Below are 135,256 nucleotides of genomic sequence, written 5' to 3'. Positions count from 1 at the left end.
TATCAGTCTCATATTTAGGATCTGATCTGCTTTCCTGGAAACTGTGCTGTTAGAAAAATGCAGAGAAAATGCATAAAGAATGCAGACTGGCGAGAACTACTATGCGGGTGCCTAGGGCTGTCACCTTAGCTCGGTATTTCTTTGTACTGTCAGTTTCAAAAATACCTGCCTCGAAACCCAGACATTACCCACCCTGATGTGCCAAATCTGTACCACACCCCCAACACAGTGTCATTGCCCCTTCACTTCACCCAAAACAATTTGTATTACATTGCAAACTAAAAATGAATGCGGCTAAAAATGTCATATTTTCTATAGTGAACTTATTGCACGAGGCTAAAGTTTGAGCTTGTCAATAGCAGCAATGATCCAGGACTTCAAACTTGTCACAGGGGGTCACCATCTTGGAAAGTGTCTGTGACACTCACATGCTCAGTGGGCTCTGATTGGCTGTTGAGAAGCTAAGCTTAGGGCTCGTCACTAATTATCCAGCAGAAAATGAGCTTCCCTGGCTGTAATATAAGCTGATGCTACAGGTTTGCTGATTATTCAATTCTGATGCTAATTGCACTGGTTTCTGTGCTGCCATGTAGTAATTATGTGTATTAATTACTAATCAGCCTTATATTGTGACATTTCTATTCTATGTGTACTGTATATTGTGAGTGGGTCCCTAAGCTCAGTAAGTGACAGCAGCACAGAGCATGTGCAGTGAATCAGCAGAAAAGAAGATTGGGAGCTACTGGGGCATCTTTGGAGACACAGATCTTTACTGCTAATGGGCTGTGGTTGCCTTGGGCTGGTACAGAAGCACAAAACATCATGTACAACATTTCTAACTACTTCATTAGTTAGGCTTTAGTTTTTATTTAAGGTTTTTTTGCCAACTAGTCACAATGGAGCACCTGGTTTAGCACAGACTTCCTGTTCTCTCCAACTGATACAGAACATATTAAAATTGTAAGGTGGATTTGTGGGAGAAATACTGCTGGCAAAACTGCAAATTTCTCTGCAAATCTGTACCAGCTAAAAAAAAATATCATCCCTAGTCAATGCTTTGCTCTTGTGATGTCATCACTCCATCTCCTCTTACGGCAGCTCCCCTTTTAGAAAGCAGAAAGGGTGCCAACCCTATGGGTCCCTGTAATGAAGCCAGAATTCTTGGAAGAAATGCTGCATTGTGAATAAAGCAACATTTAACAGTATATATATGTTAAAATAGAGTATTTTACACTTTAAACTTGTGTTTGGCCCCTACTGTATAGTCTTTAAGGATAATGGAGTCAGGTATGCATTGGGCATTTTGCTGCTTGAGGCAGGAGACCATATGGTGCCTGTGCCACTCTCCTTTGCATCAGGCCAGGATAATGTTTTAATGTAATGATTAAAAAAGTTACAAGTAAAGTAGTTTGCTGTCCCTTGTAAATTGCATCTCATCTAATAAATCTCACCCTTTCTCAAGGCAAAAGTACCCTGGGAAGTTTATGATCATCTGATGTTGCAGCATTTTCTCTATGAATACGGATGTGAAATAATTAAATACACTATTGTAAGAGGCTTATAATTAGGGATGCGGCCGAATCCATGAATCCTTGGTGAAATATTCGGCCCAATACCGAACTGAATCCAAATTTGCATATGCAAATTAGGGGCAGGAAAGGACAAAGTGCAAAAATTCTTCTTTTGTGACGAAAAGTCATGTGATTTCCCTACCCACCCCTAATTTACAGTGGTGTGAAAAACTATTTGCCCCCTTCCTGATTTCTTATTCTTTTGCATGTTTGTCACACAAAATGTTTCTGATCATCAAACACATTTAACTATTAGTCAAAGATAACACAAGTAAACACAAAATGCAGTTTTTAAATGAGGGTTTTTATTATTTAGGGAGAAAAGAAATCCAAACCTGTGTGAAAAAGTAATTGCCCCCTGAACCTAATAACTGGTTGGGCCACCCTTAGCAGCAATAACTGCAATCAAGCGTTTGCGATAACTTGCAACGAGTCTTTTACAGTGCTCTGGAGGAATTTGGCCCACTCATCTTTGCAGAATTGTTGTAATTCAGCTTTATTTGAGGGTTTTCTAGCATGAACCGCCTTTTTAAGGTCATGCCACAACATCTCAATAGGATTCAGGTCAGGACTTTGACTAGGCCACTCCAAAGTCTTCATTTTGTTTTTCTTCAGCCATTCAGAGGTGGATTTGCTGGTGTGTTTTGGGTCATTGTCCTGCTGCAGCACCCAAGATCGCTTCAGCTTGAGTTGACGAACAGATGGCCGGGCATTCTCCTTCAGGATTTTTTGGTAGACAGTAGAATTCATGGTTCCATCTATCACAGCAAGTCTTCCAGGTCCTGAAGCAGCAAAACAACCCCAGACCATCACACTACCACCACCATATTTTACTGTTGGTATGATGTTCTTTTTCTGAAATGCTGTGTTACTTTTACGCCAGATGTAACGGGACGCGCACCTTCCAAAAAGTTCAACTTTTGTCTCGTCGGTCCACAAGGTATTTTCCCAAAAGTCTTGGCAATCATTGAGATGTTTTTAGCAAAATTGAGACGAGCCTTAATGTTCTTTTTGCTTAAAAGTGGTTTGCGGCTTGGAAATCTGCCATGCAGTCCGTTTTTGCCCAGTCTCTTTCTTATGGTGGAGTCGTGAACACTGACCTTAATTGAGGCAAGTGAGGCCTGCAGTTCTTTAGATGTTGTCCTGGGGTCTTTTGTGGCCTCTCGGATGAGTTGTCTCTGCGCTCTAGGGGTAATTTTGGTCGGCCGGCCACTCCTGGGAAGGTTCACCACTGTTCCATGTTTTTGCCATTTGTGGATAATGGCTCTCACTGTGGTTCGCTGGAGTCCCAAAGCTTTAGAAATGGCTTTATAACCTTTGAAATTGAACTCGATGTGCGATAGACCACAGTTAAGTTATTTTTTAACAAGGGGGGCAATCACTTTTTCACACAGGCCCATGTAGATTTGGAGTTTTTTTTCTCCCTTAATAATGTAAACCTTCATTTAAAAACTGCATTTTGTGTTCAATTATGTTATCTTTGACTAATAGTTAATGGTTTTTGATGAGCAGAAACATTTAAGTGTGACAAACATGCAAAAGAATAAGAAATCAGGAAGGGGGCAAATAGTTTTTCACACCACTGTACATATGCAAATTAGGATTCGGATTTGGTTCTGCCAGGCACAAGGATTCGGCCGAATCTGAATCCTGCTGAAAATGATGGATCACTAAAATCCAGGCAAACATATGACTGGCCAGCTTGTTCCACTTTGCACCAAGCCCTGCACCCATATCATCTTTTATATAACACTGTGTAAACTGCCATCTGTTATTAAGTGCCATTTTACCACACCAGCAGCTCTGCGTGTCACTTGATGTGGCTGAACAAGGTTTTCAGTAGATACCAGATTCTATGTACACAGGGATCAGACTCTCAGGAATTCAGTAACAGGAGACAGAGACTGAGTAAGAATGAAAGTGAAAGATACATCTGATAATTCCATTGTGGCAAACTTCACTGTGTTGGCTTTATGGTTTGATGTTTTGCAAAAAAAGTTCAGATAAACACAGCACTGGACTGGGGGACCCAGGTCCCATTGGAGCTGCTGTTGATTTAGTTTATTTGAGATAGAAAAAACCTTTAAAATGACACATATTTTCAAAAAGCTTGAATGTTTATTTATTAAAAAATCCAAATATAAAAAGTATAAATGAATAAAAACTTTGATTGAATACAAATACCTCAGAATACTATTTTTTGTAAGAATGTGATTTCAAGTGAAAAAAATCCAGAACACCTCAAAGTAAATGAATATTTTACAAATAATTAAGGACACCTCCCACTGACTTTTATATGAGATGTTGAACTTTTCTGTTAGAACTTTGCTTGGTTTTTACACTTGATAAAAAACCAAAACATCGTGGATTTAAAGTAATTATCTAAATACACAATTTTAACTGCTTAAAAGTTTGATTTGAGGAAACAAAAAAACAAAATAACAAAATAACAAATGTTATAAATATACATCTAAAATCTGGTTTTGTAGTGAAATTCAGGATTACTGGCCAAGGGGTAATGTTGTCCATATTATGATATTATCCAATAGTATTAGGATGTAAACTGGCTGGGATGAAAGTAAATATATATATATATATATCTAGATATATCTGCAAATGTGCCGCCCCCAGTGGTGTTTGTTCCCTATTTAAAAGTTCTGCTTTGTTTTTAACCAGAATAGTTTAAGATGAAAAACAGTTTAATTCTAAAGTTGCAGTGCAGTCTGTAATACTGCGGAGGGGGGGCATATATCGATGGAGTTTCACAACTGAAATGACATGTTCTGCCCTTAACTGCTTCCAATTGGCCTTTATTTAGTAAAAAAAAGTACAAAGCAAGGTTTCATTGTTACATAGTTGATAAGAGTTGAAAAAAAGCCCATCAAGTTCAACATGTCAACATGTCAAGATGTGACAGCACTTACAATGTGGGGGTTGGGACATAGGGGGAAGCTATAATGCAGGCAGGCAGGAATAGTCCTATTCGTGGTACACAAGCAGAAGAAGTCGGTATCCAGGCAAGAGATCGGTGCAGGCAGGAGTCAAGTCAAAAGGTCAAAGAGCCAGGAGTCAGACAATAATTATGGAGCATCACTATGTAGCACACTGATGTCACTGTATAGCAGCGGCTATTGGCACCACCATCTTTTGCTGACTGACAATACTCCTCCAAATGAAAACCCAGCACATATACACACACCCCTCCATATACTCACATAAACTTTATATGCCCATATCTATACTAACTATAGATTTAAGTATCACAACAGCCTTAGATATTCTGCTTGCCAAGAAATCATTCAAGTCCTGGTCAGGGAGGGGGTTATATCACTCCAACATGCAGTGCAGCAGTGAAGAGTGATTGATGATTATCAGAGCACAAGTCATGTGACTGGGGGCACCTGGGAAACTGACAATATATCTAGCCCCATGTCCGATTTCAAAATTAAATTAAAAAAAATCAATATGCTCTTTTGATAAATGGATTTCAAGGATAAGTAAACCTTTAAAATAAGTGAATGTAAAATTGATGAGGGGACTATTCTAAGCACTTTTGCTATGTACATTCATTATTTATTTTTCTTTAATTCCAAGTTATTAAGGGATACATGTACTGTTAATATGAATGAATTTTGTTACAACAGTGCCACCTGCTGGTCATTTTCCCACCAGTCTGACCAGCAAGTAGTCAAGGAAGTTGTCAGGAGAAAGAAAGAGGCTGCTCTGATGTTCTTCTGCTTAGGAATAAAATTAGAAACCTTTCTCACATCTTTCCTAAGCAGAAGAACATCAGCCTCTTTCTTTCTCCTGACAACTTCCTTGACTACTTGCTGGTCAGACTGGTGGGAAACTGACCAGCAGGTGGCGCTGTTGGAACAAAATTCATTGATATTAACAGTACATGTATCCCTTAATATCTTGGAATTAAAGAAAAATATATAATGAATGTACATTGCAAAAGTGCTTAGAATAGCCCCCTTATCAATTTTACATTCACTTATTTTAAAGCTTTACTTATCCTTTCAGTGCAGAAGTCTGCTGGAGCAGCACTATTAACTGATGCATTTTGAGAAAAACACGTTTTCTCCTGACAATATCCCTTTAAAGATGTAACATCACCTACCCCTGCTTCCAATGTTATTCAATTAGTAGAGTGGAAGTCCACATGTCAGGACACTTCTTACTGAATAACATTGGAAGCAGTGCCAGTTGGGAAGAGGCAATTTGACTGCTTCTGTTTTCCACTGGTCAGAAATGGCCAAACCACTGGGTGTACCATTAACCTAAAATCAACTTCAATATAAATTTCAAAATTTAAAGGAATAGTTATTGTATTTAATGTTTTGCCCACAAGGACAATAATATGTCCTAAAATACCTTTCAACTGATGCAAAACAGGCCTTTTGTTTAGTAAAAGGAAATTAAATTATTCCTATGAGAACAGAGAAAGTAAGTATAACAATTATTCAAAATGCCTTCATATGTCAGGCAGGAGAAACTACAATCTTAACTCAATTTGGATTTGGTCAAGGTCGGCTAAACCTAACATTTAAACAGAATTAAGATTTGGCAAAATCCTCACTGATGGTGCCAGCTGGAAAGCATTTCCCAGTGTACTGAAGGGGACACAAGCTTATAGAAAGTCCAGGCTTCAGAGAAAGTGGAACCTCCAGTTGGAAAAGGGGACACACTAACCATATTAAATCATTGTACAGGTATGAGATTCATTATCCAAAATCCCATTCTCCAACAAGCTCTGAATTATGGAAAAGTTGTCTCCCATAGACTCCATTTTGTCTAAATTATCAGAATTATTTTAAAAAATGTCTCTGAAATAATAAACAGTAGCTTGTACTTGATCCAAAATAAGATATACATTATTAAATTGGAAGTCAATTGGGTTTTAGAAGCAGTAGAGGGGGTGGGGAGGTTTCAAACCTCAACCAGTGCTCGGTTCTTCAAGATTCTCTCTGATACTAAAGCTCACAAGAGCCCATGGATTTGTGGTTTTTAGGCCTATATAGCTCTTTTCAAGTCTAGGATTTAGATTAATAATCGAGACCACAGTCCTGGGTACTCTGCCTTCTTTGTATTTGTGGTGTCCTAGGGATAGAAAAAAACTAGGTAGTAGATTTAGGACAACTCCATCTCCTCTTCTTTTCCATTTCTGACTTAATTCCTGAACCTGAGCATTGTGTGTTTTTTAATATTTATTCTATTTATTGCGGCCTCTATTTAATTAATTACCTTAACTATAATTTATTGCAAAGCACTATCAAGCACTTTCAATTTATGAATTATTGTTATGTCCGGATGAATTTATGTTGATTGCCAGTCTTCATTAGTCGTTTAAGCACTTAGGCACTTTTTTGTAACTCAAAGTGACTGGAGGGGGTTATTATTAACTTTTAGACCGATACACCTTGTTGCAAAATGATATAAATTAGTGTGAAATAGAATTGATTGTAGCTAAGGTCATATCAGTACAATTTTTTGCAGAATCTAATGATGTAACATATAAAATACAATATTTTTATTAATGTTAACTAATACACATTATGTAATTTATAAAGGTTCACCCCTTTATTCCAGACATGTACAACATCCTTTTGGGTGGACGAATAAATGCAAAACATTTTATTTTTGGAGATTACAGATGCTTTAATATAATTTCACTTTCCCATTGAAATTGACATGGCAATAGGCCAATCGCCGCTTCACTTCCCACCCCTGCTATGTCATGACCCCACCTCCCCTACATCACAGCCCCGCCTCCCCATCTGGAGTTAGTCTGGAGGAAAGGTGGCAACCCTAGAACCAGCAGAGGAAAACAACCGTACCAAGACCAAGACAATTTTTATTTTTGGACTAAATTCATGTGATGTTAAGGGTTCGACAAGGCACTTGGATTCAGCTGAATCCAAATCTTGCTGAAAAAAGATTCAGCTAAATCCAGTGAACGAATGTGGAATTTGGTGTATTTTTATAAAGAAATATACTGACTATAACAGATTACTTTATGTCAAAAGTGAACAGCTGTGAATTATAGGAGGTATATAAAAATATTTTATTAAGGCTTTTTGTTAGAGCTAAAACCAGGGTTAGACTGGGCCAGCGGGGCATGGGGAAAAAACTCGGTGGTCCCCCTGGCTCTTGTGGGCCCCGCTGGGCCCAGGTCCGCACCCACATGTTGCTAAGAATTCCAAAACCCCCTTTATCGGAGGTCACAGAAGAAAACTGTACTTGCGCAGGCTCACAAATACGGCTCCGCGTGCATGTGTAACGAAGCACCATACGCCAGCACTGCAGGCCCTCCAGTCTGACACTGGCTAAAACTCATCCAGATATGAAGTATAATATGAAGAGTCCAATGCACTGTAACACCAAGGAGTGTAGTCCTCTTCTGCAGTAAATATGCACTAATTTCCTTCCTTTCCAGCACTACAGTAGTCCTGTGTCTCCGCTACAGGGGAAGAGCAGGTACACTAGAAAATGACATACCTCCAACCAGGGTCAGGACAGGCTGGTCTGTAATACCATCCCTGGGAACTCTTCTGATCCACAGTCACACACAGAGGAAAGATTGCAAGGTTTATTTGTAGAACACTGTAACTTTACATAACATGCAAACATATAGATCTCTTACAATTTCTCATAGGCGGGTGCTGATTGTAGTCACAGAAATGATCAGCTACTGCTTCCAACAAATAATCATCCAGTGAATGACAACTCACAACTTTCAGTTTTAGCATTCACAACACCCCAAAGGTAGCATTGCCTGCCTTTGGTGCACAATCCCCACTGAATGTGAATCTCACAGTGGCCCCACTCCAAAAATCTCTCTTCCCTGAACCTGACAGCTGTCCCTAACCTGGCGGCCTTGTCATTGCAGGGTATTTATCCTCCTGGTCTCCGTGGGAGCCTCTGGCTGCTCTACTAACTACCCTGATCTTATCTTTCACTCCTAGAGTGACTACAACAAAACTGCCCTTTCACTTACTGTACTTCACCTGTACTGGAACCTAACTCCCTAGTTACAAAATTCGGGGGGTTGTGGAAGCACTCTAAAGGCTAAGTTAAAGTATATTTAAGTATAATGGCAGTGCTACTTACAATGCACTTCCCTGGTCCCCTGTCTTCATAAGTAATTAAGTATCAATGCAAGTGCATATGTTTACAAAACAGGGTTTTGTAGCTACAAAGTTATGATCATAAAGTTGAGAAGCCACCATACAACATCAAGGTAAACCCCATATGGAGGTCCCTACCTTGTTTACCTCAGGTCATAGTATAAAAAGACTTACTTCTCTGCATAATAGCATTACTTGTAATCAGTGTATGTTGAACATTGGTTTCAGTTTGAATGCTAAATCCTCCCCCGCCAGTAAGTGGATTTTAAGAGAGAGATTGCCCAAACCAACATCCATATTTAAAAGCATAGGACCACCATTAGTTGGTAGGTAGTAGGGGAAGTATGGGGTGCTATTAAAAAAACACATGAAGCTCAGCCACAGCTTCCAGCTACAACACACAAAATTCGGGGGGTTGTGGAAGCACTCTAAAGGCTAAGTTAAAGTATATTTAAGTATAATGGAAGTGCTACTTACAATGCACTTCCCTGGTCCCCTGTCTTCATAAATATGACCAGAGGTAAACAAGTTCGGGACCTCCATATGGGGTTTACCTTGACGTGGTATCGGCTTCTCAACTTTATGATCATAACTTTGTAACTAACAACCCCTGTTTTGAAAACAGATGCACTTGCATTGATACTTAATTAATTATGAAGACAGGGGACCAGGGAAGTGCATTGTAAGCAGCACTGCCATTATAGTTAAATATACTTTAACTTAGCCTTTAGAGTGCTTCCACAACCCCCCAAATTTCTAACTCCTTTCTAGGCCCTATGGAGCACCACAGCACTTTCTCCATCAAGTGTGCTGATCAAAAGAGGCTGAGCACATGGGTCCTTCTCTTTTTATTAAATAGAATAGTGACATCTACTGACCAGTCACATAACTGCCAGCAGAATACTTTCACACAGGATAAGGAAACAACTTTCCTTCTATAACTGAGGTTCCAATCTTGCTGACTAAGTTATGCCAAGGGGACCAAAAGACCTTAAGGTTGACAAAATCTTCAACCTCCTACCAGAATTCCTAACTTTGACATTTTAATTTTAAATTGCTTGAATTTGGAAATTGCACCTCCCATATAGCTGAATTTCAAAAATCTTATAAAAAAAATCATAAATATGCCTTTAGGTCACCAAATTCATTCTATTTTGCTTTGTTTATTCAGCTATCCCTCTCTGTTTTGTTTTGTCCCTATTTTCTGATGGTGTTATCTTTGTGTTGATACATGTCGTTATGATTTCAAGACTATATTTCTTTTTATTAGTTTTTTGTTTATTTACAATTCTGTCAACAGACTACTTGGGCTCTTCGTGCTTTGCCACGTAATGCTTCTGCAAGTTAAAGAGGTGGCATGTGTGACAGGTAGAGGGCCATTTTTAAATGCTGCTGTTTCTGGTGACTGTGTAATTAGAATAATTACTTCTCCACTTATTCATCAAAGAATCTGGGATATCTGATAATCAATTACATGCATTAAGGGGTGTTCTAAATGGGAACCCTGAATACAAAAACTCTAATGTGGCACTGAAATGCTGCTCAGCAAGTGCCAGAAGGAACCATTATTTTCCCATTATCAGACAATACGACAGCACAATGAATGTTGATGGTAAACATGACACATTTAGCTTATCTTACCTGGGTACTTTCAGTACTCCCATTCATATTGTTCCTGTTATACAATTTGGTCTATGGAGTCCCTAAACAGACTAGAGGACAATATCCAGCCCATGGACCTCCAGTTACACAGTTATGTAGGAAAAATAAGGTGGTGAAGTGGGAGGAACCATGGAGAAGCAACAAGGCCATGGGCCCCCAATTACACAGTTATGTTGAAAAAATAATCTGGTGAGGAGGGAGGAACCATGGAGAAGCAGCAGGCCAATGGGCCCCTAATTACACATGTAGGAAAAATAGGCTGGTGAAGAAGGAGGAATCGTGGAGAAGCAGCAAGCACATAGCTCCCCAGTTATGTAGGAAAAATAAGCTGGTAAACAGGGAGGAACCATGGAGAAGCAGCAGGCCAGTGGGCCCGTAGGAAAAATAGGCTGGTGAGGATAGAAGAACCACGGAGAAGCAGCAGACCCATGGACAGTTATGAAAAAAAAATTATCTGGTGAACAGGAATGGACAATGCAGGAGCAGTAGGATAAATCTGTTTGTGTTGTCAGAATTGTCTTAGAACCAGAGAATCAAGAGAAGAAATTAAATCTTTATGTACAAATTAAAAGCAATACAGAATACAATGAATGTACAAGGGATTTGTAATTTATACTGCCCATTTTTGTGGCTTCTGTAAAATAAAAGACTACATTTGCTAGAATTGCCATTCCAGAAGCACTTACTCACTTGCCCAAGAAAAACCAGGAAAAAGACCCCACACCCATTTGTTTTTAAGAGCAAGTTGGCTAGATGTGAAAAGGCCAACCTGAAGTTCTTGGCTTTGCCAAAAGACCATTAATTGTTCGTTTTATTTCTACACAATCCTTTTTAGTCAACTGAAACCTTTTCCGAACCTGTTTTCGGATAGCAACCCGCAAGTTTTTTGGAATGGCATTTTTCCCTCTATATCCATCAAAGTTAGTATTTTGGGTCCATGTTTTGTATGTCTCAAATTGTACAAAGTGCTGAAATAAAAGCTTGGCATAGACATGTGGTTTGCCATTGTGGTGTTCCTCCATAATTTGAAGATCAAGTTTCTTCAGAGCCTGAAGTTTAATGTCCGGTAGTGTCCTCCCTCTTGGAGCAGTATGGTTGACATCAGGTTGGTTGGTACGTTCTGTTAAAGCTCCAGTATTGTTGTCTTGCCTGACAGGTACAGATCTGCTTGGTGAAGGGGAAGTTATGGCAACGTTTGTTGGTGCAGGTGCAAATGTGAGGCAGTTCTGAGACAATTCAGTGTTTGCTTGTTGCAGAGTTTTATGTTTTGCAGAAACCAGTGACTGTGAGGTGGGCTCTGCTGGATTGTCTAACATTTCCTCTGTTGATCCGTTGGAACAAACTGTTGAAGGTTTTGTTTCTTGAAAGTGATGTATTGCTGTGCCTTCTTTCAGGTTAATATAAACTGTGGAAATTTGAGGATGAGAGGTGCCCTCTACTGGATTCTCCAGATTGCTACCACAACTGCTTATTTTTATTTGTGTCACTGTTTCCTCATATAAAGGATTCTCATTACAGAGCAAAGACTCAAAGCTTATATTTTTGGGGGTTTTTTTCTTAGGAAAATGTCCACTTTCTTTATCTTGTCTTTCACTCTTGTGGCGTTTGTGGCTCTGAGTTATAGTTACTAAATGAGAATATTCTGAAAAAAAGAAAGGATACACATTTAACTAATTTGAAGGCAAAAAATAAGCAAAACTTCTAAAAAACATAAAATTAAATGTTGAGAATCTATAGAAAAGTGTAGACTTAGTACTACATATTGCATCCAAGAAAGTATACACTTATAATGTAAATTCTAAAGATAGTCGAAGGGGTTATGTGACCATATAAAGGCACAAGGCTGCAGGCTGAGCTATACAGGGAACTCTGAGTATCACTCATGTATTATAAGGGATAATGTACCCCCTACTGTAAATGATAAGGATATTAGAAGTCACTGAGGGGTTGTTCTGTGACCATATAAAGACACAAGGCTGCAGGCTGAGTTATACAGGGAACTCTGAGTATCACTCATGTATTGTAAGGGATAATGTACCCCCTACTGTAAATGATAAGGATATTAGAAATCACTGAGGGGTTGTTCTGTGACCATATAAAGACACAAGGCTGCAGGCTGAGTTATACAGGGAACTCTGAGTATCACTCATGTATTATAAGGGATAATGTACCCCCTACTGTAAATGATAAGGATATTAGAAGTCACTGAGGGGTTGTTCTGTGACCATATAAAGGCACAAGGCTGCAGGCTGAGTTATACAGGGAACTCTGAGTATCACTCATGTATTATAAGGGATAATGTACCCCCTACTGTAAATGATAAGGATATTAGAAGTCACTGAGGGGTTGTTCTGTGACCATATAAAGGCACAAGGCTGCAGGCTGAGTTATACAGGGAACTCTGAGTATCACTCATGTATTATAAGGGATAATGTACCCCCTACAATTTCTGTATAATGTACATTTTCTCTCTCTCTCTCTCTCTCTCTCTCTCTCTCTCTCTCTCTCTCTCTCTCTCTCTCTCTCACTTTCGCTGTCTCTCACCCAAGATCTACATAATTCTACACATATTACTTCTCATAGTCTCCCCAACTCACTTGTATTCCCTTGTTTTCCAGGAGTTTTCTCACTCTTTTTCAAAACTTTAACTGCAAACACATAGAACACAAGTAACTAAATAGAAATTCATCACACACCATGGAGCAGATTTATTAAAAAACAAGCTAGTGTTGTTTCATCAGTTTTTAAAAAACATGGTAAAAAAATTCAGACATGAAAAATATGCATGAATATTTTTGGAAAATTTTAATATTTGAGATTAATTTGAAAAAAAAAAAGCTGTAAAAAGTTGCCAAAATAAGCTTGGCAAAAGCTGCCAATGTTTTATTGAAATATATTTTTTTAATTTTTTCATTTACTGGGGGGGAATAAAAAGTAGAAAAACAAAAGCTACATAGCATGGAATATTTTTCAGCCTCATTGCAAAGCGATAAAAAATGTGATTATCAACAGTGTGCAAGAAAAAAATCTAATTTGAGAATATTCTGCCCATTTAGTATTTCCTGCTTCTTAAACATATAAGTTTTTTCTGTTGGCCAAGAGTATTAGGGACCTTGAATACCGTCTCTAAATGTGAAATGTATGCCAAATGGAATTATTTGGAAATTTCACACCCATAAATTGTTTTTTTAATATGTACAGGACAATATTAATAAGCTTTTGTCCCCATTTTGCTTTTTCTTAAGCAGTAGTGGAGTAGTCATCCTCCCCTATAGAACAGCACTGGAAATATGGAATGGATTAAAATGTAACTGAATACGGGATTTTTGGCTGGAAGTTAATTCAAACTCCATAAAACCTAGTTAAGCAATTGAGCAACTAAGAAAAAAGAGAGTAACAAGTCTCAGATTATGGTGATGAGTTGTAAACATGAACCCTCTCTTTTTTAGATTAAATTAAAAAAAATTTGAACACTATTTAATCAAGAGACTATGTACTAGATAAGATCATTTAAAAAGATGTCAATGAACTTAATAAACTAATGAAAGAATTCATTAATTAAATGTGTATTATTTAAATTGTATTTTTCCTTTTTATATTTTTTATTCAGCCTTTTAATTTTTTTATAGTAACTTGGTAAAAACGACTTTTTAAAAACATTAAAATAGTTTTTATTTTCTTTATTCTGTCTTATATTAAAGTTAACTAGTATCAGAAAAATTCATCATTCAGAAAGCCAATTACACAAATACCTTTTTTTATGACGTCCTATTTAAGCAAACAATTATACATTTTAGTCGGAATTCCTTTTCTCTGTTAATTAATCTGTATCTTGTATTTGATAGTAAGTTAAGGAATTTAGCACAAACCCATGACGGAAAAACAATACAGATTTTTTAATGATTTTTTAGTAAACTTAAGGAATGGAGCTTCAAATTATGTTACAACTCTAATTTAATAATTTTATTTACAGTTTTTTTATGTGTAGCAAAATAATGTAATTGCTTAATCTCAAAGTCATTATTTATTTGACACTTAATTATTAGTATCAACATAAGCACCTTATCTTAAGGCAATTTCTATTTGTATTTACTCTATAAAAGAACAAATATAACAATTTTAATTAGTAAACTAAATCTTGAAATAATTATCTTATATTTACATATACCTAAGAAAAGTTGCAATTAACTTTGATGTATTTTTCTTTTTATATAAATGAAATATATACCATTAAAAAGTGATTCAGGACTACATCATATTATAGGTATGAGACTAGAATGCTTGGGACCTGGGGTTTTCTGGATAATGGATATTTTCATAATTTGGATCTTCATACCTTAAGTCTACTAGAAATTCATGTAAACATGAAATAAACCCAATAGGCTGGTTTTGCTTCCAATAAGGATTAATTATATCTTAGTTGGGATCAAGTACAAGCGACTGTTTCATTATTACACATAAAAATTAATTTGCACTATTTGATTATAAGGAAGTCCATTGGAGATGGCTTTTCCGTAATTCGGGTTTCCAGATAACGGATCCCATACCTGTACTTCATATTGCAAACAAAATAAAAAAGGTCTTAATGAGATTTGTTGTACAGTGCTTTGCCCTCAAGAAGCGCTTTACAAATAAAAATATACATACATACATAAAAAAAGGAATTGAGCTATAAATTTGGCTGTGAATCTTGAACTAAATCACACAATTTAAAGCACTGTATACTGAAAAAAACTGTCAGCTAAGCCCCTCAGTATTTGAATTGTGTTAAATAAATGAAGCATAAAAATTAATATTAATTAAATATTAAATAATATAATAAATACAACCACAAAGAAATCACAGTAAAGGAAATTTCTTTGACTATGCTTTGTTTCCTTTTTTTATAAAATGTTACAACAATGATCTATTGATACCACAAGTCAAATCCTACTTGGGTTTCTGATCTGAAGTATTGGTAGAGGAATCCTGCATGTGAAAGTGAATTACTGGACAAAGATGAGGCACAAACCTGGATCTGTAGACTCCCAGTCAGTAGCAGGATTTTCATCTTGAACTGTAAGCGATAACAGATTAAGTTATTATAAAGAACTACTGTACATAGGAGATAGTGGGTGAACAAAATTTCAGCTGATATAAATAGAAAATATGCCCAGTTATAACTAGTGTGTCTATTTATTTATTTTCTCATGGTTATAGGGCACAAAGTGAAACTTTAATACAAGGGTTCTAGACCAAAAGGTCTGAGCCTATACACAAATTATTATGTAGTTAAGGTCTGGTCACCATGATTACTGTTAATGCAATACAAACTTACATTAATATATATATTCAATTTACAGACAATCATAATTAAAGAAAGATGAGGAATTCTAAGCTATATTTTCTGTTATGAACCTAAATCCTATACGTATTCAGGGTTCCCATTTAGAATGTATTAGAAAACCCTGCTATCTTAAACCAGTGCCCTTAAGTTACAAAGTTATCATGGGAAATGGAATCTCACTTATGAGGCTTTATTAGGCACTTGCCACATACAATACATATGTTTTGCAAAAATATTATTGGGTGCATTTCCCTTTTAAATATATTTGTCATGTACACACCTGTACTTGAATTGTGCAAACTTGGGCTTGTCTGTGTCATCATGTCTTCTTTATAAGTCAAATTCTCAACTAATAAGACACAAAAGAGGCATTTTAATTGGTAAATCCTCACGGTATGATAGGTAGATATATTATTAGCCCCCATTATGCAGGATGGAGGGACTGAGGCCTGACTCTAAAACCTGCCTCTTCTGTCCAAAGATATAAATACGTGTCAAGGATAGGTACGGGCGCTGAGAAGAGAAAGAAGGAAAGGTGAGTCCTTCAGGTAGGAGCTATACTGTGCAGGCAGCACAGGATGAAAAGGGTGTGAAATAGGACAAAGTACTATGAAACTGAGCAGGACTGGAGTGGGATGGTGTGGGCAAAGCTGCAGAATCGGGAACTGATCAGGAAAGGTGAAGAACAGGACGGAGCAGGTGTAGAGAGCAGGACAGGATTGGATTGACTAGGACAGGACAGAGCAGGCATAGAGAGCAGGGCCTGAGAGCAGGAATGGAAGAAGACTGGAGAGCAGGAACGGAACAGGACTGGAGAGAAGGAACAGAACAGAACTAGAGAGGAGGATCAGAATAGGACGGGAGAGCAGGAATGGAACAGGACTGGAGAGAAGGAACAGAACAGAACTAGAGAGGAGGATCAGAATAGGACGGGAGAGCAGGACTGGAACAGGACTGGAGAGCAGGCACAGAACAGGACTTGAGAGCAGGAACAGAACAGAACTCGAGAGCAGGAATGGACTAAGATAAAAGCAAGGATAGGTAAGTGCAAGGTCAGGGAAAGCAAGAAGCCAGAGCAGGAAACACAACTAGGGGCAGTGCCACAATGCTCAGTAAGGCCAATGCTTAGGCACTGGTGGTAAGGAGGGCTGGCTTTATATAGAGCAGCATCAGCCCTGATCAATGGAGGACTGGCCTACTAGAAGTGGCTTATTTAAAGGTGCACTTTATGATAGGAAAGTCATTTTAGAGGTGTAACATGGGAGAAACATTATTATTGTTGAAGAGTGTTATCTTTACCTTCTATAAGGGCTTCTTCAAGTTCTTTACTCAGCTGCTTCTCATTGATATCTGCCAACAATTCTACAGCAAACTGTCCAGCCTTCTTAGTGGTGTTGTATCTAATGAACAAATCTGCCAGCTTATTTGCATCAGCATTCTCCAGTTCATTCCGTGGGATTCTATTACAGTCCTTAGGTGGCGGGTGATAGAAAAGTTTGTGTATTAAAGCACCAAAGCTCTTAGTGTTCAAGTTTTCAAAAGCATTCGCTAATGCTGAGCATATTTGTCCTTTGCTTTTATTTGCTCTTGTTATTGGGCTCATCTTTTAATTCCTTTAGATTCCTGTGTTTTAAATTCAAGAACAGGTTACAATAATATCTTATGAACATGAAACCAATAGCTTGTTACCAAAGTCCTGTACATTGGAAGAAACAAGCAGATATACCTACCGCCAAATAGGAGCTGCTGGTACTTTACTTGTCCCTACATTTCACTACATGGGATTGTTATATCGACTCAAAATGTGAACATTAGAAATACCTGAAAAGATAAAAAGCATAAGTAAATTATTATATTTTAATATACAGGTGCCTCAAATAACCTTCAAGGGGACAAAGTATTTAATACTGAAAGGATACAGTCTAGATAAAGTTTTTGACAAGTTGAAGCAGTAATTACAGATTATGTAACATAATAAAATTATGGACTATTTTTTGAATCAGCCTCCTGTCCCCCACCCTCCTTGTAACTCCTCAATGAGTTCAAACACTATTATATGTTGAAATATATTATATATTGAAATGGGAGGATCCGGTTTAACATTTTAACTTGATTCCCACAATTTGACATCACGCCTACAGACTTCAATTTAGCACATTTTTTTGTAAATTTTTGGAGAAGCAAAATGGGTCAGATTTGCACATCACTAATCCTAGAAACTCAACTTTAGGCGTTAGTTATATTAGGATAAAGACATAAAATGCATATTTGCTCTTCTAGAAATTTTTGGAAGCCCAACTTGAAGGTATTTTAGGGGGTTATTTATCAAAGTCTGAATTTATCTCAATATTTTCTGCTACAAACTCTGATCAAATCCAATCGGGTTTTTATGCTTATTTATTATTACATTTTCCCGAAAATTTGCTTTGTGGGAAAAAATCAGATTGTCACGATTTTTTTGGATTTTCTATCAGATTTTCAATATTTTTTCGGATTTTGCATGAAAACTCCGAAAACTTCAGGGTATTGCACGAAACCCAGTGCACATAAGAAACAATGGGACTTCTCCCATTGAATTATATGCAACCTCAACAGGTCTGAGATCTGACGATCTGACGATCTGTGATCTGATTATGACTTTTCCATCCTTGGGGTTTAATAAATTCCGAAAAATTTGTGATTTTTTCAAAAGTCAGATTTTATAAATAAATCAGGTTTATTATTTTTTTTTTTTTTAGTAAATAACCCCCTTAGCATCAGATTTGAGGGTGAACAGTTATTTTTGAACCCTATCCTCCTGGAACCACATATCTTGGTACCAAATTGAAAGCTATGGGTGTCCCAGATCAAATGTTAGACATCAAGATTGGGGGTCTTAAAACAACTGCTTTAGAATGCATGCTGCAGGTTTCTCAAGTGAGTGGTCCAGCTGCTGGATGGTCTTGGGAGCAACTATGGAAAAGCCCTGAGGAGAAAAATTGGAGACTTTTTAATGCAGATGAGGTTTTCATCAATATGACTTGCATTCAAAGAAGCCACGGGGGGGAGGGGGGGTTATTTCTAAATGTAGTTTCTCAGACACAACAAAATGTAATATTTTTTTTGTTTTTCTATCATTTATCACAGTAACAGGCACTAAACCTGATGAGAATGTTGGTTACAGTGGAAACATCTTGAAAGGACAACAAAAGGCAATGGAACTTTGTTTTATATGTGTGAAAGGACCTCTGAACATGTTTAATTTTGGTACATGTGGATATCTTGTTCAAGGAGAGCTCAAAGTACAGATCAAACTATGGCTAAAATATCAATCTAATAGTTGTTTGCAGATGAGAGAACAAATGGAATTTTATTATTATTTAAGGACATTTATACTGTGTTACTATGTTAAGTTAAGTTACATTAAAGCATATCTTTAATCATCAGCTCTCAAAAACAGATAATATAATAATAATGATGATGATGATAATAATAATAATAATAATAATAATAATAATAATATCATATCAAATCACATATAAAAAATAATAATAATACTAATATTCAGAGAAGCACAGAACCCCAACCCTTAAATACAAATGTCTTTAAAGCTCTGATCACTTCTACTTTTATTTATTTCACATACGATGCAACTGCTTTTATTTTTTGGATTATGCAAATTAGGTTATGTACTCAGTTTAGTATTCAGCAAAATTTTATGTGGAAAATTATGGATTCCATGCCTTCCCAAAATTAGTGGAAGTAAACCCAACCATAACACTGCTCCACAACTTACCCTAGTTTTCAATAGAAGTTGCTAAAAATCGTAATTATAGATGCAAGAAAATTCATACGGATTGTACGGATCACAAACTTCAAAAAAACTGACAAATGAGAATGCGGATTCCAGGCAACATGTCAGGCATCTTGTTGTTATCTTACATATAGATATAATTATGTCATTTTATTCTTCATTATATGACAGTGGAATCAGACATGGGGATAAAGGACAGCCTTGTTCAGTGCTGGGAAACTGGGCTTTAAGCCCCACAAAGAGATTGGTCCAACTTGCAGCCCCTCCAATCACAGCTGCACAGCACAGAGACACCTCACTTAAAAGACAACTCGAACATAAATTCTCTTTCTAGTCTGGTACCGTTCATTTAGATAATTTTGCAAAAAAGAAAAAAATCATACTGTATGTTTGTGGGCAATAATTCTTCTCATTACAGAAATGCAAATCATCCACATTCAGAAATCTCGGCTAATAAGCCTCTCCCATATAATTCTTTCTAACTCTGCTCCCCCTGAGGCTGCACCAGCTGCACACGTCCCTGTGAGAGATCAGAGAGAAGTTTAACCAAGTGAATAAACAAGAGAGAATTTACCTGCACATTCCTTTACATGGCACCTCTATGGGCAGCCTGTGTCTCCGTCCACCATTGCTTCTTCTTTCTTCCTTTGGCGCCTTTTTCTCTTCCCTCCCCCTCTCTCCCTCCTTTCCTCTTCACAACAAGAATGTCAGATCAATGGTCACTGGGAGGAGTCAGGAACTTCTCTGTCATCAGGAGATAGAAAGTGAAAGGAAAGTTACACAAGATCTATTTTGCGTGTGGACACCTTGAAATGTCCCCATGTAACAAACATTATAGCTTGTAGCTTATAGTGGAGTAACTAAACACCTAGGGGCCCCGGTGCAAAAATTGCCACAAGGGCCCCCACACCTGTGTTGTGGGTGGCTAACAACAATTACTGACCTAATGTCATAGGACTGACTTTAATAAGTTATTTTTAATTACTAAAACTGGTACACTTTTTTTATGGCAAAGTACAATACAATTAAATTACATTTTTTTTATAACTCTGTAATAGTTTTGTGAAAATAATCTAGTGCAGACCTCAGTGATAACAAATCATAGAAACATGTAAACATCTTTAGTGGTGGACCAGGTATTTCTTCTCAGTTACTTTTATGATAAAGTACAACAAAACATTTTTACAACTTGCCCAGTACTCACAATATGGGCCCCTGGCTCCTTCCCCCCACCAACTTCAGGGTCCACCTTCGGCCACCGACTGCAAACCCGGCTCCACCCTGCCCCGACCAGCTTATACTGGAGGAGGGGAGAAATCGTCAGGCAGGTCAGACAGATGGGAGTGGGTCTGGGCCGGTGGGGCACACGATGGCCGTTGTCACCAACCAGCAAGTATGCACAAAACGGGAGGTCATACCTCTCATCATTTCAGAACAAGAAAGAGGGACATAACCGGTTACCATATTAAGTTTACAAAATTTGGCTGGTTATGAAAGTTTAAACACACTCCCTTTCCCTCCATGTTTGCTGCTCAGCCCTACCCAGGTCCGGAACTAGGGGTAGGCAGAGTAGGCACGTGCCTAGGGCGCAAAGCTGGGGGGGCGCCAGGCACGTACCTGCTCTGTCGCCTACCCCATGTCCGGTCCCGTCTCTCCCAGACTGCGTAGTGTAACTTTAACGAAAATGCGCCTCTGTGCATGTGCGACCACCATTTCGCACATGCGCGAACACCATTCCGCGCATGCGCGCTGGAGCGTAATTTCGCGCATGCACAGTTTCGCGCACACTGAGCCCGCACCGTGCCCGCCAGGATGCCTAGGTTGCCTGGCCGGGTTGGCACGGCTCTGGCCCTACCTTCCCCTCAGTGCTTGTTGCTGTCAGCCCCCCTTCTGTGTCCCTGTTTGTTGCTGTCAGCCCTCCTTCTGTGTCCCTGTTTGTTGCTGTCAGCCCTCCTTCTGTGTCCCTGTTTGTTGCTGTCAGCACTCCTTCTGTGTCCCTGTTTGTTACTGTCAGCCCCCCTTTTGTGTCCATGTTAGTTGCTGTCAGCCCTCCTTCTGTGTCCCTGTTTGTTACTGTCAGCCCCCCTTTTGTGTCCATGTTAGTTGCTTAGCCCTACCTTAGTTGCTGCTCAATATCTCACCCTCCCTTTGTTCCATGTCCATGCTTTACTCCGCCCCCGCCTTCTCCTCTGATCTCAGGCAGCCCCACATTCCTTTCTCCTATGCGCTCTACCTGCCCATTCTCTGCCTGCCCGTTCTCTGCCTGCCTGCTCTCTATTCTCCTCTCTCAGCCAGCCCTTGCTGCTCAGAGGAGAAAGGGCCTGTTCCACGGAAGAGTGTGAGTGGGGCTGTCTGGAGCGGGTTCTGCAGCTCTCAGTGACCCGCGTCAGTAAAATAATATGGTCTCGCGAGACTTCGGACCGGACGTCACAACCCGGACGTCACTACCGTACGGTGGAAACGTCGGGCAGGTCGCGGGACATCTTTAGTCACTATCCGGGATGGCGGGACAGGCAGGCAAAATCGGGACTGTCCCGCATAGGGACAGTTGTGAGGTATGATGTTAGGTTACATGAGCCATTTACTGGACAGAGTTCTGTCCTTTGCATCCACACTTCTTCCTGTTACAGTTAGAGCTGCAGTATTTCTGGTCAGGTGATCTCTCCCTGTTACAGTTAGAGCTGCAGTATTTCTGGTCAGGTGATCTCTTCCTGTTACAGTTAGAGCTGTAGTATTTCTGGTCAGGTGATCTCTTCCTGTTACAGTTAGAGCTGCAGTATTTCTGGTCAGGTGATCTCTTCCTGTTACAGTTAGAGCTGTAGTATTTCTGGTCAGGTGATCTCTTCCTGTTACAGTTAGAGCTGCAGTATTTCTGGTCAGGTGATCTCTTCCTGTTACAGTTAGAGCTGTAGTATTTCTGGTCAGGTGATCTCTTCCTGTTACAGTTAGAGCTGCAGTATTTCTGGTCAGGTGATCTCTTCCTGTTACAGTTAGAGCTGTAGTATTTCTGGTCAGGTGATCTCTTCCTGTTACAGTTAGAGCTGCAGTATTTCTGGTCAGGTGATCTCTTCCTGTTACAGTTAGAGCTGTAGTATTTCTGGTCAGGTGATCTCTTCCTGTTACAGTTAGAGCTGCAGTATTTCTGGTCAAGTGATCTCTTCCTGTTATAGTTAGAGCTGTAGTATTTCTGGTCAGGTGATCTCTTCCTGTTACAGTTAGAGCTGCAGTATTTCTGGTCAGGTGATCTCTTCCTGTTACAGTTAGAGCTGTAGTATTTCTGGTCAGGTGATCTCTTCCTGTTACAGTTAGAGCTGCAGTATTTCTGGTCAGGTGATCTCTTCCTGTTACAGTTAGAGCTGTAGTATTTCTGGTCAGGTGATCTCTTCCTGTTACAGTTAGAGCTGCAGTATTTCTGGTCAGGTGATCTCTTCCTGTTACAGTTAGAGCTGTAGTATTTCTGGTCAGGTGATCTCTTCCTGTTACAGTTAGAGCTGCAGTATTTCTGGTCAGGTGATCTCTTCCTGTTACAGTTAGAGCTGCAGTATTTCTGGTCAGATGATCTCTTCCTGTTACAGTTAGAGCTGCAGTATTTCTGGTCAGGTGATCTCTTCCTGTTACAGTTAGAGCTGCAGTATTTCTGGTCAGGTGATCTCTTCCTGTTACAGTTAGAGCTGCATTATTTCTGAGGCAGCACACAGACCATCATGAAATAGTGGGCAATATTTACTTAAATATATATACCAGTTTGGCAAGATTATTTAATATGCCACTTAACTTGATTTAAACTACTTCCTTTAAGTAGGTGGGATATCTGTGTAACAATAGGAGCTTGAAAAAAGACCTTGCTGTCTGAATCATTGCAAAGTGTTTGGGTCAAAGCCCACATTTTAATAAAAGCCATTAAAAGAAGATTTTCGTTGCCAGTGCTGTCTGTTGGGAGTAGACAATAGGGAATTACACATTTACCATATAGTACTGTACATTGTATGTACTGGCCATGGCTAGCATTTCACAGGCTAGGCTGACAATACTGCAAAACTACCTGAAAAGAAAAAAAAGTAGATGTAAATTGTTATAGTATAATAATATAATTAGGGATGCACTAAATCCACTATTTTGGATTCGGCCATACCCCTGAATCCTTTTTGAAAGATTCAGCCAAATACCAATCCGAATACTAATTTGCATATGCAAATTAGAGGTGGGAAGAGAAAAACTTTTTTTACTTCCTTGTTTTGTGACAAAAATTCATGCAATTTCCCTCCCTGACCCTAATTTGCATATGTAAATTCGGATTCGGTTCGGCCAGGCAGAAGGATTCCAAATCCTGAATCCAGTGCATCCCTAAATATAATACACATGAGACTCAAATAACCTTTAAATTACATGTGTTTAATTGTGCTTAGAGATACCATCATGACAGATTGGCTATTTTTTCCAAACCTGGCACCCGACTGCTCCATAGATAGAGAGGAGGGAGAGCTCTGGTCCCATCATTTCATGTGGAAGGCAAGGGGCTGATAATAATGATGTTTGCATATTTTTCCGGATGGTATTTCTGGGGGAAACCATGCAAAAAAAGTTTGCTCATCCCTGGTGACCACCTGTGCACAACCTGTCTTTGCCTGTGGTGCACATGTGCTCACAATAAACGAGGACAACTTCTCGCCTGCATATTATATAGAGTGTGTGAGGCTCCTCTGATATTTCATTTTGCAAAGCGCTTATCTGCACATTCCTGCTTATGACACCAATATAGACAGCTTGTTTTCAATCTGGCATTGAAATGTATCCTCTGTCAGAAGCCACACATTTCTGACTTCCTACCATTGTTCTATTTGAACCAATCACAACAGCCATCAGCTCTGCTTCCCAGCAGTCTCTCACCTCTTGCACTGTGATATCACTCAAAGCAACTTCACAGGCTCTTAATGCAGTCACTTCTGGCAACCACCCCCTCATTGTTGCCTCAGTGATATAGTGTGTCCCATAGGTGGATATCTGCTGTTGATACTTTAGTTTGGTTTGATGTTGATAGTAGTTAAGGAGCTTGACACAAGCTTTCAAAAAATATGGACTTAGGTCCTTTTGTGTAGACATCTGAAAACTCAAATAGACAACAGAATTAGAACAGGTATCATTTTTTTTAGATGAAGTATTATAAAGGAATTGTTCTATATAAAAAAAACTAGGTAACTAGAAAGGTTGAGCAAAATAAAAATGTTTCTAATATACTGTAGTTAGTTAGTCAAAAATGTCATCAATAAAGGCTGGGATGTCCAACATAATAGTCAGAACCCAACTTCTTGCTATTCAGCTCTCTAACCTGTTACCAGTCAATAACCAATCAGTGACTTGAAAGGGAGTCATGTGGCACATAGCCATTTGCTTTTGAATCTGAACTTCATGAGGATCAAAAGCAACTGAATAGTTATGTTCCATGTGGCCCCCCATCAAGTCCCTGACTTACTAACAGAGAGATAAAAATCAGGAGCAAATCGAAAGGATTCAATTTAGACTGATCATTCACTGTGCTTCCGTCCAATGAAGACAATAACTTGTAGGAAAAGGGGTGATGAATTCAGTCGGACACAGTGGGTTGCTGCAAAAACTGTGTTCTTTATGTTAAAATAAAGAACACGGTTTTTGCAGCAACCCACTGCGTCCGACTGAATTCATCACCCCTTTTCCTATAAAAATCAGGAGGTTGGGTTCTGGCTGTTAACATCCGTTCATTCCATTTTTGGCATGTTTGGAAATCAGCTTATGGATTTTAGCAGGCTGATTTCAGCAGGTTAAACTCCACAAGCTGATTTTAGCCCCAAAACCGAGAGCTGAATCTTCTTCTGTGTTTGTGTCTTGAAGCCTTATGTTGGCTCCGGCACGAACACACTCAATACAAAGTTATGAGTTTCCTCACTGAGCGTGTTTGCGCTAGAGAGAACACAAGGCTTCCGGACGCTAAAACAGCAAGTAGTCAGGGGCTTTAATCGGCCTGCGGATTTCAGCTAGTTGACTTTGACCCCATCTGGCCCAAGCCAAACTCTGCATTTCTTTTAGTATAGTTAAACCAAACACACCATCCCCAGCTCTTTCATTCTATGGTTTTTATTTGTTCTTTCTTTTTTTACATTGTTTTTTACATTTTTGTTACATAACTTTATGCTTTGGAGGGCTGCACCATGCAGGTCATAATTATTTATGGCCAGTGACATTACTGTTCTATAATGGTAACAGTAGGGTCCTATGGTTTGGCAAGGGAGAATTGATTTGTGGGAACTGTAGTAACTCTGGAGCATGCTCTTAATTTACTGTTCAGTGGTGTGATGAGTATTAAAAGTTTATGCCACTAATCAATTAAAAGATAATAGTGTGACCCATCTTTGGTGGTTGTGGGCCCAGTTAGTGGGCCACATGATTAAAATAAATCTGGGGTTGTAGAAACAATGGCCATTTGGATGTTCTCTCTCTATTGCATTTGGGGTTGAGCAGGCAGGGCAGCCATCAGGGGGGGACAGGGGGGGGGAGAGTTGTAGGGGTCCCGAGGGTTGATTAGCCGGGCCCCCCTGCTTTCTGAGAGCTGCTGACTTTGGGAAGGCAGGGTGGGAGCACAAGGGGAGGTATCTTCTGTCCATTACTTCCCCTTATTGGTCACTGAGTTTAAGTCCCGGTTGAGCTGCTCAGGGATTGGATAGCTGAGGTTTGACCTTCTCCTCCAGCTCATCCAATCACCATGCAGTTTTATCAGGACTTGAAATTCTGTGACCAATAAGGGAAGAAAATGCTGTCACTGGAAGAAGATGCAGCCACCTGTGCTCCCCTCCCCCTTTCTGTAGTTGGCAGCTCACTGACAGCAGGTGGGCCACACTAATGAAGTAAGTGTAACATGGCAGGGCCCCCCTAAAGATAACTGTTTGTGGTCCTCTTGTGTGGTGGGGCCCTGGGCACCAAATTTTTTTTAAACTTCTGGGGGGTCTAAGCCCCCAGTATTTTTTAATGGGGGGCCCTGACCACAAATGTTTTTTTAATGGGGGGGCCCTGACCACAAGTGGTTTTTTAATGGGGGGGCCCTGACCACAAATGTTTTTTTTCAATGGGGGGTGCTGACCACCAATATTTTTTTATTAATAGGTGGGAACCATACCCACAAATTTTTTTTTTTAGTGTGTGGTGGGGGGTGCACCTGTGGGGTGGGGAGGGCGGACCTGTAGGTGGGGCTTATGGTGGGCGCAGCCCAGGGGGCCCAGGAAATTTTTTCGTATGGGGCCCTATGATTTCTGATGGCAGCCCTGTGAGCAGGGATCAGTTCCTTGGGGGTACAAATGAAATAGCACTAAGGGATGCAAGAGCATGCCCCATAGTGTTCACTTACAGAACACTTTTGGCCCAAGGGTTGTGGTTCTCTACACTGAGTGCCTGATCAATAATCTGGTACTCGGTGTAGAGAGCAGTGCCAATAGGCAAAGCTCAGTTGGTCTTTACTGCCTGTCGTAGGGCACATTGTAAGGACAGGACCCTGATGCAGGGTTTGTCTCTTGAAGCTCAATTTCATGCACATGTACATAAAGTGTAAGTATATCAAAGTGGGTTGTGGTTTGCCTATGTACCTCCCCCTGCCCTCCCCTTTTAGAACTAACACAGATATATGGGCCATGTAGCAGGACTCGTACTTCTGTACTTTACAGCAATTAAAAATAGTATGAGGATAAGCAACATATCTTGAAAAGTTGTGAGTGAAGTCACAGTTAACATTCTCCCTACAAGAGTGACCCCCAACTCACTTTAGGGAGATTCAGTTGGGTGAATAATTTGGCCACTAGAGATCACTGTTTCCCTTAGAGTTTTCAGCTGAAAGCATTGTAGGCTACTACTCTTATATTATCACAAATATACAAATATATTGGGCTCCCTCTGCTGACCAAGCAATGCTTGTACTGAACACTCACATAAAGGAAATAGAAACTTGGACGCTCAGTATATTTAAAAATGTTTTCTTCAACAAATTTGTAATTTTCTAAGTCCTTATCTAGGACACTATCTACCCAATAATAATCTGTGTCATTGCACTTGAGGTGGGGGCAGCTCTTTCATAAATACAGAAGAAATAATTCTTGTTGATTTTTCACTTTGGTTAATGTCCTTATAAGTGATACAGGATTAATTTAGTATAATCTCTTCTTCTGCCATCTTCCTTCTGGAGTCTCATTTGGGGTAATGTAAGAAAAGACGTTGCATCAAGCCAATCAACCAAAATCATTAATTAAATGTTTGCTCAGACAGATGACCAATGTAGGGATGTGTAAAATAGCCACCCCTAGTATTATTGTCAGGCAGTCCCTCAGTGTTATAGATGCCTAACTGGGTCCTAAAATACAGTTGGGAGGGGTACTTTTTGGTCTTCCTGCTCTAAGATATGCCCTTGTTGTTTCTCACAGGACCAGCAGATGGCACTGTGCTAGAGTATCAAAGGCTCTGAAGCCATGCTTTCAGTGTCCATCTTGTGCTGGCTCTAGCCTGAGCAGGAGGCAGAGCTCGAGTGGAACCTAGACAGGTCAGGTCTAGTCAGAATAGGCTACTCACCCTTATAGATCACTCTAGGAGTGATAGTCAGTCAGATTATTTAGCTGAGCAGCTTGAGGCTCCTACGAGGATTGTAGTGGGATTAAGATCCCAGGGTACTCATTGCCCAGAAGTAGGGACTAAGTGTACAGACCTAGGGTAGATAGATTCCCCTCAGGTTCCACTTAGGGAAAAGGCTGAAAGCTGGGTGTACCTCCTCAAAGCTGCATGTATTGTTCCTATCTCTGAGGAGAGTCATACTGACCAAAGGTGTTGTGAGTACTGTCTATGCACAATGTACTCTATGATCTATCAAATGTTCTGATTTATGTACACTCCACTGAGGATTGTATACTGTGCTCAATAAATCTGTTATTTGGTAAAGTTATAAGAACCACTGGCGCCCAATTCTTTGCACCCTTATTACTGTTACAGTTGCACTTCACCCTGCTTCCACATCGCTGTGAAGGCTCACTCCCTAAGGTTTTAAGTTCTCATCCGGAGCATATGTAATAGGAGTGAAGCTTATAGCTTATATACCTTATGGTAAACAGCAGGTGTTAATGATGCAGTCAGCTAGAAATGGTGCAACATGACATACTCTTCTTTGTCCAGTATTGGCAGTGATTGTCAACCAGTGACTTGGGAGCAACATGTTGCTCAACAACCCCTTGGACGTTGCATATATATATATATATATATATATATATATCAATTACCAATGGACCAGCACTCCCTTTTCTTAAAACATAATATTCTTTATTGTTGTCTTGGTATCAAACCGAAGTTTCGGTCCACCTTAGGACCTTGAAAAAGGTCCTAAGGTGGACGGAAACGTCGGTTTGATACCAAGACAACAATAAAGAATATTATGTTTTAAGAAAAGGGAGTGCTGGTCCATTGGTAATTGATACATACATAAAATCACCGTGCACCCCGCCATCAACAGCAGCCATGGAGTGCGGATACTCATTGGAGAAAGTATATATATATATATATATATATATATATATATATATATATATATATATATATATATATATATATATATATATATATATATATATATACATATATATATATGTATACTGTATATATATATATACGTATATATAAGCAAACTACTGGATAGGTGCACTCAGAAAACAATAGAAATGCCTAGGTGCTGGAACATATATTAAAATCTATAGAGCAAAGAAATCCGCACTCATAGGTCTTTTGTGAAGAAAAAAATGGGTTTATTCAACGTTTCAGGCCCTTCCTGATGACGGCTCGAGTCTAAGAGCCGAAACGTTGAATAAATCCATTTTTTCTTCCCAAAAGACCTATGAGTGGGTTTTATGTCTTATAGAGAAGGCTCTTACAAGTTACTGCCACTCATTAGTTACCCAACACATTAGGGTGGAACTGGACTGTTGTCTTGACTATGAAACTTGATTTTCTAGTTAACTTAAAGGGATACTGTCATAGGAAAAAATACATTTTTCAAAATGAATCAGTTAATAGTGCTGCTCCAGCAGAATTCTGCACTGGAATCCATTTCTCAAAAGAGCAAACAGATTTTTTTATATTCAATTTTGAAATCTGACATGGGGCTAGACATATTGTCAATTTCCCAGCTGCCCCAAGTCATGTGACTTGTGCTCTGATAAACTTCAATCACTCTTTACTGCTGTACTGCAAATTGGAGTGATATCACCCCCTCCCTTTCACCCCCCCAGCAGCCTAACAACAGAACAATGGGAAGGTAACCAGTTAACAGCTCCCTAACACAAGATAACAGCTGCCTGGTAGATCTAAGAACAACACTCAATAGTAAAAACCCATGTCCCACTGAGACACATTCAGTTACATTGAGAAGGAAAAACAGCAGCCTGCCAGAAAGCATTTCTCTCCTAAAGTGCAGGCACAAGTCACATGACTGGGGGCAGCTGGGAAATTGACGAAATGTCTAGCCCCATGTCAGATTTCAAAATTGCATATAAAAAAATCTGTTTGCTCTTTTGAGAAACGGATTTCCGTGCAGAATTCTGCTGGAGTAGCGCTATTAACTGATGTGTTTTGGAAAAAAACATGTTTTCTGATGACAGGCGGAGAAACCCTAAAAATGAATATGGCTAGAAATGCCATATTTTACATACTGTTCTTATTGGCTCAGTGTAAAAAATCAGCATCTTATAGTTGTAATGATCTCCAAAGCCTCCAAAGTTGCCACAGGAGGTTCCCATCTTGGATCTTGTTAGGATTCCGCACAGAAGTTAGAGCGCTCACCTGTTACTCCATAAACCTTTTCAGATGTCTGGTGCTAAACAGCATATAAGGCCCCCTGCTAAGGGCCAGCACAATTGTATGTATAAAGTGATTTTTATTGGCTCATTGCAGACTTCAAAACATGGCAACATTTCGGGCCACCCAGGGCCCTTTATCAAGCCCATCTTGGATCTTGTTAGGATTGTCATTGGCACTGCACATGCTCAGTGGGCTCTGAGCAGCTGTTGAGAAGCTAAGCTTAGGGGTCGTCATTAGTGATGGGTGAATCTGTCCCGTTTTGCTTCGCCACAAAAACTGGCGAAAAATTAGCAAAACGCCAATTTTGATGCCTGTGACAATTCAAAGTTGACACCGGTGCCCACTAAAGTCAATGGGTGATAATTTATCGTTGGCGGCATCAAAATTGGCGCCGGCGTCGGAACCGTCAAAATGTTTTCTATGCTAGCGAATTTTCACGCCAAATTCACAAATTTATTCGCCGGCGCCGAAACGGGCAAATTTGCGCCTGACGAATAAATTTGCCCATCACTAGTCGTCAAAAATTATCAATATAATATATGTATCAATGTTATATAAGCTGATGTTACAGGTTTGCTGATTATTAAATTCTGATGCTAATTGCACTGGTTTCTGTGCTGCCATGTAGTAATTATCTGTATTAATTACTAATCAGCCTCATATTGTGACATTTCTATTCTATGTGTACTGTATATTGTGAGTGGCTCCCTAAGCTCAGTAAGTGACAGCAGCACAGAGCATGTGCAGAGAATCTAGTCTAGATTTTGGGTGAAAAAACTCAACTGCTATAAAATTCATTAGAATGTAAGGCTTGCAATGAGGAATCCCTTCAATGGACATAATCCTTTAAACCAGATTTTTTATTTATTGTTTACTTTCTAATTTTCTACACAATGAAAAAAATATTCAATATATTCAATATAGCAATATTCATTCTGAGCCGCCAACTACAAGTTACAAAATGAAAGTAAAGTTGTTATTGATGAAAGTCCTTGGGCACTTTGGTACCTGTGTTTGGAATTCGGCACTAATTGCTGTATGATTGTATTTGTGACGTTTTAGAGCCCATAAATGTTTTATATCACAGACATAATATGTGTAAATAAATTGCAGTGGCACAAGAAAGGCTGTAATCTAAACAAACTGATATTATAGACAATTAAGGGGGGCTATGTTCGACAGCCTCCCTTGTTATTCAGTATTTCTTATGCAGCTGCCCTATAACACCTGAGGGCATATTTATCAAGGGTCGAATTTCGAATTGAAAATCTTTGAAATTAGAATTGAAAAAGACCAACCAAAATTAAGTCAAAGTTTTTTGTTTTGGTCAAATAGGTCCGTTTTCAATCGAATAGGTCCGAATAGGTGAATTTCAATCGTACAAATCGAAGTAATAGCGCATTCTATCGAATTAGATTTGTGTTTCCCCCCAAAAAATGTTGATTTTTCAAAGTCCACCAATTAACTCCAAAAAGGTTCTAGGAGGTCCCCCGTAGGCTAAAACAGCAATTTGGCAGGTTTTAGATGGCGAATGGTCGAGGTCGAATTTTTAAAAGGACATTACATGATAAATTTTGGTATTCGAATTTTCACTCAAAATTCTAATTTTTTTCATTCAAAAATTAATCTGTCCCCTATTGTGTTCATCTTTCCTTTTCATGCTGTTGAGATACAGAAAGAATGAGATAGGGTAGTGCTAGAACTTCTTGGTACATATGTATTTGGCAACTGAAAATCTAAAAATAATACTTAACTGAATACAGCCCTGTTTCAGCAATACACCATAGTATACAGTATTAATACCAATAAATCATAACGTAGGGGATTGGTAAATAAGTTCCCCTTTTATTTTATAGTCCCCTAAGTTTTGGTCACTAAAGGGTTTCTTAGTTTATAGAAGAGATGAACTCCTTTTCCTGGGTTAAATCATACCCTATAGAGTATATATTGGAGGCCATAATGGTTCACTGGCTTTTTGTCTGGAACTCCCTAATAAGGGGATGGGAGCCACAGTACAACCCCAGCCAAATGCAGGATCCAGCTAGTGGTAAGTTATCTTATCTCCTGGTATAGGTCCCTCTAGCAGTTGCAGATCAGGGCTGTTTAGCTGAGTAGTTGGGGCTCCACCAAGGAGAATTAGAATGACCCAGCTGCATTATTTCCCAGAACAAAGAATCAGTGTGTAGGATTAGGGGGCTAGTTAGTTCCACTTGAGCTCCACTGCCAACAAATATTAAAGGAACAGTAACACCAACAAATGAAAGTGTTTTAAAGTAATGAAAGTATCATGTAGTGTTGCCCTGCAATGGTAGAACTGATCTGTTTGCTTCAGAAACACTACTATAGTTCATATATACAAGCTGCTGTGTAGCCATGGGGGCAGCCATTCAAGCACAGGATACACAGTAGATAACAGATAAGTACTACTATATTTTATATAAACAAGCTGCTGTGTAGCCATGGGGGCAGCCATTCAAGCACAGGATACACAGTAGATAACAGATAAGTACTACTACAGTTTAAAGAAACAAGCTGCTGTGTAGCCATGGGGGCAGCCATTCAAGCACAGGATACACAGTAGATAGCAGATAAGTACTACTATAGTTTATATAAACAAGCTGCTGTGTAGCCATGGTGGCAGCTATTCAAGCACAGAATACACAGTGGATAACAGATAAGTACTACTATAGTTTATATAAACAAGTTGCTGTGTAGCCATGGGGGCAGCCATTCAAGCACAGGATACACAGTAGATAACAGATAAGTACTACTATAGTTTATATAAACAAGCTGCTGTGTAGCCATGGGGGCAGCCATTCAAGCACAGGATACACAGTGGATAACAGATAAGTACTACTATAGTTTATATAAACAAGCTGCTGTGTAGCCATGGGGGCAGCCATTCAAGCACAGGATACACAGTAGTAGTGATGGGCGAATTTATTCGACGGGCATGAATTCGCCGCCAGGGAATAAATTCGCAAAACACCTGCGAAAATTCATCCGAAAAAATTTGCCGCCGTCAAAAAGAATGTTCACCGGCGTCGAAAACAGGCGCCGCCGTCAAAAAATCGCAGTTTCGCAAATTTTTCGGCAAAACGAAACGGCGCAAATTCGCCCATCACTACTTAGTAGATAACAGATAAGTATTACTATAGTTTATATAAACAAGCTGCTGTGTAGCCATGGCGGAAATTGAAAAATTGCTGTATGGCACAGGTTAAATAGTGGATAACAGTTAACACCATTATGTTCTACAGAGCTTATCTGCTGTGTAACCTGAGCCTTTTCTCCTTTGAATGGCTGTCCCTTTGCTATATTTATATAAACAAAAGTAGTGTTTCTAAAGCAAACACAGCAGTTTTACCAGTGGAGGGCAACACTACATTATAGTTTTATTACTATTACTTTCATTTTTTGATGTTACTGTTCCTTTAACTGTTTGAATGACACCACCAAATGCCATAGTAAAACAGTGAACTGGCAGTAGGCAGTTTTAAGTCAATAAAAAACTTAATACAAAATAAACAATGTACTCCTGGTTCTTACCCAGGAACATGGTCATTAACTTATTTAGTTGTTATTCATTTTATGTTGTACATTTCTTTTAAACTACCAAGAGCTTGTTCCTTTGTTATTGTTAACCATTCTTCGGGGATTTCTGCTGGATTTGCTTGGTAGAGTTTTGCAAAGTCATAATTGAATTGCGCAAGGACGAACTTCCAATAAAGTGAAAATGTTATGCTTCTCTCTGGCAGTATGATCCACTGGGGATAGACAGTTCTATAATCTCTATATGGATGCCATTTTCCTTCTGTGTCTGGATTCCTGAATTTGCCATTAGATAGGATAGCAGTGGAACATATTGTCTTAGAAAGAGCATTATCTGAAAATGTGTATTCAGCTAAACCCTTGGGCCGGTGAGCAGATGCAAAGTGTTCTTGATGGGCATCTCCTCCAGCTTCACAAGGGACATTACAAAATGGGCACTTCTTCCCACATCCAATTACTTTCTTGAATAATTCAATATGAGGTTTTACCAAAAGTTGAGAAAGTAAAACTTCAATGCTTAGTGACTTCATTTCTAATCTGATTTGTTCTTGCATTTCGGCGAGAAGAACATCAATGTTGTGTGAAAACAGCCTGATATCAGCTGTGTTTTGAAAAATTATGACTTTCACGGCATTCTTTGAAATCACCAAGTGTTTGTTTAGAATTGTACGAAACATTTCGAAAAATTCTGTGATACTTTGACTCATTTGCACATTTTTGTCTCTGAGAGCTGACTGTATTTTATTAATGATGGATGAAAGAATTTTTTTAACCAACTGATCCAACCGCTTAGAATTTTTATATTTCTTTTCAATGTACTTCATGATCCACTTTTTCACATATGACTCGTAGTGGACTATATATTCTGAATATTGCTCAAATCTGTTTGTTTCAAGCAGTTCTTTCAGGAGACTGAAATGGAAATGATTCTGGCTGTTGAACCTGATGGTTAAAGAATTGTTCAGAATGTCATCCATTATTTCTTTACCGAGTTGATTGAAAATGTAGTTACAGATCGACGGCTTGAGGCATTGTTGACAGAAAGCTTGAGCTCTGACTTTAGATTCATCTTTCTGATGTAATTTATCCTTAAATATTGAGAAATATTGAGGCTTTAGCCTGTTCATGAGAAGTTTGGGGTCATTATTCATTCCAAAGTCATCATGCATCTTCTGAAACTGAGGGGCTGCTCTTCCTAAAATGTGTAACTTCAGATCAACCTCAAACAACACATTGGGGTAAAGCTTTCTTACTTCCTCATCGTTCAGTTTGTAATTAATCATGTTTAGCAGCTCCTGGCAGTATGTTTCATTGTAATCCTCTCCTGTGTTAATGATATCTGTCACGTAGCTTTGACAATTGTATTCTAATGACTTTGCAATATTACTTAGCTTCTTATAGCAGCCCTTGTTGATTTTTTCAATGACTCCTTTTGGCGAGTACCAAGGAATGGTAACATAGCTCTTATTCATCTCAAAAAGATTCTGTCCATAATCTTTTAGGGATTTTATACTCTGAAGTTTCTCCTGAACAGCGCCATCTTTGTTTTTCATTTCCTTTGTAAGTTGCTCTAAAATTTCGAAGTCAACTCTTTGTTTCTTTAAGCGACCCACCTGTAACTCTGACAAAATTTGATCCCACATGGACTCAAACTCTTTCTTTAATTCTGAGTCACTCAAGTCATGTAATTTTAAGTTTTGGCTTTTCATATGAAGGTTGACTTTCTCTTCAAGAAATTTCTGGCAACACTCCTGAATTTTTTGAACTTCCTGCTTCCCACTATGAATTCGAACAGCTTCCCAACACTTGTTGGATATAATAATTTCCAGGTTCTTTCTGAGACATTTGACATAGCTCAAGAAGTCTGCTCTGTATCTTTCTGCAAGGTACATTCTATTATTTCCTGTCTCTAAAAAATATTTCAACTGTTCTGTCATGTGGGCCTCTTGTCTGTCCAATAGCTTACTTGTTTCATTATTTAGAATTTCTGCCATGATGGATTCTAGTTTACTTTGTGGTTGGTTTTTTATCACATTTTCTTGTTCTGTTACCCATGAATAAACCCTTTTGCGGAAATTCCATTCTAATTCTGAATATTTCGTAGACAATTGCTCATAGGCTTCAGCAACTAGGATATTTCTGAAATTGAAAATTAATGTCTCATATTTCACAGCTTTCCACAAACTTTGTATCCATTCAATGAAAGAGTCAATATTCTGAGGAGGTGGGCACCCGCTTTCTTTCATTAATTCAATCAAGCTTTTTTTCAGCTTGAAAATATTTTCACTATACCCAGAGTTTATTGGGGCCATTGGCGGGACACCATGCCAAAGCCCGGGGATGTACCAGCTGTGCTTGTCAGGATGATAAGTAATAATATCAGTAAAATTCAAAGACAGATTTATTTTCTCCATTTTTGCTGCAATGCATGTCATGTCATTTAATTCATTTAAAAGTTTGTTCCTAGTTATTCTGTTATTCAGAAAAGCAGACACATCATTCACATTCTGATGCACAAGGAAGCAGTTGCGTTTCCTTCCAACTTCTTTCATTCTAAGAAATGCATGGACTACTATCTGCAAAATGTCTTTCATTTCTGTGATGTTTTCCATGGCCAGGTTAACTATGGTTATATCACTCAATCCAACTACTAGAGTTGCCAGCTCATTGTCATGTTCATAGCTGTCCTCTAAAGAAGCCATTTCGGGAGCCTTTAAACCTTCAGTGTCAATCACCAGAATAAACTCACAACCCAGTTTTTTTTGCAAGTTTTCTTTCACTTTTATCAAAGTAATGAAGGCTCCTCGTGTGCAACGTCCACTGGCCACAGGGAACTGCAAGCCAAACATGGTGTTCAGAAGAGTGGACTTGCCTGTGCTCTGCACTCCCAGCACTGTGATCACTCTCATTCTGCATCTTCCCTCTGTCTTTTTGTTTAGCTCTTTTAGAACATCTGTTATCCATTTTAGAGGGATGTTGGAGGCATCTCCATCTATCAGTTCTAATGGGAAGCCATCCAACAAGAGATCAGCTGCTACTCCTGGTAGTTTACTGAACTGCCTTTCATTTGATTTTATTTGGTTTCCATCAACCATGCAACATTCTGCTTCATAGTACTGGCCCAACTCACGGAGAAAGTGATCAACCCCTAAAGAGCTGTCAGACATTTTATAGTATAATTGATTCAATTCATCTGGATTTTTTGACAATTCATTGAACTTCTCGTTGTGTTCAGCCTGTAATACTGACAGACTATTTCTTGTTATTATCTCCAAGTAAAACTTCATCCATCTTATAAAATATTCCCTTTCCACTGTGTTCATTATCATTAAACAGTTCATATAGTTTCTTATGCTACGAGGTAGCTCACATTGGTATTGTGTCCTGTGTAGATCAAAACATTTTCTTAACAGTCCCCTTTTATAAGTATTAATGTTAGTGCTTCCTTGGTTCTTCATTCTACACAACTCTTTTTCTATTTTGGATAAATCTTTCCACAGATTTCCCTGGAGATACATTGCTTTTCCCTTAAATTCTGATACGTTTTTTATTTCACTTGTGATTGAAATGGCTTTTGTTTTGGCTTTCTGACAGTCCAGAGAATTCTCATCTACTTGGATGCCATGTTTAGAGACTGCAGTAGCCAAATCTTGAATGCTTACAGGAGTCTCATAAAATTTAACAAATATTTGCCGTATTTGCCTGACTAATTCTGTTACATTTCTAATACTGGTTTTCAAAAAGTGAACTTTAGGTTCCTCAGACATTTTCTTCACTATCTCTATTGTTTTCTTATTTGCCTGCTTGTCTTCACTGCTTATGTCAATAATAAAATAGTAATGTGTTTTGTCATCTTTACATGACAAAAGTGATTCATATTCCTTCTCAGATAGATTTTTTGTCAATATAAACACAGCTGATGAAACATTTGTTAAAAATGCAAATTGTCTCCAGTTATTCTTCAAGTCTCCTCGTAAATTGGTGACTGCCATATTCAATATATTCAATATAGCAATATTCATTCTGAGCCGCCAACTACAAGTTACAAAATGAAAGTAAAGTTGTTATTGATGAAAGTCCTTGGGCACTTTGGTACCTGTGTTTGGAATTCGGCACTAATTGCTGTATGATTGTATTTGTGACGTTTTAGAGCCCATAAATGTTTTATATCACAGACATAATATGTGTAAATAAATTGCAGTGGCACAAGAAAGGCTGTAATCTAAACAAACTGATATTATAGACAATTAAGGGGGGCTATGTTCGACAGCCTCCCTTGTTATTCAGTATTTCTTATGCAGCTGCCCTATAACACCTGAGGGCATATTTATCAAGGGTCGAATTTCGAATTGAAAATCTTTGAAATTAGAATTGAAAAAGACCAACCAAAATTAAGTCAAAGTTTTTTGTTTTGGTCAAATAGGTCCGTTTTCAATCGAATAGGTCCGAATAGGTGAATTTCAATCGTACAAATCGAAGTAATAGCGCATTCTATCGAATTAGATTTGTGTTTCCCCCCAAAAAATGTTGATTTTTCAAAGTCCACCAATTAACTCCAAAAAGGTTCTAGGAGGTCCCCCGTAGGCTAAAACAGCAATTTGGCAGGTTTTAGATGGCGAATGGTCGAGGTCGAATTTTTAAAAGGACATTACATGATAAATTTTGGTATTCGAATTTTCACTCAAAATTCTAATTTTTTTCATTCAAAAATTAATCTGTCCCCTATTGTGTTCATCTTTCCTTTTCATGCTGTTGAGATACAGAAAGAATGAGATAGGGTAGTGCTAGAACTTCTTGGTACATATGTATTTGGCAACTGAAAATCTAAAAATAATACTTAACTGAATACAGCCCTGTTTCAGCAATACACCATAGTATACAGTATTAATACCAATAAATCATAACGTAGGGGATTGGTAAATAAGTTCCCCTTTTATTTTATAGTCCCCTAAGTTTTGGTCACTAAAGGGTTTCTTAGTTTATAGAAGAGATGAACTCCTTTTCCTGGGTTAAATCATACCCTATAGAGTATATATTGGAGGCCATAATGGTTCACTGGCTTTTTGTCTGGAACTCCCTAATAAGGGGATGGGAGCCACAGTACAACCCCAGCCAAATGCAGGATCCAGCTAGTGGTAAGTTATCTTATCTCCTGGTATAGGTCCCTCTAGCAGTTGCAGATCAGGGCTGTTTAGCTGAGTAGTTGGGGCTCCACCAAGGAGAATTAGAATGACCCAGCTGCATTATTTCCCAGAACAAAGAATCAGTGTGTAGGATTAGGGGGCTAGTTAGTTCCACTTGAGCTCCACTGCCAACAAATATTAAAGGAACAGTAACACCAACAAATGAAAGTGTTTTAAAGTAATGAAAGTATCATGTAGTGTTGCCCTGCAATGGTAGAACTGATCTGTTTGCTTCAGAAACACTACTATAGTTCATATATACAAGCTGCTGTGTAGCCATGGGGGCAGCCATTCAAGCACAGGATACACAGTAGATAACAGATAAGTACTACTATATTTTATATAAACAAGCTGCTGTGTAGCCATGGGGGCAGCCATTCAAGCACAGGATACACAGTAGATAACAGATAAGTACTACTACAGTTTAAAGAAACAAGCTGCTGTGTAGCCATGGGGGCAGCCATTCAAGCACAGGATACACAGTAGATAGCAGATAAGTACTACTATAGTTTATATAAACAAGCTGCTGTGTAGCCATGGTGGCAGCTATTCAAGCACAGAATACACAGTGGATAACAGATAAGTACTACTATAGTTTATATAAACAAGTTGCTGTGTAGCCATGGGGGCAGCCATTCAAGCACAGGATACACAGTAGATAACAGATAAGTACTACTATAGTTTATATAAACAAGCTGCTGTGTAGCCATGGGGGCAGCCATTCAAGCACAGGATACACAGTGGATAACAGATAAGTACTACTATAGTTTATATAAACAAGCTGCTGTGTAGCCATGGGGGCAGCCATTCAAGCACAGGATACACAGTAGTAGTGATGGGCGAATTTATTCGACGGGCATGAATTCGCCGCCAGGGAATAAATTCGCAAAACACCTGCGAAAATTCATCCGAAAAAATTTGCCGCCGTCAAAAAGAATGTTCACCGGCGTCGAAAACAGGCGCCGCCGTCAAAAAATCGCAGTTTCGCAAATTTTTCGGCAAAACGAAACGGCGCAAATTCGCCCATCACTACTTAGTAGATAACAGATAAGTATTACTATAGTTTATATAAACAAGCTGCTGTGTAGCCATGGCGGAAATTGAAAAATTGCTGTATGGCACAGGTTAAATAGTGGATAACAGTTAACACCATTATGTTCTACAGAGCTTATCTGCTGTGTAACCTGAGCCTTTTCTCCTTTGAATGGCTGTCCCTTTGCTATATTTATATAAACAAAAGTAGTGTTTCTAAAGCAAACACAGCAGTTTTACCAGTGGAGGGCAACACTACATTATAGTTTTATTACTATTACTTTCATTTTTTGATGTTACTGTTCCTTTAACTGTTTGAATGACACCACCAAATGCCATAGTAAAACAGTGAACTGGCAGTAGGCAGTTTTAAGTCAATAAAAAACTTAATACAAAATAAACAATGTACTCCTGGTTCTTACCCAGGAACATGGTCATTAACTTATTTAGTTGTTATTCATTTTATGTTGTACATTTCTTTTAAACTACCAAGAGCTTGTTCCTTTGTTATTGTTAACCATTCTTCGGGGATTTCTGCTGGATTTGCTTGGTAGAGTTTTGCAAAGTCATAATTGAATTGCGCAAGGACGAACTTCCAATAAAGTGAAAATGTTATGCTTCTCTCTGGCAGTATGATCCACTGGGGATAGACAGTTCTATAATCTCTATATGGATGCCATTTTCCTTCTGTGTCTGGATTCCTGAATTTGCCATTAGATAGGATAGCAGTGGAACATATTGTCTTAGAAAGAGCATTATCTGAAAATGTGTATTCAGCTAAACCCTTGGGCCGGTGAGCAGATGCAAAGTGTTCTTGATGGGCATCTCCTCCAGCTTCACAAGGGACATTACAAAATGGGCACTTCTTCCCACATCCAATTACTTTCTTGAATAATTCAATATGAGGTTTTACCAAAAGTTGAGAAAGTAAAACTTCAATGCTTAGTGACTTCATTTCTAATCTGATTTGTTCTTGCATTTCGGCGAGAAGAACATCAATGTTGTGTGAAAACAGCCTGATATCAGCTGTGTTTTGAAAAATTATGACTTTCACGGCATTCTTTGAAATCACCAAGTGTTTGTTTAGAATTGTACGAAACATTTCGAAAAATTCTGTGATACTTTGACTCATTTGCACATTTTTGTCTCTGAGAGCTGACTGTATTTTATTAATGATGGATGAAAGAATTTTTTTAACCAACTGATCCAACCGCTTAGAATTTTTATATTTCTTTTCAATGTACTTCATGATCCACTTTTTCACATATGACTCGTAGTGGACTATATATTCTGAATATTGCTCAAATCTGTTTGTTTCAAGCAGTTCTTTCAGGAGACTGAAATGGAAATGATTCTGGCTGTTGAACCTGATGGTTAAAGAATTGTTCAGAATGTCATCCATTATTTCTTTACCGAGTTGATTGAAAATGTAGTTACAGATCGACGGCTTGAGGCATTGTTGACAGAAAGCTTGAGCTCTGACTTTAGATTCATCTTTCTGATGTAATTTATCCTTAAATATTGAGAAATATTGAGGCTTTAGCCTGTTCATGAGAAGTTTGGGGTCATTATTCATTCCAAAGTCATCATGCATCTTCTGAAACTGAGGGGCTGCTCTTCCTAAAATGTGTAACTTCAGATCAACCTCAAACAACACATTGGGGTAAAGCTTTCTTACTTCCTCATCGTTCAGTTTGTAATTAATCATGTTTAGCAGCTCCTGGCAGTATGTTTCATTGTAATCCTCTCCTGTGTTAATGATATCTGTCACGTAGCTTTGACAATTGTATTCTAATGACTTTGCAATATTACTTAGCTTCTTATAGCAGCCCTTGTTGATTTTTTCAATGACTCCTTTTGGCGAGTACCAAGGAATGGTAACATAGCTCTTATCCATCTCAAAAAGATTCTGTCCATAATCTTTTAGGGATTTTATACTCTGAAGTTTCTCCTGAACAGCGCCATCTTTGTTTTTCATTTCCTTTGTAAGTTGCTCTAAAATTTCGAAGTCAACTCTTTGTTTCTTTAAGCGACCCACCTGTAACTCTGACAAAATTTGATCCCACATGGACTCAAACTCTTTCTTTAATTCTGAGTCACTCAAGTCATGTAATTTTAAGTTTTGGCTTTTCATATGAAGGTTGACTTTCTCTTCAAGAAATTTCTGGCAACACTCCTGAATTTTTTGAACTTCCTGCTTCCCACTATGAATTCGAACAGCTTCCCAACACTTGTTGGATATAATAATTTCCAGGTTCTTTCTGAGACATTTGACATAGCTCAAGAAATCTGCTCTGTATCTTTCTGCAAGGTACATTCTATTATTTCCTGTCTCTAAAAAATATTTCAACTGTTCTGTCATGTGGGCCTCTTGTCTGTCCAATAGCTTACTTGTTTCATTATTTAGAATTTCTGCCATGATGGATTCTAGTTTACTTTGTGGTTGGTTTTTTATCACATTTTCTTGTTCTGTTACCCATGAATAAACCCTTTTGCGGAAATTCCATTCCAATTCTGAATATTTCGTAGACAATTGCTCATAGGCTTCAGCAACTAGGATATTTCTGAAATTGAAAATGAATGTCTCATATTTCACAGCTTTCCACAAACTTTGTATCCATTCAATGAAAGAGTCAATATTCTGAGGAGGTGGGCACCCGCTTTCTTTCATTAATTCAATCAAGCTTTTTTTCAGCTTGAAAATATTTTCACTATACCCAGAGTTTATTGGGGCCATTGGCGGGACACCATGCCAAAGCCCGGGGATGTACCAGCTGTGCTTGTCAGGATGATAAGTAATAATATCAGTAAAATTCAAAGACAGATTTATTTTCTCCATTTTTGCCGCAATGCATGTCATGTCATTTAATTCATTTAAAAGTTTGTTCCTAGTTATTCTGTTATTCAGAAAAGCAGAGACATCATTCACATTCTGATGCACAAGGAAGCAGTTGCGTTTCCTTCCAACTTCTTTCATTCTAAGAAATGCATGGACTACTATCTGCAAAATGTCTTTCATTTCTGTGATGTTTTCCATGGCCAGGTTTACTATGGTTATATCACTCAATCCAACTACTAGAGTTGCCAGCTCATTGTCATGTTCATAGCTGTCCTCTAAAGAAGCCATTTTGGGAGCCTTTAAACCTTCAGTGTCAATCACCAGAATAAACTCACAACCCAGCTCTTTTTGCAAGTTTTCTTTCACTTTTATCAAAGTAATGAAGGCTCCTCGTGTGCAACGTCCACTGGCCACAGGGAACTGCAGCCCAAACATGGTGTTTAGAAGAGTGGACTTGCCTGTGCTCTGCACTCCCAGCACTGTGATTACTCTCATTCTGCATCTTCCCTCTGTCTTTTTGTTTAGCTCTTTTAGAACATCTGTTATCCATTTTAGAGGGATGTTGGAGGCATCTCCATCTATCAGTTCTAATGGGAAGCCATCCAACAAGAGATCAGCTGCTACTCCTGGTAGTTTACTGAACTGCCTTTCATTTGATTTTATTTGGTTTCCATCAACCATGCAACATTCTACTTCATAGTACTGGCCCAACTCACGGAGAAAGTGATCAACCCCTAAAGAGCTGTCAGACATTTTATAGTATAATTGATTCAATTCATCTGGATTTTTTGACAATTCATTGAACTTCTCGTTGTGTTCAGCCTGTAATACTGACAGACTATTTCTTGTTATTATCTCCAAGTAAAACTTCAACCATCTTATAAAATATTCCCTTTCCACTGTGTTCATTATCATTAAACAGTTCATATAGTTTCTTATGCTACGAGGTAGCTCACATTGGTATTGTGTCCTGTGTAGATCAAAACATGTTCTTAACAGTCCCCTTTTATAAGTATTAATGTTAGTGCTTCCTTGGTTCTTCATTCTACACAACTCTTTTTCTATTTTGGATAAATCTTTCCACAGATTTCCCTGGAGATACATTGCTTTTCCCTTAAATTCTGATACGTTTTTTATTTCACTTGTGATTGAAATGGCTTTTGTTTTGGCTTTCTGACAGTCCAGAGAATTCTCATCTACTTGGATGCCATGTTTAGAGACTGCAGTAGCCAAATCTTGAATGCTTACAGGAGTCTCAAAAAATTTAACAAATATTTGCCGTATTTGCCTGACTAATTCTGTTACATTTCTAATACTGGTTTTCAAAAAGTGAACTTTAGGTTCCTCAGACATTTTCTTCACTATCTCTATTGTTTTCTTATTTGCCTGCTTGTCGTCACTGCTTATGTCAATAATAAAATAGTAATGTGTTTTGTCATCTTTGCATGACAAAAGTGATTTATATTCCTTCTCAGATAGATTTTTTGTCAATATAAACACAGCTGATGAAACATTTGTTATAAATGCAAATTGTCTCCAGTTATTCTTCAAGTCTCCTCGTAAATTGGTGACTGCCAAAGGTTCTTGGAATATTTCTGATTTATTCACACTTCCAGGAAAGAACCAAGAAATTTCCACTAATCCATCGGCAATTCTTTTTTCTACATTTCCACAGTCCATATCATGATTCACAAAAATGTCATAATAATTCTGAGATTGGCAAAGCAGTTGATTAAGGATTTTGGACTTGGATAAGTTGCACTCCCCCAGTCTGACAAAAGAAAATGTTGGCATACGTACATTCACTAAATTGTCTTCAATAAATCCTCTTACTTCAGCTAATGAGTGAGGTCTCCACCTCTTTACAATACCTCTCATTGCCCACAGCAAGAAGGTACATTCGGTGCCATCACCAGGTGGAAGAATCAAAGGGACAGCAAATTGGCACAAAGACATTTTAGATACGAGTTCCTGCCGTAAAAAGTTATCTGAACAATGAAAAACAGCGCAAAGAACATCAAGTGGATGGATGGGATTTTGCAAATTAAAATCCATGCCTTCAGATTTGTCAAATATTAGATCCCATTCATCTCCCTTTCCAGGTGATGGCTGGTTTATTGTTGTGTTTCTTGCTCCGCCATCAAGAGCCATGACTTTCTGCAAAAAATACTGAGGAATGTCTTCAAGGGTGTTAAGCTCAGCATTCTTTACAGATTCCAAGCCTATGCTTAGCACATCCTTAAGTGACAATTTGGACTTCCTACAATGCTGCAAGTTCAGTTCTGATAATACTTCTGCAAATGCTTTTTGTCTACCTGGTGATAAAAAAAAACCATATGGATAAAAATAAATATATTATACATTTTAGTACTCAATGACATAAAGTCAGAATCCATTTTCATTAGCATACATTTCGGGAAATGCTGATCTCCTCTTACACAATCAATGCCACTATACTTGCAGTAGAAGTGCCTCTCCTAGACAGTCTATTTGTCATTCTGTTAGTTGCCAGTCAGGTAGTTTAGCCGTATCATCATTTAAAATGTCTTATGTCCAGTGGGCCTTGGGGAATAATAGGGTAAACTATGTTGATGGTGACTAAAGAATAATCACTTACTTGGTTTTGTACTGGAAGACCTTTCCTCTTCATAATTGGATTGTTCCTGCACCAAAAATAATTAGTTCCATAAATTAGAATTGCTTTTTTATAGTAGTAACACATTACAAATCAATACAGAACTGTAGGATTTACTGTTAAATCGATGTATGTCTGTTTATTCCTTCACATTTTGTTTTTATGCTGTTGTTTATCATTCCCTGGTATAGGTCTGCAGTAAAAGCATGCTAAGCTTGAAAGGGGGTCAAGCCCATACAATTATTTCACAAATGAACATTTCAATTTACTTATCCAGAATTATCCATTTTTGATAAATCATCTTAACCAGCACCATAGACTTACAGGTGCATTATCTGTGTATAGATCCAGGTCACATTCATCAATATGTTTGTTCTGCTGATGTTCAGAAAAAGCATGAAGAGGCAGTCCCTCAGGATTCCTTAATTGGGAACCTAATTAGAAATGAAATTAGATCACTAAAATGTGTATATATATATATATATATATATATATATATATACACATACTACACAAGTTAACCCCAGCACTATATATACACTTTGAGAAAGGCCTTAGGATAGGCCAAAACGTCTGTAGCTCTGTAATAAAATATTTTTTATGTTTAAAAAGACCCGACAGAGCAGATCTCTTTGCATTGAGATATATATATAAGAAAGGCTTGAGTGCAAGCCGAAACGTTAGTTACTTATATTGAAATAAACACCATTTTTGATTTTGATAAGTCCTGTGAGTGCGAGCTTCTTCACTTCTCTCTCTCTCTCTCTCTATATATATATATATATATATATATTATTAATTTTATGACTTAATTTTAATTTTATATAATTAACACACAAAGGAATGAGAAATAATTGTATTTATAACATTATATAGAAACAATAATTAAGTTCATTTATATTCCTTACAACAGGTTGAGGTGCTACAGTACAAGATCAACACAACCAGAAAGACAAGGTCCCATAGGGTCATTTATCATACGTGGTTTACATTTATGTAGTATGGTGGCTTACCAATTTTATTATCATAACTTTGTAACTAAAAACCCCTGTTTTTGTAAATACATGCATTTGCATAGATATTGGATTACTTATGAGACAGGGGACCAGGGAATGTGCATTGATCAACCCCCCTTATTTTGTCTACTTTATCATCAAGTGCGAGGGGTATAGAATTATATCTAGATCCATGCACTTACCTGCTGCTGCTGGAGCAATGGCTTCTGCAGTCTGCAGCCCTGTACTTAGTATGTGCCATAGGCAACTAGTCACACCTTGCTTTGTGGTGGTTATGCCTGAATGATGGACAAGCTTGGCGTTGTCAAATGGATGTGCCCACATACCACCTCCAATCTACACCCATGAATAAATTTGTTGAGCTGTATTTATGGGAAATGCATTGGTCTTTATGATCCTGTGCTTTTTAAATGAGGCCCCATGGCCATAAAAGAAATACCAGACCAGTGGGACCCAAAGCACCCAATGGGGATGCTAATAAATGCAACATTTCATGATAAAGTGCATGTTTTACCTGTGTCTGCCTTTATCTGTTTAGCAAATTTCTATCAATAATTCTATTTATGTCTGTCATCTCTAATCATCTGGTGAAATTGATCTTTGCAACCTTTTAAAATATATTATATAAATATAATAATAGCCTATTGAATTACAAATACTCACTGCGAAAATGATCTAGGGCTTGCTTTTCCTCTCGTTCTTTTTCATTTACTGCCTTAAAAGGTCGCTGTCAATGAAATTACACTTTATATAAATTTGCTCATAAATATTAAAAAGCTTAGTTTTTAATATTCTGTACCCTTGTGAACACCCCATGCAGAACTACTGGCAAAACAGCATACAGCTTGAAGAAAAATATGGGCAATGTGTATACACCATCAATGTGATAAAAACAATACTCATGCCCCTTTCAAGTGTAGAAGCATAATTTCTGTATTTATTTTAGTGCTCTCTCTATGGGGCGCATTTGTGTTTTTATGACAAATTTCCCAAAAAAGACAATTCGCAGCCACGTCACCTATTTACTCATAGTTAGAGTAACACACACTTCGATAGAGGAAAAACCTCAGCACTATAGAACTTTCACCAGGCAAATCGAGCAGCTATTTCTGTTCTCCACAAAGGCCTTGCCTAAGGAACAACTATTTTTATATAGATGAATACTCTTGATATAAAGACAGGTCAAATAGAAATTTCCACTTTTCCATCTTACCTACATAGGCTTTAGGACTTGCCTCATGCCACTCCAGCTAAAAACGTATCTGGAGATCCTAGCTAAGGTCAACTTTAGTTGCAGCCCATTAGTGGTTAAACTAAGGAACCAAGAATTTAACCATAACACACAAAACTCAGTTTCCAAGCCAGAGACTGACTTTTAAAGCCCAAATACACCAGTGCACTAATATGAACAGCAGCCTTGAGGAGGTCTTACTTCCAGGATCCCTTAACAAAGGTCTTCCCAAACTGTGGGGTTTAGTCTTTGTTGGAGAAACCAAGTTAGGAGAAATGTGTGTAGAATGTCCTAAGAATCTTCTGGAAGCCCAGCTTGTCAGTTAGAGTGAGATTGGGGGTGAACAGAATTTCTCTACCCTAGGGGGCCGATTCATCAAGGGTCGAATATCGATGGTTAATTAACCCTCGATATTCGACTAGGAACTAAAATCCTTCGACTTCGAATATCGAAGTCGAAGGATTTAGCGCAAATGCTACGATCATTCCTTCGATCGAACGATTAAATCCTTCGAATCGAACGATTCGAAGGATTTAAATCCAACGATCGAAGGAATATCCTTCGATCAAAAAAACTTAGGCAAGCCTATGGGAACCTTCCCCATAGGCTAACATTGACTTCGGTAGCTTTTAGCTGCCGAAGTAGGGGGTCGAAGTTTTTTTTAAAGAGGCAGTACTTCGACTACCGAATGGTCGAATAGTCGAACGATTTTTAGTTCGAATCCTTCGTTTCGAAGTCGTAGTCGAAGGTCGAAGTAGCCCATTCGATGGTCGAAGTAGCCCAAAAAACACTTCGAAATTCGAAGTTTTTTTACTTCGAATCCTTCACTCGAGCTTGATGAATCGGCCCCTAGGTGTCTCTGGAATTATGACACAAACTGATGAAAACTAACATTAAAACGTGTGCATGATTTAAGGGAACACACCTTTTCTGTGCTTTTCATATTGCACTTGCATTCATACAGTAAATGAGCTCTGCTACCTCTACTGTGCACAATGCTTAAATCCTCCCCTGTGCATAGATCATATCATAGTTCCACAAACTTACTGATGGTGCAGTAGGACAAGTCTCACTCTTGACACAGGAGACCCGGCTTGGTAGTGCAGGCTTTGGAGGAAGATGCCTTTCATTCATTGTCTTGACTTTCTGATCAGATGGAAACTCTTGTGAAAGAGAAGATGTACATAATGAGAGAAGTGATGTCTGGTCAGAACTGAGCATTTCTTTCCTACAGTGCTGTCAGCTCAAAAACTGCAATGCGCAGATGAGATTTTGGGCACCAAGCTCCACCCAAGGAAAACTCCAAGTTCATCCATAGCATAAATTCTTATAGATCTGAGTTGAAACAGTGGCTGTCGTTTCTGATTCTAGTAGCGGGGAAGTATAAAGGACACCCAATTCCACCTACATTGTAACAGCTCTTACATCTCTGTGCTCCCATGTTTACCTCATATCATGGTTGTGCCTGGTATGTATATGTTTTATACTCATTGGTGCTTTATTTATTGTTTTCCTTCATGATCTGTTTTTTAATCAAAAATCTCACCAGTTTTTGGGTGGCAAGTTTTATTTTAACTTTACCAATCATGGGGAAAAACAAGAGGTTTACATTTTTAAAAAAGAATATCTAATTCACATATTGTTCAATTCAAAAATTATTAAAAAATACTCACTCTGGGAATTTTCTTGGACACCATTCCATTCAAGATCCTTAGCGATCTTTGTCTTTGAAGGCTGCTGTGTAGTAAATGAGAGTGCTTATTTATACTTACAGATATAACAATGCTGATTTTGAAAGACAAATCTATAGTTAAAAGTTGAAAGTTAAATATATCATGCCTTGTGCCTTGTGGGTGAGACCATTGTTCTGTAGCACAATATAACACATGGTGCATGGTCAATCTCAATAAAGAACTACTGGCAATAGTTCCAATGATGTTCAACACAAAGGTTATTCTACTGAAAGTTTTGGTTGGACCTCTTTATAAAGAATTCCTTTAAGTTATACCCCCTCAAATCTAACCTTTAGGCTGACCAACCCAACACCCTTGGCTAGAGGAAAAACCTCAGCACTTCAAATCATTTCACAAGGCAAATTGACCAGCTATTTCTGTTCTCCACCCAGGCCTTGGCTAAAGAACTACTTTCTTCGGAGTTTACAAGATGAATACTCTTCATATCAAGACAGGTCAAATAGAAATCTTCACTTTTCCATATTCCCTTCATAGGCTCTAAGCTTTAGAACTCACCACATGCCCCTCCAGCTAAAAACTTATCTGGAGATCCTAGCTAAGGTCAACTTTAGTTGCAGCCCACTAGTGGTTAAACTAAGGAACCAAGAATTTAACCATAACACACAAAACTCAGTTTCCAAGCCAGAGACTGACTTTTAAAGCCCAAATACACCAGTGCACTAGTATGAACACCAGCCTTGAGGAGGACTTATTTCCAGGATCCCTTAACACAGGGCTTCCCAAACAGTGGGGTTTAGTCTTTGTTGGAGAAGCCAAGTTAGGAGAAATTTGGGTAGAATGTCCTTAGAATTTCTTCGAAGCCCAGCTTGTGAGTTAGGGTGAGATTGGGGGTGAACAGCATTTCTCTGCCCTAGGTGTCTCTGGAATTATGACACAAACTGATGAAACTAACATTAAAACTTGTTCATGATTTAAGGGAACACACCTTTCTGTGCTTTTCATATTGCACTTGCATTCATAAATGAGCTCTGCTATCTCTACTGTGTACAATGCTTAAATCCCCCCCTGTGCATAGATCATATCATAGTTCCACAAACTTACTGATGGTGCAGGTGGACAAGTCTCACTCTTGACACTGGAGACCTGGCTTGGTAGTGCAGGCTTTGGAGGAAGATGCCTTTCATTCATTGTCTTGACTTTCTGATCAGATGGAAACTCTAGTGAAGATGTACATAATTAGTGATGTCTGGTCAGATGTCTGGTCAGAACTGAGCATTTCTTTCCTACAGGGCTATCAGCTTACAAACTGCAATGAGACTTTGGGCACCAAGGTCCACCCAAAAAAAAAACCAAGTTCACCCATATCATAACTTCTTATTTAACTGAGTTGAAATGGTGGCTGTCATTTCTGATTCTAGTAGTGGGGAAGTATAAAGGACACCCAATTCCACCTACATTGTTACAGCTCTTACATCTCTGTGCTCCCATGGTTACCTCATATCGAGGTTGTGCCTGGTATATATATGTTTTATACTCATTGGTGCTTTATTTATTGTTTTCCTTCATGATTTGTTTTTTAAACAAAAATCTCACCAGTTTTTAGGAGGCAAGTTTTATTTTAACTTTACCAATCATGGGGAAAAACGAGAGGTTTACATTTAAAAAAAAAATAAAATCTAATCCACATATTGTTCAACTCAAAAATTATTAAAAATACTTACTTTGAGAATTTTCTTGGGCACCATTCCATTCAAGATCCTTAGCCATCTTTGTCTTTGAAGGCTGCTGTGTAATACACAAGAGTGCTTATTTATACTTACAGATATAACAATGCTGATTTTGAAAGACAAAGCTATACAGCGTAGTTTAAAGTTGAAAGTAAAATATATCATGCCTTTTGGGTGGGGCCACTGTTCTGTAGTACCATATACAACATGGTGCATGGTCAATGAAGAACTACTGGTAATAGTTCCAATGATGTTCAACACAAAGGTAGAGACCACAATTGGAAGGACCATTGCCTGACCCATACCCACTGATCCCTAAACTAACCTGACCCGCACCCACCACACAACACATCCCCTTACCCAGAGCCTCTACCCCCACTTGGACCCTATAAGTAAAACTTACCTTCCAACCTTGAACCCTCAAAACCGGGAAGTGACATCACTCTAAAAAGATTGCCTTCGTGGGCGGAAGGGACCAATCCCGTACATTTGCCAGGTACTACCAAGAACCCGACCGCTTTTTTGAGTAATCCGCGGGTACACGACCCGGTGCAGGACTAGTATAATGTAGCTATTGATCAATATTATCAGGGCACACAATGTGTAGACTTACTGGTGATATAGATGAACTAGATTCACTCTTAACTGTAGTTGACTTTACTGCTATTGATGGCCGTGGAAGATGTGACCTTTGAATAACATTTCTGCTTTTCAGTTCCGACTGACGGTCTTAAAGGGGACAAAGGAAAATCATTAGAACATGTTTAAATCGTCAAGATAAAAGTCACGGAAATCTAGCTTGAGTTATAGTTCTCTGGGTATCAGTATCATATGTCAGTACATCATGTAAATGTAGATATTTAGATATAACGATGTAAAGAACTCACATCTGGGGATATCCAAAGGCTGTTGAGATATTTCCTCTGAATGAGATTGCTGCAAATAACAAGCATGAGCTCTTAGTTGCTTTGTATATTGTTAATATTATTTTATAGTCAAGTATTTGATTTATTGTAAGAATTTGTAAGGTATTGACATAAGTGGAATTTTACCTTCTCCTTGTAAGGGTCCAGAAACTCTCATGCAAATGCTCACCATGTGCAAGGGAGCGATAGGTGGGTGGGTGGTGGAGTTTGACCAAGTATAAATATACAAAGATTTTTTTTTTTATTAGGGCAGATAAGAGACCTTGCTACTTGAACCTTTAAAGGAGAACTAGCTCCCCCTACCAAAAGCCCCCTAAACTTTCTGGCATATTGCCCCCCCTCCACTATCTCACCTTGCGATGTGCATTAGTATAAAAAAAACTAAAAAATTCTGACCCGTAAATGCATTTAAGGGTCAGATTTTTTTAAAGGTTTTTTTTTGATTAATGCACATTGAGGGCAGTGGCGTAACTAGATATTACTGGGCCCCACAGCAAATTATTTTTCAGGCCCCCAAAATGTTTAGAGGTTGACTTGTTTCTCCAATATTTATTGAAATTGTATATGAATTAGGGCCTCATGGGGCCCCTATACCTCCTGGGCCCCCCTGCAGCCGCAGGGTCTGCTTCCTCTATAGTTACGCCCCTGATTGAGGGGAGGGAGAGGGGGGGCAATGCCAGGAAGTTAAGGGGGGCTTTTGGTAAGGGGGGGGTTAGTTCTCCTTTAGTTTAGTTCAATGGCTAAAGATCTAGTAACCCGTAGCAACCAATCAGCATGCAGCATATACTTGTCAGCTTTTTTTTTTAAAAAGAAACATCTGATTGGGTCCTATGGGTAACTAAGCCTGGGCAAGCTGCGACTATCCATTCTAAAGAAAAGGGAGTTACGTTATGGTGGCACAGTGTAATATTTACAGAATGGCTGAGGCAACAGAATAGCAATCTCATCCTCAACGGTCAGTATTCCAGCTCTTGTATCCCTTTTCTGTCTAATCAGAGGCTAATTCTTTTGTTTTCTCTTTTGTAATGAATTACTGGTCCATCTACCAGCTCTTGGGATGGCCAAGCTTTGATTGTTCCGCAATTGACTGTGCGATCTCGAGTTTTGTTAGTGTAGTTCTCCTCATTAACCCATCAACAAGAGCATAGGATATGGGCTGATGTGATTGGGTATATGAAAAACAACCAATAAAGGGTTTTATAAGCAAAACTACAGTAGGAACCCTCCAGACAAACAGAGAAACACCACAATTCCAATGGTTTTTTTCCAGTATTAAGCACAACTAAGAAGGAACAATCCCTAGTGCACTTTCTATTTCCCAAATTGAAAAACTCACCTTGATGTTCATGTTTTCTGGGCTGTTTAAATGGAGTGGAGACTGGGTTTCTTGGAATCTTCCATCTTTCTGTTTCTGGCTATTGCTTTCTGTGGTATCTGGTTTGATGCTCATGCTATTAATTCTTCTTATCATTCCCCTGACATAGTTACCTTTTGCTTCCTCTTCTCCATTACTACCTATTTTGAAACAGATTAAACAACAACATTTTTTATGAATGTTTTTATTAGAAAACTTAATAATGTTCCTCTGTCTCATATAAGATATGATGTTATGTTACAAATGTTCTGCCTACTAAGTACACATTTTAACTAGGGGAAATAATAAACTGGATATTTCTAACCATAGTTTAGTCACCATAAAGAATAAGAGGTGGAAGGCACTGACATACAAGTAGATTGTTCCTGCTTCAAAGACCCTCCAGCAAAGCCAGCAGCCCCCCTGCTACAGGAAACAGCAAGTGACCCGCACAAACTTTTGAATAAAAAGTATTAAAGGATAAGTAAAGCTTTAAAATAAGCAAATGTAAAATTGATACGGGGGCTATTCTAAGACATTTTGCAATGTACATTCATTATTTATTTATCTTGTATTTCAAGATATTATGGGATACATGTGCTGTTAATATGAATGAATTTTGTTACAACAGCGCCACCTGCTGGTCAGTTTCCCACCAGTCTGACCAGCAAGTAGTCAAGGAAGTTGTCAGGAGAAAGAAAGAGGCTGCTCTGATGTTCTTCTGCTTAGGTATAAAATGAGAAACCTCTCTGAAATCTTTCCTAAGCAGAAGAACATCAGAGCAGCCTCTTTCATTCTCCTGGCAACTTCCTTGACTATCCTTGATCTGGACAGTTTTATTTTCATGATAGTACCCCTTTAATAGTTGGAGGTTCACATATTGAACACTTTCTGCATTGCCATTGACCTCCTTTCTCTACCATGAGTCTAGATTTTAAGGCTGGAGCAGAGGAGCTCATCTTAGCATTATTCTGGTTGAAGACTGGGAAAAGTAGGCATGGCAGTTTGAAGAACTGTTGTTAAAGTACATTTTCCATCATACCTGGTCCTTAGTAAACCTGTTCTATCAGAGTATAGAAAAGCTTTAGAAAATACTCACTTTCAGAAGTTATGGGATTGTGTTGGTCTTCTGGAAAATGGTTTTGCTGGAAAATATTTGACAAGAATAATGATACAAGGGGAAAACAGTTTATTGAAAGATGTTTTTACATTCAATTTAATGAACTTGCCATCTACTATATTAATATATAAGTATGGGATCTGTTATCCAAAATACTCAGGACAGTTTTCCGGATAACGGATCTTTCTGTAATTTGGATATTCATACCTTAAGTCTACTAGAAAAATCATATAAACATTAAATAAACAAAAAAACTGTCTAGTTCTACCTTCAATATGCATTAATTGTATCTTAGTTTGGATCAAGATTAAGGTAGTGTTTTATTATTACAGAGAAAAAGGAAATCATTTTTAAAAATGTGGATTATTTGGAGAAAAAGGAGTCTATGGGAGCCATTCTGGATAACAGGATCCCATACCTGTACAGAACATTGTCAGCTGAGATGTCCAGATGAGAGAAAATACTGCGAGAGATTAAAGAGATTAAAGTACAGTTATGGGACCTGTTATCCAGAATGGCCGGGAACTGGGATTTTCTGGATAAGGGATCTTTCTGTAATTTGGATCTCCAAATCTTAAATCTATTAAAAATTCATTAATTAGGTCCGGTAGGATTGTTCTGACTACAGTAATGATTAATTATATCTTAGTTAGGGTGAAGTTCAAGATACTGTTTTGATATTATTGAGAAAATGTTTCCACATTTTTAATTATTTGTTTAAAATAAATTTGAAGCTTTCTGTATAATAGGTTTTCACATAATGAATCCCATACCTGTAGTAAATGAATGAGTATCAATCGTCAGCATTAAAATGAGAACTTACATTTGAAGGATTTCCAGCAATCCCTCTCTGCCTGGAATTCTGGGGCCTCAAAGACATTTCCCTTTTTCTTCATTTAATATTCCAAACCTGTAACATTGTATGAATACATGAAAAGGATAAAGCTGTTTTAGAGACCAGGGTAAGAGTTGAGTTAGTACATGGTTATTCTGGTCTACTTCCTACCCAAAAACTATACAAATCATAACTGACAAGGTTCACTTTTATATAGTTTTGGATAGGGTGAGCAGATCCAACAACTCTTTCTCATAAATCCACCCTTTATTTTTTTAATTTCACAGTAATATGACCAATGGAAGCATCTAGTGGCATTTTTTTTGGTGATAAGAAATGAGAATGTTTAGATACCTCTTTATGGAACAGCCACAATGTCATTGAACTCCTTTAATCAGGTTCTAATTCTAAAAGTCAGTCACCAGGACAAGTATGTGGTACTAATCACTAATGAGGGAGAATAAATTTGGCTGGCGCGAATTCGCGGCAAAATTCCACGTTATGTCGCTGCAAATAAATTCACAATAAATCTGAAAAAAATGTGGTCGCCCGTCGGAAAACTGTTGCACGTCAACATTATTCATATGCCCATTGACTCTAATGTTCGCATCAAAATTGACGTGGGCATTAGAATTGACACAGTTTCGCTCAAATTTCACGGGAAATTTGTGCATTTTTCAGAGAAATGGGACAAATTCGCCCATCACTGTTAATCACCTTTGATACATTTATATTGGGATACATTTCTTCTAGACTGGACTCTGGGGAATAGGAGGCTGTTTGGCAAAACACATCTTTGGTCTGGCCAGTCCTACACTCACTTTCATCCGATGAATTTCGTTAAAAAAATCGTTATTTCAGGAAATGCAACTTGCTTTTCAAGGTTAAAACTCTAAAATGCTTGCCCTTCCAACTTTCTCTCCCTTCAAAGCTACCATTTTGAATCCAGTATCTGCTCTGCCACAAACCACTAACAAGCCTACCCTGACAATTTTTTAACCACAGATTATTCTTTCTCAGCTACCTTTCTTTAGCTTTCAATTTACTTATTCCCTTAGTGTAGAGTTTAGTGCCTAGAAAGGCAGTGGATTGTTAGCACTGTTGCCTTGCTTGCAGCGTTGGGGTCCTAGATTTGATTCCAACCAAGGCACTCTTTATAAATAGTTTTGGAGGTTCTCCCTGTGTCTTTGTGAGTTTTCTCCCAGATTTAAAATCAACGAAGCATGTAAATTTACTCCTGATGGAATGTGATAAGGACCATAGATAGTTAGCTCCACTGAGGCAGTCTTGGTGTGTTTCTGTTTTTACGCTTTACATACTGTATGAGCTCAATTCTTTGTGTGATACATTTTTATAGTACCTTGCAGAACCTCTGACATTAGCCAGCACATTAGTTATGTCAACTAACCCTGTAACCTATAAAGTAATAAAACAGGGTAAAAATTTGTATACATAGTAAGATAAAGATGAGCTTGTCCAGGCCTGGATTTGTGGAGAGGCCACAAAGACCCGGGTCTAGGGTGCAAAATTTTAGGGGCGGCATGTTGCCCAGCCACATTGTAAGCTGCACTGGGGACGCACAGGTCCACAGTGGTCTGGCACATGCGTATGTGAGCTTGCGGGGGGGGGCATGAGCGTGAAGGCAGATGGGGTGGGCTATAGACTAAGTGGCCTCAGGGTGCTGCTGAGGGAAATCCGGCCCTGAGCTTGTCTACATATCAGATACTGTATACAGGGCAGAACCAAAAATAACTTCATTTTGTCTGAAGGTCTATTCCATTAGCCAAACATGTTAATTAGTATGATGATTTATATTCTATAAAATGTTGTTCATTTCTTGTTGCATTATAACACTGATATATAGTACCCAGTTGCATGCTACACAGTGCACTCACTACAGTACTTAGTATCACCATTATTTAAAAAAAGCTGGAGACACCCAAGTTACCATATTGCACTTATCTACTCAATCGTCCAATGGGCCAACCAGTTTGGATTCCTTGAAGGCACCTATTTATCTTAATTCCATCCCTACCACTGGCCCCATCCACTGTCTTCTCTTTATGGTAGTTGTTAGCTTGCTGAAACGATCATAATTGCCTTCATTTGTTTCTGTGACAACCATACAAGTATAAATGACAAGACATATAAAGGACAGGGAGCATTTTGGGCATTTTGTGATCTGATCATCAAGCTGAAAACTGCTCAGGCGACATCACACCTAGAACTGTCCCATGTGCCATTATCCAAAATAATAGAAACCTGCCATATAAAGAGAGAAAAGTGCAAACCACAGTACAATGACACGCAATTGTTAAATGTGTCACCACCAGGAAGTTAATCAGTGAAACAAAAATGAAAAAGAAAAATTCCCCCTTAAACTAAAAATACTGTTTACTTTGTACCATCTGTACACAAGAAACAGGAAAAACACGTTTAAACAAACCAAAAGGAAGGGTGAGCGAAGGAATGTAAAAACCTACAGTAGTTGTTCTAATGTTATGAATGCTAGAATTCTGTTTTTCTGCTCGAAATGCAATCATGAAACATCCTACTGAAATGAATGGGGATCATCTGTTGTCATGCGGTTATTAATACATTAATGGGAGGCGCTCTCAAGACCAGTAGAATCACACTGTGGTCACACCACCCCTTACTGGTCTTTTGCTGGTTTTTCCAATCAGTCTTATTTTCCAGTACAGAACTAATTCAATAGTTCAATAAAAAGTATTTCTCTTTAAGAGTTATAAAGTCAAACATATACATTTCCATAAGGGAAGCAGATATAATTCTAGCTGAAAACAATGTTTTTAAGTTATGTTGCAGAAGTCAGCTCTCCTCCAGTCTACATATTATTTTCCCTTTTATGATTCTCCTTCAAGGGTGTGTCAGCCAGAGAACATGAAAGGAATGGGTCCTCACTCGGGAGTGGAGCTGCCTACTGATACCATGTTCTATGCCGGGGGTCCTCAAACTTTTTTCACCCGTGAGCTGCTTTCAGATGTAAAAAGAGTTGAGGAGCAACACAAGCATGGAAAATGTTCCTGGGTGGCACAAAATAAGGGCTGTGATTGGCCATTCAGAAGCCTGTATGTGGACTGGCAGCCTACAGGAGACTCTGTTTGGCAGTACACCTGGCTCTATGAAACCAAAACTTGCCTCCAAGCCTGCAATTAAAAAATAAGCATCTTCTTTGGGAGCAACATCCAAAGGGTTGGTGATTAACATGTAGAGCTCGCAAGCCACTGGTTGGGGATTAACATTCCATGCACATGAAGTCAGAACAAATTGAACAGTGAGTAGCAAAGGATAGAGCTCTACAGGTATTGTATCCATTATCCTGAAATCTGGAAAGCTCCAAATTATGAGAAGGCCACCCCCCCAAAGATTTGAATTCAACAGCAAACCTGTACCTGTTACCTGTAGCGACTTCCAGAATGGGTTATACAGCGTTACAGTTGTACTGATACAAATCCCTCCCTGTATAGCATTAAAACACTATATTGGGCTAATGAAAGAAATAAAACATTATCATTAACCTACCTCTCATACAATCAGAATGTGTGGCAGCTCAGTCCGTAGTTACTTGTCGAGCTGCAGGTAAATCAGGAAATGGCAGATGCTAGCTGACAGTCACGCTACACACAAGAGCTGAAGAGCAGGAAATCAGATAAGCAAAAAATACTTGGACTTTCCACAAACTAACATTTACTGTTCTCCATGGTACAACAAACACCTAAAACATTTGTTTTTTTTGTTGCAATTTTTATATGTACAGGTATAGAACCTGTTAACCAGAATGCTTGGGACCTGGGGTTTTCCAGATAACAGATCTTTCCATAATTTGGATCTTCATACCTTAAGTCTACTAAAAAATCATGTATACATGGGAGGCCTTATTAATCAAAATGATTTAATTAAATTAAATTAATCCATGATTGGACCTAATTTAGTATTATAAAAGCTTGATTTAATCGGATTGGGGAAAAACCCGATAACATCGAGCGAAAAACTGAATCGGAGTTTTTTTATGAGTCACTCCATTTTTTCGGGCTTTTTCCTGAAACGCCAGAAGTTTAAAGATTATTTTTCCGACTATTTTTGGACTTTTAGAGCTAATTTCAGTGCAGACCACAGAAACTTTCAAATAGGATAGGGATCTCTCCCATTGACTTATATAAATGTATGGGATCAGTTATGCAGAATGCTTGGGACCTGGGGTTTTCTGGATAATGGATCTTTTTGTAATTTGGATCTTCATACCTAAAGTCTACTAGAAAATCATGTAAATATTAAATAAACCCAATAGGCTGGTTTTGCTTTAAATAAGGATAATTATATCTTAGCTGGGATCAAGTACAAGTTACTGTTTTATTATTACACAGAAAAAGGAAATCATTTTTAAAAATAGAGTCTATGGGTGACTGCCTTTCTGTAATTCTGAGCTTTTTAGATAAGGAGTTTCCAGATAACGGATCCCATACCTGTACTACCTTGGCATGTTTGAGATGCCAGATTTTCTGATTCTGCCTTTTTCCATCCTCGGGGTATAATAAATCCTAAAAAATTTTGGTTTTTTTCACTAAAAATTTGGATTTTATAGTAAAAAAAACCTTGATTTTTCAAGTTTTTGGCATTCAGACTTTAATAAATAACCCCTAAATAAACTTAACAGGTTAGTTTTGCTTCCAATAAGGATTAATTATATTTTAGTTGGCATCAAGTACAAGTTACTGTTTTATTATTACACAGAAAAAATCATTCGGTAATTCTGAACTTTTTGGATAACAGGTTTCCAGGTATAACAGGTCCCATACCTGTATTATATTCTTCAAGCCTTACTAATGCATAAAACTAAACCTGTTGTGCAATAGACTCTGACAGTATCACATATTTGATTAGTCAAGGAAAAGCAGTCCCCTGTTTACTATCCAGACTGCCAATAAGGCTGAAACTAATTATCAATGAATAACAGGGGAAGAAATTGAGATAGTGTTATGAATGTGTGAAGTCCACATGACACCATATAGAACAACGGATTGCATAAAAGTATAGTACAGGTATTGGACCTGTTATCCAGAAGGCTTGGGACCTGGGGCTTTCCAGATAACAGATCTTTCCATAATTTGGATCTTCATACTTAGGGGCAGATTTACATAGGGTTGAATATCGAGGGTTAATTAACCATCAATATTCGACTGCCAAATGTAAATCCTTCGACTTCGAATATCGAAGTCGAAGGATTTACCGCAAATAGTTCGATCGAACGAACAATCATTCGATCGTACGATTAAATCCTTCGAATTCTATTCGAAGGATTTTAATCCATTGATCGAACGATTTTTGTTCGACCTAAAAATTGCACCTCGGTAGGTTTTAGTAGGGGGTCAAAGTTTTTCTTAAAGAGACAGTACTTCGACTATTGAATGGTCGAATAGTCCAATGATTTTTAGTTTGAATCGTTCGATTCGAAGTCGTAGTCGAAGGTAGCCAATTTGATGGTCAAAGTAGCCAAAAAAACATTCGAAATTCGAAGTTTTTTTATGCTATTCCTTCATTCGAACTAAGTAAATGGGCCCCTTAAAGTCTACTAGAAAATCATGTCAACATTAAGAGGCAAATTCACCAAGGGTCGAATATCAAGGGTTAATTAACCCTCGATATTCGATTGGGAATTAAAATCCTTATTTTAGCGCAAAAACTGAACGAACGATTCAAAGGATTTTAATCCAACGATTGAAGGATTATCCTTCGACCAAAAAAATGTAGGAAAGCTTATGGGGACCTTCCCGATAGGCTAACATTGGGTTCGGTAGGTTTTAGATGGCGAACTAGGGGGTCGAAGTTTTTTCTTAAAGAGACAGTACTTTGACTATCAAATAGTCGAATAGTCTAACTATTTTTAGTTCGAATCCTTCGATTCGAAGTCGTAGTCGAAGTCGAAGGTCGAAGTAGCCCATTCGATGGTCGAAGTAGCCCAAAAAACACTTCGAAATTCGAAGTCTTTTTTACTTCGAATCCTTCACTCGAGCTTGGTGAATTGGCCCCATAATAAAGCCAATAAGCTGGTTTTGCATCCAATAAGGATTAGTCATGTATTTGTTTGGATCAAGTACAAGCTACTGTTTTATTATTATGGGGAAAAAGGAAATCATTTTTAAAAATTTGCATTCGTTGAATAAAATGGAGTCTATGGGAGATGTGCTTTCAGGTTTCCGAATAATGGATCCCATACCTGTCCAACCATATGAGTAATCCGTAGGATAAGCCTAAGCCTATGTATATCAGTAAAAAGCAACGCAAACATGTGGAGGCCTGTTTATCAACAGTCTCATTTTAGTGGTTTTAGAGGAATCCAAAACCACGACTGAACTCACTTTCTCTAAAACTACGAATGTTATGAAATGTATTAAATGATCCAAATTTAAAAAGCACAAATGAAAAATGAAATTAAAAATTCGAGTTAAGGACAGTTCCTAAACAGGTTGTTAAAAATGTTGCGAATTACAGAACAGCCATTATCCCATAGACTCCATTTTATCCAAATAATCCAAATTTTTAAAAATGAAATCCCTTTTCTGTGTAATAATAAAACAGTAGCTTGTACTTGATCCCAACTAAGATATAATTAATCCTTATTGGAAGTAAACCCAGCCTATTGGGTTTAATTAATGTTTACATGATTTTCTAGTAGACTTAAGGTATGAAGATCCAAATTACGGAAAGATATTTTATCCAGAAACCCCAGGTCCTAAGAATTCTGGATAATAGGTCCCATAACTGTATTTCCCTGTGACCATTTGTCCATGCGTTCCTGTTGATTTCCTGGATGAATGCCTGAATTATGAAAAATTGGAGCTAAAAGGGAAGATTCAGACATCAAGCCCATTTTGTTCTTTAGGTAGTCCCATGTATTCAATGCTTCAGTTAGTAGAGGGTAATCATTTGGTAGATTTTGACGATTTGGTGGCTGTAGCCATGGTAGATGTTTCAGGGGTTGTGAAACATGTGTTTGTTCTATGGTTATCCACAGGGCCAGGGGGGTACAGGGGGTATTACTGTACCGGGCCTAGGCCGAAAGGGGGGCTGTGCTGCATCTTTCAAAATAGTCTGGCCACCTTGACTGCCAAGCCACATCTGCCAATGTCCCGAACCGCCAAAGTCCCAAAGAGTCAAAGTCCCGAAGAGCCGCAAAAAGACCCAAAGTCACGAAAGGAGCCGAACTTGAAGTCCTGAAGCCACAAGTTCAGTTCTACTGAACACCAATGTGTGTATTTTATTTTATTAAACCCCTGGCCATTTTAATATTCTATAGGCCCCTGGCCACCAATGTGTTTTAAAATTATTCTCTGGGGCCCTAATGTTATTTTTTAACGTGTAAGGGCGGGACTGGCACCAATGTTTTTTTTAAAAAAAACTTTTATGGGGGACTCTGGCATCAACATTTTTTTTTACTTTTTGGGGGTCCTGACCACCAATGAATTTTATGTGGGCCCTGGTGCCAATATTTAAAAAAAAACTTTTATGGGGTACCTGGCGCCAATGTTTTTTTTAACTTATAGGGGGCCCTGGTCACCAATTATTTTTTTTTAACTTGTACGGGGCCCTGACCACCAATTTTTTATTTTAAAAAAATTTTTTTTATGGGAGGCCCTGGTGCCACAGTTTTTTTAACTTATAAGTGGAGATATAGTTTTTAACTTCTTCTGACCTGTTTTACTTAACCAAATATTCACAAAAATTGCCAAACACTTGGTCAATGGTTGTTTTTACAAATGACTTTTTTCAAATCATGCAACATTTTTTTCACTATACATTAGAGTCTATAGGCATTTCTTCATGGTGAATTGTGGCAAAGTATTTCCTTCATCCCTTATGTGCCAATAGTTTCATTGTATATGTGGACATTCTAATGGATGTAAGCCTCATGAGAACAAGGGAACACAAGTATTTGTTTCTAAATCCATACCAGCCGGTCACCAGAAAATGTACTGATTGTACAGTTGATTTCAATCATACCATTAATGGAGGTTCTCATCTTAAAGGGATATCATTAAGAGATCTACTAATGGTAGAATATTTGAGGGACCCTATTGAGACCCCAAAGAATTAGTTGAGAACTAATTAAACCAGATAAGGGGTCTTTCTTTAAATTCAATCTCCATACCTTAAGTTTACTAAAAAAATTATTTAAACATTAATAAACCCAATAGGATTGTTTTGTCTCCAATAAGGATGAATTATTTTAGAACTGAATACCCACATAGTGGTAAAGGTTTATGGTAAATTTTATGTAGATGAACAAAGATAGGTCATAGTTCTTGTTACTGGTAAATCAGAAAAACTACCTCTCAATGGTGGTTGCCTGGATGTTAGGGAAAGAAGCGGATTGGTCACTTTAAAAAACATGATACTGTATATTTGCATATATTGTTGTAACAACCTTACCTTGTGTTGTGGTGTATCAGTTTACCTACATTGTTTTTGCTAATGTGCAGAGCATTTTCACCAATGCGAAGTTCACTCATGATTCATTATTTATTATCTCATCATAATATTTAATTGCTTTTTATATGATCACTGGACTTTATTATGATTATCAAATGATACAGTTATGTTATCACAGATTATCATAAAAATGATGAACTTTTAATTTTTAATAGACTGCAAAGCTTTATTGTTATGAATTGAGGTGGAAGTACAGACATAGGGTTCATTTTCCAGAAATGCTTGTGACCTTGGGGCTTTCCAGATAACATTGGAATTTGGATCAAGGTAAACATAAGTCTGCATTGATGATTTTAGATAATCGATGAGCACCAGATGATTTTTTTGAGAGGATATACTTACTTATACGTATCATTGTTTTATATTCCTGTTATCCCTTATAATTTTTTTTTTTTAAAAAGTCTACAATTATACAGCACTATACAAAGAAACATAACATTTTTAGAACAAAGAAGTAATCATAAAGAGAATATATGTAAAATAAAAAGCTAACAGCTGCAATGAACTATATTACAGGTCAGTTAAATAATCGTTCTGTAAGTAGGTCATTGGTACAAATATGTTGCTAGACCTCTGGGTCATTGTCAGCACCCATCTAACAATCTTTATAGCTAATCCAAAATAAGTTGAGAATCTTATTCTTTAGCAAGTGAAGAATCTTTAGCCATGTTGTCTTTACTAGTGTCAAGAATTTTATTCCAAAAACTTTGTAAAACTTTGTAGTTGCAGAATATATGTAGCGTTGTTCCAGGAGATGTCCTACATCTCCAGCATAGCTCAAGCACTCCTAGGAAGATCTTGATGTGTTTCATTGCAGAGAAAATGTTGTAGTTGTCTCCTCTGGTGACTCTTTTCCTGTAAACTGTCCATTAAGATCAATTCCTCACTTCATGAAGTGAGGAAGATGTTGGAATAAATAGATTTGCTGAGGCAGTACTATTTTGTAAATAGAGAAAATTATTTTTTGGTGGGGCTTGGCAGAGACAGCATAATCCCACAAAAACCTTGGAGGTTGGTTTGACTTAATCTAAAAGTTTACAATTTGTTGATAATGCAAGCACATGTATGGTATCTGTTATCTGGAAACCCATTGTCCAGAAAGCTCTGAATTACTGGAAAGTCCTCCTCCTATAGACTCCATTCTATCCAAATTATTAAAAGTTTTAAAAATGAAAAACAAAACAAGTCTATTGGGTTTATTTAATGTTTAAATTATATTTTAGTATGCTTAAGGTATGAAGATCAAAATTATGGAAAGATCCATTATACAGAAAAACCCCAGGTCCCCGAGCATTCTCGTTAATAGGTTCCATGCCTGTTTGTAAACTGACTTTATAAACTGTAATCTCACTAGGATAGAAATGCACTGGGACAGAAATAGTATATTTGTAATACATTAATTTGTTCAGTATCCTTGTTGATTGTCTGAGGATCTGGATTATGAATAATTAGAGCAATAAGGGAAGATTTAGACACTAGCCCAGCTTTGTTCTTTTGGAATCCCATACATTCAATGTGTAATTTAGTAGAGGGTAATTATATGGTAAACTGTGATAATTCCATGGGGATAGCCATGGTAGAGCTTTTAAGGGTTTTGATACATGATAACATGTATGTGATTTATATGTGAACTCTACTAATGAGTTGATCATTTTCTAAACAAAAATTTGAGTTTCTATAAAGAAATTACATTAAGTTATGATACCCTAGTGGCTCCAACATGTCTGTGCATACCACCAAAAGAACTTGGCAGAGCAATCAGGGAGAAAATAATCCCATCATCCAGACTCCAATACACTTTCCCCTACCTACATGGCAACAATATGGATTTACTGGTAGGCTGGGTCAATAGGGGCATAAAAGAAGCCACCAGGATAAATTTGGTAGACAGTCTTCATAGAGAGAGGAAAGAATTTCCGCACATCAAATCTACAGATTCAGTTACTCTTCAGTTACCCATCATTTATTTCTGAATTTTCTATTTACTTGGGACTTTGCAGATGACGTATTATTACGTGTCTTCTATAGACACATTTGTTGTTTGTTGTTAGATTTCAAAAATGCAACCTGAATCTCTCTCCTGTATTCTGGCAAACCTCTGTTAGGTCATTTTCATGAGAATGTATACTTGTCTCTCATCTGTGTTCTAGCAAGGAGAAGGAGGAGCCCCACCCTTGTGATCTAACAGGAAGGAAGTGCTGCACAGGAAATGCTGGGAAAAAGAAGCAGCAGAGGGAAAGCAATGTTCTGCAAGGTTCCGTATTCTACTCTGTGAAATCAATAGGGAACCCCAGTGACAGAAAATGGCACTATATTTAGGGTGAAGAAGAAAAGGGGGTCCTTGTGAGGGCTCTGAACAGTGGTTCTGTGACATGTTACTGGGCCTACAGCAAATTGATTTTAGGGCCCCAACATATCCAAAGATTGTCCTGTTTTTTTGAAATTGCTCATTAATTAGGGCCTCATGGGGGCCCTATACATCCTGGGCCTCCCACAGCTGCAGGGTCTGCTTCCTCTATAGTTACACCCCTGGCTCTGAAGAGGAAAATGTGCTCTTCTCAAGGCACAGCAGAAAGCCAAAGGGAGTTTTTCTCAGGAATCTAAAGAAATGGTCCTCAGTAGCTCATAGATCACCATCTGCATTATTCTGGGACGTTGCTCCTGGTCAGCAGGCTGTATGTATCACAGTTGTTTACAAGTACAACCTGTCTTCCTTTTAAAAGTCAATCTTTCTTCTGTATTGTATGACTTCGGTTTAGGGAGGAGTATTACAGTCCAGTCTGACCTGACCCTGGGTGGAAGCATGTCAAATTATAGTGTACCTGCTGTCCCCTGTAGCGGAGACACAGGACTCCTGTAGCACCACAAGGAAGAAAATCTTTTTGAGACCCAGTTTGACTGACTAAACCCCCAAATCATGGTTTATAGGATTGCTATAATGTTATTCACCCTTACTAGGGTTATGGTTCTTTTAAGAAAACAGACAAATAATTAACACCAATACGTTTATATTAAAATGAATTTACTGAATGATAAATGAATGGATTGTTACAACTAAATGATTAAAGAAAAAATATTTACATTATTTACCATTACTGATTAATTCATAGTCACCAACAAACACAGTGAAAGAAAACATGGTGGTCAACTTCTCTCTCTTAATCAGGACCTCTGGATCATCTGTTGGCTCAGTCTTTCACCTTCACTCCAGTCTTTCCAGCTCCTGCTGTACTCACACGCAAAAGCCCTACTACTGTCCAGTGCTTTCTTTTATACAGGTTTTCGGTAACTGCCCCAAAACTCCAAATAATAGGTTAAAACTTGTTAGATGGGGGATGCTAAAAAAGACACCCACCTAGCCTTTTGTGTACATCTTGCTGAGAGGTTTTCAAGTAAAAAGTAATGAGGTTGTTGCTGTAGCACCCAAACTATTGAAATATCAGTTTTAGTAAGATTGATCCATTTATTTTTTGGTATGCTTGGCACAGAAATGTGATCTTCATATATTAAGGGGGGGGGCACATATTAGAATTTTTCCTGCTATGAAAGAAAGTTTCAAAGGCATAAATGTGAAGTTAGCAATACAATTCAATTCAATTTAATTAAATTTAAAAAATATTTAAATTTAAGTGCTTTATGTCTTTCATCGATATGTGAGATTGAATTTTTCCTGTATAGTCTTTTCATAGATGGTGGACTTTATTTTATGTTATACATGTTTTCTAAGCTGCTGAGAGCTTGTCTTTGAGTTATTTTCAGCCATTCCTGTGGGATTTCTGCTGGATTTGTTTGAAAAAGATTTGCAAAATCATAATTGAAACGTGCAAGCACAAATTTCCAATAAAGCGAAGATGTTGAGTTTATCTCTGGTTGTATGACCCACTGTGGATAGACAGATCGATAATCTCTATATGGATGCCATTTTCCTTCTGTGTCTGGATTTCTAAATGCGCCATTAGATATGATAGCAGTTGAACATGTTGTTGAACAAAGACCATTGTCATCTGAAAATCTGTATTCGGCTAAACCCTTGGGCCGATGAGCGGATGCAAAGTGTACCTGATGGTCATCTCCTTTGGCTTCACAAGGAACATTACAAAATGGGCACTTTTTCCCACATCCCAACACCTTTTTGAGCAACTCATCTTGAGGTTTTAGCAACAGACAGGCAAGTATAGATTCAATTCCTAAATGTTTCATTTCTGATCTGATTTTTTCTTGACATTTCCCGAGATAAAAGTCAATATCAGTTGAGATTTGGGGAATATTTGCTGTGTTTTGGAAAATTATTACTTTCATTGCATTGTCAGAAATCACCAAGTGTTTACATAACATTTTTCGAAATAGTTCAAAAAATTCTGAAACATTCTGACTCTTTTGGACATTTTTGTCAGTGAGAGCAGATTGGATTTTTTTAGTAACAGAAGAAATAATCTTTGTTATCAATACATCCAGGCCTGAAGTCTTTGTATATTTCATCACAATGTATTTTGAAATCCATCTTTTCACATAAATCTCATAGTTTGTGATGTATTCTGCATAATTTTCAAATTTGTTAATTTCAAGCAGTTCTTTCAGAATCTTAAAGTACAAATTGTTCCGACTGTTGAATTTGACGTACAAGGAATCTTTCAGAATGTCATCAATTATTTCTTTGCCAAGATTCTTGTAAATGTGGTCAGTAATTGCAGGTGTCAAACACTGATCACAGAAATCTTTAGTTCGAGCATTGGATTCATCTTTCTCTTTTAGTTTGTTTTTCAATATATCAAAATACTGTGGTTTTAATCTATTTATGAGAAGCCTGGGATCATTTTTCAAGCCAAAGTCATCATGCATCTTCTGAAACTGAGGAGCTGCAGCCCCTAAAATGTGTAACTTTAGATTAACCTCAAACATAGCAGTGGGCTGAAGTTTTCTCACTTCTTCTCGGTTCAGTTTTTGATTAATTATGTTCAGCAGCTCCTGACAGTATATCTCATTGTAATCTTCTCCTGTTCTAATTTTGTCTGTGACGTAGTTCTGGCACATAGATTCTAAGAATGTTGCAATATTTCTTAGTTTTTTATAGCAGTCGCTTGTAAAAAATTCTTTAACTTTTTTTGATGTCCACAAAGGAATATTGATATAGCTTTTATCCATCTTAAAAAAATGCTGTCCATAATGCTTTAGAGATGTTACATTATGCAGTATTTCCATCACAAGACTTCCTCTATTTGTCATTTCTTTTTTAAATTGATCAAGCATTTCACTATCAATTCTGTGTTTTTTTAACCGACCGACCTGCAGCTCTTGCAAAATTGTATCCCACATCAAGTCAAATTCCTTTCTAAGTTCTGTGTCACTCATATCACATGATTTTGCTCTATGATTTTTCAAATGTATATTCACTTTTTCTTCAATTAATTTAAGGCAACTGTCTTGCACATTCTTTATTTCATGTTTCCCACTCTGGATTTTCACTATTTCCTGGCATTTACTTGAAATAATGACTTCCATGTTATGGCGCAAACATTTGACACAGCTCATGAAATCAGCTCGGTATCTCTCAGCAACATATATTTTGCTAATGCTTCTGTCAATGAATAATTTTAGCTGCTCTTTCATATAGGCCTCTTCTCTGTCCAATAATTCAGTTCCATTCTGTAGTAATTCCGTTGTTACAAATGTTAGTTTATTTTGAGGTTGGTTTTTGATATGATTTTCTTGCTCTGTTAGCCATGTATAAACCTGACTACGGAAATTCCATTCCAACTCTGAGTATTTAGTAGATAATTGTTCATAAGCCTCGGCAACAAGGGTGTTTCTAAAACTGAATATAAATGTCTCATATTTCACAGCTTTCCACAAACTGTTCATCCATTCTGTAAAAGAATCAATGTTTTGGGGACCAGAGTTCTGGCTTTTTTTTATGAATTCAATCAAGTGTTTCTTCAGTTTTAAAATGTTTTCACTATACCCAGAGTTAATTGGGGCCATTGGTGGGACACCATGCCAAAGCCCAGGAATGTACCAACTGTGTTTGTCAGGATGATAATTCATAATATCACAGAAATCCACAGGGACTTCAATTTTCTCCATTTTTGCTGCAACTTTTGTCATGTCATTTAGTTCATTCAAAAGTTTGTTCCTATTTATTCTGTTATTCAAATAAGCAGAAACATCACTCACATTCTGATGAACAAGGAAGCAGTTGCGTTTCCTTCCAACTTCTTTCATTCTAAGAAACGCATGGACTACTATCTGCAAAATATCTTTCATTTCAGTGGCATTTTCCATGGACATGTTTACTAAGGTGATATCACTCAACCCAACTACTAGAGTTGCCAGCTCATTGTCATGTTCATAACTGCCCTCAAGGGAAGCCAGTTCAGGAGCCTTCAAACCTTCAGTGTCAATCACTAGAATAAAGTCACAACCCAGTTCCTTTTGGAAATTTTTTTTCACTTCAATCAGTGACATAAACGCCCCTCGTGTGCAACGCCCACTGGCCACAGGGAACTGCAACCCAAACATGGTGTTCAGAAGAGTGGATTTCCCTGTGCTCTGCATTCCCAGCACAGTGATAACTCTCATTCTGCATCTTCCCTCTATCTTCTTGTTTAGCTCTTTTAAAACATCTGTTATCCATTTTAGAGGGATGTTGGAGGCATCTCCATCCATTAGTTCTAATGGGAAGCCATCCAACAAGAGATCAGCTGCCACTGCTGGGAGTTTAGTGAACTGCTTTTGGTTTGCTTGTATTTGATTTTCATCCACCATGCAACATTCTGCTTCATAAAACTGCCCCAGCTCACGCAGAAAGTGATCAACTCCTAAAGAGCTGTCAGATATTTTATGTTGTAATTGATTCAATTCAGGTTGATTCTTTGACAGTTCGCTGTATTTCTCTTTGTATTCTGCCTGACTATTTCTTGTTATTTCCTCCAAATAGAATTTCATCCATCTGATAAAATAACCTCTTTCCACTGTGGACAATGTCATCAAACTATTCATATAGCTCCTTATGCTACGAGGTAGCTCACATTGGTATTGTGTCCTGTGTATATCAAAACATTTTCTCACCAGTTCCCTTTTATAAATACTAATGTTAGTGTCTCCTTGGTACTTCATTCTACACAACTCTTTTTCCATTTTGGATAATTCTGTCCATAGATCCCCCTGAAGTGGCATTGATTTTTTCTTAAACTCTGACACATTTTTTATTTCACTTGTGATTGAAATTGCTTGTGTTTTGGCTTTCTGACATTCTAGAGAATTCTCATCTACTTGGATGCCATGTTTAGAGGCTGTAGCAGCCAGGTCCTGGAGGCATACTTGGGTCTCAAAACGTTGAATGGCTATTTGTTGTATTTGTCTAACTAGTTCTTTGGAGTTTCTAATATTGGTCTTTAAAAAGTGAACTTTAGGTTGTTCAGACATCTTTTTCACTATGTCTATTGTTTTCTGATTTGGTTGTTTATAACTGCTTATGTCAATAATAAAATAGTAATGTGTTTTGGCATCTTTGCATGACAAAAGTAATTCATATTCCTTTTCAGATAAATCTTCGGTAAATATAAACACTCCTGATGAAACATTTGTTAGAAATGCAAATTGTCTCCAGTTGGACTTCAAGTCTCCTCGCAAATTGGTGACTGCCACAGGTTCTTGGAATATTTCAGATTTATTTATACTTCCAGGAAAGAACCAAGAAATTTCCACTAATCCATCGGCAATTCTTTTTTCTCCATTTCCACAGTCCATATCATGATTCACAAAAATGTCATAATATGCCTGAGACTGGCAAAGCAGTTGATTAAGGATTTTGGACTTTGATAAGTTGCACTCCCCCAGCCTGACAAAAGAAAATGTTGGCATACGTACATTCACAATATTGTTTTCAATAAAGCCTCTATTTTCAGCTAACGAGTGAGGCCTCCATCTTTTTACAATACCTCTCAGTGCCCACAGCAAGAAGGTACATTCAGTGCCATCACCAGGTGGAAGAATTAGAGGGACAGCAAATTGGCATAAGGACATTTTAGATACGAGTTCTTGTTGCAAAAAGTTATCTGAACAATGAAAAACAGCGCATATAACATCAAGTGGATGGACAGCATTTTCTAAATTAGAATCCATGACTTCAGATTTATTGAATATTAAATCCCATTCATCTGTCTTGCAAGGTGATGGCTGGTTTAATGTTGTGCTTCTTGCACCACCATCAAAGGCCAAAACTTTTTGCAAAAAGTACTGGGGGATGTCTTCAACAGCCCTAATCTCAATATTCTTTACAGATTCATTTCCAATACTTAGCACATCCTTAAGTGACAGTTTGGACTTCCTGCAATGTTGCATCTTCAGTTGTGATAATATGTCTGCAAATGCTTTTCTTCCACCTGCTGAGAACAATATATAGATATAAATCAATATACAGTATTATACCCTTCGGTAATCAATAACATCACACAAGTAGCTAATTAATGTATAACTAACTTGATATTGCTTACTGTGTAGATGTAAAGATAATTATGAAGTTTCTCCATTCCTAACACTGTCTCCTGGGATTGAAATACACTCAATGTCTCCCATTTAACTTGATAAAAAAAGTCTTCTATATAGCAATGTTAAAGGATAACTAAACCTTAAAAATAAGTGAATGTAAAATTTAGAACAGTACTATTCTAAGAAACTTTGCAATTCACATTCATTATTTATTTTGTTTTTATTCCAATATACATGTACTGTTAATAAGAATGAATTTTGTTCCAACAGCACCACCTGCTGGTCATTTTTTGACCAGTCTGAACACCAAGTAGTCAAGGAAGTTGTCAGGAGAAAGTAAGAGGATGCTCTGTTGTTCTTCTGCTTAAGAAAGATGTTAGAAAGGTTTCTAATCTGTTTTTCCTAAGCAGAAGAACAACAGAGCAGCCTCTTTCTTTCTCATTTACTTTCTCCTTACCTTCCTTGACTACTTGGTGGTCAGACTGGTGGGAAATTGACCAGCAGGTGGCACTGTTGGAACAAAATTATTTCATATTAACAGTACATGTATCTTTTAATATCTTGGAATAAATAATAAAGTAATAATGAATGTAAATGACAAAGGTGTTTAGAATAGCCCCCTCATCAATTTTACATTCACTTATTTTGAAGGTTTACTTATCCTTTCATGCCGAGTTTATGTAGAAGTCGATGGCAAATTGTCCCATTGACTTTTTGAAGATATCCTGATCTGTGCAGGGTTTCATCAATAATCCAAAGATTTTGTGGTGTCAAATCCAAAAAAATGCAGGTTTTGGGAGTCAAATCAGAAAAAGTCACAGTTTTTGGTGACAAATCAAAAATAATCGCACAATTCAGATTTTTTAACGATTCTATTGAGTCTTTTCCCACACAAGAAATTTTCATGAAAATGTATTGATAAATATGGGGGGAAAGTCAGTGAGGATTTGGTTGGAGTGTTTTTTTAGAAAATAGTGAAAACATTTCTAATTTTGATAAATAACACCTTAAATGTGAAAATGAGGTTACTGTACTGTACTGACGAAGGGAGGGTTAATCCCCCCAAAACGTTGATGCACAGGTGGTCACTTTAAATAAAAGGGGTAAGCTTCCCACCTGCAACATTCATGGAGTTGTGCTATTTTCTGAAATCTTCTACATTGTACTATACAGCAGGGCAATGCAAAGTTGGTATATAAGTCAGACAATTCGACAACTCTACCCGACCTACAGATGTATCTCTGACAGACAATGTGTATATGTTATTCAGTTGAATGTTTACTGGCATGCAGGGGCATTTAGATAAAGCATTTACAGAACAATGTCCTGTGTCCAACAGACCTTATGGAAATTGAATTATTCTGATCGTGACCACTTACTTGTTTTAGCACTGTAAGCTTCCTCTTCATACATTGACGGATCCTGTACCAAAAATAAATGTTCAGGTGAACTGAAAGTGAAGGTTTAACACACAGGAAAGGTTAAACTTTCAAAATAATTTCTAATTTTCCTATATACCTGTGCCTTAAACTGTGAAATAACTGTATGATTTTGGCAAATTGGTTTAAGTTTGCATTCAAGATTGTGCTGTGAGTTGAGACAATTGCATAAAACATTTATGGGCAGATTTATTAAGGGTCGAATTGAAAATTTGAATTCTAATTTGAATTTTTTTTATTTTTTTTTATGGTCAAAACTGTCAAATGTGACTAGAGAATTATCCAAACTCGATTTGAGTTTTTTTAGAAATTTCAAATTAGATTTTGGAGATGTAACATACTCTGGTCCTTTAAGAATTCAAATTCAACCATTTGCAACCTAAAACCTGCTGAATTCCTGTACAAGTCAATGGGAGATGTCCGTGATCAATTTGGAAATGTTTGCAGCCTTCCTGACTTTCAAGCTTTTTTTTGGAGAAAAAACTCGAATTGCGTTTGGTCAAATTCAAAACGAATTTGAATCAAGTTTTCGGGTCGGTAAAATTCATACAACTTTTACATATTCAATTTTTTCAATAAATTACCCCCCAATCGAATTTTAAATAAAATCAGAGTTAATGTGAGATAAAAAAAAACTCTAAATGAATTCGAAATTTGACCCTTGATAAATCTGCCTCTAAATATTGAATCTACAAATCCACAATTAAAGAAGTCATCTTGCAAAGTCATAAATAAAATGACAAGCTAGTAGTCTCTTGATTCATATGCAGTTAGTGTGTAAGTTCATTTATAATCCCCCTGCAAACTTACTGATGATGTAGTTGGACAATGCCAACTCTTGAATTTGGAGAACTGGCTTGGTAGTGTGGGCTTTGGAGGAAGACACTGTTCATTAGTTCTCCTAACAGTCTGATCTGATTGAAGGACTTTTAAGAAAAAAAAATTAAATAATTAAGTTAATAGAAAAATGACTTTATTTCAGAACTGAACATTTATTTCTTACTTTGCAGAAAATTGGGGTTTTGAGCATAATATTCCACTTTAAGAACGCCCGAAGTTCACCCTCAAAATCAATGCTTATGTTGGCTTTGTATATCATAACTGGAGGGCTAAGGCATAAAAAACTTGTAGCAAGACAGCGCCTACCAGACAATGGCAGCTTTAGCAGTTATAGAATGTACAGTATATGATAGAGTAATATTTAAAGATTTTTTTAAAGAAATTTTATAAAAATAAAAACTGGGTAAATAGATAGGCTGTGCAAAATAAAAAATGTTTCTAATATAGTTAGTTAGGCAAAAAATTTAATTTATAAAGGCTGGAGTGACTGGATGTGTAACATAATAGCCAGATCAATTGCAAACTCACTGAACAGTTATGTCACTCCAGCCTTTATACATTACATTTTTGCCTAACTAACTATATTAGAAATATTTTTTATTATGCACAGTCTATCTATTTACCCATTTTTTTTTACATTGAACTGTTTAAGCAACATGAATATAAATATACGTTCACATTTTTATTTAGGGTCAATCACAACAGAGAATGTATAGGGACCAGTAAACATGTTTTGGCTTTTTAACTTACTTCTTTCTTGCTTTTCATTTTTTAAGTAACTTTTGAACGTAAATATGAGCAGAGTGTTGTGTCGAAACAATTGATATTAATGATAAGAAATAAAAAATATACATATAATGTTATCGCATCTAGCCCATATTTCCAGTGTACTATATGATTCATTTTACTACTTGTTCCAAGGACATACTCTTCATACCTTTACAAAACCTTTTGAATGCTCTTTGCTCTGTTAAAAAATAAGCTGAATGTAAAATTTTAAGCACTTTTGTCATTTACATTCATTGTTTATTTATTTGTAATCCAATATATTAAGGGATACATGTACTGTTAATATGAATGAATTTTGTTCCAACAGCGCCACCTGCTGGTCAGTTTCCCACCAGTCTGACCACCAAATAGTCAAGAAAGTTGTCAGGAGAAAGGAAGAGGCTGCTCTGATGTTTTTCTGCTTAGGAAAAAAAATTGAAATATTTCTCAACTCTTTCCAAAGCAGAAGAACATCAGAGCAGCCTGTTTCTTTTTTTCATGACAACTTTTTTCCTCCTTTTCTTTTTCTCCAAAATTCATTCATATTAACAGCACATGTATCCTTTGATATCTTGGAATAAAAAATAAATAAATAATGAATGTAAATGACAAAAGTGCTTAGAATAGCCCCCTCATCAATTTTACATTTACTTATTTTAAAGTTCTGCTTATACTTTAAATGTGTTTTGAATGTGAAGATAAGGATACTTTACAGTAGGACATTGCTGAGATGGTATATAAGTCAGACTCTTCTACAAGAGATGTGTCTCTGACAGATATGTTATATACTGTATACTATATTATGCAGCAAGTGAATGTTAAGCAGTAGCTGGCAAGCAAGGGCATTTAGATAGAATATATACAATGTGTCCAGTCGGCCTAGGGATGGATATCACTTACTTGTTTTAGCACTGGAAGCTTTCTCTTCATACATTGATGGTTCCTGTACCAAAAATAAAATTTCAGGTAAACTGAAAGTGAAGCTTTTCCCACACACAGTAGTTTCAAATTTCAAAACAATTTATTACCTGTATAATATGTATACAGTATATTAAATACATGACATGCAGCCTTGTCTCTCTCCTGACTACAAGCTGTTTCCTCTAGTCGTTTGTATGCTTTGAGGCATTTATTGTACAATTACAGAAGAACTTTATAAATAATCTTGCAAAGTCAATCAAATTGTTTTTTACTTGTACCTGACTTATTAAAGGTAGTCTCTTGGTGCATATGCAGTTAGTGTGTGAGGTGATTTAAAATCCCAGAAAAACATTTTAACTTTAACTATAGATATAACTATAGAGATCAATCTGATGCTGGCATTGATATTTCAGACTACACAGACCAGAAAATTCTAACTCCGTCAGTGGACTTTAATGAAGTCTAAGCAAGGCTAAGCTTTCCAAAGTAAAACTCAATATATGATATAAAGTAACGTATCCTTGTGTGCCATTGGCTGCTAGAATTGGCTAAATGTTGCTTGCGTTATTGTGTAACCCTATTTGTAAAGCCTAGACTGCAGTTAAAATTTACTTTTGGAATGATACAGATATTTTGAGATTGAAACTTTCAGTTGGCTGATTTTCTTTTTATTGTAGTTTCTGAATCACTTCCTTTCCTGTTGTGCCCTTTTAAGCCTAACATTTCAATTGTGGTGCACTAAATCCACAACTTTTGAATTAATATATACACATGTTTATATCTTAAATCAATGTTGAACATGCTTACATTCTCCCCTGTTCCCAAATGATATTATAGCTCTGCAAACTTACCGATGATGTAGGTGGACAATTCCAGTTCTTATATTTGGATTCCTGGCTTGGTAGCGTGGGCTTTGGAGGAAGAAGCTGTTTGTTAGTTCTCCTAAAATTCTGAAAGTCTTGAAATACAAAATGTAAATAATTAAGTTCATAGAGAAAAGACTTTTGTTCAGAACTGAATATGTATTTCTTACTGTACAGTAAATTGGCTATTTTGATCACCATAGTCCGTTTTGAGAAAGCCCCAATTTCACCCTCAACATGAACATCAAATGAGGTTATGTTGGCTTTGTATAACACAATGTTCATATTTAATTCTGGGAAATTAGTGCATGAAGATATAGTGCATGTTAATTGCAACAGAGAATTTACAGAGACCAGTAAAGGTGTCTTTTAATCTTACTTCTTTCTTGCTTTTCCTTAAATATGAGCAGAGTATTATGTAGAAACACTATTTGTAATTTATATTAATCATGAAAAAATTAAATACAAATATTCTGATCACATTTAGTACACATTGCCAATGTACAGTATGATGAATGTGGCTTTTGCAAAGATGGTATATAAGTCAAACACTTGTACAAGGAAATTTTAAGCAATACTACCCTACTTACAGATTCAATTGAAGGTTAAGCAGTTGCTGGCACACAATGACACTTGGATGGAGCATTTGTGTCCAATAAGCCTTAAGGAATCAAATTATTCTTATGGTGATCACTTACTTGTTTCAACACTGGAAGCTTTCTCTTTGTGCATTGGTGGTTCCTGTAACAAAAAAATGTTCAGATAAACTGAAAGTGAAGGCTTTCCCCACACAGAAGGTTCACATTTTTTAAAATAATTTATGACCTGTATAATACACATACAGTATACTAAAGCTACTTGTTATGTCAAGCATGCTATAAATGCTTTTAACTACTGTTCCCAGCCTTCTCTCTCCTGACTCCAAGCTATTTCCTCTAGTCTTTCTCTGTTCCTGCCACTTAAAATGTAAAATAAGTGTATGCTTTTGGGCAAATTGGTTTAAGTTTAAATTCAATATTGTGCAGTGATTTGAGAAAATTGTGTCAAAACATTAAGGGTGTTATTTACTAAAATTAAAAAAAATTGAAATTTTGAAACAGAAATAAACTCACATACATGAATGTGGCTTATTTAGTAATAATTCGACTTGAAAAATTTAAATTGAGAAAAAAATTTGAATCGTGCAACTTTTCGAGTTTGATGAGTGAAAACTCAAATTAAAGCCCCAAAAACGTAAATTTGATGATTGAAAACTCCAAAATTCACAGAGTTAAAACCACCTTCAAATGGTTAACGGGACCTCTGCCATTGACTTTTTTACATTAATTTGATTTCTTGTAGCAAGAGTACTTTTTAATTTGAGTTTTTGCAGTTCCGGAGCTTAAGTTTTTTTTAACTCGAAAGTTCTAATTTTTCTTTTTTATTCCTATATTCAAATAAAATTTTGATAAATCTGCCCCTAAATATTTACTCTAAAATTATAGAACAATTGTATAAATCATCTTGCAATGTCAATAAAATTGTTTTTTTGACTTGTACCTGAGTTAGTGTGTAAGCTCATTGAAAATCATTTTAACTTTAAACTATAGATATAATTATAGAGATCAATCTGATGCTGATATTGATGTTTTAGAATACACAGACCAGCAAATGCTAACTCCATGGGTGGACTATAATGACGTCTAAGCAAGGCTAAGCTTTCCAAACTAAAACTCAATATATGCCATAAAATAACTTCAAATAACTTATCTTTGTGTACCATTGGTTGCTAAAATTGGCTAAATGTTGCTTGTGTTAGTGTGCAACCCTATCTGCAAAGCTTAGATTGTAGTAAGAATTGACTTTTAAAATGATACTGTCGGGATCCATAGGGTTATGTTCCCCTATGGTGTTAAATCCCACATGGTTGGAAATCCCCTAGTGTTGCCCGCTAAGTTGGACCTAAATTGGATAAGGGAGGGGAGGGAGTCCTTTGTCCTTGCCCAGTGTGCCTTGACAGATTCTAGATTGAGCCTTTTCTTCAAATAGTGCTCAGTGCCAGTCTACTTTCACTTACACTGAATCAGTGTTGCACATGCTTAAATTTTCCCCTGCTCATAAATCATATTATAGCTCTGCAAACTTACTAATGATGTAGGTGGATAATTCCTGCTTTTGAATTTGGAGACCTGGCTTGGAGGTGTGGCTGTCGAAGGAAGACACCATTCATTAGTTATCCTAGTTCTACTGGTCTGATCAGACTGAAGGGCTTGTAAAAAATAAAAATAAAAAATAATTAAGCTCAGATAGAAATTACTTTATTTCATGTATTTCTTACTACACAGTTAATGGGGTATTTTGATCTATATACTATAGTCTACTCCAAGAAAGACCCAAGTTCAACCTCAGCATCAATTCTTACATCAAATCCTGAAACATTGGCACTGCTAGTCCTGCACCATCCAATTCCATCTTAACAGAATCTGGTGCTCTGTACGCAATGCAAAGCTTAGCAACAGTTATTACACCTTTGTACATCATGGTTCTCTTACGGTATATTGAGGTTGTGCCTTGTGGGGCCCAGTGATTTTTTTCGGATTTTTCCTTTTGCCTGAAAACTCAGAAAATCATCACAAAGTAATTGGGACTTCTCTCATTGCCTCATTTGCAACCTCGACAGGTCTGAGATGCCAGTGTTGGCATTAGCCAGGACTCGAACTCTGGTTTACACTGTCCAGGACTCTTGGACTTACTGAGTGAGCTATTGGAGGCTCTTGGGGCTGGTCCTGACCTTGTCATTGTTGGTCATTGTTGTTCCTGTATATCTGCCTGTTCCCAGTTTGTCTCCTACCTGTTCTCCACCCACCTTGTTTCCCTCATGTGTTTTCTATTCCCCCTCTTCTGCCCTTTATAAACCCCACCCTGAGTCATTGAATGTATTTTGCTTGTTCCTGGATGACCTGCATTCCTTGTTCCTGTATTCCTGAAATCCTTGTTCCAGTGTTCTTGTTCCAGCATTCTTTGCCCTTCTGATTTCCTTTAAATGACTTTGGCTAGATCTTGTATTTGATTTTTGCCTGTTCCTGTTTTCTTCTGTTACCATTAAACCTGCAAAATCACTATGTCCTCTCCAATTGTTTATGGCTATCCCACTGGGCTTCCACCATACCCACTTCCAAGTGTGAGACTAACTCCAGTTACAGTGGCTCCCTGGTGTGAGTGTTACAGACAGATTTTCCAATTCAGACTTTTCCATCCTCTGGGTTTAATAAATTCTGAAAATTTTGTGATTTTTTAAAAGTCAGATTTTATAAAAAAAAAAATCACAAATTTTTCTGACTTTTTTTGCATTTGGAGTTTAGTAAATAACCCCATAAGTGTTCATAAGCAATATCTAGTTGCAATCATTAAACAATACTCACTGTGAAAACTTTCAGTGGCAACATCTTCATGATGCTTTATGAATGATGGATTTAAAAGCTTCTGTCAAAAAAATGAGAGATCTGAATTAATTGATTTTTATTTTACCTCCTATCTTAGTCTGTGAGTTTGTGACTCCCCCAGATATAGGTTTGGTACTCAATATATAAAATAGTTCTGTCACTGGCCAGAATGCCAGCCTGTATTACCAAGCTGGTATCTTTTTGTAATGTAGGGAACTATAGTAGTACTATATGTATAAACTATAGTAGTACTTATCTGTTATCTACTGTGTATCCTGTACTTGAATGGCTGCCACTATGACTACACAGCAGATTGTTTATATATAATATAGAAGTACGTATCTGTTATCTACTGTGTATCATGTGCTTGAATGGCTGCCCCCATGGCTGCACAGCAGCTTATTAATATAAACTATAGTAGTCTTTCTGAAGCAAACACACCAGTTTTACTAGTGCAGGGAAACATGCCATTATATATTGTCATTCCTTTAAAATAGATACATTTTTTGGCTGTTCTTTTAAACATGAAATTGTCATTGCATCGGCTCTTGGAGGTAGGGCCCTGTGATCATAGCTTTACTCTGTAGCTCTTGTTTATTAAATCATACCCCTGTTTGTTGTAAATTAATTTAAAGCATGCTGGCTTGGCTTATAAAGTGAGCAAAACCAGAAAGAGAGATACCGGATATGGCTTATTACAGCAGTGCGTGTGGCTTATGTGTGGGACCTGATTTTATGTGTGCCACGCTACACTCACATAGAATCCCTTCACATTTTTCATCCCAAATTAAACACTGGCCTATATATATATATATATATATATATATATATATATATATATATATATATATATATATATATATATATATATATGTTCAGATGGTACCTGCACTCAAACTCCAACTTCTGTTTGCAGGTGCTGGGTCAAATTCAAATGTATAATTCTTATAGATGGACCCGCACTCCAAATTCATGTGAAAAAAAGGCTTTTATTTGTTCATCAATTCATCACTCGTGCATCTAACGTTTCGACCCACTGCGGGGCATTGTATATATATATAATTTATATATATATATATATATATATATATATATATATATATATATATATATATATATATATATATATATATATATATATATAAATTCAAGCAAAATCAAAAGGATATAGCACATGGCTGTAGTTGTTCTTGTATACATTGAGATGTGACACAGTCAAAACAGGTAAAACTATGGGCAGAGGCAAATATTTAATGATCTTAAAGATATACCTTATAAAGAACTACTGGCAAATCTGCCTGCTACAATTCTCATTTGTGTCTTTCAAGCTATTTGTGTTCTAAGACCCATTCTGAAGTTTAGCTATAGATAAGTACCTCACTAATGGGCACACAATTTTAATGCAATTCTCACTCCAACTGGCCTTCACATTGGTTTTCTTCTTGTTCAGAAATAATTTCTAGTAGTTATCCTAGAAACCCAAGAATGAAATAAACATGCATACTTTAACCATAACTGTCCATTCGGGGTAAATAAGGGGCAGTAATATGCTTTGGCAACAACAACAATGTTAGAAGATAGAATTGTGTGAATTAAAACATAATGAACATATGCATATGGAGACTATTTACTCCTCGCTCAAGTGTTCAACCCAAAACTCACGCTAAATGGTCTTCTTCAGAAAGAAAGAATTTTAATTTGTTCTTCTAGAAACCCAAGAGTATTATAAAGATGCCCCCATAAACCATACAGTAACTGCCCATTTGAGGCCCCTAAGGGGCAGTCCTATGTTTGGGAGCAAAACAATGCTCAATGCTTGAAGATAGGAATTATTTGAGTGAAAGCCTGAAAATAATGAACATCTGCACACTGTACTAGAGTATGTACTCCTCTCCAAAAGTACTGCCCTGGTGCTACCAAAAGACAAGAGCAGTCTAAGATAATAGATTGAGGAACCCATGGGTACTTGATCCGGGAATTGAATACTGTCTTAATGTAATGCACTTCCCAAGTTGGGGTTTAACTCAATCAATATATTTTTATATTATTATATTATATTATTATTATATTATATTATTATTATTATATATTATTTAAGTACCATGGGGTGCTCCATGTATTACTGTATTAAACAGTGAGATAACTTTTTTCTGAATTAAATTGCATCTCAAATTGAATCTCAACCATCAGTTTTCACATAAAAAAACATTTTGTCCCCGTTGTGTGATATTTCTGTTGAATAGTTTTAGTGGTGTATAGAAATCTAGACTTACTAGAGATGTGGGTAATGTTCCAATCTTTACTGTGGTTGATGCATGTGGTACAGGAGGCGACTTTTGCCCTAAAGTCCTTATTTTTAGATCAGATTGGGGGTCTTGCAAGGAAAATAAATGAAATAATTAGAATATGAATAAAATATCAATATAAAGATACCAGAAATCTGGCTTGAATTATAGTCACATAGTCTTACCAGAATTTTTTTTGTAATGCTTTCAAAAGGCCAATTCTGGAATGTTGCTCAGAGCTTAATTTCTATGAAAGCCACTTACACTTACAGATATGATTATTTGCATCAAATCAGTACATCACATAAATGTAACCAAATCTTCATTTTTTTTATAACAACACCTGAGATAGGGAACTCACTTCTGGGAACATCCACAGGCTGCTGAGATCTTGCCTCTAAACAGGATTGCTGTAAGTAACAAGTATGAACATTTAATTACTCTATATATTGTATTCATTGTCACATAATGCTTCATTGTAGGCATCTGCAATCCTCCCAAAGACTGAGAAATAGATACAAACAAAATGTAGATAAATATTAAGTGAAATAACAAGAGGAGCATATCCTGTTCCTTTGGGAGGAGCTGGGACTGAGTGGAAGCAGTAAAGACCAATGTTCCACCTGTTCATTATAATGCATGAAACAGAGAAAACTCACATTGAGGTGACGGTTTCTGTTTTGAGTCTTCAATTTAATATTTTCTTGGCATTTTGAATGGGATGGAGACTCTCTTTCCAGATTTCTTCTATCATTTGGTTTGCAGATATTTCTTTGAGTGGCACCTGGTTTACTGGTCACGTTATTCATTTTTTCAATCATCTCCTTGACATAGTTAGCTCTCACTTCACAATCAATACCTATTTTGAAACAAATTAAAAAACACAGATTTTAATATCTACAAAAAGACAATGATGAAAAAGTCATCATTCGTCATCCTAGGTACAATGTTGTGTTACTTATGCTATGTATACTAGTTAACTAGGGAGTGTTGTAAAATGCATATCTGATATAGTGTCCCATAAGGATTAAGAGGAGGAAGGATCTTATGTAGACATGCCGTTTAATATATCTGTCAATGAGGTGGAAGTTATCCTTCTGTCTCTTTCAGACCGGCTGATAGCTACCTGTTAATTACTTCATATAATTATTTCATGTAAACAGCGAGTGGTGCTGGCCTGAAAATTATAGAGTGTGTAATCTACATATCCATTTTGTTCTCGAGATATATGGGAGCTCCCTCTGTTCTTTCTTTTTGCTCTGTGACCGATCTTTTCTCTGTTTCTTTTGCTTCCTTTCCTTATTTTTAATTTATTATTTTATTTCTTTTCTTTTTGCTGTATATGGAAGGATCTGACATACACCCTCTACATCAGATACTGCTCAAAAGTACTTCAAAAACTAAACTGACACCTTTAGAAATAGATTGTACAAAAATCCTCCTTTTATTGCACTTTTTTGTTTTGATCCTACCTCCCAAACTACTCAATTTCATTGTCTCCTATAATGGAGTATCATGTTGTCACTTACCTCTCACTGTTAGGTTTACTCAAGGCTCTGTCTTAGGCCTTTATTCTCTCTGTATACGTCCCCCTTGGCAAACTAACATGGTTTCCAGTACCACCGCTATGTTGTTTCAACCTAGAGCTCTTAAAGGAACAGTAACACCAAAAAATTTAAATGTTTTAACGTAATGAAAGTATCATGTAGTGTTGCCCTGCACTGGTAAAACTGATCTGTTTGCTTCAGAAACACTACTGTAGTTCATATAAACAAGCTGCTGTGTAGCAATGGCGGAAATTGAAAAACGGCTATATGGCACAGGTTAACAAATGGATAACAGATAACACCATTAGACAGACAGAGCTTATCTGCTATCTGTTGTGTATCTTGAGCTTTTTCTCCTTTGAATGGCTGCCCCCATTGCTACACAGCAGCTTATTTATATAAACAATAGTAGTGTTTCTAAAGCAAACACAGCAGTTTTACCAGTGCAGGGCAACACTGCATTATATTTTCATTACTTTAAAACACTTTTATTTTTTGACGTTACTGTTCCTTTAACGTGGATCTCTTCCCGCTTATCTGCTATTTCTGCTTGGATGTCCCAATAATACCTTAAATTATACAACTCACCCCATCTCCTCAGGCCTGGTGATTTAGGGATTATTCTTGATTCTGCCCTATATACAGTCACTTTAGTTAGAAAAATAAAGCAGGGACAAAAAAAGCGCCCATTGACTTTAATGCATTTCGACCAAAAAGTCACCTTAAGAAATGCATTTGGTGCAGATTTTTTTTTTTCATGAGCGTCAAATAATTGTTGCAAGGAAAAATATTTTTGATGTCCTTTGTTTTTAATGCATTTCACAAATATTTTGGGACAAATTCGCTCATCACTAACGATAACCAGAGGCTTTATAAGCATATAGACATGCATGCCCAGTACTAGAAGATACATAAGAATACAGGGTTGTGTTTTTTAGATTTCCCTTCTTTATTTGATTTTTAACATGTACAATCTGAACATGAACTACCTGAATAAAAGTTTAAAAGCGTATAAATCTAATTTAAAGCTGATAAGGCTGCATTGTAAATGATAACGTCACTGGAACATTGGAACTAACAAAAATATTATTGCTGTTTAATTATAAAATTAAAAAAAAACCTAACATCACAGAAATTAAAAATTTAAGAAGATACTCACTGTCAAAGATGAAAGGTTTAGGTCGGGCTTGTGCCTCTCCCTGAGAACAAAATTTTGCAGTGTTAAAACATTATGGCAAATTTTAGAAGCAGCCCCCCCCCAACCATCCAGAATGTCTGGCTCCCTGGTCTGTGTTAGTGACTGAAATATCCAAATACACACCACTTCAGTCTAATTTGGCTATGGTGCTGCTCAATAGGGATGTAGCGAACTGCCGATTTGGTGTTCGCGAACGCCGTTCGCGAACACCGGCAAAAAATGCGAACGTTCGCGGACAGTTCGCGAACTTCGAACACCCGCTAAAATCGTTCGAATCGAACGATCGAAGGATTTTAATCGTTCGAATCGAACGATCGAAGGATTTTAATCGTTCGATCGAAGGATTTTCATTCGAATCGAACGATCGAAGCCATTAGATCGAATGCTTTTCATTCAATCGAATGCTTACAATCGTTCGATTTTTAGCGGTCGAAGGAATTCGAATGGTCGAATGGTCGAACGACTTGTATTCGAATCGAACGCGAACTCAAAATGCGAACGTTCCCAAACGTTCGCGAACATTCGGCGGACGCGAACGGTCGAAGTTCGCGCGAACTAGTTCGCGGGCGAACAGTTCACTACATCCCTACTGCTCAATGAGCATGCCCAGATCAGCTACCAGTGACCATCTCTCAGATACTAATTACACAGGCAAATATAAAACTTCATTCAATAGCAGAATGGCGTAACAATAGAGAGTATAAAAAGGCAAGAAAGTTGCCCCATATCAGTGACCATAACATATCCTAGGAATTAGAGCATTTTTAAAATAACCTTATGAAAACCCAGAATTGTTTCATAGTTTTATTTTATTTGCACTATAGCCGGATTTAATGTATCTTTGAAAACTCACTTGCTATAAAGAAAACCTTTGCACAAACACTATATTCCTTTATAGATATACTGATTTGCATAGATTTGCATAGAGCAAAGTAACTGATACTGAGTTCAGACTGTGAACTCTCACTAGCTCACTCTGCTCAGCAATCAGTAGTATAATAAACATCTCTTCCTTGAGTATGAGCTTCAAAGTGGAGGGTTATAGGAAAAAAAATATCCCTGTAATAAATTGTTTATAATATTATAGACTGATTGTAGTATGAATGCAATATGGTGTAATGTTATGCTAAAGATTTCTCTTAAAAGGAACAACCATGCATTCCTGGAAAATATTTCAAAACTGACAGAAGCAGTTAGTAAATAGTTGTATATTCTGTTATAGATTAATATAAGTACTGGGCCAGTACTTGGCCAAATTATGCAGCTTTCCATTCATGAATATTTGCCTTTAAATGTTATTTGCCATTTACTAACAATATAAGGAAACTGTACTAATTGGTTAAAATCTCTAGCCCTCTGAAAATGGAAATACTGTTTGGAGAGTTAAGTAGTAAATGGGATTAGTATCAATACTCATCAGTGGAAAGAAAACTTACATTTGAAGTATGTCCAATTATATCTCTCAGACTGGGATTCTGGCGTCCCGGTGGATAAGCCATTTCCTCTTATCTTCATGTAGGTACTTTAACCATCTATAATAATAGTCTGTGTGTGGTGTAGAGAGGTGAGTTAGTCAGCGCATTGTTATTCTCAACATCTTTCTGCACAAAAACAAAATAACATTATGGGGTTATTAACTAAATATCTGGTGAGGGAAAAGACTCGATTAAATCGTGAATAAAATCTGAATCTTAAGATTTTATCAGATTTGTCGCCAAAAACTGCAACTTTTCTGGATTTGATGGCTGAAAACTTCAACTTTTGCGGATTATCACCTGAAAACCACAAAATCTTCTGATTATTGAATAAAACCCAGCGCAGATCGGCATATCTTCAAAATGTCAATGGGACATCTGCCATTGACTTCTACGTGAACTCAGCAGGTTTAGATGGAGTACTTTTTTATTTAGACTTTTAGCACCATCGGGGTTTAATAAATCATGAAAAAATGTTGTTTTTTTTTCTTTGAAAAAATTGTGCTTTCCTCCATATAAATTCTGACTTAAATAAAAAAAAACACTCCTTATTTTCTATACAGTGCAGCTTTTAAAAAGAGGTTAGGGCAAAAAGAAGAGAAACACAGAATCTAGGATTCGGTTCAGGATTCAGCCAGGATTCGGCCTTTTTCAGCAGAATTTGTATTGTTTTGTCTTTGTTACCAAAGTACTGTTATCCTACAGTCTGAATATCATTTTGTTACATAGGTCAGGTAACATTCTCCAACGCTCCCTTTCCTACAACCCTGGCCCAGCCTGGTTTTGTGAGGAAAAAGAGAAATAAGAATAGTTAACTTATATATATGTTCAGAAATCTGTAATTTCCCTGCATGGCTGCCCAGTCAATAGATAAACAAAAAGACAAACAAATAATATAATACTATCACCTCATCATAAGAATAAGAACATGATAATAATAATATTTCAAAGTTCATAATGTGTATGATAACCTATCAGTATAAAAGGGAGCCTTGTACCTTTAGAAAGAACAAAAAGTCCAAAGTTTGTATAAAAATTAAAAAACAAATTTGGATGGAATGGTTAATTACTGTATTTGTAAACCCATGGGGGGGGTCATTTATAAAGGTTGCATTTTTATTTGCAAATGGTTGTATTGCCCATGTTTTTTCCTGAACGGTAAAATATTGCACTGCTGTGCCAGTCTTTACATTTTTTCTGAATTTGCATTCCGCCAAATTATTTGCAAATGAGACGGGTGGTTTTGTGAGTGTGGGCACTGTGCATGAAAATACTGTTGACAGTAATTAAATTTACAAAACCTTTCTCTGCCACCAAAGTAATGGCATAACTCAAAAACAGAGGGGCACATTTACTTAGCTTGAGTGAAGGAATAGAATAAAAAATACTTTGAATTTCTAAGTATTTTTTCGGCTACTTCGACCATTGAATTAGCTACTTCGACCTTCGACTATGACTTCGACTTCGAATCGAACGATTCGAACTAAAAATCATTCTACTATTCAACCATTCGATAGTCGAAGTACTGTCTCTTTAAAAAAAACTTCGACCACCTACTTCGCCACCTAAAACCTACCGAGCACCAATGTTACCCTAGGGGGAAGGTCCCCATAGGCTTTCCAAGCTTTTTTTTATCGAAGGAAAATCGTTCGATCGATGGATTAAAATCCTTCGAATCATTCGATTTGAAGGATTTAATCGTTCGATCGAACAATTTTTCCTTCGATTGTTCGAATGAAGGAAATGCGTTAAATCCTTTGACTTCGATATTCGGAGTCGAAGGATTTTACTTTGACGGTCGAATATTGAGTGTTCACATAAATATTCTTGATTTGGGATTATGCCATATTTAAAACACACTTTTGGACATTTTCAGTGTGAATAAAAATTCAGTTTGCACATTAAATACACTGCTCATCCAGCTTTATAAATATAACCATGCACACGGCAAATATGTTACTGTGCACATCATTCTGCACTGCACAAACTTTATAAATGAGCCACATGGAGTTATGGTGCTGTCTCCAGTTGTAAAAAGATTGAAAAAAGATACTTCCAAGAAGGTCCATTGTTCAGGTATAAAAATGAGAACATTTGTTCACATATTAAGGGGGTTATTTATTAAAACTCAATTTTTTTGAATCCTTGACACTAGTATTTGCTTGCCAACTCAAAATTTTCACGTTTTTTGGCATCAAACTAGATACATTCAAGAAAGTTGCACAATTTAAAGTGAAGCTCAATTTTTTTGTTTGTTTTTTTTTCAATTCGATATTTTTCTACTCAAATTATTAGTTTCCTTCACGTCCTATACGGCAGCACCTACGGGGTTAACTCCCCCCCCCACATAGTAGGACGAGCAAGGACCAATCAAAAAGTATAAGTGGCGCCTCCTCCCCCAGTGCCCTTGTGTTTTTTTCGACCTACCTTACTGCAGGTAGGGAGTGAGGACAGAAGAGGATTGTTGCCGGAGCCTGAAGCGCTCTGAAGACCGTTAGGGGAGCTACCGGAGTAGTAGTTTTTCCCCCAGGGAGGATCTGGTAACTTTCCCTGTTGGTGGCGGCTGCAGCCGATTCTGCTAGACGGCGCATGCGCAGTAGCGCTTCCGGGTTTGCGCGATGACGTCACAGGAACCGGCAAATTTAAAAATCCTTCGTGTTAGAGGCACAGTGCCCCTAAGAAAGGAAAGCAGAGGAGAAGCGTTGTTCTCTCTGGGGCTGCAGTCGCCTGCAAAGCATTAAAAGGTACTTAGGTAGCCTATAGACTTTGCTGTTGTTTGCTGTTTGGTTTTTTTCCCATCCACTCTCACTCTCTCTCTCTATTTTTTTGGATGTCAAGTGTCACTGTGATTTTTTTGTTTTTAGATGTCCAGCCAAATGGAACAGGCTAGAGGAAAAAGAACTTCTAAGTCTAAACATCTTGCCTGCAGAGAGTGCCAGGCTCCCCTACCGGATGCCTATCCTAGGGGACGCTGTGAGAGTTGTTTGGCTAAAGATGATCCGCCTGCTGGTCAGTCTGAACAAGCCATGGGATGGTTTAAGGATATGCTGCAGAAAACATTCATGGAGTTTAAGGAATCCCTCCTTAAGGAAATGCCTAAAGCAGCAACTCCTGATACGCCCTCTTCTGTTGAGGAAGGGGAATTTTTTGTAATCGATGAAGTTTCTTCTTCTTCAGATGAGGAAACAATTGATACATCTCTCTTTCAGCCGGATAATGTCTCCAAATTGATTAAGGCTGTCAAGGGTGCCATTGAAGCTCAGGAGGGGAAAGTGACGGATTCGGATAAGAACCAAGATCCCCTGAAAAAGGGTAAGTCTTTTCCATTACACCCGGTAATTAAGGATTTAATTCAGTTTGAATGGAAGACCCCTGATAAGGCACCAGTATTGAATAAAAGATTTAAATCCCTGTTTCCTATTGATGAGGAAGCTAAAGGTTGGGAAACGCCTCCAGTGGTAGATGTAGCTGTGGCTCGTCTATCTAAAAGAACTACTATTCCTGTAGAGGATGGTTCGGGCCTCAAAGATCCGATGGATCGTAAGGCTGAATGCTCACTGAGGCGTATATATTCTTCGGCCTCGGCCCAATGCAAGCCATTGGTTGCCGCCTCTGCCGTATCTAGAGCTATGAGGAACTGGCTGACCCAATTGGAGGAGGATATTGAGACTAAGGTGTCAAGAGATTTGCTTCTCAAATCACTGAATATAATTAAATTGGCATCTGAATTTTTGTGCGACTCGTCTATTGAGTCACTTAAATTGGCCTCTAGGACAATGGCTCTGTCTACTTCAGCGAGAAGGGCTATTTGGTTAAAACCCTGGGCAGCTGATAATACCTCCAAAGTTAATTTGTGTAATATGCCTTTTGAGCCTGGTCACCTTTTTGGCTCTAAGTTAGACACACTTATGGAGAAGATGTCTGACGAAAAAGGTAAGACTCTGCCCCAAGATAGGCAGAAGTCTAGATGGAGGGGCTCCTTTTTTCGCCGGCAAAAGAGGTCTCCAGCAAGATCTAGAAGACCAGGATATGGTGAAAAGGAAAAAGAAAAGAATCAGCCCAGATTCCAAAGTGGGTCTAGAACCAGCAGAGGGAGAAATAGATCTTTCCCTGCAGGCCGTAAATGGAATCTCTGACGCCAGAAGTATTCAGGTGGGAGGAAGACTTGCTTTTTTTCTAAATCACTGGCGAGACCTTGTGTCAGATCAATGGGTCTTGCAGTTGATCAGGGAAGGGTACAGGATCGAGTTTCACGATTTTCCTCCTGCAAGATTTCTTCCTACCCCCAAAAGTGCTTCTTGGTTCAAACAAAAAGCCTTGGAGGAAGCAATTCAAGTTTTTTACAGCAAAAGAGTGCTAGAAAAAGTTCCATCCTTGGAGGAGGGATTAGGCACTTATTCTACTGTGTTCCTGGTTCCAAAGCCAGATGGGTCGTTTCGAACAATAGTAGACCTCAGATTCGTAAATCGCTTTATTCAGAAGCGTTTCAGGATGGAAACTATAAGATCGGTTCTTCAGATTTTAGAGCCCGGAGACTACCTGGCCACAATAGATCTCAAAGATGCGTATCTTCACATACCGATTTTTCCAGCGCACAGGAGGTTTTTGAGGATAGCGGTGCATTTACAGGGTCAACTTCATCATTTTCAGTTCCTTGTGTTGCCCTTTGGAATCACATCAGCCCCAAGGGTGTTCACGAAGGTGGTAGCCTCGGTTGCAGCTGTATTAAGGCAAGAAGGCATACACGTCGTACCATATCTCGACGACTGGTTGTTAAAAGCTGTTTCCGCATCCCTTCTTCACAAGCATCTGACAAGAACCCTCAGAATTCTTCAGTTTCTAGGCTGGATCATCAACGAAGAAAAATCATCCCTGATGCCATCCAGACAAAAGCAATTTTTAGGAATGTATCTCAATACGGAAACAATGGTTGTCACTCTGACTCCTCAGAGAATTCACACCATAAGAAATCAGATATACACCTCATGAGGCCATCCCCTGTCTCCTTGAGACAGATGATGAAAGTTTTAGGTCTGATGGCGTCTTCAATCGAAGCCCTTCCTTGGGCGAGGTTACACATGCGACCTCTTCAGCAGGAAACCCTGATCTATTGGGACAAAACGATAGAATCTTTGGATTCCACCTTGATAATTTCTCAAGACACATTGAAGACTCTCGAGTGGTGGCTTCAGACCGACAGGCTTATGAAAGGGAAGCCAATTCTGGAACCAGATTGGAACCTAATAACGACAGACGCATCTGCCTTGGGATGGGGAGCGCATATGGAAAGTCAGTCAGCTCAGGGTACCTGGGATGCCATGGAAAGATCTCTCTCATCCAACTTCAGGGAGATGAGGGCTGTATTCAATGCACTCATAGCCTTTTCAGAGATCATCAGGGGAAAAGCAGTCAAAATACAGTCCGACAACTCCAGTGTCGTAACGTACCTGAATCGTCAGGGAGGGACGAAGTCCCACATTCTTCTCAAAGAAACCCAGAGAATTCTTCTATGGGCCGAAGACAATCTCTTAGAAGATAGATCCCAAGGAGTGGTCATTGAAAAAAGACATTTTTCTCAGGTTAGTTCACCTCTGGGGAACTCCAGAAGTGGATCTAATGGCAACCAGGAAGAACACCAAACTTCCCAGATTCTGCTCTCTTGCCCAACAAGATCAACCATGGGTCCTGGATGCGATGACAGTCAAGTGGGAATTCAAACTCGCCTACATTTTTCCCCCCATCGCGATGATCAGCAGAGTAATCCAAAAGATTCGTCAGGATCAGTCATCGGTGATAATAATTCTTCCTTTCTGGCCGAAGAGAGTCTGGTTCTCTCAGGTAATGAGGATGTGTCACGGGAATTTTTGGATTCTTCCACAAGTAAAAGATCTGATCTCCCAGGACCAGGTACTTCATTCGGACTTAGCGTGCCTGAGGCTCACTGCCTGGAAGTTGACAGGCCCCTATTAACGTCATCAGGATTATCAGACAGAGTAATCAGTACTCTTCTTCAATCAAGAAAAAGTTCTACCTCAAAGGCCTATTCTAGGACGGTCAGAATTTTTCAGGAATGGTGTTCCAGACGAGATGTAGAAGCGTTTTCCCCTTCAATCAATGATATCCTGGATTTTCTGCAGCAGGGACTAGATAAGAATCTCAAGCCTGGAACGCTTAGAGTGCAACTATCTGCAATATCTGCTTATCTAGGTATCCAGTTATCTGCTGTTCCACTAATCCAGAGATTTATGAAGGCGGCACAAAAGCTAAAACCTTTGATTCAAAATCCAGTTCCTCAATGGGACTTGAATATAGTTTTGGAAGGATTATGTGATCCCCCCTTTGAGCCTTTGGACAAAATCGACCTAAAACATCTTTCCTTTAAAGCTGTTTTCCTTACAGCCATAACCTCGGCAAGGAGGGTCGGTGAAATTCAGGCCTTAGCAGCTAAAGAACCGTATATTCAGTTTTTTCCAGACCAAATCGTGCTCAGGACTCTACTTGATTTTTCACCCAAAGTGCCTTCTAGAAACAATATAAACCAGGAGATTAGACTTCCATCTTTTTGTGCTAATCCAGTGACAGAGGAAGAGCAGAGATATCACTCATTAGATGTATGTCGGGTGATAAAGAAATACCTTGCTCAAACAGAAGTATTCAGAAAATCTGAGCATCTTTTTGTTGCTATGTCCGGAAAGAATAAAGGAAAGGCGGTATCGAAATTGACCTTATCAAGATGGATAAAGGATACTATTCAAACATGTTATATAGCTGCAGAATTGTCTCCCCCAATTTTTATTAAAGCTCATTCGACAAGAGCAACAGCGACATCTTGGGCAGAACGTCTTCTTGTTCCTCCAGATAAAATTTGTAAAGCTGCAACTTGGTCAAGTCTTCACACTTTCTCTAAACACTATAGGCTGGATGTTGATGCTTTGCAGGAAGCAGCCTTTGGAAGAGCGGTGCTACAAACAGTTTTTCAGAAGAATTGATGCTGTTCCCACCCGTTACTTGCTATGTCCCGTAGGTGCTGCCGTATAGGACGTGAAGGAAAAACGAAATTTAACTTACCGTAATTTCCTTTTCCTTCAAGTCCATACGGCAGCACTATTTGTTCCCCACCCTAATAAAGTTTGTTGTGCAGTAGTGTGTGTACTTTTTTATAACACAAGGGCACTGGGGGAGGAGGCGCCACTTATACTTTTTGATTGGTCCTTGCTCGTCCTACTATGTGGGGGGGGGAGTTAACCCCGTAGGTGCTGCCGTATGGACTTGAAGGAAAAGGAAATTACGGTAAGTTAAATTTCGTTTGAATAAACCAAATTCATTGATGGGAGTTAGGTTGAGTTTGTTTCTGGTAAAACAATAACTCTATGAATATTTGAAATTAATGTTCAAAAAGGAATTTTACAAATTTTGATTTAAACATGTCTGAGTACAATGAATAGTAAATTCAAATTCGAATTTTGATTTTTTATTGGTGTCTTAATGCGCACATTCAAATTTTAATCCCCCAATTTGAATGTAAATTTGAATGTGAGATTTATCACACTTCCACCATGGAAACTATTCTAATTTTGCTACCTAAAACCTGAAGAGTTCATTTACAAGTCAATGGCAGAGGTCTATTGAACTATTTGAATATGTTAATTGCCTTCCTGACATTCAAGGTTTTTTGGAGGGAAAAATCGATTCAAATTCAATTCAAATTTGGTTCGAATTTATGGGTCAGGACTATTCAATTGAATATTAGAAATTCTAATTTTTTATAATTTTTTTAATAACCATGATCTAAGTTGTGAGTGTATTGGAATGTATTAGAATGAAAAAAGTCACATAAATGTGAAATTCGACCTTTGATTACTCTCCCCATAAGTTATTGGGGAACTGCATAAGTGGTGCTTCAATTGGTGCTTCTAAGAAAGACAGGGGCCAACGGTATGACACAATGACCTAAGATGGCTGCATACTCACCATTACACCTAAAGAAAAACACATTTATTGGTTAAATAATAACATTGTTAAATGGTAGAATGCATTATTTGCAATGTAAACGGTGTAATATAGTAATATAAAATACACCTTAAAAATAATGACAGAATCCCTTTCATATCAGTAGATTTTACTCTAAGGGGTTTCTCAACACAATACTTTTATGATTCACTTTCTAATAAGTATATTTAATATACTTATGGAGCTAGCCATGGCATTCGGGTGGGTGTTTTGGGAGCAGGAATGGTAGAGTAGTGTACTTCGGTGGAAAAGTAGTACTAGAAAGGTCAACACAGCTGTACTGTTAATATTAATGTATAGACTATGTCCTGCTGCAAAATCTTGAGGGGGGGGTCAAGGAGGTGATTAAAGGGCACCAATCATGACCAAAATCATTTACTAAGTAAATACACTATGTGAAAGTTCTAGAAATACGATTTTTAAAACAGTTAGAATTGTTTGTATAATGTAAATGATCAGCTCACTATTCCTTCTGCAAGATCTCCCCTATCTCCCCTTCAGTTCTAGCTGAGGCAGCCATCTTGGATTTCACTGGCTCCTCCTAACTATATCTTCCCAGCCAACTGTAGCTTTGAAATCTCGCACATGCTCAGTTTAAATTCCTTTTTTGCTTATAAACCCTTCTAAGCTATTTTCAAATCAGCCAAACCTCTGTGTTAGCTGCAGTTCAGTAGTGCTGCCCCCTGCTGGAAGTTAGTGTGTGCTCTTCATTTGCATAATAACATCACCAGCAGGGGACAAGATAGGGAAATCTCCTGATAATTCTAGTGGAGGAGTTTACTTAAACAAGGCATTCTGGGTAGAATACACAAAGCAGTGTTACAATCTGAGCATGCTCCTGAGATTTGCATATTAGAGTCTCTGTTATAGTCACAGTATGGCCTCCCTCAGTGGAAGAACCCATTTGACAAAGTAAGGGATTTTTTTAGTTTTTGATGGCGAATGGATGAAGTTGAATTTTTGAAGAGATAAATTTCGATATTCAAATTTTCAATTTTTTTTCAAATTTGAATAGAATTTGGACTATTCCCTAGTCGAGGTACACAAAAATAGTTCAAAATTTAAATTTTTTTGAATTTGAAAATTCCTCTTGACCTTGGATAAATCTGCCCCATAGACTGACCAGCCTTTCTTAGTGACAAAACCCATAATAACCTGTAAGTAGATTATTACTATTACTATTATTTTGGAAACCTTAGGCTTTAGAAGTTGTTCTTCTTTGCAGAGCAAGTGCAGAAAATTGTGCAATTTGAAATAGGCTATTGCTTTGGGACATAAGGAATAAGGCCACCAAATAGCAATATAAATACTTATTATATATCTTTTTATTTGTACTCTGTGAATTATCATATGATTGTAATAATAAAAATATTATTTTCTAAAAGCATTTGAGTGTGTTTTATTTCATCTGTCCCTCTGACATCTGATAGCATTAAAGATAATAGCATTACAGATTACACAATCTTTACAGTCTATTGCCAAGAACTTTTTTTCTTTATCAATGATTCACTGCTCATCATTTCATCATAAATATTTTATTCCTTTTTATATGATCGTTGGGCTTTTTTTAAATTATTATTATTGTCGAAAGATACACCTTTTTGTCATCACAGGTGAACTTTGAATCCTCAATGAACTTATCAAGCGTTATGCTTATCTATTAAGGTCGAATGTTTAGCAAATTTGTCTTTTAACATATTTATAAACGTAGTTAAACTGGTCATTGTGAATTTTAGATAATTGTTGGGGATATTCTTTTATCATTGTTTTATATTCATAGTATTCCTTAATAAATATACAATAAATATACAATATATTTGCATTTGCTGTATGAGTCTCCAGTAACTGCTATACAATTTTCCAGATATACAGTACAATACATAGAGATCTAACTTTTGGTACAAAGAAGTAAGCATAAAGGCAATATATTACTACACTTTGCTAAAACAACTGACTATAAGCCAACAGAACAACATATAGGGAATCTGCAAATGGCTAAATGAAAGGTCAGTTAATGTCACTTCAATAAACTTCCTATAAGTAGGTCTTTGGTATAAATACAGTATGCTGCAAGACCAAATGGCCATCTCCATCCCCATCTCCATTTATTTAGTCAATAGTCTTTTGAGCCCAACCATAGTCCAGCATCATAAACCTAGGGATAAATGAACTTGTCCTTACCTTCATATATTATAGGGTTCTTTTTACAGGACCTTCCTAGGTTTTTTCTATTTTTTGCTTACAACTTACAACTAGTGATGAGCAAAATTTTCAATGCCTTTATTATCAAAAATTGACATCTATAGACTTTTTACAGTTTCGCAAATTTTTGACGATGTGAAATGGGTCAGATTCGCCAAATCACTACTTAACTATAGTGATGAGCGAATAAATTAGTCTGGCACGAATTTGCGGCGATTTTCTGCATTTCGTCGGCAGCAAATAAATTCACAAATCTCCTGCGAATATTAGCCGGTGTAAATTCGCCAGCGTCAATTTCTCATTTTCAAGATTTTTCTTGAAAATGTCAGGTTTTCACATTTTTTTTGTGAAAACCTTCAAAATTTTACGTTTTTTTTTAAACCGTTCAAATTTCACTATTTTTTTTTCTGAAAATGTTTGAATTTCACGTTTTTTTGTGAAAACATTCGAATTTCACGATTTTTCCATAGACTTTCTGATTTCACGATTTTTCGATAATTTTTCGCCATGAAATTCGCCCATGACTACATAAATTAATGAAAAGCTCACTCTGCTAGCTGCTTGGGCAATTAGTCAGCTCAAGAAATGTCTATTTTCCGCCATCTTTATCACCATTTTTTCTAATATTATAAAAACCTATTACAATTATATGTTCTATATTTCCAACCAGAATCATCTCTGAAAGAAGCAGACTGAGAGTGTTTTTCCATTTAGATAACTGCCCACTTAAATTTAGAAATTGACTTTCAAAAGAATAAAACCTGTTTCTAGCAGATTTACATGAATCAAGACCTGGGCTGAGTTTGCTTTTCTCAATACCTTTCTGCATTTATAGCCTCTAGTGCTCTGGCTCAGATGTCAATGGCACAGGTTTTGGGCCAATTGGCTCCCACTGCAGAGAGAAACCAGCACCTCTGGCAAAACATTTCATTTCTAGACTTCAGAGATGGGAACTGATGTGGCCGGGAGCAGAAAAAATATAACCAGAAAAAGGCAGAAATCCATTAATGGAGCCTGGATGCAGAGTTGCATTTAAAAGAATGTCAGAATCGCACAACTTAATGGGTTGACTTTATAACCAATTTAAATCTCCCAACTCTCAACAGTATATAAAGTAAAATGATGAATAATACATAAAAGTCACAAATGCAGTATTCTTAAAATGTATTCATCAAAATTAAACTTGGTGATACTGAAAAACATGTTTTTTCCCATTACAAATAAGGGAGAAGGGAAGAAAGGACAATGCAAACATCTAACAATGTTGTTATACAATGTCTGTGTAACACTACTGTACTATATAGGGATAATGAAAAAAAAGTAAGCAAATGATGGAATTGAATCTATTACTCAGAAATCCATTCTCCTGAACGTATACAAATTATTTGTCATCTCCCATAGAGGCGTTTTTCAGCCAAAATTCTTATTAATTGACTGAATTCCATTTTCTCTGTAGTACCTTGTGCTTGATGACAACTAAGGTGTGTGAATTTGTGTTGGTTGTGTGAAGTCATGTTAAAGTTTGAATGTTTTTTAGTAGTCTTTAAGCAATGGATCTCTGAATTAAGAAAAGACCCCCTGGAAACCCCAGGTCCCAAATATTTTAGATAATAGTGCACATGTGTGTTTATAAGTTTCCAAAATCACTTACCTACATGTCATGCAAACAGAATCAGTCCGTTATTCCCTCTTTGTCAGTCATACTGCAGTTTTATGTATTAAAAGCAGGAAATCAGATAAGAATAAATTGATTCCTCCCTCCACCCACCGTTTATTGCACTGGACAAAACAAAACATCTCTGTCTCAAAACACATCTCAAAACACCCCTGCAAAGTAGTTCTCAGGGACAGTGGATTCAATACCTTCATGCATTTAAGATGGTGAAATCCTACATTCCTAAGTAAGTAGATAGGTTTAGATTTATGTAGATAAGTAATGCACTGCAGTGCCAGTTGGCTCCACCACAAGGGAATAAAGGAGATAAGTCTTAAGTATTTATTTTGATACATGTTTAATATGAACAGTCTTTCCCAAAATATGGGAATCCAGTGCAAGTCTAATTGATAAGGCTGCATCTGCTAATGTTTAATCCATGGATTTAGCTGGCTCAAGAATATGGAACTTCATTTTTAAATAATGGTGCCCTGTAAGGTTTGACAACCCTGTATGGCCCCAGCCATGTGATTTTGTGGTTGCTGGCTAGCTGTCATTGGGCTGTTGCTGGCTAGCTGTGATTGGGCTGTAGTTTAATAAACATGTATTTTTGATTGGGTGATACTCTAAGGGGGACTGTCAATGCCTCCTGACAAATGTTCTCAACCATAGCACTCAGATCTTCCTATTGCTTTCATCAAACTGTCAGCGTTCTGAGGGGAACTGTAATTTTGTTTATATCCTGCATAGCTTTTAATTTCAGACATTTTCTGTATTTTCACTGAATAAAAAATTAGTTATGGTTAAGAAGCTTTATACTCTATTCAGTTTGTGTTTATATAAGAGATAAGTGGGGATTAAAGGTTATCTCATAAAGTAATTGTAAGTCAATAAAATCAGGTTTATATAAAGAAATACTTTTTTTTCTAGGGAAGTACAGAAAATATATACAGGTATTGGACCTGTTATCCAGAATGCTCAAGACCTATGGTTTTCAGATAAATATACTACATCAGTTACAACTTTTCTTAAACCTAGTGGGAAAATGATAAAACAATACATTACTCAATTGAACGTATCAGTTAATCACAACAAGTTAAGAGTTTATGGGGCACATTTACTATTGGTCGAATATCGAGGGTTAATTAACCCTCGATATTCGACCGTCAAAGTAAAATCCTTCGATTTCGAATATCGAAGTCGAAGATTTAACGCATTTCCTTAGTTCGATCGATCGTAGGAAAAATCATTTGATCGAACAACGATCAAAAAAAGCTAGGAAAGCCTATGGGGACCTTCCCCATAGGCTAACATTGGTGCTCGGTAGGTTTTAGGTGGCGAAGTAGGTGGTCAAAGTTTTTTTTTAAAGAGATTCAAAGTTGAATAGTCGAATGATTTTTAGTTTGAATCATTCGTTTCAAAGTCGAAGTCATAGTTGAAGGTCGAAGTAGCCAATTCGATGGTCAAAGTAGCCAAAAAAATACTTTGAAATTTGAAGTATTTTTCCTTCTAATCCTTCACTCTAGCTAAGTAAATGTGCCCCTATGTGTTGTTATCAAAACGAACGCACCGTTTTGTTTGACTTTTTATGAGTAAGCTATATACGTTTATTGAAATATTTCCAAAACATAAGGCATTCACATACATCACATGATTCCCATATGAATGCCTAAAAACATTGGTTTCAAAACTGTGGGGGTGGCAGGCAAGAGAGCTCCTTTGGGTGGATCAGGGTCAGACTTACTCAAGGAAACCCTGTATTTTACATTAAAATTTACTTTAGTATGTTGTAGACATTGAGATAAAATGTTTTTAATTGTTTTAATTATTTTCTTGTTTTTACTATTACAAATTGAAAACTCACCGATTTGACTTCTTATATATTCACAGTGTGAATCAGCTGTTGTCTTTCCCTCCTCATGGTCCATGGTGATCACCTGATAAAATAAATTGCTTAGTATCTAAATGAACATAGGTATAGCTGATATATACTATCAGTTTAGGGAGCATTATCCTAGATATGATGAACTACTGTCAGTGTACCGTATAGATAAGAACATGGTGTTCTTTTAATTTATAATATTCAACTTAAAACATTTTTAAATGATCTCCTGGAAGTTCACCATATTCAGAATTTCCAATCTGGAGGAACAAATTCATAAATTTGCTTACTGATGAACTGGATTTATGAGTTGCATCCTTAACTCCTCTACTGTATGTGGGTAATTGTGTGTAGGAGGAGGAGAAGACCTCATTTTTTTCTAACTATGGAATCTGATCTGAAATTAAGTCAAAAAAATTTGAAAGGTGTAGAAATTAATTTTAATAGTTTGAATAAAGGATTATAATAATATTTTGGATATGCTGTATATTTTATGTCTTGAAATACTGTACCATGAATGTAATATTATAATTAAATGTTTATTGTGTTTTCTACCTTTTATCTATCATTTTATTATTAATTTAAAGTAAAGTTTAAATTATGAGTAGTTCTCTAACAGTATAACAGCAGTAGGATACAATCAGGATTGTGCAGTATTGTGCAAATATTTTAAGGGTTTATGTACCCCTACTGTAAATTATATCGATATTAGCCATCACTAAAGGAATTTGTGACCATACAAAGGCGCAAGGCTGATGGATGCTTTTTAAAGGGAACTTTGAGTATCACTCATGTATTATAAGGGATAATGTACCCCCTACTGTAAATGATAAGGATATTAGAAGTCACTGAGGGGTTGTTCTGTGACCATATAAAGGCACAAGGCTGCAGGCTGAGTTATACAGGGAACTCTGAGTATCACTCATGTATTATAAGGGATCATGTACCCCCTACTGTAAATGATAAGGATATTAGAAGTCACCGAGGGGTTGTTCTGTGACCATATAAAGGCACAAGGCTGCAGGCTGAGTTATACAGGGAACTCTGAGTATCACTCATGTATTATAAGGGATAATGTACCCCCTACTGTAAATGATAAGGATATTAGAAGTCACTGAGGGGTTGTTCTGTGACCATATAAAGGCACAAGGCTGCAGGCTGAGTTATACAGGGAACTCTGAGTATCACACATGTATTATAAGGGATAATGTACCTCCTACTGTAAATGATAAGGATATTAGAAATCACTGAGGGGGTTGTTCTGTGACCATATAAAGGTACAAGGCTGCAGGCTGAGTTATACAGGGAACTCTGAGTATCACTCATGTATTATAAGGGATAATGTACCCCCTACTGTAAATGATAAGGATATTAGAAGTCACTGAGGGGTTGTTCTGTGACCATATAAAGGCACAAGGCTGCAGGCTGAGTTATACAGGGAACTCTGAGTATCACACATGTATTATAAGGGATAATGTACCTCCTACTGTAAATGATAAGGATATTAGAAATCACTGAGGGGTTGTTCTGTGACCATATAAAGGTACAAGGCTGCAGGCTGAGTTATACAGGGAACTCTGAGTATCACTCATGTATTATAAGGGATAATGTACCCCCTACTGTAAATGATAAGGATATTAGAAGTCACTGAGGGGTTGTTCTGTGACCATATAAAGGCACAAGGCTGCAGGCTGAGTTATACAGGGAACTCTGAGTATCACTCATGTATTATAAGGGATAATGTACCCCCTACTGTAAAGGATAAGGATATTAGAAGTCACTGAGGAGTTATGTGCCCATATAAAGGCTACAGAAAGTACTCACAGTCATACATTGGCTGTTCCTTTCTCTGGTATGGCTTCTCTGTTTCATGAGATCAGGACATCAAACCTACTGGATCCTTCACAAATAGTAATGCGTATAAATAAAGAGCTAATGTGGATCAGTAAAAACAATCCTTAGTGCATCTCATATTTATATTAATACACACATATATATATATAGTCAAACACAAGATTCCTCTGCACTCAACCCATTATCAATATATTTAAGACAGAGACATTTTGTGCTACTGCTACTAAAAAATGCCTTACCCTTTAAACAAAACAGGGATTGTTTGTCCATATAATGCAATATATTTAAGCTGAACAACTACGTCAAAGTCATCCCATATCTGGCCAGTCCTACGCTTAATTTTCATCTGATTCATTAAGAATTCTATAGTTTCATTTTACATTTTACACAGGGACTAAGTTTTACCTGCAACTTACTTGCTGCTTACTTTGAAAGTATGCACAAAATGTCGCTGTCTTAAATATATTGATAATGGGTTGAGTGCAGAGGACTCTTGTAGTTGACTATATGTATTTTGTGGTCACAGCCTCATTGCACCCCCGCCTAATGGTTTTAAAAATTAGTGGTGAGCACAACTTTCCCTTGTTTGTTATAGTTATACATGAGCAGTGACCAGCTCTATGTTGTAGCTCCCACCCTTCTCAGCTATAGTCAGGTGATCCCACTGGTGTCTAATAAAAGGGCAGCCAAGTTTGGGAGTTTTACTTTGAAAGCAGCTAGTAAGTTGCAGGTAAAACTTAGTCCCTGTGTAAAATATATAATGAAGCAATAGAATTCTTAATGAATCAGATAAAATTGAGCATAGGACTGGCCAGATATGGGATGAGTGTGACGTAGTTGGCCAGATTAAATATATTGCAATATATGGACAAACAATCCCTGTGTTGTTTAAAGGGTAAGGCATTTTTTAGTAGCAGTAGCACAAAATGTCTCTGTCTTAAATATATTGATAATGGGTTGAGTGCAGAGGACTCTTGTAGTTGACTATATGTATTTTGTGGTCACAGCCTCATTGCACCCCCCCTAATGGTTTTAAAAATTAGTGGTGAGCACAACTTTCCCTTGTTTGTTTTTATATATATATATATATACACACACACATACACCACAGATCTCACCCTAACTGTCCTTAAGACAGGTCCCCTTAGCTCCTAACTAGGTTACAAATATATAGAAACATTGGGGTAACAGTCACCCTGCTATAGTTCCAGGGGTATCCAGGGCACAAATAAGTTCTCACCCCAAATCTCACCCTGACTGGCCTTCAGGATGGGCCCCCATAGCTCATAACAAGGTTACAGTTCTAATTAGCCAGACTGACCCATCTTTATTAAAATCAGCTTCATAAAAAAATGACTGCATTATTCTGTGGTTATATAACACCTAAACTTGAATTTAGACTACTGTATGATGATTATATTTGCAGAAATGGATTCTTCTGACATTGCAATGAGGCAGTTATACAAATTATGTAATTATTCATAGAAAAGTTTAAGGTAGAAGAGAAAGATCATGACCAATAACAAGATAGATAGATTCAATCACAACGATCCTAAACATGCCATTGAGAAGCCTCAAACAAAAGACTGAATGTTCTGGAGAAACACTATCCATAGCTTGGAGTGGAACCAATTTGATGGTGCCTGGTAATAAACATTTCTTCTATAAATACATTGCTCCTCACCTTTGGAGCTGGGTGAGGTAGTCACAGTGCCAAGCCAAGTTCTTCTGGCGCACAGTCATAGTTTAATCACATCTCTCTGTGCCAACCGGTACCAAATGTAGGAGGCTGAATTATGCTTAGTGCAGGGGAACACTTATGCTGGCAAAGTTTTATGGTACAGTATCTCTCTCTGGCTATAAGCAATTTAGGGGATTTTCAGAATTAAATCAGAATGATACTTAATACAGGGGAATTTCTACAGAATGTTGGCATGCTTTTATCTCTCAGTTAGGGGGACTGACCTTGATGAGAAATACTAAATCTATGAGCAAACCTGGGAATGCTTTTGCCTTTCGAAATTAGGGGGCCGATTCACTAACTTCGAGTGAAGGATTCGAAGTAAAAAAACTTCGCATTTCGAAGTGTTTTTTGGGCTACTTCGACCATCGAATGGGCTGCTTCGACCTTTGACTATGACTACGACTTCGAATCGAACTATTCGAACTAAAAATCGTTCGACCATTCGATAGTCGAAGTACTGTCTCTTTAAAAAAAACTTCGACCCCCTAGTTCGCCATCTAAAAGCTACCGAACTCAATGTTAGCCTATGGGGAAGGTCCCCATAGGCTTGGCTAACTTTTTTTGATCGAAGGATATTCCTTCGATCGTTGGATTGAAATCCTTCGAATCGTTCGATTCGAAGGATTTTATCGTTCGATTGAAGGAATAATCCTTTGATCGTTCGATCGCACTATTTGCGCTAAAATCCTTCGACTTTGATATTCGAAGACGAAGGATTTTAATTCCCAGTCGAATATCGAGGGTTAATTAACCCTCGATATTCGACCCTTTGTGGATCGGCCCCTAAGTGTTATGGAAAACAAGTATACAGTACATGCTTGAGTATTACCCTATGAGTTTGGACAGTTGTTTTCAGTGAGTAAAACTAGCCATTCTGTGAAATCCAACACAAACTATAATAATATTCTATATATGATTCAAATATAAATTTAAAAACTTACATGTTATCTCTTTGTCTATCTCTTTGTCGGTACTTCCCTGTTGGGTGTCTCATATCCATGAAAGACAAAAAAATGTCTACATCAAGGTATAATCATTTTAAAATTCAGACTTAATGAATTAAAGAAAATGCATGAATTGATTTTTCTTTGAATGGAAGTTTCTAAACATTCCAAAGAAAAGAACTGCTTTCATAAAAACTGAAGCGAGACGACATTTGTCATTGAAAATGAAATTGATTGAAACATTTTAATAAGATTTATATAGCATCATTATCACCCATGCAAATAATAAAATTGCAAAGTGCAAAGATATATCAATGATTTGATTTTTTTAACTGTATTCTCTAGGAAATAGAGAATAAAATGTTTTATTTCCTGAAAATTTTTTCTCAGTTTTATAAAGGGAGGTGATGAGGAGAAGAAAAATCAACATACTGTAGGAACATATAATAATTTAGGAAATTAAACATTTTTATTGAGATAGGTTTAATATGACATGGGATATATTTTCGAATCTGTGACTAATTACCAGTTTTGTTGGTTAATAAACAGAGCATGGGTTAACAGGTTTTATTTTCAAGTCAGTGATATAAATCCTGAATAATATAAATCTTTAGTAATCAAATATTAATAAACAAATATTAATACAGCATCTGAAAATTATGGTGAATTATGACTTTTAAAAGTCATAATTATGACTTTAAATCTCATAATTATGACTTTAAAAAGTCGAAATTATGACTTTTAAAGTCATAATTATGACTTTAAAAAGTCGAAATTATGACTTTTAATCTCATAATTATGACTTTTATTCTCATAATTATGACTTTAAAAAGTCTAAATTATGACTTTTAATCTCATAATTATGACTTTTATTCTCATAATTATGACTTTAAAAAGTCGAAATTATGACTTTTAATCTCATGATTAGGACTTTTATTCTCATAATTATGACTTTAAAAAGTCGAAATTATGACTTTAAATCTCTTAATTATGTCTTTTAAATCTCATAATTATGATTTTAAATCTCATAATTATGACTTTTGCAGTCCTGCTTGCAGCCAAATACCCTGCCTGTAATGTCCTGTGTAGATGAAAGCTGCAAGCAGGACTGCAAAAGTCATAATTATGAGATTTAAAAGTCATAATTATGAGATTAAAAGTCATTATTTCGACTTTTTAAAGTCATAATTATGAGATTTAAAAGTCATAATTATGAGATTTAAAGTCATAATTATGAGATTTAAAAGTCATAATTATGAGATTTAAAGTCATAATTATGAGATTTAAAAGTCATAATTATGAGATTTAAAGTCATAATTATGAGATTTAAAAGTCATAATTATGAGATTTAAAATCATAATTATGAGATTAAAAGTCATAATTTCGATTTTTTAAAGTCATAATTATGAGATTAAAAGTCATAATTATGAGTTTAAAAGTCATAATTTCTACTTTTTAAAGTCATAATTATGAGAATAAAAGTCATAATTATGAGATTAAAAGTCATAATTTCGACTTTTTAAAGCCATAATTATGAGTTTAAAAGATCATAATTATGACTTTTAAAAGTCATAATTCACCATAATTTTTTTTTTTTGCTGGCCCCAGTGCTCTTCCGTAGGAAATTGCTAGATCAACAATAAAAAAGTTAATTAACAAAGTCAATTATTTGTTTTTAGGAAAAAAAAAATTCAGAATTTTTTCAAGCAATTGCTTAAAATATGTTAGGGAGAAAATGACACATGTACATAAGGCATTCTTGCATTTCTTTTCTAGAAATGCCTGCCACCTTTGGATATAGAGCTTATGGCTAAAACTATGGATGGAGCTGCAGAACTACCACCAGCTCCACCACCCCGGTGCCACCTTCTCTTTCCAGCCCACCCACTGCCCTCTGCCCCCGCCAGGATGAAGAAGAGCTGGAGAAGGAGACGGGGGGAGTAGAATAGCCAGGGAGGAGAAATCAAGTGCCTCAGGATGGATAGTTGCCCTGTCACCTTTTCTAAAGAGGAGGGGAAGCGGAGTTTCGGTGAGTTATTTTTTAATAAAGGCTTTGCTATTTTAAAGTTTAATTTGTCTTGTTTTTTTATGTATACTAACAAATTATTTTTTGTGTTAATGTTCCTTTAATGTCTTTATTGAAATGGGACATGGGTTAACAGGTTTTAGTTTGGTGATATAGTGGGTGGGGCAGGAGATGGTGTTAGGGAGATATTGTATAAGGAAGCTAAGTGGATTCTCTTTTATTATGTACATCATTCTTACTTCAAAATCCTGTTAGAGGACTGTTGGTGTCATTGATCCTTCTGGGCTGTTACCAGAGCAATAGGGACTGTGAGGATGAGATGTATTTTACCTTTGTATACAATGTATCTTATCTGTGTATCTATAGAGGAGTCTGAGTTCCCAGGCTCACTTCATAGCTACACTGATGGCTCAGATCAGTCTAGTCAGTGGCTGACTCAGGACATGATCCATAAAGCTTTAATAAAAATGTATGTAAACAAGGCTCCAGGGCCTGATGGCACACACCCCCGGGTTCTAAGAGAGCTTAGTTCAGTTTTAGACCAGCCCCTATTTTTGATTTTCTCAGTTTTGCTTTTATCTGGTATGGTGCCTATGGATTGGAGAAAAACTGATGTTATTCCAATATTTAAAAAGGGATTACGATCTCAGCCTGGCAATTATATGCTAGTAAATTTGACATCTGTGGTGGGCAAATAATTTGAAGGCTTGTTAAGGGATCACATTCAAAATGTTGTCCTAGTGAATGGAATTATGAGCAGTAGGGACTGTGAGGAGGAGATGGATCTTTTGAATTGCTTCAGTCTGGAGCTCCTGTATTAGAACCATTGAATGCATTTTATCCACATATCTCATGTTGTTGAACATTTGTAGTGGCATCACTCTCAGTACTGATGTTCACCTTTACAAATCTAATTTCCAGTTGTATTGGTTGGTAAATAGAAACATTTTGCAGTTAATTGTAGGATACAATGTACTCACTAAAATCAGTAGACCATTCCTCCTGGTGTTAAACTTTTCCTTCATGTGTTTTAAAGGGAGGAAATTGCTAGGTCAACAATAAAAAAGTTAATTAACAAAGTCAATTATTTATTTTTAGAAAAAAATAAACTTCAGAATTTTTTCAAGCAATTGCTTAAAATGTGTTAGGGAGAAAATGACACATGTACATAAGGCATGTTTGCATTTCTTTTCTAGAAATGCCTGCCACCTTTGGATATGGAGCTTATGGCTAAAACTATGGATGGAGCTGCAGAACTACCACCAGCACCACCACCCGGTGCCACCTTCTCTTTCCAGCCCACCCACTGCCCTCTGCCCCCGCCTGGATGAAGAAGAGCTGGAGAAGGAGACGGGGGGAGTAGAATAGCCAGGGAGGAGAAATCAAATGCCAACCCCTTGGGTTCTAAGAGAGCTTAGTTCAGTTTTAGACCAGCCCCTATTTCTGATTTTCTCAGTTTTGCTTTTATCTGGTATGAGCAACAATCAGCATGGCTTTATGAAGGATAGGTCATGTCAGACACAGTTAATTGCTTTTTATGATGAGGTAAGTAAGATTCTGGACAGTGGGGGGGGGCAGTAGATGTGATCTATTTGGATTTTGCCAAAGCGTTTGATACTGTGCCCCACAAACGACTGCTTTCTAAACTAAGGTCTGTTGAACTTAATGAAGTCGTTTGCACATGGATAGGAAACTGGCTACAGGATCGGGTACAGAGGGTGGTTGTTAATGGGACATTCTCTACTTGGAGTAAGGTTCTTAGTAGGGTCCCTCAGGGCTCGGTATTAGGTCCACTTTTATTTAACTTGTTCATTAATGACTTAGGGGAGGGTGTTGTAAGTAATGTATCAGTGTTTGCAGATGACACCAAATTATCCAGCCCAATTAATTCCATCCAGGATGTGGCACTTTTTGGAAGTCCTCTAGTGACCCCGCAGGATGAAAGCTGTCCTTGCATAAGAGATTATTTCTGTCAGAGGGATTTTTAAACAAGTCAATGGTAAAACTGCCATTAGTTAATGTTACCTGCACATCAAGGTAGTTAACCGTCAGTGGACCCAAGCTCATAGTAAATTGTATGGTGTCATGTACAGTATTCAAATAGTTGAAAAACTCATACAGGAGTTCCGAAGAACCTGTCCATGCTAGGAACATGTCGTCCACATAACATTGCCATACAGAAAACTACACACAAAAGGTTAATTTTCTCTGGAACCATGGATACAAAGGAGGGGCTAATGGTATAAAGGTGTTTTCTGCACATGTATTGTTATCCTGATGAAGGGTGGGTTAACCCCCCGAAACGTTGATCTTGTTGGTTTCACAATAAAAGGGGAATTCCCCGACTGTTTAAAAATAGTGTGTGTGCGGATCCGGTTACTTCTCTTCACTGTTGCTAAGGGACCTTGCCCAGCCTACGGAAGTCCAGCACCACCATAAGCATGGAGAGTGAACTACTACAGGTGTGCGGAGGTCACAATATATGAATCCACAGTTCTTTTTACAGAGTTCCACTCATTCTTATTACTTGGAAACTTCATATAATTCCCATACACAGAACATAGTGCAATTAGGACCTGCCCAAGGCACCATGAACATGTGGGCTGTAACACTCCACCATATATATCTCCAACTTTCTGAAAACTACCGTTTGCAAAAAAATGAAGGGAGCACAGAATTTCACCATGCCAGGGACAGTATGGCTTCTGTTTGTAAGTGGCTGTAGGTAAGGCTCCAGCTCCTCATAAAGGCCTTCAATTGCTGCCCTGCTCAATCAGTAGCGCATCACTACTTTTTCCTCTGTTAATCCATCTAGAGTAGATCTTTGACGGAAAACTCGAGGAAGCATCACTCTTGGGGATCACAGATTTGATTCTCCTCATCAGATTCAAGCACAATTCCACAGTAATTTCGCACCACTTTATACCTTTATCGCTTTAGAGATGTTTGTGAATTATGCGTTAGGATTAATTCTATTCTATAAGTATCGCATTGTAGATGAGAATACCGTTTTGCGTTAATGTCGAATTAATGCTTGAGATATGTCTATAAGCGCGTGCAAAAAATACTTGTTCCTTAAATAACCATCGTTATTTAACGTAGAATACAGTGCGTTAAGGAATAACGACCTTTAGTGAATCGGCCCCTATGTCTGATGGAAAAAAATAATAGTGCACCATAGGGACAATTACTACCACTGCTTAGAAACCTGGCTTCCATGGAAGGAATACATCAACAAAAAACCCTCCTCTGACAAAAATACAAATGCAGCAATAATATCTAATGGATAACATTCCTCATCACACTATATTACAGACTCTATCAGTACAGTTCATTGCAACATAATGTATGCATAATTCTGTTTTTGCCTCTCTTCTTGTAGGGCTCTTCTTCTTGGAAGGACTTGTTTTGAATATTTGACAGGAGCTGTGTTACCCCTTGTTATCCATGTACCCAACCATGCAGTGATCCCCAACCGGTGGCTCAGGAGCAACGTGTTCCTCACCAACCCCTTTGATGTTTCTCCCAGTGGTCTGAGAGCAAGCCTCGTCTTTCAATTTCTGACTTGGAGCCACATTTTCGAGGCATAAAGACCATATAAATTGTGAAACAGAGCCTTCTGGAAGCTCCCAGTCCTCATGTGGCTACCAAACAGCAAACCACAGTCAATATTTGGCACTCCCATGAACATTTCAGGCTTGTGTTGCTCCCCAACTTTTGTATAGTTAAATGTGGCTCACAGGTAAAAAAAAAAAGGTTGGGGACCTCTGAGGGAAACCTGGGAATGCAGAAAAATATAGTGGCACTGCACCTCTTGCTGTTTTTTTAGTTATCCAAGTTAGTGAGCCACCCTGGCATATGGAATGAATTGACATTCAGCTTTTCTTCCATTCTAGCAAGTTTGCACTTAAAATGAGCTCTCATGTTTGTCACAAACAAAAGTCAGCCCATATCACATCAACTGCTGCTTTGCCCTGTCCTAGCTTCTTTTCACTAAACATTCATCAGATTAGGAGTGTTTAGTTAATCATTAATCCGTTCACTGCCTCTCTGACTGGAAGGAAGGAAGGGAGTTTATTCTGGTTGAACACCTTCCTCAATCCAATCCATTAATAAACCACTTGTTTATAGGTTTCTGACACCAGTGAAAGTGGAGCAAGTGGGGAGATGTTCTTCAAATCAAAGTTTCTTTCTTTATTCCCAGTAAGGAGGTCATTCAATTCTGCCTGATAATTGCACTCCCAGTTAATGTTTACTCGCTTAGGTAACCCCAGGAAGAACAGCTTTGCAGATACTTAGGGGCATGTTCTCAGCAAAACTTAAGTTCAGGAAGTTTTGAACAAATCAACACATTAAACAAGATACATGCTTGGAGCAGTCAGACCTTCAGTGCTGGGTAGTATTGGGCAAAAGCCAGGCATGGATTTTTGGTGAATTTTGCGATTCGTCGCCCGCAAATATTTTTGCGAAACTGCGGCAAAAATTTGGCTTGACAAAAAAAAAGTCGCTTGTCAAAATTGCCGCACGCATAAAAATGATTGGACTCCCGCTCACTTTAATGCATTTGGACAAAATAGTCGTGTGTATAAAAATTGACGCTCGTGTTGAAATTGTCGTGCCTCAAAATTATTTTGATGCCCACTGACTTCAATACGTTTTGCAAATTTTTTGCCATTTCCAAATTTTTCGCTAATTGTCAAATTGTTTCGGCGAAGCAAATGGGACAGATTTGCCTATCACTAGTGCTGGGCCCTCTGGCAGAAGAGTTGAGACACCAAACAACAGATGAAGGTTCAAGGAGCATCTTATCCATCAAACACTGACTGTAGTGCACACAACAGACACTAAAGAATAAGAACTTGGCCACTTGCATCTGAATTGCACTGTATAGTGCTTGGTGTCCTTCTCAATACTAGGCTCAGAAGGATCTTCCAGTTGGTTGTTGGGTATTATCTCCGTATGTTTCATTGGTCTCAGTGTTTCCATAAGAAACTGATAATGTCTGACGAAAAATCTATGGGATTTTTAAAGAGTATTTACTGTATCAATGGGTGAAAGTGAAAATTCCCCATTTGATAGATATGCTTTACAAAATGCCCTAGAAAAGAATGGAGAGTGGTGGATTTTCACTCTAACTGGAGATCTCTAAGTTCCCTCTTTGATAAATATACCCCTTGCACTCCATTTTAACCAAATACAGTAAGTACATTTTTTTAATGATTTCCTTTTTCTCTGTAATAATAAAACCTAAATAATATAGATTTTTATTAGAGGTAAAACAGTGTTTAATTATTGTTATAATGGGTTTTTTTTTTTTTTAGCAGACTTAAGGTATGGAGATCCAAATTAAGGAAATAACCCCAGGTCCCAAGCATTCTGGATAATAGGTCCTTCACCTAGAGGCATAGTCTTCTATCAAGGAATCCTTGGTCATTGTATAGCCCAGCAATATATTTAGTCTTGCCAAGAATATTGGGTCTGGCACTGGAATGTCTATGTTTAGGGTTGCACTAAAGGGTGGTATTTGGGGATGTTGTATTTTGTAGTGCTTTATCACACCTGGGGGGGCTACCAGATTTCACCCTCTGCTGGTTTTCCCAGACCTCTCCAAGTGGGGGCAAATTCACTAAGATGCGAAGTTGCGCCAGGCGCAACTTCGCCGCACTTCGCCAGGCGTAGTTTCGCCAGGGCTCCGCAAATTCACTAAAATCCGAAGTTGCGCACAGGGGTAGCGTAAGGTTGCGGAGTTGCGCTAGCGTTGATTCGCTATATAAAGCGAAGTTACGCTAGCGAAGGCTAATTTGCATACAGCGCGAAATTCAAATTTCAATGGAGGAACACGTATCTGCACTTCAAATGCCTAGAAAACCTTCAAATCTGCAAATAAAAATTTTATTTTGCCCTACACATGTGCCCACTGTCTAGGTAAGTTGCCATGAGTCAGGAAATGTAGGGGGGAGGAAGGGGAGCCCCAAAAATTTTTCGATCTTTTTCAGCCTATCAGCCATCATGTAGAAAACACGCCAGCGTTTTTTGGGACTTAGAAAAAAATTGACTTTTTTTGAAACAATCCCTATCTACTCTATTGCGCTTCGCCAGGTCTGAGGTGGCGAAGGAAGTCTAGCGTAAAAGGTAGCGTTCAGTACACTGCGCAAGTTAGTGAATTTGCGTAGTTTCGTCGCTAGCGAAGATTCGCCTGGCGTAAGGTTGCGAAGTAACACTAGCGAAACTACGCCAGCGTTCGTTAGTGAATTTGCGCAGTAGCGAAAATGCCAAACGCTAGCGAATTAACGCTAGCGTTCGGCGCTTCGCGCCTTAGTGAATTTGCAAGACTCTTACTGGCCTGGACTACATGGCCCGCTCTCCCAATTATGGCTCCCAAACAATCACTGCCCATTTGCTGCTCCAAGGTACAGGAATTCTTTGCCTACTCCCAGTTCCGACTACAACAGTCACCTTTATGAAAAATTTGTAACCGGCAGGTGAGGGGCGGGCACAAAAGGTGGCGGCCGGTGACAAGAAGGTGATGTGGTTATGCCACAAAAGGGGTGGGGCTACAATACAGACAGCAGGAGGGCTTAGGAATGGTTGCCCATACAAACAAGGTAACATTGGGGTGGATCGGGGGCAGGCCAAGGGCTAAATTTAAAGATATTACCTATTCATCAGAAGCTGCACTGCAGTTAATTTGTGATACCGGCCCCAGTCCCATTTTAGCGGCTAGTCTGGTGAAATACCAGCCTGGGGGCAACCCTAGTTCCAGCCTTCCTTTTTTAACGAATTGCTAGATTTTTTTGTGAAAAAGTTCGAATTGCTCTATTTTAGTGAAAACGTTCGAATTGCTAGATTTTTTGTGAAAACTTTTGAATTGCTCGAATTTTTAGTATAAACGTTTGGATTGCTCGCTTTTTTAAGTGAAAATGTTTGTATTCTCTATTTTAGTGAAAACATTCGAATTGCTAGATTTTTTGTGAAACCGTTCGAATTGCTCGAATTTTTTGTGAAAACGTTTGGATTGTTCGATTTTTTAGTGAAAATGTTCAAATTTCACTATTTTTGGTGAAAACGTTCGACTTTCACATTTTTGTTTGTGAAAACTTTTTAATTTCACAATTTTTTGTGAACTTTCCAATTTCGCGATTTTTCACTAATGTTTGGCCATTTCGTGAATTTTGCAGGAAATTCGTGAAGCGAAATGGGAGAAATTCGGCCATCACTAGCCCCCAGTTGTCCAGTCCAACCCTGGCTTATTGCATTTTTCTATGCTGGGTTTGTGAATCAAATATTGCAACCCTTACTGGTTTAACACATCGTTCCTAGTATACCATAAACATTGTGTCTGTAGATTTTATAAAAACATCTGCCGTTCGGGAGAGGACTCGCCTCTATGGAGCAAAGTCAAGTGGACAAGGTTCATAGGTTTCCTATCACAGCAAAGATTTAGTGAAATTTCTCTCAGTCCTTATCATTCAGAACTAACACCCGCCCCTTGTCACTCTCTTCCTTCTCCTTTAGGTGCAGTGATGTTTATTTATAAGAAGACTTGTAAACTGGTAATGGTATTCATAGGGGATTGGAATGAAGGTTGTTAGAACTGCCAGTGTAATGATTGTCTAATAAACAATATGATATTAATCCTATTTGTCTCTTATTATATGGCCCCCTAAAACTAGGCATTATATATATATATATGTGCAGATCACTACCAGTCTGTCCTTCATGCCTAAATATCATTTAAACAACCCAAAAATTATGGACTTCACCCCTGGATGATTCTATCAATGCAGGGTTGGACTGGGACACCAGGAAAAAAATCTGCCCTTGTGGGCCCACACCGGCCCAGACCAGATCCCCCGACTCTTGCTGGCCTGGCCCCCGAAGAAAAATATGAAGTGCTGCAATGTGAGTCTCGTGCTCATGGTGGACTGTCAGTTGTCAGGAGGGGCCCCCAAGACTTCTAGGAGGGCCCTAGGTGTCGAAGACCTGGTGGGCCCCCAATGCTCCTTTCGGACCCTGTATCAATGGTGTATACAGATAATAGGCCAGCAAGTTAAAATCAATCCCTAAAAATAAATCAGTACAAATAAGAGGAGGGGCCCCTCTTTATCATCAAGAGGATTTAACCATTCTTATAATGTATCTCCTCTCTATACAATATTTATTATACGTATTAATGATAACAATGTGTAACGGCTGGTATCCATTATAGAATGGCTTATTCTAAGTACATTTTCTATTCCCCTTCATTTTTTCTTTTTTATAGTTTTTTGAATTATTTGCCTTCTTCTTCTGACTCGTTCTGAGGGTACACCAAACACAGCAGCAAAAAAAAAAAAAACGAGGTGCAAATAACCGAAGGGTACCCCCTCATTCAGTGACCCAAATCTCTGTACAGCAAATATTAGGTATGCACACTTAAAACAATATACAAACAAAACTGGTATAGAAAAAATCCTTTTTTTATATATATATTATAGTAATGAAATATACATCAAACAAATTGGTTTCTTATCAAAGCAGCTTATACACAGCAATATTGACTAATATATACATACCATCAAGGCAAAAAGAGACAAATACTCTTTCTCCAAATGGCCCTAATGAAGATAGGGAATTAACCCTTTTCTTTTAAATGTTCTCTACTCAGCCTTTGTTGATAATGAGTTTTATGTTATTCTGAGGTTTGATATTTTTAAGAAATGGGTTTTAATGGTACACATTGTCTTTACAGACTACATAGGACTTGGATTTAAAAAATCCTTCTATGAACTTTTGCTATTATGTCCCACAGACGTTATTGAAGATGCTGATAATCTATGGATTAATTGGGGGTCCCATGATGGGTATTTTTGAATTGGGGTAATAGGAATTATGTCACATTGATATGATTAATTATATTTATGCACTGTCACTTTAAATAATGTGGAGGTAGAATATTATGCACATTGTGCATATAGAAGTCTAATGACCAGTGATGGGCAAATAAATTCGCCAGGCACAAATTCGAGGGGAATTTCCACGTTTCACCAACAGCGAATAAATTTGCAGTGCAAATTCACCATTGTGTCAAAAAAATGTTGGTGCGCATCAAAATAGTCACGCACATAAAAATGTTTGTCCGTTAATGCATTTGGACGTAATAGAGACACTTAGAAAAATTGTCATGGGCATCAAAATTGATGCGCATCAAGATAATTTTGACGCCCGTTGACTTCAATGCGTTTCGCAAATTTTTTGCTGTTTCGCCAATTTGTGGTAAATCTGCGAATTTTTCTGCAAAACGGGACAAATTCGCCCATCACTAGTGATGACACTTTACACAGTATGATATTATGTCACTATGATCTGAGTATTGTTATGAATGAAGTTTTAGCCCAGGTGCCATTATGTCTATTATGTTCTTGAAGTTTATGTCCTAATTAGATAATTCTGTTACAAGACAAAGGGGCAGATTCACTAAGCGCTGAATTTGCGCTAGCGTCCACTTCGCTCACATCGCAACAATTCGCCAGGCGTAGATTCGCCAGGACAACGCTAATTCACTTAAATCCGAAGTTGCGTCCAGGGTGCCGAACGTTGGCAAAGTAGTGCTAGCGTTACTGCGGCAAGCGAAGCGAAGTTGCACTAGCGTTGGCTAATTTGCATACAGTGGGAAGTTAAAGTTGAATGGACATATATGTTGCAGCAAATACATTACACTACAGGAAACCTTAATAAAATAGATTAAAGTTGTTATAATGCCCTACACATGAGCCCAGTGTATAGTTTATGTGCCATATGTTAGGAAATGTAGGGGGGAACCCGGGTACCCCAGAAAAAATTTACGATCTTTTGCAGAATATCACCCTGAAAAATGAAAAGTCACCAGTGTTTTTTGGGACTTACTCTATTGCACTTTGCCTGGTCTGAGGTGACGAAAGCAAGTCTGGCGCAAGAGGTAACGTTCAGTAAAATCCGCATCTTAGTGAATTTGCGTAGTTACGTCCATTCGCCAGAGCGCAACTTCACCAGGCGTAAAGGAGCAAATTACCGCTAGAGTCTACCTCCTTCGCTAGCAAAGTTACGTCAGCAAACATTAGTAAATTGGCAAAGTAAAGAAATGACATTATGCTGGCGAATTTTCGCTAACGTCAGTCACTTCACCCTTTAGTACATCTGCCCCAGATGAGCTGTGGTTGCTAGGATGCAAAGTGTTAATGCGTGAATGTATGTGCCAGTCCAGTCTCGTCATGTAAGTGCTTTCTTTGGCTATAACATAAAATATAGACATATGTCTTTGATCATCGTATATGTTTGATGCCTTGATTTCCCTATACATACACACTTATATAAAGCTTTCTCCCTGGTTGCAAGGGTACAACGTACGCTCATGTTCTTGATGTGGATATTTACAGTATATGCTAAGGAGATGGCACTAGTCGGGAGCCGCGTCATGACGCTGGATCTAGTATCCATGGAAGTGACGTCGGCGGAAGTGACATCACAAATACGGAAGTGTAGGAAGTGATTGAACATGAAGATCTTTAGGGTATTTATACCTTAGATGGTTTGGCAACACATCAGAATCCCCCTTGACTATAGTGCCGAAACGTTGGGGCATTCTCATTACTGGCAAGTATATCCGTTAGTGATGGGCGAATTTATTTGCCAAGTGCAAATTCTCAACGAATTTGCCCTTTTTCGATGCTGGCGTCAACGTTTTTTCCGGCGATAATAAACCGACGCCCATTGACTTTAATGGGTGCTGGCATCAACTTTGAGGCTGGTGCCCATTTTGTCACCGGCGCCAAAAACGCCATTTGGTGAACTTTTTGACAGTTTCGAGAATTTGGCGAAATTCGTGGCAAAGTGAATTTCGTGACAAAGCGAAATTCGCCAATCACTAGTATCCGTCTCTTGTGGTTGTCTCTTTGTGCCTTGAACATATAACTAGATAGTATGTATATATTAGTCAATATTGCTGTGTATCAGCTGCTTTGATAAGAAACCAATTTGTTTGATGTATATTTCATTGCTATAACATATATCTATATATAAAGAGATTTTTTTCTATACCACTTTTTGTTTGTATATTGTTTTGAGTGTGTATACGTTATATATGCTGTACATTTTTATTACACTACCCAGGAATGTTTGTGGTGCAGTTTGTAGTTAGTGATAATGAGAATTATATCTATAAAGATATTGGTGTAAGAAGCCAGGCTGATTGGTACTGACATTGCCCTGTAGTTAACACACAGTTACACCCACGTATGGGAATGTGAAAGTGAAACAAAGAGAGACGTGACTTTGCTCTTTACTCTCTCCATATTCCCTTCTGGATTCAGCTGCACACGCTCACCACTACTGGGGGCTGCTGGGAAACAAGGGGAGACCTATGGCTGGAATGAAATACATCTCTAGGGGTAAGATCAGCTTTTATTTTTGAGACCCAAGTAACACTTACCAGGCAGCACTGAAGAGCATTATTGGCTGAGTCACAACTCCCAGGGTCCATAGCAGCTACTAATCTCTCTACAATCCAAAAGTTAATCGAGTCAGCACTAAAAAAGCTCAGGAGAGTTCAGTAATTAGCCAAATGGAGAAAGGAAAAAGGGAACATTACACTATATCACTTTTTTTTCCGTTTTGATTCCATTCCTTTCTCCATTTGGCTAATTACTGAACTCCCCTGATTTTTTTTTCAGCCCTAACTCGGTTTACTTTTGGACTGTGGTTTTCGTTCCAGATTGAGTGAGGTTAATCTCACCTAAGAATGCAGAGGTCTAGGGAAACTGGGGTAGAAGTGCAAGGCAGGAGCACCAGGGAAAACAAGGCTTGATGGGACCACGTAACACCTGCTAAACTCGAACACCATCGAAAAACTGTTTTCAATGTCTTTTTGTCATTAGTATTTGCACCACTTTCCATTACACATTCATTACCCGTTTTTCAATTAATTTAAAATTATTTGTAACAGCAATTGCAACTGAAAGTATTGTCTTTTTGGCTACTTAAACCCCCCAATTAAGAAAAGCCCCAACCTACTAACCTAGATAGTCCCCCCCCTGTCCCTGCTTCCACCCCCATACTTCAACAGCCCTAAAATTGTCCCTAACATATGTTTCACCTACTTGTGTAGAGTAAGCAAGTGGAGCTTGTGGGCACCATCTTCCAGATCTTCAGATTTCTTTAGGTCCCCTTCGGCAATTTCTGGCACTTTTGGCGCAAGCTCCAACTGCTCCAACTGCACATGCACCAATATGGCGCTCTATTACAGGTGAAGACTGTCGATCCAGAAGATGGTGCCCACAAGCTCCACTGAGGAGATGGGTTGATAGCGGAATAGTTAACTACCAGTAAACCCCCGATTCTCTAAAGAATCGTTAATGAAAGAATGGTAACAACAGTGAGGCAGCAAAATGCGATGGGTGCTGATTCACTCGGCATCCCCAGGCAGCAACTGGCGACGCTAATTTGTGGGGATGTAGAGTGAATCTGTGCCTATTGCTTGTTATTACCTATCTGCTATTAGAATTCTTAAATTTTGAGTTTATTGGTAGTAAAGTGTTACTGAAAAATTTCTTTATAAACAACATTTTTTGTGAAAATGTTCTCCTGTCCTTGAATGAGTTCTCCCTGGTGAGCTGTACTTAAAATCTTGACTTTAACATCAGATGAACGCTGCACTCTTGAAAATGCAACATAAAGTTGACCATGACCAAACACAGGCTCAGATAGGTAAATGCCGACTTTATCCAATGTTTGTCCTTGTGATTTGTTGATTGTCATGGCAAATGCAGCCTTAATGGGGAATTGTCGTCGTTTAAGTTTAAAAGGTAATTCCTGGTCAGAACTGGTAAGGTCAATTCTGGGAATCAAAACAGTATCACCGCTATGGGATCCTGTAAGCACTTCTGCCTTGATAACATTTTGTCTCATGCTCTTCACAACCAACCGTGTACCGTTACATAAACCTTGCTTAGTGTTAGGGTAGGGGCACACGGCGCGATTTCGCCGCGATTCTGCGCTGGGCGAGTTGTCGCTGCGTTTTTTAAGCCGAAATAGCTTTGCTAACTTTGGCGCTGGCGTCAATGCAAATCGCGGCGAAATCGCTGCGCTAATTCACACGCGGCGATTCTTTTTCTACTGTCGCCCGGAAACGCTCAGCGAGGCAACTTCGGACGACAATAGAAAACGAATCGCCGCGTGTGAATTAGCGCAGCGATTTCGCCGCGATTTGCATTGACGCCAGCGCCAAAGTTAGCAAAGCTATTTCGGCTTAAAAAACGCAGCGACAACTCGCTTAGCGCAGAATCGCGGCGAAATCGCGCCGTGTGCCCCTACCCTTAAGGTTTCTTAACAGCATGACTATTGTTCCTACTTTGAGTATAAGATTGTGTTGTGGTAATCCAGCATTGTTGATAGTGTTTAAATATTCTAATGGGAAGTTAAGTTTCTCACTTTCGTCTTCAGAATCAATACAGTCAGTACTCAGAAAGACACAGCTTTGTCCAGGAAGTAATGCAATCACTTGGTTGTTTTTCATGTCAACATCAATATTTTTTGGAGATAATATAGCCCGTTTTGCTAAAAATGGCCACCCACGCAGGTACGCAACCGGTTCCCCTCCTAGAGTGACGCTAGCGCCGCCATTAGACAAACTTGCAAAGGAGTAGCAAGATGGCCGACGCTTATACAGACTTTAGTGGGCGGATGACAAACTCGCAGAGGAGTAGCAAGATGGCCGACGCTTATACAGACTTTAGTGGGCGGATTTGGCAGTGGGCGGATGACAAAGTCGCAGAGGAGTAGCAAGATGGCCGACGCTTATACAGACTTTCGTGCAGGTACGCAACCGGTTCCCCTCCTAGAGTGACGCTAGCGCCGCCATTAGACAAACTTGCAAAGGAGTAGCAAGATGGCCGATGCTTATACAGACTTTAGTGGGCGGATGACAAACTCGCAGAGGAGTAGCAAGATGGCCGACGCTTATACAGACTTTAGTGGGCGGATTTGGCAGTGGGCGGATGACAAAGTCGCAGAGGAGTAGCAAGATGGCCGACGCTTATACAGACTTTCGTGCAGGTACGCAACCGGTTCCCCTAGTGTGACGGTGAGCGCATCTGCCTCCCTAGATCCTAACCTTCCAGCGGTCGCCGCCTGAGTGAGCAGGAAAGAAGAGGCGGCGGGAGGCAGAAGGAGACGGTGAGCGCATCTGCCTCCCTAGATCCTAACCTTCCAGCGCATCTGCCTCCCCGATCCTAACCTGTTCTGATCCTAACCTTCCAGCACATCTGCTAATCGAAGGCCGCATCTATGTCTTTCGGCTGAAGTTGCGCGCGCATCTCATAGATCCTAACCGAAGTTGCGTGCGCATCTGCCTCCCCTCCACTCGGGACATAGATAGGCCTTCGGTTAGTATATAGGATGATAGATACTTTCGGGATGTTAGTTGGAGGAAAGAGAACCATTTCCATTTTAGAGAGGTTTAACATTGTTGGTTGGGACATCCAAGTAGAGATAGCGGACAGGCAGGAGGAGACACGAGTTAAGAGCGCTGGGTTGAGATCAGGAGATGAAAGATAGATCTGAGTATCGTCAGCATAGAGATGGAATTGGAAACCATATGAGTAATTGGTTACCCATATCCTACAGTCCTTCTGGACAAAAAGCATTAACATCATTATTATCATTGCCTACAAGATGAGTGGGATTTTTAAAAATGATATATGCCCATTGTGCGCATGCACAGAACATTTCAGTGACATCAGAGGAGAGATGCGTGCATGTGCATGATGTCACTTCCATGGATGACACGTCCGCTTACATCATATACCTGGAAAAATTGAGGCAGCGTGGCATGCGCTACAAATCCCCCAGCGGCTCCATGGGAAAAGTTGACAGCTCTGGAACTGCCGTTCCAAGTAAAAATATGTTTCTGATTACATAGATATGATCATCTCTTTCCATAGGTAGTCAAATCAACATCATGGAAATCAATGGAGAATACTGCATATCTGCTACAGTTGCAGCGACAGTACTGGTCTGTGTGTTTCTCAGTAAGTACATTATAAAATCAATGCATGGATTCAGAGTAGAGAACAACTATTCCAATGTACACATTTGGCTGAGGAGGCACCTGGATTATATTTTGAAACGGACATGTATTATGGACATTTAAAGGATAAGTAAACCTTTGAAATAAGCGAATGTAAAATTAATGAGGGTGCTATTCTAAGCACTTTTGTCATTTACATTCATTATTTATTTATTTTGTATTCCAAGATATTAAGGGATACATGTACTGTTAATATGAATGAATTTTGTTCCTACAGCACCACCTGCTGGTCAGTTTCCAACCAGTCTGACCACCAAGTAGTCAAGGAAGTTGTCAGGAGAAAGAAAGAGGCTGATCTGATGTTCTTCTGCTTAGGATAAAAATTAGAAACCTTTCTCACATTTTTCTTAAGCAAAAGCAGCTGTATTTTCTATGTTTCCTAATTAGTATTTAGCATAAAGTATGACATGCACCAGTCACAAATACCTGAACAAACACAGTGGCAGCCTCTTCCTAGTGAGGGCCCTTATTATGTTGCTAAATGAAGAATGGCTTCTCCTTCAGCCGTCAGATGCCTATTCTATATTGCATTATTTTATTTAGAAATATATTTATTTATTGAACTCATTGTTACCTGTTTTTTAAACATTTAAATCCAGTTACTGGCTTTCAGTGTTTTTTTTATCAGAGAAAAAAAATTGCATTTTATTTCTATTAGCTCGTTGCCCTATAGAAATGAAACCCTAGCTATTTTCTGTCTCTTCTCAAGCAACGCCTGGTTTACTGCACAAAACAGAAGTCATATCACAAAGGAGAACTCCTTGTTTTAACCAAATCCATTTTTGTCTTTGCAGAATGTGTGCAAATAGGGAGAAAAAGGAAAAGAAAACATGATGAAGAGACAGGTAAGCTCATAGGTTACAAAACCACTCTCCATTGGCTGGGTCACCATCAGGGGGGGCACAGGGGGTACCTGTACTGAGCCCAGGCCTAAAGGGGGCCCCCAAAACACTTTTTGAATTAGCTGGACCCCCCCTTGAAAGAGCCAAAGTCATGTGTCGAACTGTCAAAGATCCGAAGTGCAGAAGATCTGAAGTCCTGAAAAAGCCCGAAGTCCCGAGAGTGAAGAAAACCCGAAGTGCTAAAGACCCGAAATGCCAAAAACCTGAAGTGCCGTAGACCCAAAGTGCCAAAGACTTGAAGTGCAGAAGACCTGAAGTGCCAAAGACCCAAAGTGCAGAAGATCCAAAGCCGCAAACTGAGCCAAAGCCACGAAAAGACTCGAAGTTAAAGTCCTGAAGCTGCGAAAAGACCCCCCTGGCAACCATTGATTTTTTTTTAACTTATAAGGAGGTCCTGACCACCAATTGCTTTTTATAACTTGTTTGTGAGGAGGTTTTCATTAATTGTTCATTAATAAGCAAACACAAAGAATAAAATATTAAGACCATTTGTAAATTGGGCCTAAAGTTTCATTCCACCACTGCCCAGATACAGGAGTCTGACACTGATTAAATTTGACCTATCATCCCCCTTATGTATTTAATCACTTTAATATGGCACCTTTGCTCTATGACCAATAATGTGCTCCAGGTGAGACCTTAATTGGCGAGCCCTTGCAACGGTGTGGAGGCAGGGTCTCAATACATATTCACAATACAGACCAATGGTAGAGTCTTCCCCCTATTTGTGCTTGAGAGGGAGATGTCAGTCTACCCAGAGTTTCTCCTATTTCCTCTGGGGAAACCTCAGGGTCTCAATACATACTCACAAAACAGACCAAAGGTTGAGTCTTCCCCCTATTTGTGCTTGAGAGGGAGATGTCAGTCTACCCAGAGTTTCTCCTATTTTCTCTGGGGACCTCCTAGTGGGAAACACAGGGGAATCTATCTCCGTCCCTATTGCTCTGTCGCTGTTTCCCTGACTATGCAACAATGCCCTTGGGATCTTCTCCATTCTATCACTCCTTGCTGGAGCCCAAAGCTGCTAAATATAGGTAACCCAAAGGCTAGCTAGCTCTCCTAGATAGACTATTACAAGATAGCTACACCTTACTAATCCTGACTAAAGATGACTCCATGGGAGAATCCTCTGCTCAGGTATTAGATATTATAGCACAGCTCCAGCTAGTGGCCACAACTAGGATAGCTAGGGGTCATAATGTGACCCAGGAACTGCTTCCCTTAGAATAAGGGTGTCCTTTAGGCAAGGTAAATGGAAAGGTAAATGGGGACACATTTACCAGTCCCCATCACTTATATTTTTCTAGGTGAAACATGTTGGATTAGAAGTGCATTTCAAAATGTTTTGTTTGCATATAATTACTATAAATTTTGTGAAACAGTCAGATATTGTGCACGGCATGGCACTATAAAAAAGTAATATCTGCAAACAATTTATACCACACTCTACATTTGAGCGGCCAAGTTTGTTTTTCATGAATCAATATGCCCCTAGCTATCTCATAATAATCCTGACTTGTGTAGTGCCTTAAACTAAAAAGCAAGTTCCCTACGTAACAACCAGTAATAATACAGTTCCAGTTTATTATGGAATTCGCATACTGTGTTTCTCAAGTTTGTTATGGCGTGAAGATCTTTCCTTGCACTTTGTGGCCATACAAAAGTAAGCAAAGACTTGTTGTGTTGTGTAGTAGTGATACAACTTCAATATCTTGAAGGACATAGTTACAGTGTACCCACAAGTAGTTGTAGATTCTTTGTATAAATCCAACCATTAAATGAAGCCTTCTATCTGTTGCACTGTTTGTGATTTTATGTTATCACTATGTGACCCTGAAGGTACAAATAAACAATTGTTGGGGGTTGGATCCAGAAGAACATCGGCTGGGCTTCCACAACATGATTCTTCATGTTGTGGTTATGGTAAGGATTTGTTCTCTATTTGCTGTTTGCTTTAGCCAACACAACATTTATTTATTTGTTTCTGTAATGTTATGTTATCATTGGGTTGTGACACAGAAGATACAAACTTGTTGCAGCATGAAGGCAAAGTAACCCCTGCTGAATCCTGTGATAGTAAGGCTAATGCCACACGGGCTGAAATTGGCCTGCTGAAATATGCCGGCCGAATATCAGCCACTATCCGGGCAGTAGCCTCCTCTTCTATCTGCACCTGGAACTGATGGAGCTTGGGTACAGACATGAGGCTTATTTCAGTATGAGAATGCAAACTCTTGGGTTTCTTCACCAAAATGAAATTGAGGCTACTGCCCTCATAGGAGCTGGTTTTCTGCTTGTGTATATCAGCAGGCAGATTTAAACCCCCTGTGGCACCAACCTAAGGGTTTGTCCTCTATTTACTCTTGGATTAAGCTGCATGTTTTGTCCAAGCAATTGCTCTTCCTGTATAACAATCATTCTGAATGTTCTTGTGAAGTTCCTATGTAGATAGAATGGGAAAACTGCTGTTTTAGGGTCCTGGTGTTGGAAGTTTTATTGTCCCTACAGCAAAATATTAAAGTATTTATATTTTTTATTTGATTTCTTGCAAATCTTTTGTCCCTTTCCAGTGTTTTGTTAGTATTTTCAGGTAATTCTCAAAATTGAACGTTATGTTCTTCTCATTAAGTGAGTGAAATTAAATACATCCACCAATTGCCCATCAATTTTTGTAGTGGGATTCTCATTTTTTTGGTTTGTCCACCGCTCATGTTTTAATGATTTCCTCCAGTGTGTTGTACCTTCTATTTCTGGAGAAAATTATTTGGCAGTAATATTCATCTGTATCTACATTAAGTCACATAACTGCTTGAGACAACTGATCCAATGACCCTAAGGTAGAACTTAAATATGTGTAACCACCATATTTGTGTAAAATGGGCCATCTTCACCTAAAATTTGAGAGAAGAGGCCCTGTAAGCCCACTGAATTTATATATGCCCACAATTGCAGAGTAACAGAGAGGCGCTTCTTCGTACGTCTTCTCTACTTGTACAACCATTAAATCTTGTCTTGAGCTTGAGGATTAAGTTACAATTTAAGAAATTATGATAATAAATATTATCATTAGTCCTGACTTTTGTCATTTACTTTAATTATTTATTTATTTTTTATACCAAGATATAAGGGATACATGTGCTGATAATATGAATGAATTTTGTTCCAACAGCACCACCTGCTGGTCAGTTTCCCACCAGTCTGACCACCAAGTAGTCAAGGAAGTTGTCAGGAGAGAGAAAGAGGCTGCTCTATTACTTATTACTTCAAGTAATAATTAATAATCAGCAAAAAGACCATTACCTATAGGGAAACTTTAATGTACATTCATATTGTTTAAGTGTATCAATACATGCAATACAGTTGTATAATAAAACATTTTCCCTCTTTATCTTTACAGGATTGTGGTCTTGCTGTTCTTGCTGTTGTACAGAAGAGAATGAAGGATGTGAAATAGAAGGTACAAAATAACAAATCTAATGTTTGTTTTTGTCTGCAGTTTCTTGCAGTTTTGAAAGGACATAATGAAATCACATGGGCAGTTGTAGAATGGAATGTATCTATAATGTATGTACTGCAGGCCCCAAACACAAATTACTTGAGGAAACAGTTAGTACAGGTCTGTGCCCATAAAAAGTGAGACGAGAGTCCATTGACTAATTGACTTGTATAGTGCTGGATGTGCGGGTCAACAAAAAGTGTCCCACAACCAAACCCAACCCATTCTCTCCTAACCTGACCTGGGGCACCATTACTACTTATATACCTGTATATAATTATATACCTAAACCTACCTACGACCCAGAGGGGACCCTGACCCAGAGGGGACAGGGCAGGTGTGAACATGTAATTACCAATGGCAATTTGGCAACCAGAAGGCTGGAAACCCACCTGAACCAAAGATTGATCCATGGATCCCACAAGATTCAGGCCAGTCTATGCAACACTATTGTATAACATGGAATTTATGTAGCACCTCAAGCCAACATAGTGCTTCATGCTTTGCATGTTAAGAAAATACTTCACGTAAAACTGGCAATGTGTTTTTGAATTAGTTGAAATAAAAGCCATAACAATAGTATGTAAAAGGCATATTTCAGAACCTGTGCATGCCATGTACTAAGATACACCTATGCCTATTAACCATCAAACGGTTCAATGGACCATTTATATTCATATTAAAGGGGAACTATCGGAAAAATGAAGATTTTATATAAGCTTCAGCATACTGAAATAAGAAACTTTCTAACTACAATCAATTAAAAATTCTTTACCATTTCTGAAATAATCAAGTTTATGTTCACTATCCCTCTCTCAGCATCTGTTTCTCTTCATTCTCTCTTCATGCAGCAGTTGGGTGTCAGATATTCGTTGACAGTTAGATCCAATATATCCTATAGGGGGGCTCCTATTGCCTAGGAGATATAATAGAGCTCACTCTATTAAAATCACCAGACATCATGTCTCTCTACATGCAGGATTTGTGCAAAAGGCGGTTAGTTTGTTAGATTTTGTTTGCACTGAAATACTAATACCAAAGTTATTTGAATGAGCTCTAATACAACTGCTAGGAAAGGAGCCCCCTATAAGATATATTGGATCTAACTGTCATTGAATATCTGACACCCAACTGCTACATGAAGAGAGAATGAAGAGAAACAGATGCTGAGAGAGGAATAGTAAAGATAAAATTGATTATTTCATAAGTGGTTCCGAATTTTTAATTGATCATATATAAACTCACCAAACCACTTGCTACGCTCCTCTACTGACCTGCGAAGTTTCCCTAGAGCTCCTTCGCTAGCGAAGTTGCGCCTGCACCCATTAGTAAATTGGCGAAGTCCCGAAATGATGTCACACTGGAAATAAATGGTATAAATAACCAACCCCAACCGACCCTCTCCTAACCTGACCTGGGGCACCATAACTACTTATATACCTGCCCTCTTTATCTTTGCAGGATGGTGCCCTTGCTGTTCTTACAGTTCTGCAGAAGAGAACGAAGCATGTGAAATAGGTATAACATAACATAATGGAATGTTTTTGTCTGTTTTTGCAGTTTGCAAGGACATAATGAAAACAGATGCCTTAACTTAAAGGTGAACTACCCCTTTAAACCTATAAACATAGAGTATCAAACTGTTCAGTAGACCGCATGGCATTCATATTTAGGGGAGTTTAATCTTGGTGCCTAATGACCTGTAGAATATAGCATTCTGTAAACTGGATGTTGTGATATTTTAAAAAAAATGTCAAAATATTTTACAAAAACTAATAGCTTTAGGAGAACATTGCATGTTTGTAGGTTGGAATAGAGCAGTGATCCCCAACCAGTAGCTCGTGAGTAACATGTTGCTCCCCAAACCCTTGGATGTTGCTCTCAGTTTCTTCAAAATAGGTGCTTATTTTTAAATTCCAGTTTTGATTGCATAAAAACTGATGTACTACTAAACAGAGCCTCCTGTAGACTGCCAGTCCAAGTAGGGGCTACCAATAGCCAATCACAGTCCTTATTTGACTCCATCCAGGAACATTTTTCCAGCTTGTGTTGCTCCCCAACTCTTTTTGCATCTGAATGTTGCTCACGGGTGAAAAGGGTAGGGGATCCTTGTATTAGATAGACATATTTACTCATTTACTCATTTTGTGTTCTTTCCAAAAGTCTTCCTATGGTAAACTGTTAGTGGAATTTGTGGCCTTGAAATCGAAATTTTGCCAATTTCTGGAGCAGTTCTTTGGATATTTGCCAGTGTACTGCTAATAGTTATTGACCTTTATAAGTCTTGGAAAGTGTCTGTGAGCAGCTGTTGAGAAGCTAAGCTTAGGGCTCGTCACTAATTATCCAGCAGAAAATGAGCTTCCCCTGTAATATAAGCTGATGCTACAGGTTTGCTGATTATTCAATTCTGATGCTAATTGCACTGGTTTCTGTGCTGCCATGTAGTAATTATGTGTATTAATGACTAATCAGCCTTATATTGTGACATTTCTATTCTATGTGTACTGTATATTGTGAGTGGGTCCCTAAGCTCAGTAAGTGACAGCAGCACAGAGCATGTGCAGTGAATCAGCAGAAAAGAAGATGGGGAGCTACTGGGGCATCTTTGGAGACACAGAACTTTACTGCTAAAGGGCTGTGGTTGCCTTGGGCTGGTACAGAAGCACAAAACATCATGTACAACATTTCTACCTACTTCTTTAGTTAGGCTTTAGTCATCCTTTAAGCCTTCTGACAATTTTACTGTTTGTAATTTTGTGTTATCAGTATGTGACCCTGAAAGTGGATCGTTGGAGTTTAGAGGAACATCGGTTGATCCTCCACAATATGGTTCTTGCAAACATTCTGAGGGTAAGCCTTTGTTCTCTATTCACTGTTTGCTTTAGCCATTTAAGCTGGACATACCTGCAGAGATAAAACTGTACAGTTATTTGCATGTTTAGTGATGCTCTGATCCCACCCAGTATTCATATACTATAGATATCCGTCAGTCCAGGGATCCGGCTGGTTTAGAAATTGAGCAAATGAAGAGGAGCCAGCGCTGGTCATTTGTGCATTTTGCACTATCTGTCCATTCAGCCTATGGGCCGACCAGTCCAAGAGAATACCAGATAGGTCTTTGTGTAGTTGCCTTTAGGGTTCTTGTGTTTAGATTTTAATTGGCACTGCAACAAATTATAAAATGATTCATATTTCTGTTTCACATCTTGGGAATGTGTTGGCTCATTATGGAATTCTGCTTGTATATTCCGATTACCCCGTAAATGAAAGTGATGTTCTTCTAAAATCATTTACTGGGTTATCTGAATATAGTGTTTCATAATTTCTGTGTAAAATGGGTCAGTGAGAAGAGGCCCTGTAGGTTCATTAAATCAGAGTGAAGGCTCAGTTCTACCAGTGCTGTATTGCCATCAAGCTGTCCTACCCTGTGCAACTGTCAGAAACCAGATGGAATATACTATACTGATAAAAACAGACTTGGTACCATCAGTCCATGTATTCTCTCCACCCTGTCCTCTCTTGTGTTATGGGTGACAGTGCTAGTCAGTAAATACAAGTTCTGACTTGGCAAAATCCAGCATATTCTTTTATAGTTTGTTATATATTTATTTGTCTTATAATATTTATGTTTAATGCATTTCGCTACAGTGTCTCCGCAAAATACTCCCAAAAGACATTCTGTTGAAAGAAAGAAAGGTAAAAAAACATTTTACATTTATTCATAAAATATATTTAAAGAGGGTAATGTACCCCTACTGTCATTGATAAGGCTATTAGTAGCAATTATACATGTGACCCCATCTTGGCAACCTCCCTATGCCATAGAATATACACCATTAATTTCTTACCATACACAAGTCCTGAATCCCCTTTGCTAAATGAAAGGGTACTGAAATATTTGCTCAATGGCAGTGCCTCCACCCAGTGGGATCTGGGATTACACCTACGGGTGGCCCCACTAGGAACAAATGATTAACCAAACCATTGCAGTAAAACAAATAGAAATTTATGTAAATGGAAAGTGCAGAGTAAAAAGACAATCACATATTAATTCCATCTACTCTGGGGAACCCATGTGGTAGTCCTATCCTGGCATAATCCTTACCAGGCACAGTGCCACACTCCACTCCTGGTGGATAAAAAGAGTCACAGTCCATTTTCCCCAAGAGCACTTATACGTCCAAGGTAGTGCTACCTGTCCTGATGGACAGAGGTAGTTGCTCATCACAGCACATGTGCAATACCTGTTTCTCGAACAAACACAGGCACAATTCACACAGGAGGTCATACAGATGGATCAAGCATTCACAGAGACTCCTCAGACTGAGCTCTCAAGATAATCCTAATGGAGCATGAAATCCTGCTTTATTCTTCAAGGAACAGCTCCCAGCATTATCTGCAGTGTGAGAACCTCACAAGTCCCGTTTCAAATTAACATCCATTACACAGGCAGCTGCTGTCACAGTATCTCCACTGCCTCCAAGCTCTAAACCCTCCATAGTTAAGCTTACCAGGCTTGGGGCTCTCATACTCCAAGCCTACCAAGGACCTCTCACATCTTTAAGCCCTTACATCTTGGCTACAGTCCCTGCACTCCCAAATGGAGTGAAATCAGGAAGTAGACTGACCCTGAGCACATAGCAACTCAGCTTTTTAAAGAAATGACATAGTTACACATAGTAATAGCTAAATCAGGTTGAAAAAAGACAAAGTCCATCAAGTTCAACCCCTCCAAATAAAAACCCAGCATCCATACACACACCCCTCCCTACTTTCACATAAATAATACATAACCATACCTATACTAACTATAGAGTTTAGTATCACAATAGCCTTTGATATTATGTCTCTCCAAGAAATCATCCAAGTCCCTCTTATAGTCATTAACTGAATCAGTATCACAACATCACCCGGCTGTGCATTCCCCAACCTCACTGTCCTGACTGTGATGAACCACCTACTCTGCTTCAAATGAAATGTATTTTCTTCTAGTCTGAAGGGGTTACCTCTGGTGCTGTGATCCTCTTTATGGGTAAAAATGTCCTCTGCTATTTGTCTATAATGTCCTCTAAGGTACTTGTAATGTGTAATCATGTCCCCTCGCAAGTGGCTTTTTTCCAGTGGAAAAAACCCCAACCTTGTCTCCTCTCATAATTTAAGTCTTCCATCCCTCTAACCAGTTTAGTTGCACTTAGTCTCTGCACTCTCTCCATTTATATCCCTCTTAAGAACTGAAGTCCAAAACTGCACTGCCTCACCAGGGACCTAAAAAGAGACATAATTATGTTTTTATCCCTTGAGTTAATGCCCTTTTTTATGCAAGAGAGAACTTTATTTGCTTTAGTGGCCACAGAATGACACTGCCCAGAATTAGATAACATGTAATCTACAAAAAATCCTAGATCCTTCTCATTTAAGGAAACTCCCCACACCGGTATTTAGTTTATAACTTGTTTTTATATTATGTTTGCCAAAGTGCATAACCTGCATTTATCAACATTGAACCTCATTTTCCAATTTTCCAACTTAGTCAAATCACTCTATAAAGTAACAGCCTACATGGAACCTATAGTTCTGCACAATTTAGTTTCATCTGCAAAAATAGAAACAGTACTTTCAATGCCCACCTCCAGGTCATTAATAAACAAGTTGAATAGCAAAGGACCTAGTACAGAGCCCTGCGGTACTCCACTAGCAACACTGGTCCAATTAGAAAATGTTCCATTTACCACCACTCTTTGTAGTCTATCTTTTAGCCAGTTCTCTATCCAAGTACAAATATTCTATCCAGGTACAAATAGTATGTTCCAGGTCAACATTCCTTAATTTAACCAGTAACCTTCTGTGTGGCACTGTATCAAATGCTTTAGCAAAGTCTAATTAAATCACATCCACTGCCATCCCAGAATCTAGGTCCCTGCTCACCTTCTCATAAAAAGAAATTAAATTAGTCTGGCAAGATCTATTACGCATAAAACCATGGTGGCTCAGACTCATAGTATTATGGTTTGCTATGAAGTCCATTATCTTATCCTTTATTAACCCTTCGAAAAGCTTTCCTACCACTGACGTCAGACTAACTTTGAGGCTGAGAACAGGATCCCTTTTTGAATAGCGACACCACATTAGCAATTCACCAGTCTCTTAACACCATGCCAGACCTCAATGAATCCTGAAAGATTAAGTAAAGAGGTTTGGCAATCACAGAGCTAAGCTTGCTAAGTACCCTGGGATGAATACCATCTGGCCCCGGACCTTTGCTCTAGTCTCTTTTGAATTTCCTCATGTATGAACCATATACCATTAGTTGTGTAACTAGAATTGAGACTATTAAGAAGGAAACCTTCATTAACTGGTTCCTCATTTGTGTTGACAGATGAAAATTATGAGTTCAGAATCTCAGCTTTTTTTGTTCTCATAAACCAGCTGACCCCCTCTGATATTAAGGGTCCCACCCCTGCCTGCTTAATTTTTTTACTATTTACATATTTAAAAAATAATTTTGGATTGTTTTTACAGCTTCCTGCAATATCGATTCTAGCTTGATTTAGCTTGATGATTTATTGGCCTCCTTGAACCTTATAAATGATTTAGCTGTCTCTAGCTTGAAAGCCTTAAAGGCACATCTTTTCTTACCCACCTCAACACCAACACTTCTATTGAACCAAAAAGGTTTTGCTTTGCAACAATGTTCCTTGCTTACAAGGGGAATATACTGACATGTATATTTATGAAGCAGCATTTTAAAGAATTCCCATTTTTTTTCTTTGTTCAATCCTGTGAAAAGCATTTTCCACTTAATATGTTGCAGAGATGCCCTTATATTGTCAAACTTTGCACGTCTGAAATTTAGTGTTTTAGTTACTCCCTTATAGAATTGCTTCTGCAACAGAATCTCAAAGGAGACCTTGTTATGACCACTATTCTCTAAATGCCCCTCACCCACACAAATGCTAGAGATGAGTTTAGTATTATTTGTTACAAGTTACGAGATCCAAAAGAGAGTTATTTCTAGTTGGTTCTTGAACGAGCTGGAATAAAAAGTTGTCATTCAGCATATTTACAAACCTAATTGCTTTTTCTGGCTTGGCAACCCCATTACCCCAGTTAATGTCTGGATAGTTGAAGTCACCCATAGTAATAACTTGACATAGTTGTGAAGCCGCTTCTATTTGTAGCTGGGCTTCACACTCGTCACTTATATGAGGTGGTTTATAGCATACACCAATGATAATTTTCTTTTTAACCTTTCGCCCAGTCAAAATCTCTTACTAGAGCGATTCCAGGCCCTCACCCGTGCCAGAAATGGTTATTTCTTTAGTGCATGGTTATAATTCAGGCTTTACAAATACACTCCTCCACCCTTTTTAATCCATCTTTCCATCCTAAAAAGGGTGTAACCATTTAAATTCACAGTCCCGTGATGCCACAGTGACACCTTCTGGCCAAACCAGGGATCTGCCAAGGAAGACTGGACAGGGACAAATGACACACTCACCTTCCCTTATCCAATTTAGGTCCAACCTTTAGCTGGCCACACTAGGGGATTTCCAACCATGTGGGGTTTTAACACCATAGGGGAACTTAACCCTATATATTCCTACATTCATTGTTACTCAATTTACTAAAACATACTGTAGGGGATATGGTATTGGCAAGGGGTTAATGGGCCAGCTAACAACAAATAATTTAGATTTCTGGACTAGGGGAAAATACTTTGCCAAGGAATGTGCAGTTCCCTGAGCAAGGTGGCAGCCAGGCCCGGGTTTTGGAGATATTAGACTTTTTTAGACAGCGTTAGACTTCTAATATAAGGCTTTCAGCTCAGCAGCCCTCTTGAAGGCCAAGACTGTCAGTTACCCCCATCCATTATTTACTGACGTAGCCAGTAAAAAACCTTCAAGGCTGATGCCAGTCTCTCCCCTGGCCTGCCCACTTAAGCCTGGTCTACCCCAATCCTACCCTTTTCTCCCTGATCTGCCATGAATCTGCATGTGTCCCACCCATTAAGCTATTCATCCACCTTTTTAGCATCACTCTGCTTGTTTGTGTCAACACCCCTTTATGGCACAGCCCTGTCCCCTTTCATTACCACTTGCCTGTCAGTAAGAATGTCTGAAGAAAGTGGCAGCCCTAACTGTCATGTACTTTCTATGCACATCATGCTTTCTCTTAACCCAAGGGTTTATGAGTCACATTTCACCAAAGGCCTGGT

The 135,256-nt window shown here is 38.0% G+C and overlaps 4 protein-coding genes across 4 annotated transcripts; all 4 read right to left on the bottom strand.

The window, feature by feature from the left end:
- Positions 1 to 10,896: 10,896 nt before the first annotated feature.
- On the bottom strand, positions 10,897 to 20,809 carry LOC121399004. Its single transcript, XM_041578748.1, has 7 exons — positions 20,057 to 20,809; positions 17,420 to 17,510; positions 16,989 to 17,312; positions 15,970 to 16,038; positions 15,375 to 15,419; positions 12,961 to 13,011; positions 10,897 to 12,005 (listed from the first exon to the last, which is right to left on the bottom strand). Exons 3-7 carry the CDS (start codon positions 17,290 to 17,292, stop codon positions 11,113 to 11,115), a joined length of 1,362 nt encoding a protein of 453 aa, XP_041434682.1. The 5' UTR covers positions 17,293 to 17,312; positions 17,420 to 17,510; positions 20,057 to 20,809; the 3' UTR covers positions 10,897 to 11,112.
- A 12,901-nt stretch (positions 20,810 to 33,710) lies between these two features.
- On the bottom strand, positions 33,711 to 38,271 carry LOC121399003 (interferon-induced very large GTPase 1-like). The gene has a single exon (XM_041578747.1). The coding sequence runs from the start codon at positions 37,902 to 37,904 to the stop codon at positions 33,915 to 33,917; it is 3,990 nt and encodes a 1,329-aa protein (XP_041434681.1). The 5' UTR covers positions 37,905 to 38,271; the 3' UTR covers positions 33,711 to 33,914.
- Positions 38,272 to 40,350: 2,079 nt separating this feature from the next.
- Positions 40,351 to 59,081, bottom strand: LOC108705948 (interferon-induced very large GTPase 1-like). The gene is made up of 14 exons (XM_041578735.1): positions 59,018 to 59,081; positions 55,463 to 55,549; positions 54,619 to 54,664; positions 53,502 to 53,680; positions 52,127 to 52,175; positions 51,853 to 51,968; positions 51,234 to 51,297; positions 50,614 to 50,729; positions 49,492 to 49,555; positions 48,866 to 48,981; positions 47,251 to 47,314; positions 45,896 to 46,005; positions 45,554 to 45,599; positions 40,351 to 45,251 (listed from the first exon to the last, which is right to left on the bottom strand). Exons 2-14 carry the CDS (start codon positions 55,517 to 55,519, stop codon positions 40,555 to 40,557), a joined length of 5,724 nt encoding a protein of 1,907 aa, XP_041434669.1. The 5' UTR covers positions 55,520 to 55,549; positions 59,018 to 59,081; the 3' UTR covers positions 40,351 to 40,554.
- Positions 59,082 to 67,027: 7,946 nt separating this feature from the next.
- Positions 67,028 to 85,747, bottom strand: LOC121399000 (interferon-induced very large GTPase 1-like). Its single transcript, XM_041578737.1, has 12 exons — positions 85,714 to 85,747; positions 83,667 to 83,866; positions 83,369 to 83,417; positions 82,996 to 83,096; positions 80,702 to 80,762; positions 79,427 to 79,485; positions 77,999 to 78,041; positions 77,289 to 77,395; positions 76,417 to 76,459; positions 74,719 to 74,834; positions 73,849 to 73,891; positions 67,028 to 72,366 (listed from the first exon to the last, which is right to left on the bottom strand). The coding sequence occupies exons 2-12, from the start codon at positions 83,826 to 83,828 to the stop codon at positions 67,682 to 67,684; spliced, it is 5,469 nt and encodes a 1,822-aa protein (XP_041434671.1). The 5' UTR covers positions 83,829 to 83,866; positions 85,714 to 85,747; the 3' UTR covers positions 67,028 to 67,681.
- Between the last annotated feature and the right edge of the window lie 49,509 nt (positions 85,748 to 135,256).

The sequence above is a fragment of the Xenopus laevis genome, chromosome 9_10S, assembly GCF_017654675.1.
Source record: "Xenopus laevis strain J_2021 chromosome 9_10S, Xenopus_laevis_v10.1, whole genome shotgun sequence".
In the NCBI taxonomy this organism is placed as follows: domain Eukaryota; kingdom Metazoa; phylum Chordata; class Amphibia; order Anura; family Pipidae; genus Xenopus; species Xenopus laevis.
Note: the sequence above shows the minus strand (reverse complement) of the source record. Positions and strands in the feature narration are given on the sequence as shown.

Coding starts and splice junctions, on each gene's coding strand:
- LOC121399004 (XM_041578748.1), bottom strand. CDS start 17,292: ATGAGCCCAATAACAAGAGCAAATAAAAGCAAAGGACAAATATGCTCA. Junction 15,420..15,969: donor TTTGCACAATTCAAGTACAG/GTGTGTACATGA, acceptor TATCGCTTACAG/TTCAAGATGAAAATCCTGCT. Junction 12,006..12,960: donor TGGAAAACAAGGGAATACAA/GTGAGTTGGGGA, acceptor TCTTTTTTTCAG/AATATTCTCATTTAGTAACT.
- LOC121399003 (XM_041578747.1), bottom strand. CDS start 37,904: ATGAATATTGCTATATTGAATATATTGAATATGGCAGTCACCAATTTA.
- LOC108705948 (XM_041578735.1), bottom strand. CDS start 55,519: ATGTCTTTGAGGCCCCAGAATTCCAGGCAGAGAGGGATTGCTGGAAAT. Junction 53,681..54,618: donor CAATCCCATAACTTCTGAAA/GTGAGTATTTTC, acceptor GTTTCAAAATAG/GTAGTAATGGAGAAGAGGAA. Junction 50,730..51,233: donor TGCCCAAGAAAATTCTCAAA/GTAAGTATTTTT, acceptor CATCTTCACTAG/AGTTTCCATCTGATCAGAAA.
- LOC121399000 (XM_041578737.1), bottom strand. CDS start 83,828: ATGATTGAAAAAATGAATAACGTGACCAGTAAACCAGGTGCCACTCAA. Junction 74,835..76,416: donor AGCTTCCAGTGCTAAAACAA/GTAAGTGATATC, acceptor TTTTCTTAAAAG/TCCTTCAATCAGATCAGACT. Junction 73,892..74,718: donor ATTGTCCAACTACATCATCA/GTAAGTTTGCAG, acceptor TTTTTGGTACAG/GATCCGTCAATGTATGAAGA.